Source organism: Hemicordylus capensis, chromosome 1 (genome assembly GCF_027244095.1).
Source record: "Hemicordylus capensis ecotype Gifberg chromosome 1, rHemCap1.1.pri, whole genome shotgun sequence".
Classification (NCBI taxonomy): domain Eukaryota; kingdom Metazoa; phylum Chordata; class Lepidosauria; order Squamata; family Cordylidae; genus Hemicordylus; species Hemicordylus capensis.
The window spans coordinates 401,231,583-401,375,761 of NC_069657.1; positions in this window are offsets into that span (position 1 = coordinate 401,231,583).

A 144,179-nucleotide genomic window follows, 5' to 3' on the forward strand; every position below is an offset into this window, starting at 1 on the left:
CCATTGTTCAATATCACTGCCTTGCAAAATGTGATTGAACTGTTTTGATAGTTGTTTCTGAAGGCTTGTTAGGTGTTTAAGCCAAAAGCCAGGCAGTTCATCGTCGCCTGGTGCAATCCAATTCTTAATTTTCTTTGCTCTTGGTGTTATTATTAGATCTTGCATTTGTTGGTTACATTTTTCCTCCTCTTTCACCCAGCCTGATTTTTTATTATAATCTATTGGATTGTCCCATAATTTTCCCCAGAATTGCACTGTTTCTTCTTTATTTGATGTTTCTATGTTTCTTGCAGTTTCTCCTTCTATGCTTTGGTAGAAACGTATCTGATTTGACTGGAATTGGAGATTCTGCCTGTGTTGTGTAATTCTGGCTTCATATCTGCTAATCTTCTTTGTTACTGCTGTTATTTGCTGCTTTATTATTTCCAGGACTTCTCTCAATTTCCTTGAATCTAGGTGGTATTTTTGGATCAGATACTCTTTGTTGTTTTCATTCTTCAGCTTCTTGTCTTTCATATCTTTCAATTTACTAGCATCTGATCTAAGCCTGGAGATTTTATTTTCTAAGCCAATCTTCCATTTAGGTGATGTACTACTTTCTTTTTTTTACAGGTCCACTGATCTTATATCCGAGCTCTTGTGTTGTTATTGTTGCTGCACTGTACATTAGTTAGTGTGTTTCTTGCAAATTATTGGTTGTTATTTCTGCAAGTGCAGCATTGACATCTTTTAATGCCTGAGTGAGTTGTTTCTTGGCAACTGTTTTTAGAGCTGGAAGTCGAACCCTGGTGGTTGTTTGGTTCATGTGCTCAGTTATTTTCAGCTTTAGTTCTTGTTCCTTTTCTGTTAAACGGCATTTGGGTTCTTGAGGTGAAGGCAAAGGGGAGGTTGCCTGGTTTTGATTTTGAAACAGTTCAGCAACAGTGGCATCCTCTATTTCCAACACCTCCTTCTCCACCTGTGCCTGAGCAACTTCTTCAGTTGGTGGTAATTCTTCTTCCATATCTTGATCCTGTATTGCTCTTTGCAGTTCTTCCAGCTCAACTCCTGTGAATACTTTAATTCTTATTATGAATCTTCTCTGGTCTGCTAGCCTTTATTCTGTTATTTCTGTATCTGGATGCTTCTCTTTCCAAATTTGGTACATTCTTTTTAAATAACCTCTTCTAGTTGGACTAGACTTGTAATAGCAGATCATTATTTCCTTGTTGGCAATTTTCATATATTTTTTCCGGTTAAGCGATGTTTCTTCCAGTAACCTTGCAGTCTCCAGCCCTGGTTGCTCAACTGAAGATCCCGTGTCCTGTTGCCCACTTCCCACCAGATGTCCAGGGACTCCAGTACCTGGCGTGGTTGACCCGGGTGACGACCGATCCGGTATAGATTTATTAAAGTTACATCTCACCATATTGTTGATGGGAGAGGCACTCTTCGTCTGGCTCCTCTGGTGAGACCTGTCCAGTATGATTGGACCTCTGGCATATCTCTCACCTTCCTCAGAGCATGCGAGCCCCACAACCACGCCAAGGTAGTGCCTCACTGGGGGTGGTTTTTGTTGTTATTATTATTATTTTACATTTATTTTCTGTTCTTCCTTCTAAGAGCCCAGAGCAGTGTACTACATACTTAAGTTTCTCCTCACAACCACCCTGTGAAGTAGGTTAGGCTGAGAGAGAAGTGACTGGCCCAGAGTCACCCTGCAAGTTTCATGGCTGAATGGGGATTTGAACTCGGGTCTCCCCGGTCCTAGTCCTTCACTCTAACCACTCCACCATGCTTCCTCAGTATTCAATATTGACTATTGAATATTCAAGTTAAGAATTCAATCCTCTTCTACTTTTTTTTTATTTGTTCAGTTTTGTTCCAGTACAAATTTACATCACCCTATCTGATCTGGTCACGTTTTGGCATCCACCAATTGATATGTGTTTCATATTTTATTACTTTTCTTTGGGCATGTACTCCTTTTATGGGGGATCATTTGCCCACTTATTGTGGTTCTTTCAGCTATCTAATTTGGTTAATGTCTATCAGTACATTTCAATTGTGAAGCTCGGAAAACATGAGAGGACTTCATATGTATATTGAAATGCAGTCAGATACACATTGAGATGATACAGATAAAAATGCAGACAGATGGCAATTCTCATATCTCAGCCAATTTCAGTGATTCATCACCTTCTTTCACAGTTCTAATCAAAAGGACTTTTCATTTTTTCCAGATTCTAAATTAGATAACATTTGGAACAGTTTTGTCATCATCACATTGGACTGAACAAAAATTAAGCATCACTCACCTCCCCCACGTTCAACCATTTCTCTTCTGGAGAATAATATATGGTAACCACTGAGTTTAATAACTGGCAGATTGGTTGCCTTGTTTGCACAACATAAAATGTGGAATTTGCATATTAATATAAATTATTTCTTTCCTTTTGATTTGTAACTGAGATAACTCATTTGATGTAACCTGACTGGCATTGTCTGACCCAAGATTCAATTCAACAGAGCTACATAATAAAAAGGAAAGGAAAAAGCTAAATAATTTAAACTCATTATGCCACTAATCCTTCCATTCTCCCAGGTTCCCTGGAGGTGTATTAGAAGGTAATTGAAAACACTTTAATACACTGAAAAGACATTCCAGACTAATATAGTTAGATGAAGCAACTTGCACTTGATTTTTCATCCTGTTATTTAACAACAAAGGGGAAAGGTTCACGGACAAAAAAGTCCCACAGATAATTACGGTATAGGCATGCCTTTATAAATAAATGAACTGACACTGTAATCTCCTTTTCAATAGACTGGGAATTAAAAAGAGCTATGGGCGTCTAAAAGGGTGTGGAGTCAATTTCATGTCAAGACTGAAAGTAGAGATTAGGGCTTTATTGAATATCTTCTATTTTCTATATTCATTTTGAATGTAACACGTTCGATGCAGCAAAAAATAACTTACTAAAAAGTATTCATCTTGCTGAAGATGAATCTCTTGAATGCTTTTTTCCCTGGCTGCTGCTTCTTTTTGATATTTTCGGCATGGCTGCCAGAATATTTTAAACAAGGCATGTCAGCAATGCAATGCTAAATCTGAATTCCATTTCCCGCCCCCTTTGAATTTTGGTAGCAAATCAAGTTGGTGTTTCTGGTATAAGATAACTCTCTTTGCAATGCAGGATAATAGATACCTACTACTACAACAACGATGATGACGATGGCGACGGCGATGAATATTTATATACTGCTCTTCAACCAAAGTTCTTAAAGTGGTTTACATAAAAAAATACATAAATAAGATTGATTGCCTGTCCTCAAAGGGCTCACAATCTAAAAAAAGAAACATAAGATAGACATTAGCAGCCACTGGAAGGATGCTGTGCTGGGGTTGGATAGGACCAGTTGTTCTCCCCCTGCTAAATATAAGAGAATCACCACTTTTAAAGGTCTCTATTTGCTCAGTTAGAAAGGGTAGCACTAATCCAAGTGCAGCTGAGAAATCACAGAGCTAAAATGACTAGAAGTAACACTGTGCTGACTACTGAATGTTTGCCTATGAACATTTTTGTTGGGCTCTTATAGAATTTATGTCATTCATATTCTGCTATGAATATTTACTTACTCATTCATATTCTGCTATGAATATATATTTATTTTGAATGCAATTAAAAATGAATAGATTTTTGAGCTGTCCAAAGCTCAAAGATTATTGGGCTGTCCAAATATAGAACTTGGTTACTTTGTTTGTACAGATGTTTTCAAATCACATGTAAATACATAATGTTTACATTATAATCTGCATTCATAAAAAGAGTCAAAGAACTGCCCCTGATATACTTTAGAATAACAGATGACTCCTTCATATAAATCACCAATAGCAATCTTAAAGAGTACCTGGGCCCAGTTAGCCTTCATCATTTTTTAAAAAATCAATTACTTCGACTAAGGGCTGGAGGGAATCCTCATTAAATTTGCAGATGACCTAAAACTGGCAAGGGCTGCTGACACGTCAGAAGCCAAGAATAAAGTTCAAAATTGCTTTAATATGATGAACTGGATTGAAACTTACACAATGAAATTCAACAGAGATAAATACAAAGTTCTATAATGAGGTTAAAAAAAGAGGAAAAATCAAATGCACAGGTATAGAAGGGGAGTGACCTTGGTCTGCAGTAACAGATGGTAAAAGGATCTTGGGATGGCAGTCAATCACAAGCTGAGCTTGGGTCAACAGTGTGATGCAGCAAAACAGGCTAATGTTGTTTTAGGCTTCAATAACAGAATCATAGTTTCCAAGTCAGAAGTTAGGGATGTTCTAGCTGTGAATTTCCCGCATCAAACTTAGGGCTGGACAAGATGGCGTACAAGGCCCTCTCTAAATCTGTGGTTTTATGAGCAGGCCTTAGAGTCTACTCCCAGCTTCTGAACTAGCTCCATCAACATGCACACATATATCAACTCACACAGACTACAATGTGTCACAACCAGACAGTGGTTGACATGCTGTGCAGCCTACCATCTCCAAAATGATCGGCCCCAGGGCTGCTGTGGACTTCAAACCCAGTTCTGGTGCTGTTTTGAAGCAGCAGTTGTGGAAGTTGCATTTCCAGAGGTTTGTGACAGCGGGTAACCTGTGGAAATGCAACTTCTGCAATTCTGCAACTTCTGCGCTTCAAAACAGTGTCGGGGGAGCCTTTGAAGTCTGCAGCAGTCCCAGGGGGTACCATTGTGAAAGTGGTAGGCTGCCCACCATGTCCAAACTGCAAGTGGTGCTTTCAGGCAAATATGCCCAGATAACACAAACAACCTAAGCCAGGTGCTTCAGTGGAAGCTAAACCTCTCTCAGGATTACTAGTCAACCTCAGAGGTGGAGCCACCATTGGACGAATAGGATCAAAGAACCCGGGCTGCCACCAATCAGGGGCAGCAAGTGCCCCCTGCATCTGGTGTCAGGTGCAAGGGTGGATTATTTCGGCCCCAAACAGGGCTGCATGGCCCCGTTTGGAACCAAAATCAGCTCGCACTGCATTGGCAGTGTGGCCGGAGTGACTCTCCGTGCCTTAAAGGTAGGGAGACCCGCTCCTGGTCTCACTGCCAACACAGCGGGGCCGACTGATCTCCCTCCCAAATGGGGCTGTGCAGCCCATTTGGGAGGGAGATTGGCCCACACTGCATTGGCAACACAGCCGGAATGGCTCTTCCTGCCTTTAAGAGAAGGAGAGTTGCTCCAGCCTGTGCTGCCCAATGCAGCATGGGCCGATTCCCTTCCAAATGAGGCCGTGCAGCCCCATTTGGGAGGGAGACCATGGCCCCGCATCTGACATTAGATGCGGGGGTGTGGCTAGCTGGCCAGGGGGTGGGGCCAGGGGCCTGTGGCAGTGGCCACACACAGGCTACCATAAGTCTCCCTATGCCTCTGGTCAACCTCAGCATGGGGAGTAATCCTTCCCTACTCTAAGCCTTGATCTTCAGCAAACTCCACCCACCACTCCATCTCTAGGAAATATATCCTCTCTGGAAGGTTTGCAGCAGTAGGCTAAAGAACAGCTGCAATGGCACTTTCTCAACAACTTCTGTGGCAATTGTCCTGTGAAATAGTACAGAAGCAGCAATGATAGGGCTGGTCCTGTAGCTCACACTGACAGTGGCGCCCATATCACTTCATTAGAGTCATGTGTTTTATAGCTGCTTCCCTCATAGAAACAAAGGAAACTTGTAGATTTAACAAAAGATTTATTGAGCAACAACTCCATTTTCTCCTTCTCCTTTTCCTTCCTTTTCCTTTATGGCTCCCCCCGCCCCACACACACACACAAACACACACTCTCTACAGGATCCCCACTCAGACAAACTTCTCAACAACACAACGTAAAAGATTATTAGATAGAATACTTTGTGCCTATCTGAAACACAGCAAGGGAAGTGAGCAGGGCCGACTGACATCAGTTTGGACCCCAGGGGCTTGAACGCACCACATGACGAATTCAATCTCCATCCAGTTCCCAAATTGTTACCAATGCACACAGACCCTCAGAGAATAAAGTCTGCACCTGGCTTATTGTTCATCTTTGCCAGTTTCTCATTTGGAGAGCCTTGCACTATCATCGTGCCAGCTTGATTGGCACAAGCATCTGTCAGATGGGATTCAGAAGGGGTAGTGTGCAGATTTCACTGCTCTTTATGAGCGGCCAGCGATACATGATCCCAGATATCATGCCCCTGTGGAAAAATATAAGCACACAAGATTTGGACAGAAAGGCCACCCTAGCAGATGATGCCACCCCTACAAAATGGATGAGAACATAAGAACAGCCCTGCTGGATCAGGCCCAAAGCCTATCTAGTCCGGCATCCTGTTTCACACAGTAGCCCACCAGATGCTTCTGACAGTTACCTGTTCTGCAGACAATACAGGGACAATGGCCTCTGTTTGCATCTAATAGCACAGTTTACTCCTAACACTTGTTCAGTGGTTATGCTGAAATAAGAACTACAGTTTCAACCTTTTAGCTTATTTGCCCAATCAATGGATTATTAAGATGCTGAAGTAAGTTGTAATAAGGAAAAAGAGCCTCTGGGTATTTGCCGTTTTTTCACCCCAGTTAACTCTTAACTCTCATCTGTTTCATTTTGGGACAGATGGCCAGGGAAATAACAACACAATCTTGGATATGCATAGGTTTCTTTTTAAAAATCTATGAATGTCTGTGCAGAATCCAGAGAATTAAGGTTTGTAAAACACAATTGTTAGCCAACAAAGTAAATTTAACACATTTATAATTTAATAAAGAAAATTATTTCATTTTAAACACAGCAAGAAACACAGCCAGCTTTATTGCAGCTCCTTGAAGTATTCACATATGTCACAGAAATTCTTAATTTAAATCCCAGTAAGAATCCAAAATCCACAAATTCTGAGCAACCTCAGATGTCCCTGATCATGTAAACAAGTCTTTCATGAAGAGAATGTGATGTTTTTCCTGAAGTCATTGAGTAGAATATTTATGGTGAACTGGGATTCCCCCATTGTGATGTACAGATAACTTAAAAGAGACAATCACTCGCTATCCATAAATTGGCTCTCAGGGTTGTGTTTCGATTGCCATGTCTCATGCTGCAAGTTGACATTTGAATTTCCTCATCCTATTTGTTGTTAAAATGGTGAAATATAAGGCAATAAAGCTTTCATAGGCATCAGAATGGTCTCAAGGCAAGGACCAAGTTGCTTATGAGGCTGATAATGTATTAGAGAAGCATTCACCTCTAAGGTCACTTCTTGAAGCCCAGCTCAAGTTTTAAAAAAAAAAAAAAAATAGTAGCGAGAAAACATTGTTCAATCTGCTTGGCTTTTTTTCTAAAAAGAAGCAGTTGTTTTATTTGAGATTTCCAAGGACTGATTATAGCCTGACCCATATGAAAGGCTCAAGACACTGGAAAATAATTTCTAGAAGCATTAAAACCATGTACCAACATGATAAAACACCCACATTATTAAAAATAATACCAAATACTATAAGATTAAAATATCAGCTTAAACCCTCCCAGCATCAGTTTAAAGCCAGGAACCAAAAACCATCCCAAACAAGACAGACAGATGGTTTTACAGCACTTTTGGAAGAGACTTGAGCTCTATTCAGAAATTATAGAGAAGGAGGCTATACTCACTCTTTGTCAGTCCTAAATTTTCTGGCAATCACAAGGAAATTTAGCAATTGGATGAGCCCTGGTTTTATTGTTGTGAGAGAGGGAGAAGAACTTTTCAATATCTACTCTGTCTGCACCATGCATAATTGTATGAACCTCTATCTTGTCTCCCTTTAGTCACCTTTTTTCTAAAGTTAAAAGCCCCGAATGTTGTAATCTTACCTTGTAAGGAATATGCTCTAGACACCAGATCATCTTGATAGCCTTCTTTTTCACTTTTTCTATCTCTACAATATCTTTTTTTTTTTTTTTAAGATGTGCTGACCAGAACTGTATATAGTGGGCAGGTTCAAATGTACAGTTTAACTGCATTATGCCCAAACATGAAAAACCTCTGTTAAGCCTCAAAAGTTAATTCCAGTTTGCCCTGACAAACTTCAATTGTGACCTAAGCTTTTCTCAATGGTTGTCCACTGATAACTGTGGTTTTACCACCAAAGCATTACACTCAAAGCCAGACCTGTCCCTAACTGCAATTAAGCACCCATTTCCAAACTCCAATCATAGTGGTGGCAGTACAGACCTGCCTGAGGACATAACTGCTCCAGGCTTTCAGCACTTCTCGCTGGCAGCTGCTCGGAAAACTGGCCCCACCCCTCTTGTCATCTGCGTGGTTATGGAGTTGCCAGGCTACAAGGATGCCAACATGCCCCATCCTGGATCAGCAAGCCTGTCAAGCTGCTCAGCATCTGGGGAGCAACAGACAAGGGTGTCCACAAGCACAAACACCCTAAGTGGAAGTACAAGCAGGGAACCCCATCATGGCACTGGGAGGGGGAGCCCAAAGGCAGACCCAAGCAGGGAAGCAGCCACAGCAAAGTTCTACTCTTGACAGAGAAAGGATGGGGAAGATGAGCTAAGCCCCTTCCCTGAAGGGGAGGAAATGTTTGCTTCTTAAGTCATACTCAGGAGAAGAACCATTCAGGGAAGTGATCAGGATTCTCATATGATAGATATTGGACATCCCTATAGTTCCCTGCCTTTACTGATCAGGACTACTCTCTCAGGAGAATGACAGGCCATGATGGCACGCATGCGGGCCGGAGGTCTGTGAACACCCAGCCGCAAGCAAGCCGCAAGCACTACAAGCCCCAGGGAAGGGAATCCCAGCAACACCTTGCCCAGTCTTGATGAATGGCAGGCAGTATGATCACAACCACTCACCTGTCAGCCAGGTTGCCCCACAGCACACATGCATGGATTTCTCTGCCAACTATGCCCACTCAGCTTGTCAGGGTTAGCTAGAAATGCCATTTCCCCTCACCCGGGCTGCCCTGCAGTGGCTCATCTACATATGCCGCAATGATGTCCCTGGCATGGGAATTTTGAATGGCTGGAAGGGCCTGAATGGCTGGAAGGGCCCACTCTGCAGCCCAGTAGGGATGTGCAAAACATTTCGGGCACAGATCAATCTGTGCCCAAAACGAGCAATTTCGGGTGATTCGGGGCCGAACCAAATCACCCCCGATGCCCCCCAATATTTTTCGTGCCCGAGCCAAATCACCCCTGATTCGTGCCCAAAAAATTTGGGTGATTCGGGATGATGTCACTTTGAATTTCCCGCCTTTTTGCCTCCATTGATTTGAATGCAAAAAGGTCTGATGTGACATCAGCTCGAATTTCAGGTCCCAGGGGCAAAAGTTTTAGTGTCTTTGGGGCAGATCAGGGGCATAGCATGGGATATGGGGGAAAAGAGTGGGGTGGGGTGCTAGTGCCTAATGGGAGGAAGCTACCACCCCAATTTCAGAGTGATTGGGCAGAGGGCTGATTTTCGGGGAATTGTTGAAGTTTTCGCATCTTTAAGGTTTTTCTCCATAAAGAAGCATGGAGGTGTCAGCAAATGTATAGCTTCACGTCGGGGCAAAGGGGTGGCCTAGAGCAGTGTGGGGTTAGTGTTAGTGCTGCAAATGAGATTTTCAAATCACACTGCAAATGAGATTTTCAATGAAACACCATGAATCCACTCTAATTTGCTATCATAGAATCCACACTCAGAATACCTCAGAAACAACAGAACCCTGTACCCCATGGGTTAGAAACCCATGGGGGTGGTTGGCACCCTATGTGCACTACACCACCACTCGCTCTGGGCCACCACAGCACCCCCCAAGTGCACTTATGGGGCTGCTGAAAGCTCCATGTATACCTTATGAGGAAAAAGCTTAAAGACACGTAATCTTCAACAATTTACCAAAAATCAGCCCTCTGCCCAAATCCTTTGAAAAAATTCAGGTAGCTTCCTTGCCCCTACCTGGCACTACCACCAACCCCACACTGCTCTAGGCCACCCCTTTGCCCCCGACGTGAAGCTATACATTTGCTGACACCTCCATGCTTCTTTATGGAGAAATACCTTAAAGACGCATAAACTTCAACAATTCCCCAAAAATCAGCCCTCTGCCCAATCACTCTGAAATTGGGGTGGTAGCCTCCACCCATTAGGCACTACCACTCCACCCCACTCTTTTCCCCAGATCCCACGCTATGCCCCCAAACTGCCCCAAAGACACTAAAACTTCAAAAAAATCCCCCCAAAATCAGCCCTTTGCCCAATCCCCCTGAAATTGGGGTGATAGCCTCCAACCATTGGGAACTACCACCCCACCCCACTATTTTGCCCCTGGGACCCGTTTTTCTAACCCAAATTGATTCAGATTCGGATTCAGATTTAATCCGAATCCGAACCGAATCAGGGGTGATTCGGGTAGCCCATATTCAGGCATAGAACAGAACAGGGGTGATTCGGTTCGGGTCCTGCACCGAATCACTGAAAACCCGAATTGCACACCCCTACAGCCCAGTGGCCACAGCATCCATGCCAATTGTTTTGGTGGGGCTACTATTGGTGGGGTCTGAAAGGCAAACCCCCAAAAGGGAACCCAGAGCAGCCAATTTCTATTCTTCACACATAAAGGGTTGGGAAGGGAGGCCCAGCCCCTTCTCCATTGAGGAGATGCTTGCGCCCTAAATCTCATTCATGATTTGGACAGTGCACAGGTGAAGCCACTGCAGTGGCAATGGATGTCCAAGTGCAAGACAATTGCCCATCTGCCCATGGGCTGGCTGCCCTATCATGAGACTGGCAGACCATGGGGAGTGAGGGAGGATGCCGCATGCAGGAAAGCTGCAGAGACAGGCACTCAGGCAAGTGTAGTCCTGGTCTTCGTGACTGCTGTCAAATTTCTGTCAAACCTTGCACCCTGCCAACTCTCTCACCAATGTTGCTATCTGCCCAACGGGTGATACAGCTGGCATGGAGTGGCTGGAAACCACGGCTCTGTACTCCCAAGAATCTCCGCACCTCAAGATCTATATATACCACAATGCCAGCCCTGTTCCGGGAATTTTGAACTGCTGAAAGGGTCAGCTCTGCAGCCCACTACCTGTACTACCATCCTCACTCTTGATTGTGGTAAGTGTACAATGGACAGGGTCAGAAAGACTGACCCACCCCCCGCAAAGGGATTCCAGAACAGCCAAGTTCTATTTTTCACCCAGCAAGGGTGGGGAAGAGGGGCTAGCCCGTTCCCCAGTGGGAGAGTGGTAAATCTCACTCATGAGTAGGATGGTCCACAGGTTAAGCCACTGTGGCAACAATGGTTCAGAGTGTGGGACAATTGCTTGTCTGCCCATGGGCTGGCTGCCCTGTCATGAGAATGGCAGACTACGGAGAGCGAGGAAAGCTGCAGAGACCAGTTCTGGTCTCGGTGACAGCCTCTGTCAAACCATGTGCCCTGCCAGCTCTTCAGCCAATGTGGGTATGTGTGCCCATACCTGTTGCCCCCAATGGGCAATGCAGCTGGCCTGTGGTGGCTGGAAATGGGGGCTCTGTATAGCCGGGAATCTCCACGCCTCAGGATCTACATAAGCCACAATGCTGGCCCTGGCCTGGGGATTTTGAATTGCTGGAAGGGTCCACTCTGAAGCTGAATGCCCGCACCATCCTCACACTTGGTTTTGTTGGGTGTGCTATGGACAGGGTCCAAAAGGCTGACCCCCACTCCAAGGGATTCCAGAGCAGACGTGTTCCACTTCTTAACCAAAAAGTGGGGAAGGGGACCCATCCCCTTCACCTTTTGGGGGTGGATACCCACAGAAGCTGGCTCATGAGCAGGACAGGTCACCAAGGACAGTCTTGGGTCATCTGGGATCCTTCTTCAAGGAAGTTTCCATCTGACCCAGGGTTCAGTGGCCACACATGAGAGTGACAGGCCATGAGGACAGCCCCACACAGCTCATGAGAAAGACCATCAGAGTGGAGAGGAGAGAAGTGAGTTGCCCAGACAAATCTGCCATGATGCCAGACAGCAAAACATCCCTTTCCCCACCTAACTCCTCCCTCATGAGAGACTCAGGGCCTTAAAATGTATTTGTTTGGCCAGGCTTTCCAGGGTTTTTAAATCAGTTTTAATATTTTAACCTGGTTTGGGGTTTTTTAATTACTGCAATTGTTTAATTCTTGTTTTAAAATGTTTTTAAATAGTTAACTGTTATATTGTTTTTATTTTTTGTTTTAGATCTTTATTGTTTTAGTGGTTTGTTTTTAATTGTAAACCACCCTGAGCCATTTTGGAAGGGCTGTATACAAATCAAATTAATAATAATAATAATAATAATAATAATAATAATAATAATAATAATTGCCCTGAATAGAGCAAGGGTGGGTTCTGGCTCACAGAAGTGGGGAGTACAATCTTAGGGAACACATTCCTAGTCCTGGGGGCCACTGGCAAGCTGCCGCAATCCTGTGCCCCCTGCCTGCCCGCATAGCCATATGCATAGGTGTACCCTTTCCAGTGCTTGAAATGGCCATCCCACTCCCCAGTGTTGTCCGGAGAGCAGGGGTGCTCCCCTGTCCCGTCCATCCCCATGGCTGCAGATCTGCATATGGTGGGAAGGCTGGCTGGGAGCCATGAATAGGTGGACAGGTCCGTTTCTGTGCTGAGCCCTCCAGCAACACCACACATGTGCCAGGATTAGGGGAAAGGAGGCATTTAGATGCCCTCTAGGTGCATACTGGCATGCACAGAAGAAGAATGTGGGGAGTTTTGCAGGGGGTCTGCTCTATTTTTAAACTGTCGTAAACCCGCCGCACTCAATAAGCTGTCCGTAATTTACGATGTAGCAGCAGGCAAAGAGATGTCTCTGGTTACAATATTTCTTTCAGGCAGGCACGAGATTTTCATCCAGCATCTGTAAAAAGGACAAGAGAACAAATCGCTACCGAGCACCAAGTTCAACCTGCATTCCCCCACAACCAGGTTTGGTCACCAGAATCCAGAATATCAAGGCTGTCTGACGAGTTGTCTCCAGCAGTGCGGCAAAGTGAAGCTGCAGAATTTATAGCAGGTTGCCAGCTGGAATCAATTAGTGCTCTGCCCAGTCAGCCGCCTTCAATTAGTGTTGTGCATGCTGCAAGTGACTGCTGCGCCTCAACTCTCTGATTTGGTCACGCTGCTTCTCATGCCTGCATGCCCTGGGAGATAACACTGGCAGTGAGAGTTCCTCCTGGGATTCATCACACTGCTCTGCCTCCTGCACCAAGCCCTCTTTGATTGCCTCCTCACCCTCATCACAAAGCTGGCCCTCAGGATCCTCAGGTAAATTCACTGCCTGCCACTCCTCTTCTGAGTCCTTGAACAAAGGCTTGACATTAACAAAGAAAGGGTGGGGAAGTGGGGCCCAGTCAATTCCCGGGGGTGGGTGGGTACAACCCCTATTCACTCATAAGCACAGCCTTGGTTACTTACCATCATCAAAACACGATGAGTGTGGCAACAAAATGGCCATGTGGACTATGGCCGCTCATGATTGTTCATGGGTGCTATGAGTAGAGTTGTGCTGGGAAGTGGTGGGCAGGGGCATCCCAGAGACTGCTTTCCTGCTACTGGGGATGGCAGATGAGGTTCCTGAGAAACCAGCCCCCCTGCCTGGGCATTCACACCTGTGCACAGGTGCACCATCGCAAGCAGCACCTGCAATCCACTTAGCTGCTCCGAGGCCAGGGGAGCAGGGAAAAGTGTCCTCTCCCTAGATTCCAAGCACCCACTCATCTACATATGATGCAAAGGCAGACTGCTCCCGGGAACTTTAGAACTTGAGTGGATGTGCTGTCCTGTTGGCCCACCTCGCAGCCATGTTCACGGCCAGGCTGTGGAACATGGAGTGTGAGGATATCCTCCGGGGTGTATGCAATGCAGAAGAGGGATGAGGGAAGAGTGAAGTCTTCTTCTTCTATTTTTCAACAAGGAAATTGGGGGGCCCCACTAGAGCGAGGCTGCCTTAGATTCCCTGGTGGTTAAGTGGCTGGCTCAGCTCATGAGCTCGCAGTCCGCAGGTGGAGATAACGCCTTAATAGGCTCAGGCATATCCCCAGTAGACTGGCTCTCGCATGAGATTGTCAGTCCACTGGTAGCAAGCTGCTTGCAGTGGCTTTGGGATGGCTCTGGCTGGAGTGCTCTGCTGGGATCTCCCCTCATGGTATCTCCCCTGGTCATGGTGGAACAGCCCCCCCCCCTTGGCATGGGGCCAGGGGAGCCCTTGGACAGCTGTGGGCCACCTCCAGCCTCAAAGGCAGGATGCCTCTGAGTACCAGTTGCAGGGGAGTAATGGCAGGAAAGAGGGCATGCCCTCAACTCCTGCCTGTGGCTTCCTGCGGCATCTGGTGGGCCACTGTGCGAAACAGGATGTTGGACTAGATGGGCCTTGGGCCTGATCCAGCAGGGCTGTTCTTATGTTCTTATTCCCTGATCTATTGGCATATCCTGTTCTGGCGAATGTGGGTTCTCCCATCCCACAAAGAAAGCTGAATTCCATCCCCTCCCATGCCCCCAATACCCCGGGATCAGAGTTTGCGTGGTGCTTTCAGGGTGCAGTGCCACTTGGGGTGGGTGCGGTGCCATGACTGGCAGAAGAGGTACTGGCATTGCAGGGTCACAACTTCTTCATGGAGTTCAGTTGGGGCCAGTTGGTGTTGTTACTGACATTGAAAAGATACAAATGAGATTTTTAAGGAACATCTTTCAGGTAGCACGATGTGTCCCATCGTTAGTGTTTCGCAGAGAGGTGGGATTTCCTAAAATGGAGACGAAAATTTGGAAATGCACATTTGTTTATTGCTTTAAATTGCACTTTTCTTCAGCTGGCCTAGCTCCACTGATATTAACTGATAATTTTAAGTCAAGCTGGAAAAAAGCATTGGAGCTTAAACTGGCCTATATTTGGTTTTCAAATAAAGTTTTATTGTCAATGGGCTATGAAAAAGCTAGGAGAATATTGGTGCAATGTTTGATAGATTTAGACCTCCAAGAGGATATAGCCAGTTTACCAAGAGATGTTTTTCTTAGCAGTGGGTCTCCTCTGCTGAGACCTGCTAGATATTTATATTCCATCATGATCTCCAAGCTAAGAAGATTCTTGGCATTAGTTAGATTTAATATTTTACCTATAGCTGTTCTTGAAGGCAAATTCAAGAAGGTTCTTTATGGGTCCAGGGTTTGCCTGTGTGCAGCTGGGGTTGTTGAATCTTCTGCTCATGTTCTATTGTACTGCCCATATTACAGAGTTGCTCAGGCTTGATTAATCTTACCATTGCTGTCAAAATATCCAGGGCACTTAGATGCTTTCTATTTGCAAATTTTATTGTCTGATAATAATGATGCCATTTCTTTAAATGTTGCAAAATATTGTTTTGCTGTCTGCAAGCTATGGCCTGAGTTAGCAGTATTGTCATTATTTTAAGCTGTCTTAAAGTTTTAGATGATTGTTTGGCATCTATTGCTGTTATTATTGTCTGGTTATTGACTGTATTTTTAAAATAATAGTATCTGATGTATCTGATCCTTGCTTGTAAAATAAAATCTCTCTCGGAATGCTGACATTGCAGGGCATTTAAAGAGATTCTAATGGGCTTCTCCTGTCGAGGGCAGGCGGGGGGCGGGCGGGGTCCTATACAAATCAAAACATGACATCTCCTCTCCTATGGACATCTTCGCTTATGAACTTAAGGTAGTAAGATCATTCCATGGGGGCCTGCTCAGGATGTAGGGGTGTGCATGGACCTCCCCCACCTTTTTTTCTTTTTTTCCCAGTTTGTTCCAAATAAACTGAATTCAGAATAATGAATTTTGATCCACAAAATTGTTTGATCAAACCGATTGGCTGACCTGGTCTATTAGACTGAATCACCTTGAACTGGTTCGCTGGTTTGAGCCCGGCTCAATTAGGGATGATGGCAAGCAGGGTGAGAGCGGTGAGAGGAACTTTTAAAAGTAAAGGAGATGGTCCCTTACTGGCAGTACCTTACATGATCAGTGGTGCTCCTGCCAGCAGGCCATGCATGGCAGCGGTGCGGCTTTGGCACTCACCTGACCTCCTGAGCATGTACAGAGCCAAGCCATGCTGCCGCCGCTGTGTGTGGGATGCTGGCAAAAGCAGTGATGCTCCCGCCAGCAGCTTGCATGGACTGGCTACAACGCAGTCAGCATGGTGTTGCTGACCATGCAAATGGCCTCCACGCATGCATGGAAGCCAGGTGAGTGCCGGAGCCACGCCTTCACTCCTCTGCTGTGCACAGGCTGCTGGGGGAAGTGCCGCTGCTCATGTTCAATACCTCTGATAAGGGACCATCTCCTTTACTTCTAAAGATGCCGTCTCACTTCCCCCCATGGCACTACCCTCCCCCTTCTCTCCCTCCCCCCAATCAGTCGCTGCTCTAATTGAGCCTGGCTTGAACCAGCAAATTGATCCACCGCTAACTGGGTTCAGTTCAGCTCTACTACAGACTGGCCTCCTTTCCTGAAGGGCAGTCCATTCCACGATCAAACCGCTCATACCACCCTGGTTCACAGTGGACCGGTTCAAGGTTGAACCGGGATGGTATCAGGATGATTTCCTTGGCTGTAGGAAGGATGGCATCCAGGAGCAGCAGAGCTTTCTCTGTGTTTCCATTCCATTTGTGGATTACTATCTCCCTTGAAACTTGTTCTCTTTTGGTCTTCAAAAAAGGTGAACACTTTTTGTTTGCATTATTAGGTCTTTGGGGATTATGCTTTCACTTGCTGATGTCCTGTGTGCATGCTTTGTAGACTGCCCCTCCCAAGGCCTCCTGCTGCGGGGAGGGTGATTTGTCCCAGCTCCGCCTTTGCACCAGCCCTGGAAGGCAGGGGATGGGATGGGGCTTTGATGGGGGTGGGGTTAGAGCTGCAGCTAAGGCTGCTCCCCGCCCCAAACATTCGGTTGGTGCCAAGCTTTTCCCTCCCTCCCTTCCCTGGGTGCAGAACGGGCTTGTGCTGGTCGTCCTTTTGGGGGCCGAGTAGGAATTTTTGGCTCCCAAAGTATTGGCCTTCGTGGGGGGGGGTCACCTACTGCTTGTCTAGTTTTGGTTAGTTAGTTAGTTTGGTCACAGCTGGGGGAGGGACATTGCAGGCTGGGTTGTCAGGAAAGTGGGATTTAACACTGGTGAGCACCCTTAGACAGTTAAGGAGGTTGATTGGTCAATCGCTCCCTTGTGGTTTGAGCGGCCCAGGGATGCTAGTTGGCCATTAAACCAGCTTCAGGACTTCAAAAATCCTAGGGCTCAGAGGTCCGGGAGATGCAAAGGCCTAGAAGTGTCCAGACCCCTATGGGGTTGACTATGAAGGAACAGGAGCAGGTTCTTACCTGCTTCTTCCCGGAATCAGGGTGTGTTGCCCACTTAGGACGCAGGGTAGGACTGTGAAGTCTGAACCCGGTCTTTGTGAAGCCCGCACTGTCAGTGGGGTGGAGTGTTTCCCTCCTACTGTCTGTTACTCAATTAATTAATTGATTAATAAAGTTGTGGCCCTTTATACCCAACACTTGGTGTCTGTGTCTTCTTGGGCTAGGATCTGGGGAAAATGGTAAATAGCTGCATTATATTATGTGGTTCATTTTAGTGGCTTTTTATTTGAAATACAGTATTGTGATTATGAACCACCTTGTGGTGCTAAATTGAAATGGAAGGATTGTGATGTAATTAATTAATTCTTTAAACTAGATTTTTTTTGTCTCCACTACCCAGCTCAAATCACCTGCCCCAGAGTCTTAGCTATTTAGCATTTGCCCAGAACAAGTAAACCCTCAACAGGTATAGAGGATTTCCTTGTAAAACATGGATAAATACACATTCTGTCCTAGGGATAGGCCAATATTAGAGCTGCATATTATATTCTCAGTGAGCTACTCACAATTTCAGTCTGACTGGGTGATAGTATTCTCAGGGTCAATAACATTCTCGGAATCATCTGGCCAGTAGCATGAACTTTATTATCATTTCCTGTGGCCATCTTCTCATTGCTGTGCAGACAGCTGCTCTTGTTCCATGGCATTGTTTTATTCAAAGAATGCTGAATGACCTGCAGTGTCAGCATCGAAATGAGATGGATGAGAAAGGGTCAAGTTTATACTAGATTCAGGTCTTTTCCTTCATAACAATGATTTTTTATTCATATCAAAATATAAACACACAAGATGGTATCAAAAATCAATCAAAATCATACTAAATTCCCCATGGACTCTGTGGTCTTAAAGGAAAACTACAGCAGAACCAAAAAATGTTAGCTCATCAGTTATAGCCAGCGCTATGTCAGGAGAGTATAAATACGGCATCTTTAGAAGTAAAGGAGATGGTCCCTTATCAGAGGTATTGAACATGAGCAGCGGCACTTCCCCCAGCAGCCTGTGCACAGCAGAGGAGTGAAGGCGTGGCTCCGGCACTCACCTGGCTTCCATGCATGCGTGGAGGCCATTTGCATGGTCAGCAACACCATGCTGACTGCGTTCTTTATGGAGAAATACCTTAAAGACGCGTAAACTTCAACAATTCCCCAAAAATCAGCCCTCTGCCCAATCACTCTGAAATTGGGGTGGTAGCCTCCACCCATTAGGCACTACCACTCCACCCCATTCTTTTCCCCAGATCCCACGCTATGCCCCCAAACTGCCCCAAAGACACTAAAACTTCAAAAAATCCCCCCAAAATCAGCCCTTTGCCCAATCCCCCTGAAATTGGGGTGATAGCCTCCAACCATTGGGAACTACCACCCCACCCCACTATTTTGCCCCTGGGACCCGTTTTTCTAACCCAAATTGATTCAGATTCGGATTCAGATTTAATCCGAATCCGAACCGAATCAGGGGTGATTCGGGTAGCCCATATTCAGGCATAGAACAGAACAGGGGTGATTCGGTTCGGGTCCTGCACCGAATCACTGAAAACCCGAATTGCACACCCCTACAGCCCAGTGGCCACAGCATCCATGCCAATTGTTTTGGTGGGGCTACTATTGGTGGGGTCTGAAAGGCAAACCCCCAAAAGGGAACCCAGAGCAGCCAATTTCTATTCTTCACACATAAAGGGTTGGGAAGGGAGGCCCAGCCCCTTCTCCATTGAGGAGATGCTTGCGCCCTAAATCTCATTCATGATTTGGACAGTGCACAGGTGAAGCCACTGCAGTGGCAATGGATGTCCAAGTGCAAGACAATTGCCCATCTGCCCATGGGCTGGCTGCCCTATCATGAGACTGGCAGACCATGGGGAGTGAGGGAGGATGCCGCATGCAGGAAAGCTGCAGAGACAGGCACTCAGGCAAGTGTAGTCCTGGTCTTCGTGACTGCTGTCAAATTTCTGTCAAACTTTGCACCCTGCCAACTCTCTCACCAATGTTGCTATCTGCCCAACGGGTGATACAGCTGGCATGGAGTGGCTGGAAACCACGGCTCTGTACTCCCAAGAATCTCCGCACCTCAAGATCTATATATACCACAATGCCAGCCCTGTTCCGGGAATTTTGAACTGCTGAAAGGGTCAGCTCTGCAGCCCACTACCTGTACTACCATCCTCACTCTTGATTGTGGTAAGTGTACAATGGACAGGGTCAGAAAGACTGACCCACCCCCCGCAAAGGGATTCCAGAACAGCCAAGTTCTATTTTTCACCCAGCAAGGGTGGGGAAGAGGGGCTAGCCCGTTCCCCAGTGGGAGAGTGGTAAATCTCACTCATGAGTAGGATGGTCCACAGGTTAAGCCACTGTGGCAACAATGGTTCAGAGTGTGGGACAATTGCTTGTCTGCCCATGGGCTGGCTGCCCTGTCATGAGAATGGCAGACTACGGAGAGCGAGGAAAGCTGCAGAGACCAGTTCTGGTCTCGGTGACAGCCTCTGTCAAACCATGTGCCCTGCCAGCTCTTCAGCCAATGTGGGTATGTGTGCCCATACCTGTTGCCCCCAATGGGCAATGCAGCTGGCCTGTGGTGGCTGGAAATGGGGGCTCTGTATAGCCGGGAATCTCCACGCCTCAGGATCTACATAAGCCACAATGCTGGCCCTGGCCTGGGGATTTTGAATTGCTGGAAGGGTCCACTCTGAAGCTGAATGCCCGCACCATCCTCACACTTGGTTTTGTTGGGTGTGCTATGGACAGGGTCCAAAAGGCTGACCCCCACTCCAAGGGATTCCAGAGCAGACGTGTTCCACTTCTTAACCAAAAAGTGGGGAAGGGGACCCATCCCCTTCACCTTTTGGGGGTGGATACCCACAGAAGCTGGCTCATGAGCAGGACAGGTCACCAAGGACAGTCTTGGGTCATCTGGGATCCTTCTTCAAGGAAGTTTCCATCTGACCCAGGGTTCAGTGGCCACACATGAGAGTGACAGGCCATGAGGACAGCCCCACACAGCTCATGAGAAAGACCATCAGAGTGGAGAGGAGAGAAGTGAGTTGCCCAGACAAATCTGCCATGATGCCAGACAGCAAAACATCCCTTTCCCCACCTAACTCCTCCCTCATGAGAGACTCAGGGCCTTAAAATGTATTTGTTTGGCCAGGCTTTCCAGGGTTTTTAAATCAGTTTTAATATTTTAACCTGGTTTGGGGTTTTTTAATTACTGCAATTGTTTAATTCTTGTTTTAAAATGTTTTTAAATAGTTAACTGTTATATTGTTTTTATTTTTTGTTTTAGATCTTTATTGTTTTAGTGGTTTGTTTTTAATTGTAAACCACCCTGAGCCATTTTGGAAGGGCTGTATACAAATCAAATTAATAATAATAATAATAATAATAATAATAATAATAATAATAATTGCCCTGAATAGAGCAAGGGTGGGTTCTGGCTCACAGAAGTGGGGAGTACAATCTTAGGGAACACATTCCTAGTCCTGGGGGCCACTGGCAAGCTGCCGCAATCCTGTGCCCCCTGCCTGCCCGCATAGCCATATGCATAGGTGTACCCTTTCCAGTGCTTGAAATGGCCATCCCACTCCCCAGTGTTGTCCGGAGAGCAGGGGTGCTCCCCTGTCCCGTCCATCCCCATGGCTGCAGATCTGCATATGGTGGGAAGGCTGGCTGGGAGCCATGAATAGGTGGACAGGTCCGTTTCTGTGCTGAGCCCTCCAGCAACACCACACATGTGCCAGGATTAGGGGAAAGGAGGCATTTAGATGCCCTCTAGGTGCATACTGGCATGCACAGAAGAAGAATGTGGGGAGTTTTGCAGGGGGTCTGCTCTATTTTTAAACTGTCGTAAACCCGCCGCACTCAATAAGCTGTCCGTAATTTACGATGTAGCAGCAGGCAAAGAGATGTCTCTGGTTACAATATTTCTTTCAGGCAGGCACGAGATTTTCATCCAGCATCTGTAAAAAGGACAAGAGAACAAATCGCTACCGAGCACCAAGTTCAACCTGCATTCCCCCACAACCAGGTTTGGTCACCAGAATCCAGAATATCAAGGCTGTCTGACGAGTTGTCTCCAGCAGTGCGGCAAAGTGAAGCTGCAGAATTTATAGCAGGTTGCCAGCTGGAATCAATTAGTGCTCTGCCCAGTCAGCCGCCTTCAATTAGTGTTGTGCATGCTGCAAGTGACTGCTGCGCCTCAACTCTCTGATTTGGTCACGCTGCTTCTCATGCCTGCATGCCCTGGGAGATAACACTGGCAGTGAGAGTTCCTCCTGGGATTCATCACACTGCTCTGCCTCCTGCACCAAGCCCTCTTTGATTGCCTCCTCACCCTCATCACAAAGCTGGCCCTCAGGATCCTCAGGTAAATTCACTGCCTGCCACTCCTCTTCTGAGTCCTTGAACAAAGGCTTGACATTAACAAAGAAAGGGTGGGGAAGTGGGGCCCAGTCAATTCCCGGGGGTGGGTGGGTACAACCCCTATTCACTCATAAGCACAGCCTTGGTTACTTACCATCATCAAAACACGATGAGTGTGGCAACAAAATGGCCATGTGGACTATGGCCGCTCATGATTGTTCATGGGTGCTATGAGTAGAGTTGTGGTGGGCAGGGGCATCCCAGAGACTGCTTTCCTGCTACTGGGGATGGCAGATGAGGTTCCTGAGAAACCAGCCCCCCTGCCTGGGCATTCACACCTGTGCACAGGTGCACCATCGCAAGCAGCACCTGCAATCCACTTAGCTGCTCCGAGGCCAGGGGAGCAGGGAAAAGTGTCCTCTCCCTAGATTCCAAGCACCCACTCATCTACATATGATGCAAAGGCAGACTGCTCCCGGGAACTTTAGAACTTGAGTGGATGTGCTGTCCTGTTGGCCCACCTCGCAGCCATGTTCACGGCCAGGCTGTGGAACATGGAGTGTGAGGATATCCTCCGGGGTGTATGCAATGCAGAAGAGGGATGAGGGAAGAGTGAAGTCTTCTTCTTCTATTTTTCAACAAGGAAATTGGGGGGCCCCACTAGAGCGAGGCTGCCTTAGATTCCCTGGTGGTTAAGTGGCTGGCTCAGCTCATGAGCTCGCAGTCCGCAGGTGGAGATAACGCCTTAATAGGCTCAGGCATATCCCCAGTAGACTGGCTCTCGCATGAGATTGTCAGTCCACTGGTAGCAAGCTGCTTGCAGTGGCTTTGGGATGGCTCTGGCTGGAGTGCTCTGCTGGGATCTCCCCTCATGGTATCTCCCCTGGTCATGGTGGAACAGCCCCCCCCCCTTGGCATGGGGCCAGGGGAGCCCTTGGACAGCTGTGGGCCACCTCCAGCCTCAAAGGCAGGATGCCTCTGAGTACCAGTTGCAGGGGAGTAATGGCAGGAAAGAGGGCATGCCCTCAACTCCTGCCTGTGGCTTCCTGCGGCATCTGGTGGGCCACTGTGCGAAACAGGATGTTGGACTAGATGGGCCTTGGGCCTGATCCAGCAGGGCTGTTCTTATGTTCTTATTCCCTGATCTATTGGCATATCCTGTTCTGGCGAATGTGGGTTCTCCCATCCCACAAAGAAAGCTGAATTCCATCCCCTCCCATGCCCCCAATACCCCGGGATCAGAGTTTGCGTGGTGCTTTCAGGGTGCAGTGCCACTTGGGGTGGGTGCGGTGCCATGACTGGCAGAAGAGGTACTGGCATTGCAGGGTCACAACTTCTTCATGGAGTTCAGTTGGGGCCAGTTGGTGTTGTTACTGACATTGAAAAGATACAAATGAGATTTTTAAGGAACATCTTTCAGGTAGCACGATGTGTCCCATCGTTAGTGTTTCGCAGAGAGGTGGGATTTCCTAAAATGGAGACGAAAATTTGGAAATGCACATTTGTTTATTGCTTTAAATTGCACTTTTCTTCAGCTGGCCTAGCTCCACTGATATTAACTGATAATTTTAAGTCAAGCTGGAAAAAAGCATTGGAGCTTAAACTGGCCTATATTTGGTTTTCAAATAAAGTTTTATTGTCAATGGGCTATGAAAAAGCTAGGAGAATATTGGTGCAATGTTTGATAGATTTAGACCTCCAAGAGGATATAGCCAGTTTACCAAGAGATGTTTTTCTTAGCAGTGGGTCTCCTCTGCTGAGACCTGCTAGATATTTATATTCCATCATGATCTCCAAGCTAAGAAGATTCTTGGCATTAGTTAGATTTAATATTTTACCTATAGCTGTTCTTGAAGGCAAATTCAAGAAGGTTCTTTATGGGTCCAGGGTTTGCCTGTGTGCAGCTGGGGTTGTTGAATCTTCTGCTCATGTTCTATTGTACTGCCCATATTACAGAGTTGCTCAGGCTTGATTAATCTTACCATTGCTGTCAAAATATCCAGGGCACTTAGATGCTTTCTATTTGCAAATTTTATTGTCTGATAATAATGATGCCATTTCTTTAAATGTTGCAAAATATTGTTTTGCTGTCTGCAAGCTATGGCCTGAGTTAGCAGTATTGTCATTATTTTAAGCTGTCTTAAAGTTTTAGATGATTGTTTGGCATCTATTGCTGTTATTATTGTCTGGTTATTGACTGTATTTTTAAAATAATAGTATCTGATGTATCTGATCCTTGCTTGTAAAATAAAATCTCTCTCGGAATGCTGACATTGCAGGGCATTTAAAGAGATTCTAATGGGCTTCTCCTGTCGAGGGCAGGCGGGGGGCGGGCGGGGTCCTATACAAATCAAAACATGACATCTCCTCTCCTATGGACATCTTCGCTTATGAACTTAAGGTAGTAAGATCATTCCATGGGGGCCTGCTCAGGATGTAGGGGTGTGCATGGACCTCCCCCACCTTTTTTTCTTTTTTTCCCAGTTTGTTCCAAATAAACTGAATTCAGAATAATGAATTTTGATCCACAAAATTGTTTGATCAAACCGATTGGCTGACCTGGTCTATTAGACTGAATCACCTTGAACTGGTTCGCTGGTTTGAGCCCGGCTCAATTAGGGATGATGGCAAGCAGGGTGAGAGCGGTGAGAGGAACTTTTAAAAGTAAAGGAGATGGTCCCTTACTGGCAGTACCTTACATGATCAGTGGTGCTCCTGCCAGCAGGCCATGCATGGCAGCGGTGCGGCTTTGGCACTCACCTGACCTCCTGAGCATGTACAGAGCCAAGCCATGCTGCCGCCGCTGTGTGTGGGATGCTGGCAAAAGCAGTGATGCTCCCGCCAGCAGCTTGCATGGACTGGCTACAACGCAGTCAGCATGGTGTTGCTGACCATGCAAATGGCCTCCACGCATGCATGGAAGCCAGGTGAGTGCCGGAGCCACGCCTTCACTCCTCTGCTGTGCACAGGCTGCTGGGGGAAGTGCCGCTGCTCATGTTCACCTCCTCAAACCACCCAGGTTCAGTTCAGTTTGGGGTGTAAGTGTCACATTTTTTAAAAAAAAATATCAACTTACCCCTTCTGGGGGGCTTCTTTGAGGCCATGGGGGGTCTCCAGAGTTTCCCCCTCCCCCCCACCACCCTCCATTACTGCCAAAATCTCCCATTTCAGGTCGTCTTTGGCCCGGGCCTACCCTCCATCACAGTGGCCATTTTTGAGGCTGCCACGCATGTCCAATGGGCCTCTGCATGGCCGGGTCATGACCCAGGCCACACATTGGGCATGTACACAATTTTTAAAAACCCCTTCAAGCCCCCTGAACAGATCAAGGGGTTTGGCTCGATGCTGAACCAAACTGGGGGGAGGGGTTGGCTCAATATTGAGCCGTCAAACTGAATTGGTTTGATGTCACACAGGTTTGGTTCTGAACCTCTTCACACATCCCTACCAGGCAGTCAAGCGTGCAGGTCACTACCATGATTTTCATCAAAAGCTTTGAGGTATGTTGTGCCACATCTGAAATTCGGCTTGTGAAAGTGAGTGAGGATATACACAAGAGGACTGCACAATACATTGTGGCTGTCTTGTCTTCTGCTTTTGAGGGAGTCATGAAGAGCTATGTCTGGTTGTACAACCTGATCTCTCTGGGGCCTACAAAATGTTAGGCAAGTCATTCTAAGAAGCTCAGGAACTTCTGTAATGACAGGCATGTCATTACACAGACAACTTTTCCTCCAGCTGCTGAAAGCATCTTTATACATGAAGGGTGTGATCCTCTCTCTGTTCAGTTTTGCTCATTGGTATTCATTCAGATGACTGTTTCTTGACCACTACATCATCCATCACACAGGATTTACAGCTAAGACATGTCAATTAAAAGAGCTTTAATTTCTGGCATTCTGCCATATAAATTATACTATAACCCAGTGGCGAAAAAGAAAAAAGAAAGAAAGAAAGGAACTTCCAGGTGTGAAAGGAACTTACAGGTGTGACAGGTACTTCTCAAAACTCATTAGTAAAAGTAATGAGGCAAATTTTGTTTTCCACAGCTGGCTTTTCCCCAGCCATGTAGGCAGCCCTAACGTTAAATCTCTCTTGGAACACACACAGAGAAGGGCCTGCCATAGATTTTGCTGCGCCTTGTTACATCACCATACACTATCCATATCAAATGATTTGGACATGCTCACAAAGCAAGTATGAAAAGTCAAAATTCTCTACTGCCCCTCATGTGGCCTGCATACCCTCTCTTGTTCTCACAATCATTATTGTCACACTACTACTATGATGCAGATTTAGATAACGCTTTTCAACAAGAATTTCAAAGCAGTTTACTCAGAAAAAACAAATAAGCAAGATGGTTCCCTGTCCCATGCTCATAGTATCCACCATTTTGAATTTTATATGCATATGGGCATACAAATAAAATGGCCTCTGATAATCCTGTTCATAAGGTAAACTTGTTTGTGGTATCTGAGGATCCAATGAGCTAACTATGGCATCTGAAAGGCACCCTTGTGGTATAATTCTAGCAAGAGTTATAAAGTTACTAATTAAACTGAAAGTTTTAAAACATTATGCATGAATAACAGCTATCAGTACATTTGTGATAAATTTAATGTAGACCTTGAAAAGCTGACAAATAGGACAGGAGCATGTGTAAACTTGAGAGAGTAACGGTCTATTTCTGTCTTCAAGATTTGTGAAAAGAGAAATGACAAGAAAGGGCACAAACTGAAGATAGCTAAAATTACATCCTATGGCACTTAGAGAGCCTCACAGTTCTGTGGACTTGAACATCCTAAATGGCTTTCAGAGTATTAGTCAGAAGAGAGTGTGGGAGCGAGTGTCTGAGCAAGCTTGTGAAGAAATTGCTTATTTTTCAGGTTTCACTCCCTGTGTGGCTTTATTCAACAACATAAAGACCAACAGAATATTAGAATGACAGAACACTAAAGAATTATTATAGGTTAAGTATTATTATTATTATTATTATTATTATTATTATTATTAATTTGATTTCTATACATTCCAAAAATGGCTCAGGGCGGTTTACAAAGAGGGATAACAAACAAATAAGATGGCTCCCTGTCCCCAAAGGGCTCACATTCTAAAAAGAAACATAAGACACACACCAGCAACAGTCACTGGAAGTACTGTGCTGGGGGTGGATAGGGCCAGTTATTCTCCCCCTGCTAAATAAAGAGAATCACCACGGTAAAAGGTGCCTCTTTGCCCACTTAGCACGGGCAAAGTACTAGTACATTTCAATAACAAATTTTCTCCTACTTCTTCTGCTTTCCAGTCTCCACCTTCCTAGAAGACTTGCTTTGTTGAAGAACCTCATTCAAGTATTCTGCTTAAATTGCCTCATTCAATTCAGTTGCTTAAATGGCTTCTTCCCTCTATGATGACTTGATCTTTAACAGAGGTGCCATCTAAAGTTCAACCTAAGAGAAAAGGTTTCTTGTCAGACAAATCATCAGAGGAATTTCGCCTCCATACCCCTGTAATAAAGAGACACTAATTGGGTTGAAATATGGGCCACAACTTTATCATACAATCTTATCATCGCTCAATGTAACCAGCAGTTAAAAGCAAGCTTCCCTACGTCAGCTTGGGTGACTTGTTAGCATGGCGAGAAAGCAGTATTTCCAGCTGCTTGCCTTGCTTCCACCCCGCCGCTCAGCATTAGATAAGTAATGTAACAGGTGTTTGAACTTCACTGCTCACACATTGTAAAAGTGTGCAGAGGAGACTCTGAAAGCATCATCAGTGAGGAGCTAGTGAATACTGGAGTCAATAGCCCTCTTTAGCCATTATGTTGTACGAGTTTACAGAAGTCTCTACACTCATAGATGTGTTTGTGTGAATGACTGTACCTGTTTTCATCTAAAAAGTGAACCTAGGTACAGTTCCCACACACATGATACAGATAGGAAAGTCCCATTCATGTATTATATTCAACATATGAACAACGAGTGTACAGTGCGCACAGGTACAGATCTGTACACAGGTACAGTCATTCACATGTTATGTTGAATGTAGGTACAGAAGTGTACTTCCTATCTGTATCATTCATTTGAAGGGACTGTATCTAAAATGAACATAGGTGCAGTCATTCACACAAACACCTGTATGAATGTACAGACATCAGTACACTCATACAACATAATGTCGGAATCAGGCTCAAGTGTCTTGCTGTACATCTGTTCAACATAACATGTGAATAACTGTACCTGTTTATATTGTACACTTGTACGAGTGTTGAACATAATGTATGAATAGGGCTTTTGAGGCCATCAGGCTCAAGGATTTAGGGGTGTGAAAGCTGGCTTGGTTCAAGCTGAATTCAACGTCGAACTGGTTCGGCTCAACAGATTCAGGGTCAAACCAGACTGGCCTCGACTGGCCGAAACCGAGCCACCTTGCCCCCCACTCAGCCGCTGCCAATGGTGCTTGTAAGCACTAAATGACACCCCACCCACCCACTCTACCCTTAGGGAAGCCCCCCTGCCCCTTTACTAGCAATGGCATTTTTCCTTCAGAGGCAAATAGCAATAAGCTCAGGGCCATGCTGAGGGGGAGAAATTAAAATTGACCTTCCTGGCATACCCCTGATCCAGATCAGGCCCTGAGGCAAATGTTCTCTTTGGCAGGAAATTTGAAGATTAGTAAATGTATCTTCGAAGCCACCTAATGGCGCAGCTAGGAAATGACTTAATTATCAAGCCAGAGGTTGCCGGTTCAAATCCCTGCTGGTATAACACCTATATTGGGCAGCAGCGATATAGGAAGATGCTGAAAGGAACCTGAGGAACCCCTGAAGACCCTGAAATTCTCTCCAGATTTCAGTTTGGAGAAATTTCAGGTCATCTATGTGCAATAATTAAGCACAGAGTAAATGTTTCGTGTAGTTTGATGCCTAGGGACTGGAGGCAAAATTGCTGTTCTCCTGAAGCAGGTGGACGAGTTCTGGCTGAGAAGACAAAAAAGATTTTGATAAAAGTAATGTAATATTCAGGGGCTGTGGTTCACATAGCCCTAAGTTGTCACCAGATTTCACCCAAACAAAATGTGAAATCTGAGGGTTCTTTCTCACATAAAGCATCAGAAGAATTATGAAAGAAGGCAAAAGACCAATCATTTCTCAGGAGGGTTTCACTTCCATATTTATGAACTGTATTTTTCTACTCCTTTAAGAAGAGACAGTTGTATGATAACCTGTCTCATATGACCAGATTACAAAAATGCCCTTGGTAATAAGCAGTGGCTTGAAATGAACTGGGTAAATTGCAAACACTATAAGGCTATCCACACAAGCAGACTAATGCAGGCTGGGGCAGCTCAGACTGCTCCGAGAAATGATCTTGGAGCATTTCCATCACAAAATGCTCCAAGATTGGAGGATTTCCGATCCTGGAGCTCCTGCCCAGCCTGCCGTGACTTTTTACTGTCATACTTCAGACACATTATGTCCGAATATGTCCAGCTCCCTTGAGAAGTCCATAATGCTGGGGAAAGTTGAGGGGAAGAGAAGAAGAGGACGACCAGCAGCAACGTGATAGACTCGATTACAGCAGCAATGAATGCACCACTGAGAGACCTTAAAGGCCAAGTTGAAGACAGATCATCCTGGAGAGAATCTATGGTCGCTAAGAGTCGACACTGATTTGATGGCAATCAATCAATCAATCAATCAATCAAGGGTATGAGTGTGACCTTAATCCCAGCGCTTACTCCCTTAACCTCAGGTAATAGACGGGCTCCAAAGTGGGGCTAGGTAGCACTACCCCACTGCGATCGGGCCTGATCCTGGCGGTTCTTATGCACAGTCTTACTGAGGCTAGGCATCCCTAGCCTGCCTAGGCTGCACATGAGAACATCCTCCTTGTGTAGGAGCCTGCTTCCCCACCAGCCCTCCCCTTCCATCAGCTGGTAAGATCATCTACAGTCACTACCTTTATATCTATTTCACACATAATTGTTGGAAAACAATTCCTTCCAGTTTTACTTGGTTCACAAATGTTGTAGAACTCTTGTTTTTGGCCATCTTTGAACACTTTTTGGTCCAGAATTCTCAAATTTAAGCATTAATAATGGCTGTTTTGGACAATACAATCCCTGCCCACAGGATTAGGAACATAGGAAGCTGCCTTATACAAAGTCAGACATTGGTCCATCTAGCTCAATATTGTCTCCACTGACTGTCTGTGGCTTCTCCAAGCTTACAGCAGTTACTTATCCAAGGTTACTCCAAGGGTTATCTTAGTCCCATCTTGGAGATGCCAGGGAGGGAACTTGGACCCTTCTGCATGCAAAGGGGACAATTCATGCTTACTATCACAAGAACAGCTCTTCTCCCTTGGTGATGCACTGAGAGCATGCCTCTCAGGATATCTATAGAAGATATAACAATGCCCTCTAGCACATTCATTTACCTCATGGGAAGAGGGCTGTTCATTTGAATGGACCTGGTACATGTGCTCCAAAGTGCATGTAGAAGGATCATTCTGGTGAACAGCTATCCTACACATACAATGGAAGGACACGTCAGGAGGGTGTCAGGATGTCCATGGGGGACAGTTGCTTGCCTTTAAAACCCTTCAGGGCTTAGCACCTGTTTACCTTCAGGACTGCCTCTCCCAGCCAGTCCTGTCCCGTCCTGTGAGATCTTCTCAGGTTGTTCTTCTTTTGGTCCTTGGTCTCAGAGAGGTCCATAGTACTAGGGCCCATGGAACGGCTTTTTCTGTTGCTGTCCCTTCACTCTGGAACTTTCTTCCCACCCCCCACTGCCCACCCCCAGATTTGGTCTGTCACCTCCCTTTCAACCTTTAAAACCTTATTGAAGACATTTCTTTTCCACCAGGCGTTTGCCCTTTACATTTAAATAATAATAATCTTGGATGCTATTCTTGTTTTGTTCACTGCCCTGAGTCTGTGGATTGGATAGTATATTAAATATTTTTCTATCTTCATCACCATCATCATCATCATTTATTTATTTATTCAGTTTTTATATCACCCTTCCAAAATGGCTCAGGGTGCTTTACAATTAAAACAAAACCATTAAAATCAGTTAACAATTAAAACAAAAATTACAAAACAGTACACAACAATTAATGATTAAAACATCATAAAACAGCAATTAAACAATCACAACAATTAAAAAACCCTGAAAAGCAAGTTACAACATTAAAATCAATTACAACTATTTAAAAACCTTGGAAGGCCAGGCCAAACAGATAGGTTTTCATACACACACACACACACGGCAGGCACACTCTCCCCTTCTTAATTACATAGGCAGAGGCGCTCTTACCCCTGGACTTCGGAGCCGACGTCCAGGGCCTTCACAGCCCCTGGGGCCCACCAAATCCTCTTTAGTCTGTCCCGGGTCATGTGGTTGTCTGGCGGAGCATGATGATGCTTGCACCTCTGCACATAGGCAGGAACAGTATCATCCAAACTGGCTTTAAGTTGTGTTATTTGGTGGCATTGTGGTTATCCAGCTCTGGCAAGGCATGAATAATGTTATTTAAGAGCCCCTGGTGGCGCAGTGGTAAAACTGCCGCCCTGTAACCAGAAGATCGCAAGTTCCATCCTGACCAAGGTGCTCAAGGTTGACTCAGCCTTCCATCCTTCTGAGGTCGGTAAAATGAGTACCCAGAATGTTGGGGGCAATATGCTAAATCAATGTAAACCACTTAGAGAGCTCCGGCTATAAAGCGGTATATAAATGTAAGTGCTATTGCTATTGCTATTGCTATTTATGACTGGCCCAGCTTTATGTCACCCAAGGCCCTGGAGGCATGATTATATGTGTATTGCCATTACCTCATTATTAACCTGGAGGCTCAAAGTGGACTCTTGTTCAGCTTCTTACAAAAAATAATCTGGCAATCAAAGTCAGAATCAAACAAGTAGCATAAAGTGAGTGTGTGTGTCGCCCAGGTCCGTATTCAAATGCATTCTTAAGAAAAATATTAATAAAAATATATGAAACTTAGTTGTTACTACAGATTAATTAATTAGAGTTCTGGGCTAATTTCCTAGTGCAGTCCTTGATGCTTGATAACAACAGATCTTGAGGCTCATTACTGTCATACCAGGTGTCCTGTTTTGCATCTAATTGCTTCCCTTGAGAATGACACGAGCTTTATTTGGAAAGTCAGCTCTTTCCTAAAGAGTACATTTTAATTTAAATAATTTAAAAAATCCTTCCCTACAGCTAAGTGGTTGCAACCTTGCTCATTGTCTCCACATTTTTTTTAAAAAAGAGCTTGTATGCTCACAACTTGAAAAGAAGATGTAAAACTTATTATTTAATGTCTCCAAAGCAAACTAATTAGCCACAAGGCTTCATGGCTAAGCAACTTGTTGTTACACGTAGGACAGAGGTGCTTTGGGGGAGAAAAGGAAAATCTTCATTATTTATTCATTTTAACATTGTATTATTCCAGACAGAACATGCACATAAATCCAGACAGCTATAGATTTAGTGATTTTTTATAAGTATGAATTTAACCAGCTAAATCAATTATAAATAATTTATATGTGTTACCTATCCATTCACCCTAACGCTCCAATATTTAATTTCAGGATATAAGAGCTTAATAGTAACTAGTGTGTCTTTGAATCCATCTATTTAATTATATCTTATTATAGCCTGTATTCATAATACAGTGTTGGTTATGAAGATCAAATCATATTAGCTCAATAATACAGTTCCTATTCTTTATATGGTTTCTCATTGGGGTGCACATAGGCCCTGAGAACTGAACAAAAAAATGTGCCCTACAACTCTTTAGATGAAATAGAAGCAGCCAGGATGTGCGGAACCTGATGAATCTCAAGTACAATGACAAATATATGACGAATATTTATATACCACTTTTCAACAAAAGTTCCCAAAGCCGTTTACAGATAGATAGATAGATAGATAGATAGATAGATAGGCTCCCTGTCCATAAAGGGCTCACAATCTAAAAAAAGAAACACAAGCTATACACCACCAACAGCCACTGGAGGGATGCTGTGCTGGGGATGGATAGGGCCAGTTTCTCTCCCTCTGCTAAATAAAGATAATCAGCCCTTTAAAAAGGTTTCTCTTTGCTCAGTTAGCAGGGGACGGTAGGTGATGTGACACAGAGAAACTGTGATCAGGATTTCGAAAAGCCACCTAAGTTGGGTGTTCAGCTCTGGCTGAAGCTATTCTTGGAGGTTTCCCCTCCTCAATATTATTTTCCATAGTTTTCAAAATATTAAACCATTAACATCTCCAGGCTTGCTTTCAATAATCACCTGGAAATTCATGCCACTTACTGAGACTCCATGACAGTCCTGGAGGGCTGGAAAGCCTATGCCCCCCGCAAAAAAAAAATACACCTGGCCCCTTCATTGCCTGCTTTTAGGCAGGAGATGATGAAGAAGAAATATTTAAACAAGCTTTTGTAGACTCTGAACTTCACATTGCCATCCATTGCCATCCCTAGCTGGAGAAGTTGTGATGGTCCCTGAATCATTGTGTGGAGATAGTTTTGAACTGGATGCTGAATTTTAGGTATGTGCACAAATACAAAGGTCAGGTTCTACCTGATCTAATCCTAAATCACAAATGTCAATGCAATACAATTTCTTTATTATGGTACTTGACCAGATTTCAGCATTATACCACAAATGTCAATTTGGGGTCATTTAGACCCTTCATAATGTCAGGGTCGGGTTTGGGATTAGGTATTTCCCCAACCAACTTTTCAAACAATGTTTGCAACTGAGATACTCACTATGAACCCAAAAGAAAAGAAACCTAGCACCAGAGAGCTGCAGGGGAAGTGGTATAACATCAGAGAATCTCAGAGGACCCAGAAATGAGCTGCTTGTGAGTCATAAATGGGATAAAAAATATTTAAAACTTTAAAAAGGAGATAAGCAGATGGGCAGGTAGATAGATCGCAGTTGATGAAGTTTTCCCCCTGCAGTTGCAATTGCAAAGTGGGGGAGGGGGGAGAACAGACTCTTGCCATTATTTGGAGATCCAGAGAGCTCTGATTTTTCCCAAAGGTGGTCAGAGAAGTCCAATTTGAAATGGGCTCCCCAAGTTAAGATTGGGAACTTCTCCGACCTCCCCCAAAATGGCTCATATTGGGACATTTTCAAAGTTTCCAGTCAGATGTTGCACAGCCCTAATGAATTCCAAGCTGAATTTAAATCCAAATAAATCGGAGGCTCTCCTAATTAGGAGATATTTTAGCCCAGGAGTGGACCATCAGCCTGTTCTAGATGGGGTTGCACTAGCTCTTAAAGAGCAGGTCTACAGCTTGGGAGTGCGCTTGGGCCCAGATTTGCTTTTAGATGCAGCTGTGGCCAGGGGTGTTTTTTGGCTGATACACCAGCTGCATGCATTCCTGGGTAAGGGAGATCTTGCCACTGTGATCAATGTTCTTACCACCTCATATTTAGACTACTGCAACATGCTGTACATGGGGCTGCCCTTGAAGACAGTCTAGAAGTTACAACTTGTGAAGAATGCAGCAGTGAGGATTCTGGTGAGGGCCAGATGCTCAACTCATATGACACCACTACTGCACCAGATACACTGGTTATCAGTGTTTTTCCAGATACAATTCAAGGTGCTGGTTTTGATTTTTAAAACCCTGAATGGCATAGGGCCATTATCTGAAGGATTCCCTGCTCTCATCTAGTTCTGCCTGGCCTGTGAGATCAAGCAGAGAGGCTCTCTTGTGCATCCCACTCTCTTCTTAAGCACGCTTGCTGATGACACTTGGGCAAACTTGTTCAGTGGTGACCCTGGCTCTTTGGAACTTCTGACCTCAGGCTTGCCTCTCCGCAGCTAAGTTGAAATGAACTTTATAGATTCTGTCTGACATGCAGCACAAAGAGATGTCAGCCCAGTAACACTGCATGTACGCAAGCTGCGCAAATGACGTTACACAACAGTAAGTCCATTATTTCCAATGGACGTACTCTGGTGTAACATTTGCTCAGTTGCACAATTTGCATGTACACAGTGTTAATGGGCTGATATACCCCTGTGCAGTAGCTCAGCCCTTTTAATTATTTTAACATCTATCTATCTATCTATCTATCTATCTATCTATCTATCTATCTATCTATCTATCTATCTATCTGTCATGGGTGTGAATGCCCTGTTTTAATGATGATCTTTTATCCCCATGCTTTCATGATTGGTTTTTATACACTGCTGCTTTTGTATTGCATCATACTGAGGTCATTCACAAGACAGGGTTGGTGTGTGGATGGCTTGTTTTACTCAACTTCCCCACAGAGGAGCGATGTTATAATTTTGGGAGCATCAACACCACTCCCAGACAAGCAGCACTGCATGGTGCAGTGTGCAGCTCCAGAGGCCAGAACTGCGTGCCTGGAAACCCCACGACGCACTGTACGGCATGCACAATGCATTGGGGGATTCGTCAAAGAGACAGGCACTGTAGGGGTCCATCTCTGTGTGCGGACGAGCTGGAAGTAACCTGAACTCACACATGAGGATCAAGCCCAGGACAAGGGAGTGCTCACTCCCTTAGTCCCTGAAAACAAACTGGCTAAAGAGCCTGCCTAGGCGGTGCTGCCCTGCCAGGATCAGGCCTGATCCTGGCGGTTCTCGCATTCAGCCTAACCCAGACTGGCTTCCCTAGAATGGCTTAGGCTGCGAGTGAGAACAGCCTCGGGTTTTAAACTTTTTGTTGTAAACTGTCATTAATTCATGTGCAAAGAGTAACATATAAATCTTTTAAATAGAGAAATGTATGTTATCTGCTGCTGTTTTAATCTAGAGTTTTAAACTGTTGTGAACTTGCTTGTTTTATGCTGGATTTTGTAAGTACTCCGCCTTGCTTTATTTTTATTGTATAGATCCGTTTGTAAGACACCTTGTGCTATTTTGTAAACAAATGGTGGTATAGAAGTTAAATAATAATAAAAAAAGCAACAGCAATAGCAATCATAAGCAATAACTGGGATTTATTTTGTATTCTGTTCTGTATGAACAGCCTGGCATCTATCTGGGAAGATACCCTGAGTTATCAGGTATATACCCTGAGTTATACTCTGAGATACCCTGGTCAGTCTTGCCTCTAAGGGAATGAATCTGTCCTTTGGTTACTAGGTGGCAAAACAAACAAACAAACAAAAAACATATCTTACAGGCAGCCTTACATAGCCAGTGGATACTGCCAAGCAATTGAACAATACTGATGCAGTAAATTTCACCTAAAATAAAATTAGGGATGAAATTGGAGGGGTTTTTTTCTAGGGAAACATCTGCAGAAATCTCAATAGAACATTTAAATAAATAAAACAAGAAGTTCTGGTAAGAACTAATTTGCCTAATTCTCTTCCACTATAATCTTAATTGATAATTATAATCTTCACAAGTTAGACCACTTTGTCTCAAACATTCACACTTCTACCATCAAATTGGGCTGGATGAAATCATCAGAAAATATGTCGTCGAGGTATCTCTATGTTTCCTTACAACGACCAAATTTGGCCCAACAACATTATTTTTTGTTTGTATCCAGGCTGTTGGCTGTCACCACTTCTTGTGGCAGATAATTCCATAACTTAATTATGCATTGTGTGAAAATGTACTTCCTTTTGTAGGTCCTAAATTTCTTAGCAGTCAGTTTCATGGAATGACCCCTGGTTCTAGTGTTATGTGAGAGGGGGATATTGTTATGGGATAGAGAGAAAATTTCTCTCTATCCATGATCTCCATACCGTGCATAATTTTAGAGACCTCTATCATGTTGCCCCTCAGACATTTTCCCCCACACTAAAAAGTCCCAGGTGTTGTAGCCTTACTTTGTAAGGAAGGTGCTGTAGGCCCCTGATCATCATGGTTGCTGCCTTCTGCACCTTCTTCAGTTCTATAATGTCCCTTTTTGAGGTATTGTGACCAGAACTGTATACAGTACACCAAAAGTGGTCATGGAACTTCCGGTTAATGACGCTGAAGGAAGGACGCTGATTTTCTCTGCTCCGCTTCTTATCTTTATCACTATTTGTTTTAGTTTGTTTTTTCTACTCTACTGTCAGTGTTGAAGCTGGTAAGGTGGTAGAAATATGAGAAGAAAGCAAAACAAACGAGCTATAAAGTTGAATAAGCAACTAGAAGAAAGACCCTCAGCTCGGGAATTCCTGGGAGAAGAGGAGTTTACATCTCAAGTAAACCAAACATTTCGAGTGGAGAAGGACATATTTTCTGAGCAACCAGGACAGTTGCAGCAACCTCAGAATGAAAGTAAGCTGAATTGCAGAGCCACTGAAGATATTCACAAGGATACTCACGCTTCTGATAAATTAGGTGTTGGAATGAGAAGCAGCTCGGTGGGGAATTGTTTTGAATCAAAGTGTGAACGCTACAAATCTTCCAAACTGGTTAGTAATCTAAGTGAAGCGGATGAGCTTTCTTTGATATTCTCGAATGACTCAGCTGATCTATCTCCCCCTATTCCTAGGAAAACATCCTTACCTGATTCTGGTGAGGACTCTTCCTCAAATCTGGCTTTATTAGTGCTGGAAACTTTGAAATATCTTTTCCAATGCTTTTCTAAAGTCTCAGAACAAATGGATCAGCTGGCTTTGGAATTGAAGAAATTATCTAAGTCTGTTCTAAATGATAAATGTAGGGCTCCTATAGTAACAAGTCTGAAGGAGGACCACCAGCCTGCTGATGTTGGTGTGCAGACAGAATTCCAGCCCCCACTTACAAGTCAAATACCACTGTATGGAGGTTCCAGTATCCGTGGAGGGGTCCCCTCTTTGATTCATTCTGGACATCATAATTATGGGGAGAATGTGAGAACATTTTGGTTAGTATACCAACCCAAACAACTTATTCTGGATATTTGTTTGAATTCAACCAACTGCCAGAGGTGGTACTCAAAAGTGCAAATTTGTAGGTCTCTTGCTCAAATTTTGGCTTTTCCTGTACAAGCCATTGATTTGATGACGTTTTCAGAGCTAAGACCTTTCAAAGTGCATATGCTTAAACTCTTGCTTACATTTGATCATGCTTTGATCCCACAATCACTGATAAGAATGAGGAGTCGTTTGGCTGTGTGGGAAATTTCCCCCACTTTGAGGAGTTTGTGGATACGGATGTGAACCGGATGAACTCTCCTAATAAGGCTGTGAATCCCAGTTTGCTAGAGCGGAATCTTAGGCGGAAAGAGAATTTCCAGAAGGGAGTTCAAGGGAGACACCCCTCTTCTGTGGCGCAGAATCCTCTTCAGGACTTTGGATGGCCATGTCTCATCTAGTTCGATTCCCCCACCTTCTGGTGAACACAAAGATTTATCTTTTACAACAATTTCGGAAGTTGGAAAACTGTCAGATGATTTTAATTTCTTGCAGATTTTGGAGGATGAGGAGTCTCCTGAACCAGAAGATCTGAGTGGTCCAAACTTTAAGGACCCTTTGATGACCCTTGGGTCTCAGAACTTTTGTTCTCCTTTTATCCCTTCTAATTCCAGCTCATTGGGATCCTGGGCTGAGGAAAGCATTTCTGAAATAAACAATGGATCCCTTCTTAAGGATGGCCTCTGGGCTAATATCAGGAAACTAACCTCTCTTGAGACTATTTTAGCAGAAAATCGCAAGTACAGAAAGAAGGTGCCTGAGGAGGCTAATGGGAGACCTGTATTGTTGGAGAAGGCTCCTGCTGCTTCTTCTAATCAATCGAATAACTTGCCTACTTTAGATTCCCATCATCTTAGACAGACCAAAATCTCCGATTTCATTTTTCCCTCTGCAAATATAAGTGGAGTTTCGGAAAAGCTGGTGGAATCCCCTGTGCAGAAGTGACATCTTCTGCTAGGTTCTCCTAAGTGGGGATTTTACAATCCAAATGTTGATTCTGCCTCATTTGATGGTGGAGTGTCCAGTCTTGCAACAATGAATCCCCCGCTGGCTACATCTAGGCTAGGAAGCAGCTCTAGATCTTCACCTATAGAGACTTCATCTGATTTACATCCCTGCATTGAATTGGAGGAATATAATGTAAATTGTAGGCAATCTGACTGGAAAATTCTTAGTTGGAACATAGCTGGGTGGCTTGGGAAAAGGTCTGATATGGAGTTTATCACCTTCTTGCAACAATGGGACATTTTAATGTTTCAAGGTACTTGGTCCAAAGAAGACTTGAATATTAGTGGCTATATTGTTCATGCATTGAAAGCCCATTCAGATAACAACAGGGGAAGGTCTAAGGCAGGTTTGGCTTGTTGTGTATCACTAGCCCTTAATGTCGAATCTATTCGTTTGCCTGATCTTCCTCCGTATGCTATGACTATTCTTCTTAAAGCTCTAAGTGGGGATATATTGCTGTTCAATGTATCCCTCCAGGTTTAACCTCCAGTTTATCCAATAATATCTGGCAACAATTAGATTTATATATAATGGAAGCAATACTAAAGTACCCGCATGCTGCGGTTGTCCTTATGGGTGATTTCAATTCTAGATGCGGTACAGATTACAGTGCCTTAATGGCTTCTCATTTATGGAACTGGGGGGATTGCATTGAGGGATCTCTTGCACCAACTCGGCAATCAAAAGATCAAGTTATCAATAGGTCTGGAGTTCAACTGATCCACTTGGCTAGAATGTTTGAGCTGGTATTACTAAATGGTACTATATCGCCAGATATTCCAGGCGAATATACATTCATTTCTTCACGGGGGAGTAGTGTAGTTGACTATGTTATGGGTTCCCGCTCCCTGCTCCCCCAAGTTACATCTTTTGAGGTGGGCGAGCAAACTCTTAGTGACCATCTCCCGATGCTCACTTGTTTAGATCTACCTCTTTCCCTTGCTTATTTAAGCAAAGATCAGCTAAGTTTGGTTGTAAAATCAAGTGGTCATAGAAAGTTGAAAATGAGCTGAATGCCTTATATGATTCCCCTGAGGGAAGTAATTTGTATAATTTAATTGTATTAGATCAACCGGGTCCACAAGCAATTATTGCATATGAGGACCTAGAGGGTATGTTGTTTCTAAAGATTTCGCTCTCTAGCTATCCACACTCTTTTTGTGTGTATAATGGAAAACAACCTAATAACTGGTTTGACTCGCATTGCAGGAGGCTGCGTGATCAGTTGAAAGGCATATATAGAGATTATAGATTGAGTTCAGATCACAATCTTCCACCAACATATTTTTTGATAAAGAAGGCCTATAAAAGGAGCCTTAGATCTGCCAAGACTCAGGCATTAAAAAACACCTGGGACAAGCTAATATTGGCTACAAACCAAAAAGACAGCCATGCTTTTTGGAAAATTGTTTCGGTGGCAAACCATTCTAATATGTTGTGTAGGATTCCAGCTAGAACATGGGAATCCCACTTTTATGCTCTCTATAATGATGCTCAACCCACGCAACACTCTGTGCCACCTTCATTTGAGGTGCTACCCTTATGGCCTCCGGTTATGTCAGGTGAAATAGTTGATTTGCTTAGCTGTCTCAAAACTGGTAAAGCTCCTGGTCCTGATGCTATTCTTCCAGAGGTTTTGATAGCCAATGTGGATTGGTGGGCCCCAGTCTTAGCTAATTTGTTTACTTCAATAAACAGTACAGGTATCTTCCCTGCTAAGTGGTTCCACTCTTCAAACGGGGTTCCCATCTTGACCCGTCTAATTACAGGCCCATTAGCCTGCTTTCGGTAGTGGGCAAAGTATATGCCCTTTATTTGTTATCTAAACTTGAAACATGGATTTCTGATCACCAGATCCTAGGGATTGAACAGGCAGGCTTCAGAGCTGGTCGCTCTACACTTGACCACTGTATGATTCTGAACCATCTTGCATGTAAATACTCTAGTGCTCCCAAGGGTAGACTTTTTGCAGCTTTTATGGATTTAAAAGCTGCTTTTGATCTAATTACTTTTTTTAAAAAATTGAATTTTTATTGATTTTAACAGTAATAATATTCATTCATAACAAACATAATAAACAGAAGTGGACTTCCCGCGCATCTCTCTTCATGAAACATCAGCAATAAAATTTACCCTTGCTATAATAATTCAAAACATAAATTTAAACCCTTACAAACACAATTAGTCTACCCAACTTGCATTTTCCCCCCTTTTCTCTCTAAATTTCAAATCCTGCTGTAAGATCCATAGTAGGAAAACAGTTTTTTAGATACACCAAAAATGGTTTCCAATCATCTTTGAAACATTCTAAGTTTTGGTCTCTTATCAGTGTTGTAAGTTTTGCCATCTCTGCATATTCCAAAATTTTTATCAGCCAATCTTCTTTTGAAGGCAGTTCATTACTCTTCCATTTTTGTGCATATATTATTCTGGCCGCCGTAGAAGCATACATGAAGAATGTTAAATTATTTGTAGAAATTAAACCTTGTGTTATTCCCAATAGGAAGGATTCTGGCTTCTTAGGAAATGTCATTTTAAATATTTTCTTTAACTCATTATATATCATATCCCAATAGGCCTTAGCCTTTCCACAGGTCCACCACATATGAAAAAAAGTACCTTCAGAATGTCCACACTTCCAACATTTGTTTGAAACATTTTTGTACATTAATGCCAATTTTTTGAGTGTCAAGTACCATCTATACATCATTTTATAATAATTTTCTTTTAAAGCATAGCATGCAGTAAATTTTAAATCAGTTTTCCATAACTTTTCCCAGGCTGCCATTTCTATATTACGCCCCACATCTTGAGCCCACTTTATCATGGTCGTTTTAACCACTTCCTCTCTTGTCTCCTCCAGAAGTAACAGTTTATACATTTTAGAAACTAATTTTTCATCATTTTGACATAATTCCTTCTCAAAACTTGAAATCTGATCCTCAAATCCAACGTTAAAGTCTTTCTTATATATCTGATTTAACTGATGATACTGAAACCAATCTCTAACCAAATTTTGTATTTCAGTTAAACTTTTTAACTTACAATCCTTGTCTTGAAAATGTAACAAATCCCTATAGGTAACCCAACACATTTGCATATTTACTTCTTTGCGTGATAAAGCTTCAATCAGAGATATCCATAACGGAGTTTTAGGTTCCAACCAATTTTTATATTTTAACCACACCCTCATTAAACTCCTTCTCACATAGTGATTCAAAAAGTCTTTGTGTATTTTACTTTTTTCATACCACAGATACGCATGCCATCCACTTTCGATCTAATTCCTAGGGAATTATTATGGTCTAAGCTTGGGAAATCCTCGATGGACAAACGATTGTTGTTTTTGATTATGCAGCTCCATGTCAATTCTTCTATCCGAGTCAGATATGCTCCCAATGGGGCACTAACTGATTCAATCCCCGCCACTCGCGGGGTCAGGCAGGGTTGTGTTCTGGCACCTTCATTGTTCAATCTTTTTATTAATGATTTAGCGCAGTGTTTAGAAATGATAGATTCACACACCCCAAAATTGGCTGACATTCGTGTGTCAGTGTTGTTGTACGCAGATGATGCAGTGTTATTGTCCCAGACCCGTCTTGGTCTTCTTAGATTGCTGGCAGCCTTTGCCCATTATTGCAATGACAATAACTTATCTATTAACTATGAGAAATCTAAGGTCCTGGTTTTCACTAAAGCTAGGAAACTTTATAAGTGGGTGGTAAATAAGGAAAATATCGAGCAGGTTTATAAATGCAAATACCTTGGTATACATTTCCAATATAATCTCAACTGGAAATCTCAAAGATTGTATTCTATCTCTATTGCTCGTAAAACTCTCAATGCTCTTTTGCGATTCTTCTATTCTAAAGAAGGCCAGTATATACCTATGGCTCTCCAAGTTTTTCGAGCAAAGATTGAAGCTCAATTACTCTATGGCGTCTCACTTTGGATTCAGGGAGTAACATCAGAGATGGAAACGGTTCAGTCATTATTTCTTAGGGCTATCTTTGGGGTACCCAGATGTGTACCTTACTCAGCATTATGTTTGGAGTCTGGATCCCTTACTATTTTTTTTAAGCATGGGAACTTACTTTCACCAGATGGATTAAACTTTGCTTGGATATTCAGGAGCCCTCCTATTTTTTGTTTCTATGGAGAGACTCCTTTCCTAGCCCTTGGCTGTCATATGTTAACAACAAAATATTGCAAATGGGTCTATCTCCCTCTGAAATTTTACTCATGGGAAATGAGAAGGTGAAGGTTACACTTATACAACGCCTTCATGACACTGAGCACCAGAATCTTGTTTCTAGGGGAAATAGGACCTGCTCTCCTCTATTTTTTGGTATCATGCCCCCTTCGGGGAATAGAGGTGCTAAATATTTAGCTTCCCTACACTTTTTAAAGTTTAGGATAGCTTTCACTAGGGCCCGTATGAATGTGTTGCCTTCAGCCCTTTTGGAAAAAAGATTTAACAAGGGATCGTCAGATTTTGGCCTATGCCCTTGTGGTGCAGGCCTCCCTGAAACAGTTTCGCATGTGCTGCTATATTGCTCCCTGTACTCTGATACCAGGAAAGAACTCATATTCCCTCTTTTAGAGCAATTCCCAGGAAGAGCTGACCCCTTTTATTTGAATTTTTGTCTTGAGGATCAAGATAATGAGATTACTAAGGTGGCGGCGAAATTCTTCTATGTCGCTATTAGATTAAGATCCTGTTTAAGATCTAATTTTTAGGAGCTATTGCTTTGTCATGATAATTATGTATTATATTACTGCTGGTATATTTTGCTTTTAATCTTGTTTTAATTTTTGTATGTTCTCTGTGTGGCCTATGGCTGTAATAAATTCATTCATTCATTCATTCAAAAGTGGTCACAGCATAGATTTCTTCAAGAGCATTATGATATGGTCCGTTTTATTTTCAATCCCCTTCCTAATGACTGCAAGCATAGAACTGGCCTTTTCCACAGTTGCTGCACATTGAGTCGAAACTTTCAATAAGCTGTCCATCACGACCCCAAGATTATTCTCCCGATCAGTCACTGACAGCTCAGACTGCATCGGTGTATATTTGAAGTTGTGGATTTTTGCCCCTGTTGGGGTCTTTTTGCCTGAGAAAAGAATATATTCCCCTCAACAATGACATCATCACAAACTACACCATTGAGGTGTCCCTATGTATCACTACAACTTTTGCCCCTTTGTACAGGAAAAGGGTATTGTGGAGTTGAAATACTGCCCAATGAAGAACATGATAGCCAATGTGCTCACAAAACCATTGCCCAGAAATTGTTTTCTTGCATTGCAAAAGATGATGGGAGTTGTTGATCAGTGCTTGAGCCCTGAAAAGGAGTGTTAGAAGAGAGCATTCTACAGCATTGACTCTTAGCGCAGCAGTAACCTCTTTTGGCTACTAGATGTATGATGAGTTATGTTAGTAGGTCTCTAAAGGCATCCAGGGTCAATAAGATTCAGTAGATTGTTGAAAACTAGTACCTCTGGCTCGCTCTCAGTATGTGATATTTAGTTTCTCAATAAATCTTTGTTTTTTGAACTCAACCTTCTATCTTCAGATAATCTCATGGGCTAAATGTCTACCACCGGAGCATACTCCGCTGTGTGAAGACATTAATGTTTCTCCTTACACCTCTCAACAATGTCATCATCACAAACTATGTCATTGAGGTGCCCCTATGACTTTACCAAATTTGGTCCAAATCAGTTCAGATATTACAAAGTTGATAGAGACATGCACACACGCACACACACACACTGCTGAGTGATCTCATAAGCTTAATAAGCTTACTTTCCTTTAGGAAATTAGGCTAAAAAAACTACTGAAACAATAACAAAGGCCCCCCCCCCTACCAAATTTGGTCCAGGCATTGGACCATCCAGGCATTGTGAAGTTGAAAGGGACACACACACACACACACACACACACACACACACACACACACACACAGCTGGGTTATCTCTTAAGGAATGTAGGCTAAAAAACTTACAACAGCAATAGCAAGATTGGCAGCATTTCTCAAGAGGGAATGTTGTTCCTGCATCTCTACATGCAATTGCTCTTAAAGCAGAATCAAGGGTGACCTTGGAGGAACCTGCTGTATAACTGTGGGCATTCTCAGGCAAAGCCTGCAGGTTTTGACAAAGTTAACAAAATGTCTGGGGTAAGGTGTGTCTCTAGGTATGAGTTATTTGGTCTGTTCCAGCTTGTGATTCTATAAAATCCCCCAAACTGGAATCACTTGCACAGCTAGTCTTCACAATCCTTTCTACCTCTCATTTTGACTGTTATTTTCACCCTTCACCACATCCTCACATTCTGTTCTTCCCACCAACCACAAGCATGGATGAGTCTCCAAAGACCCAGATGGAGCTTCTGTGCTATAACAAATAACTCCTTTCTTTAGTTAAGACCTCTCATATCTGCTACAGACGGTACAGCTAGTTAATGGGCTGTCTGGGGATCTAGAGCAGCATTCTTCTTAAGATCTAAAGTGGTGGTGGTGGGTGGGGGGAATGTTATGACAACTGATTCAAGACACCTCACGGACCCCTTCCAAACAGAGAGATGGACAATTTGTCACAATGATTAGTCTCATCTTAAGTGTAGCACTGGAACAGAATGAGCATTGCAGAGGTCAGGATCAGAAAATTAGCACTTAAACTGACTCTCAGAACTAAGCAAAGTCATGGCATTAAAGGTTATGGGATGTTTTTGCAGAGGCTAAGGATGTGCAAGCTAGGGGTGTGCAAACTGGCTCGACATCGAGCCAGTTTGACATTGAGCCAGTTCAGTTCGACGGTTCGGGTCAAACCGAACCATCCCCATTTGGTCCGACCCCGGACCAAACACCCCCGAATGTTCCAGGGGTTCATGGATCTTTTGGGGGGTAGGGGGAAGAGGAGCTAGGCAGACTCTGCAGCAGGCAATTGGCCAGGATAGCAAAGGTGAAACCTCTGCTGTAGGTTTCCTCCACATATATAATAAAATCTGCTGTGTGGGACCTTCGTGCAGAAGGTGGTTTGGCTCAACCTCGAGCCTTCAAACTGAACCAGTTCAACTTCAAACCAGTTTCGTTCTGAACCTGCTTGCACTAGGGATGTGAATGGAACCAGCTGTCCCGGTTCAGTTCGAGTCCAGACCGGACTCGAACCCAACTGGGCCTGTTTGGTCTGGCAGCCTCTCGAACACCCCCGGCTCAGTTCGGTCGGGGGGGGGGGGTTGCGGACCTTTGTTCATTTTAAAAAAATCTTTACCCACATCCAGGGAGTTGCTGGAGACATCAGGGGGGTCCACGGAGGTTCCCCCTCCCCCCTGCCGGCCTTCGATATGCCCCCCTCCAGCCAGTTTGGCCAGCTCTTTGCCCGTTCAGGTGCTCTTCAGCCAGTTTTCAGCCTTCACCCAGGGACCTGGTGGACATATTGGAGGCCATGCGCCTGAGCACTGTGCCTCTGCGTGACCCCCGGTTTGGCTCGACCCCAGACCGAACACCCTTGGCCAGTTTGTGGGGGAGGGTTGCAGACCTTTTATGGAAAAGAATTAATTTTTAAAAATAATTTTAGTCTTACCCCCTCCAGGGGGCTTCTCCAAGGTGGCAAGGGGAGGTGAGTGGAGGTTCCTCTTCACCTGCTGGCCTTCTTTCCTTCAAAATCCCCCCCATTCAACCATTCTTTGGCCCGTTCAGGCATTTCCCATGGCACAGTGGCAATTTTGGAGGCTGCCATGCCTATGCAATGGGTCTCTGTGGACCTAGGTCATGTTTTGGAAGGAAGGAAGGCTGGTGGGAAGAGGGGTAACCTCCACAGATCCCTCCATGGTCTTGGAGAAGCCCCACTGAGGGGGTAATTTTTTTTTTTTAAAATTATTTATTTTTCCCCAGTAAAAGGTCCACAAACCACCACCACCCCAGACTGAACTGGACCAGGGGGATGGGTTCAAGGGGGTGCTGGACTGAACTGGCCCAGTCCGATTTGGGTCTGGTTCAGACTCAAACCGAACTGGACCAGCCGGTTCCATGCATACCCCTAGCAGAGACCCAAAGAGTGGGGCACCTACATTGTAGGTGCTGTATATCTTATGTAGCCAGCATAGCTTTTGAAGTTCTTTCCCTTTCCTGGTTTCAAGTTTTAAGAAGCCCAAGTTTTAAGTTTAAGCAAGATTCTCAGAAAAATAATAATGAACTAATAATGAAATAGCTGGCCTTGCACAGAACATCTGCGCCTGAGTTCTATCTATCTATCTATCTATCTATCTATCTCTATCTCTCTCTTTCTCCTCTCATGAGATGTGCCATGTACCACGAGATTTGCTACATACATCCTAATGCTTTTATATATAAAGATATCTGTAGCAGGATATATTTGATATTTCTGAGACAGGAATTCCATAATTTGCACAGGATCCAGATTGGTGTTATGCTAGCATCACACTATTTTGTTAGTGTAAGAATGTTGCTTATGAATGTTGGGCAAAAAAGCAACTTCTGTTCCAGACGGGGGTTTTTTTTGGTGGCGTGGGGAGCAAAAGATGGTGCACTATCTTTAGTATAAAATGGAACACTAGCTAATTGTTGCACAACATACTGCACAATCTTATAAATGTCCTGGAAAATGTTTTCCACTTGCTGTTCTGCAACACTGCAGAGTCGTGTAAACCAAGTAGATGTACTTATTTTCTTACGTTACGCAAATGTGATACTACTGTGGATCCTGCCAAATGTCTTCATCAACATTGGACCACAACTGGCAAGGAGAAGTCTGAAGGCTATTTTCAACATTATTTCTTGGTTTCTTTCTTGCTTTTTCCAATCTGAAAACAAATGTTATGACATTTGTTATGTCATCGATCTGTGGGTTTTTGGTGTGGGGATGAAAAATCCTGGGAAACATCAACAGAGAATTCAATACTATAACATCTACTACTATCAATCAATCAATCAATTTACTGTGGTCCATAGACCAGAAAAACATCTTCCACTAAATATTTATTTAGTGCTAACTACATGCTATGGTTTGTACAGAAGATAGATATGTCTCCTGATGACTGGCCAGGATAGCAAAGGTGACTCCAACCTCTGCTGTAGGTTTCCTCCACATATATAATACAATCTGCTGTGTGGCACCTTCTTGTTGGGGGTATTTAGGAATATGTGTGAAATGTGAATATAGCAACACATATACCTAAATACCCCCGACAAGAAGGTGCCACACAGCAGATTGTATTATATATGTGGAGGAAACCTACAGCAGAGTTTGGATTCACCTTTGCTATCCTGGCCTGTTGCCTGCTGCAGAGTCTGCCTAGCTCCTTCCCATCAGGGAACAGGATAAACAGAGAAATGCAGAGCTAAGGGAAGTGCAGGGAAAGGTGAGGGAAGTGTAGCTTCTAGGGAACCAACAATATGCAGGAGACAAAAGCAGATATACTAAAGTAGCTGTGAACTGGGTTTCAAAGAGAAACCATATAAAGCTGTGAGAGTAGAAAGATATGGACAGAGAGAAGGGAGCAGAGGCATAACTAGGGAAAACGGCGCCCGGAGCAAGCACTGAAATGGCGCCCCCCCACCGCCCCACCGCCCCCCCAACATACTACATTATACTTAGGTTTTTCCTCACAAGCGCCCGCTGCCGCTGCCAAGCCAGGCCACTGACTGGCCGCCAGGTGCCAGCAAAGCAATGCGGGGGGGGGTGCAGGTGGCGCGGAAGGGACCGCTCGTGGGGAAGGGGGCACCGACGCGCTCCCTTGACTGCTGCAGCACTGCTGCACTGAGCAGGAAACATTTGTATTAACAAAAAATTAAAAAAAATTAAAAAAAAATTTGGTCATGACGGCGCCCCCCATGTGACCAGAAAAGATGGCGCCCGGGGCACGTGCCCCCTCTGCCCCCCCTATAGTTACGCCTCTGGAAGGGAGTACTGCTAACTGGTCATGAGAAAGTTGGACTAGGAATCCACAGCCATGGAAATCACAATTCAGGGTAGAAAGTAAGTCTAGGATGAGCCTACCAACCTACTCTTGGTTAGGGAGTAGGAGTAAAGGGTAAAAGGGATTAGGGATGTGCACAGAACTGGTTCGGAGGCTCTTTATGGGCCTCTGAACCAGTTTGAAAGACTGGCAGTTTCGCGACTTCAAAGGTGGGGGGCTCTTTTTAAGGATGGGTGAGGGTGTTCTTACCCCTCCTGCTACATTTCCCCCTGCTGGCACTGCCTTTTAAAATGGTCTGGTGTGGCGGCAGCATACCTCCTTGCCTCCCCAGTGCCTCCTTGGACCGGAAGTGACAAGAAGTTGCCTGCCCTTAAAGAGATCCCCCCCCCTTCAAACCAGCAGGCACCAGTTCCATGCACACCACTAAAGAGGACCCCTGCTTTTACTGATTAGTCAGTGGACCAGACTAGATGAGACATTAAGGGCATAATTGTCTCTTGTGTGTGTTTTCCTTTTTATAAAGCAATCAAAGAGCAGCAATCCAGATCAGGACCATACCATGGATGAAGTGGGATTTTAACCCTTTGCATCCCTGCTATTTTCCTGCTGAAAATCTCTCAACCCCATAGTAGTCATTTGGCTTTGAAGGGGCCTTTTGCTGCACTGACGCCTTCAATGACACATAGCTGACTCACAGGGCAATTTTCATCTTTAAAACACTGTGGGCGAAAGGCTTAATACCCCCTTTATCTACTCCATGGTGCCAATTTGGTTCTCACCTCTCACACCTGCTATTTTAAAGTGGAGGAAACACACAAACAGGTCATTTACACAATCAGAAACTGCGTCCTATCCAGGTTTAGGAGCAGTGTGTGCTCCAAAGTTTTGATTGTGTGGAAGTAAGGAAAGAGGAAAACCTGGTAGAAGTGATTGTGTGGAAGCAAGGTAGAAGAAAACCTTGGTAGCTTTTCCTCCTACCTTGCATCCACACAGTCATATCTACCCAGGTTTTCCTCTTTCCTTGCTTCCACACAACTGAAAATTAAGAAGACACGTAGCTCACAAACCCAGGTAGAACACAGTTTTTGACTGTGTGAATGACCTCACAGATCACTATGATGTGATTAACATACCATCTAGTTTGGTCCTCAGACAAGGAACAAAGTATACAAGAGGACAGAAAGGCTATTCACACGAGCAGCCCAACTCAGGCTTGGCTTCAGTTATTGCCCATTTCACAGACATTCCCTTATCTCCTGCCTGCCTTCTGTGTTGCATACTACTCGGCTTTTCTGGGGTTTACTTACTACTTCCTCAGCAATTACTGGCCTAGCTGGCAACTTTCTTCTCCCATGGTTTGTTAGCCCCACGTACACATTCACCTTCTTGGAAGTTCGACATAATTCAAAATGGCACCCCTTCACTCTGACCCAACCATTCCCACTTCATCCTGTGGCCCTTTCCCCACAGCCACATTTATTTTTATGTGTACCAAGCACTCATCTGCAACATCAATTTTTAGAGATGAACTCTTCTACTGGGTTTACTTTAAAAAACCAAAAGAACAACCCACCTGGTTTACTATTATGACTGTAATAAATACAAATTATTACAGACATAACATAAATATTTGGTGCTTTCTCCTCCAAAGGGAAGTGATCATTCTGAAAGCTGCCTTGAACTTCCCACCACTCCAGAAAGGGGAATCAGAAAAGCCACCCTTGCTTCCCACATCATTTTTTCAGCTTTCCAAATTTCACCCCAAATGTTCAAGGAAATAGTTAAACCTTGTCTTCTTTGCATGGCTTATTACAGTTGAAACAATCAAGAGTGAGTGAAATTCACAAATGAAAGGGCTTTGATGTATATTCAGACTGATACTCATTCTGCTTTCTTGATTATTCAAAATAGCTTAAAATAGCCTTATTTCATTTCATCCTCACTTCATTACTTCATTTTGCTTTATATGTTGCATTTCATTTGGTTTGTTCATTTTTTGGTTGTTTTATTACTGCAAATGTGAAAGTGAGAATGGAGAAGAGAATCATAGGAAGACTCTGAAAATGCGTTCCCCATTATGTCATTTCTTGGTGCATGAGATAAATTTACTACCAGTCACATACTGTAGATCACTGAATTATCAAACTGAAAAGTTTGTTTGATGCATATTTGTGATATATGACAGCAATCCTCCTCACACCTGCCTGGAAGTAAGCCTCAAGAGCATGTAGAGCATTGCAGCCATATATTATGTGTGCTCACAGATCCATTATCTGATGATTTGACGATCTACACCCTGTAGCTGATGGTAAATATATCATATGCATCTGAACATATTGTAATGGGCAATGCATTTAAGGAACTATCAGTCTGTTCTTGGGGAAACCAATATGTTATATGTGTCTATGTATTTATAAAATGAACATGAAACTTACCACCTCACCAATTTTAAACAAAATGGAAAAGAGATTTTGGAATGTGCTTTGTGAGGTCAGTAGACACAAGGACTCATGATTATCGTTGTGTTCTTGTGATTATTACTAATTGTGATAATCATGTCCTCATAATTATTATTAATCATGACTTCTCCTACCCTAGTATGGAAGCTGAACACTCCTGATATTTGATCATGCATTAAATAAAAGCAAGATTTGAGGGTGAGAGCTTGCTCATCTGTTAAGCCCCAGCTGCATAGGAAGGTTTTCCCTGTCCTCATTCTAAAGCTGGGTATGGAATCTAGATAGGGGGGCTATTCTCATGATTAGCAAAAGTCGGGCGATTTTTGGACAGCCTAGCCTGATTTTTGCTAATCATAAGAACCACTGGGCTTGGCTGCGAGCCCAGTGGTTCTTGCATGGCTAACCCGCTCAAGTAGCCCGCCCCTTAGCACGGGTTTGCGGAGCGAGTCCTCCGCAAAGCCGGGCTATTGGATTGCGAGTAGCTGCAGTGCAGCACCACACTGTGCCTGCTCATGAGGAGACCCCCGGAGGTTAGGCGAAAAGCTGCCTCCCGGCTCTGGGGGTCTCGCCAGCATGCCCTGCGCGCTCACACAGGGCATGCTGGAGCTTGCGGGGGCAAATCGGCTCCCGCTCCCCCCAGCCCCTGCCGGCTCCGTCACAGAGCTGGCAATCGTGTGGGCTGCCGATCCAACCACCCAGGGCTCCCATCCCACTCAGTGCCACGAACCGGGTCTCACTGATTGTGAGACCTGGTCCAGGGTGTGCTCATCCTATCCAGGTGGGGCTTGATAGATGAACAAGTTCCCTGCCTTCAACCTTGCTTTTATCTACCACACAATGAAATTTTGGGAGCATGCATGGCTTCTCCTGCCCTAATTCTGATCACAAGGACAGCCCTTGTATCTTATTGTGAATATAAGTTGAGTGGATTTGAATAATATTTAAAAGAGGATTAGACAAATTCAATAAGGATTGATGTGTCAATAACCCTGTTAACCGAAATAGTGTATCCTGTTCCATGCCAGGGCCTGCAGTGGGTACCCATGAAGGATATAGACAAAGGCATCAGCAAAAGTCCAGACGAGGGAACAGGACCACAGAGAGATCACAGGGCAGATACAATGCCTCCATGAGGAATAAGTTAAGATATTGTTCCAGCAATTATTTGAAGCCAACTGAGCACTGTCAGGCTGATGTCACCAGCTGCATCCTCTTTGGAAGATCTGTTGGGATGTAAAGGGCCCAGACTCTATTGCACAGCTACCAACTCCTGCAGAGGTGTGGAATTCACAGCATTTCTGGAAGTTCTGAGGAGGAAACTTTGGAATCAGAAGAGAAGGGTAAAGTCACCTCATCAGAACGGGCTGGTGAAGGTTCTTAGGATGCTCTTCCTAGGCTGGTACCTTCTGAGGCATCTTCTGGAGATGATTCTGAGTAATCACCCTGTTTATCCCATCCTTTCTGTCCTCTGACTTCATCGCTAATAACAGAATGCTTGATTTCTGGACATGACTGAATGGAATCTTCATGGCCAGTAGCAGTGGCGTAACTAGGGAAAACGGCGCCCAGGGCAAGCACTGAAATTGCGCCCCCCCGCTGCACCCCCCCGCCACTCCCCCAACATACATCTGACTGACATACATGTTTCAGAAAACTTTTATTTCAAAAATTTAAAAAATTACAAAAATTACCAGTATCATACATGTGGTCAAGCTCCTATCTACCACTTCAGATTTATTTTTTAAAACTATCCAAATTGTGGGGCTATCATTAATTTGTTTGGATAGCTCAGGTTAAAATGCTAGAAAATGACAAATTTCAGTATGCTGGGGCTCATGAAATCCCCAAATATTATGCGGAGTTGTACTTGGAAAAACTAAAAGAAGTGCCTGTCTAATTCTCTGCTATGCATTGTAGCATCATGATTACATAAGTTTTAAAAATAAATGGAGAATTTGACTTTTCCTGGATACTCTGAAAATAATTAAATGATATGCAGAGTAAACTGTGTCACTGCTTGGAATATATTCTAGTATTTCAAAAAGACAGTAAAAATGAGAGAAAGAGCAAGAAACTCCCAGTGGGCCTTAATACTAAGGATTTCACATTGATTCAAAGACAAACTGACCATTAATAGCCATATTATTAAGACATCACATTTAACTCACTTATCACAAGAAGCAAAGTAAGAGCAAATGGATACAATCTTTGCTCATAAACTTCAGCTCAGTATTCACAAGCCCTTATTCTCTGTACATAGTGCCAATCTGAATATGTGTACAGTGACATATTATATTAATTAAAAAAAAATTACCTGTAGCCCCTTCAGGGGACATCTTAAAGGCTGTGGGGGGTCTGCAAAGTTTTCCCCTCCTCCCACTGGCCTCTAGGGCCTCACAGGCACCATTTGAGCATGTGCGGTGGTCATTTTTTAAAATATTTTTTTTTTAAAATGGCCGCTGAAAACAAAATGGCCACTGTGCATGCTCAAATGGCCTCTGCAAGGCGTGGCATGCCCTAGGGCCTCACAGAGGCCATTTGAGCATGCCCAGTGGCCATTTTGTTTTTGGTGGCCATTTAAAAAAATTATTTAATTTTAAGAAATTGCGCCCCCCTTCAAGTGCTGCCCGGGGCACGTGCCCCCCTGCCCCCCCTATAGATACGCCCCTGTCCAGTAGCAGTATATCTCTGAATACCAAACTGCTGTGCTCTTCAACACTGCAGTGCAGTACCTATGAACAAAAGAGTTGAAGATGTGCTTACTTGAAGTTGTAATTTGACAGCACAAAAAAATGGAAACTAGGGGATTTTGCCTGAGTCTCAGACGTGCACCTAGTAAATTTTGAAGCCTGGACCTAAAGGCCTTTTGCCTTCCACTCTCACTGCAAGAAAAGCATCTCTCTTACACACACACACACAACACACACAGTATTTTTAACACATGGATTCTTGAGGGCCCAAACAGCAACTGAACTCACAAGAATGTAAGGCTGTAAAACAAGTATATTTATGCAAATATACATTGGCAGAAACATTTCATCACGCAACATATTCCCATCCCAATCCCCCTCTGTCTCTAAGGAGTCCAATTTTTAACAGATCCCAAAAGGCGTTGAATCTCTCTCTCTCTTTCTCTCTTTCTACACACACACACACACACACACACACACACACACACACACACACACACACTTACTACAAATAATAAGATCGAGATCTGGGAATTCTAACAATTTCAGCCTCTTTTCCTACCCACTTCCTAAACAATCATCTATGAGAACTAAACAAATCTCAAACTGACAAGAGATTCAAACCATGATTTGTGGTCCCCTCTCTCTGAGATGTTTTCCTCCATAGAAACCTTGCCACCTTCCCTTCCCCATCTGTTCCTTAACGACAGCAATCCATTTTCCCAATAAGGACAGTTCTCTTATCACCCTATGGACCGGGTCTCACAATCCATGAGACCCGGTTTGGGGCAATGAGCGGGAAGGGAGCCCTGGGAGGCCAGATCGGCCGCCCACACAATTGTCGGCTCTGTGAGTCTACTCGCAAGTAGCCACGTTGCAGAGCCACATTGCAGAGCCACATTGCGGCTACTCATGACCAGATATCCTGGTTTTGTGGAGCACTCGCTCCACAAACCCGGGCTAAGGGCAGGGGTACTTAGGGTTACCCACCTAGGAACCACCGGGCTCACAGCCGAGCCCAGTGGTTCACAAGATGGGGCAAAATCGGGCTAACTTTGCCCCATCGTGTGAATAGCCTCAATATCTTAAAATAAACCCACATATGCACCTTGCCCCCCAAATATCTACCAACTGCTTGTTTCTTTCAGCAATGCAGCTCCTCCCTCCACCTCCAGCCCCCACCCCACCCTCACTCCCTGCTTCCTGATGGTCCGTGATGGCTTCAGCTTGGCATAGTCCAGCAGCAAACCTCCACAACAAACGGGACTTTCCTTTAGATTTTCAGACCCACAGAGACAAAAAGGAAAAGAAAAGAAGAGAGACCCACTCAAACATAGATGTGGGAAGGTGTACCAAGCTGGTGAGGAAGCACCCACCTTTCCTTTACCTCCTCCGTTCTTTCCTGCTGCTACCTCCAGCTTCCATAGAGTGCATCATGAACTAGAGCTGCTGGAGCTTGGGCTGCTTACAGTATGTGGTGAGAATTGGTGGCTCTCCAGGATCTTGTATAGTTCAGGGAGGAAGTTGCCGCATCTGCTGCCCTTCACCACAGTTTACTCAGCCACTTGGAGCAGTGCGGGCCAGTAGCATGGCGTGACCACCACCTACCAGGACAATTAAAAGAGGATTTGGGGGGCCCAGGGGATTTTGGAGTCCTGGACATCCGCCTGGAAGTCCGCGGGGAAGGACACTCCTGCTGGGCCTAGAATGATTTGCTAGTTAGTGATGGAGCAAAAGCTTTGCATGCTTTGTTTCTTCACAAAAGCCAGCTCTTCCTTAAGGTGAGCTCACCCCTCGTCCTAATGTACCAAGCCAATAACTATTATTGGCTCAATGTAATCCTGGCCACCCACTGCATCATTAGCATGATGCAAGAATGGTCAGGCTGGGGACTGGGACAATATTTTGGCCCATGCTCCACCCTAATGCTTATCACCAAGCTGTGAAAAGCTTTATCAACTGACTTCTGCAGATCATTCTGCTGTTAAAGGCATGTCTGTTTTGTTTCATCCCCTCCTCCCTTTCAATTACCAATACTTCACGATAGGGGAAGGCCAATGATCCTTCCACACCTGACACATGTTTGTCTTATCCTCTGAGGCCACTTGTGAACCAAACCCTTATACTAGCTTGCTTGCTTATTTATTTATTTATTTATTTATTTATTTATTTATTTATTTATTTATTTAATTTATTCTATTTATTCTATTTCTATACCACCCTTCCAAACACGGCTCAGGAATAACAAATAAATAAGATGGATCCATGTCCCCTAAGGGCTCACAAAGTAACAAGAAACATAAGATAGACTCCAGCAACAGTCACTGGAGGTACTGTGCTGGGGGTGGATAGGGCCAGTTATTTCTTTATCTATCCCCATATATCTTTAGCACTGCTATATCAGACACAAAAGGAGAGGAGATTCTCAGGATCAGCAAAAAGCGGGCTAAGGGAGCCTAGCCCACTTTTTGCTGATTGTCTGCTGCCATGGGAGCGGCACGGCTCCCGGCAGCAAACCCTCCTAATTCCCCCTCGCCTTAGCCAAGGTCAGCAGAGCGAGTGCTCCGCTAACCCTGAGCTTTTGATCCTGTATTGCTGCGGCATGGCTCCATGCCACGGCAACACACAAGGAGACCCCCGCTGGGAGGCTGAAGCAAGCCTCCCGACTCTGGGGGTCTCTCCAGGATGCCCTGTGCGGCCCCCGATCCCTACAGCCCCTGCCGCCCATGGCTTCCCGATCATCTGTGGGGAGAACAGACTAAGCCCATTCTCCCCGCAAACCCACTAAAGGCGAGTCTCACTGATCGGGAGACTCGCCTCACTGTTTATTTCTCAGACAAGTCCCTCAAAGACCATGTTAAAAGCCTACGGTGCTCTGTTCAGGCCTTAGCATGACTGTCAGAAGGGCAAATGTGTACAGTTCAGAGATCTTCCAACATTTTAATGAATTTTCTCTTAGCCTTTTAGAGAAATGCTGTAGAATTTCAAAAGGTTAATAATTCCAGTCAGCAGTCATCGGTTCAACCACTGTGAACTATTCCAGAAAGGCAGGTGGAATGCAAACTAGTGATATATTACTGGTTAATACTGTATCCTCTCTTAGATCTTAAAGGGTTCCTATCTCCCTTTTACCCAGGAAGGCTGGTGTTACACCTGTGACAGGTATTTGAGTGTGTCACGCCAGCTTTGCACTGAAGTTTTAGGCTTGATGCTCTTTCATAGGAGAAAGGTAAGGAGCCATGTGGAACAATGAAGCCTTGTCCTCTGGCTACTAAAAATCCAGGTCACACCAGCATGCATAGTCCATATTCTTTCAAGCCTCTCTTTGTAGCCATGAGTGCTAGAAATGTGCTTAACAGGCAAGCACCTTTGTTTTCAGAACAAATGGAAACCAATAGAAGTTGGAACCCATTTGTCAAGGGTTCCATTGATTTGAACGTGAATGGACTGCAGAATGAATGGGAATAAACGGCTGTGTTAACAGAACCAGCAGGGCCATTCACAGAACTGGGCAGGCAGGGGGAAGGTTGCATGAAAATTACTTTCCCCCCAGACTACCATTAAAGATTGCTGGGAATGCAGACAATGCGCCCAACTGATCGGCTGGTGTGCCAGGCTGAGCTCTGGAAGCTGGGATGACATGTCCCAGCCTCTGGGTATCCCAAAATGCACTGCATTGGGAATCCCACAATGCACTGAGTGCAATGCATTGGGGGATTCCCCCAGGAGATGGGCACTCTAGGCACCCATCTCTGAGGCGCTAAGCACCTCAAGGTGCTTTGCAGGAAGAGCTGGCTTAGCCCGCTTTCCCCACAGACGATTGCCCATGGAGCACTTGGCATTTGGATTGGCCACCTACACAACTACCAGCTCCATCACACTTGTGCCAGGCATCCTGGGACTTCTGGGGGGACCCCCGAGCCCAAGAGGCTGCTTGTGGATATGGGGATCTACTCATGTGTTTCCATGCACTGCGGTGGCACACGAGCAAAAAATCAAGGTTAATGGAGCACGCATTCAGTTAACCTCATTTAAGGGGAGGGGGAATTAGGCGGGCTAGCTGCCTTGGAAACACTGAGCTCGCCCACGAGCCCAGTGGTTCCGATGATCACCAGGAAGTGGGCTAGGCTCCCTTAGCCCACTTTCTTGTGATCATCAGAATAGCTTTTCTGTGAGCCGGGTCTCACGATCAGTGAGACCCAGTTCAGGAAGCTCAGCAGGGAGAGCAGGCTAAGCCTGCTCTCCCCACAGACGATGAGGGTAGGAGCCCTGGGTGGCCGGATTGGCTGCCCACACGATTGCCAGCTCCGTGACAGAGCCGGTGGGAGCTGGGGAGTTCGGGGTCTACACAGCCCCCGGAAGCTCCAGTATGCCCTGTGTGAGTGCACAGGGCATACTGGGGAGACCTCCGAGCCAGGAGGCTGCTTTTCAGCCTCCCGCTGGGGGTCTACTCATGAGTAACTGTGGCGCAGAGCCACACCATGGCTACTCATGATTTTAAAAAATGAATTTGCGGAGCACTCGCTCCGCTAACCCAGTTTTAGGGGCGGGCTACTTGAGCGGGTTAGCCGCTCAAGAACCACTGGGCTCGCAGCCGAGCCCGGTGGTTCTCACGATTGTAGAAAATTGGGCTAGTGGAGGCTGGTGCCATTAACCCAAGGTAAAAGCCGGGCTAAAAAGCTGGGCTAGGCAATGCTGCCCCTCCAAAATCAGGCCCATTCCCAGAGGTTCTCATGTGCATCCTAACCCAAGTTAGGTTTCCTTAGCCTGAGTTAGGCTGCATGTGAGCAGCCTCATTGTTTTCAAGTCATCAGAACTGGTCTGGTTCCGGGTTCAATCAAACCTGTCCTGGATTGGTTTGCCCCTCGAGCTAGGCTGAATTGGTTCTTAACCGGCCTGGGTATGTAACAGTGTTATTCCTAAGAGGTCTTGCTTGAATGTCCAGAAATAAAATAGCTTACAAACACTGCTGAAGATAAGTTTGTTACTATGCTTACTCAGGCTGATGTCCTATACATATGTGCACCTTGGCTGTGTGTCCATGGCTAAAACACCAAGCCAATTTCAGGAAATACCCTGATACTTGGGGGGATAACTTGATGAGTACATGGGAACCCTTTCCTTGTTTCAGTGAATTCTGACCCACGCAAAGGGCAGACATCCAGTTGAGTAAACCCAGATTGATTATCACTAAAGCAGCAACTGTGAATAACTACAAATCAGGTCTGGACAGTGAAGTGACACCACAGAGTATCCCAGAGGGACATATGGGACCCTTGATACAGTTATCTCTAGAGGGCCCCTTCCTCCTTAGGTAGGCCCCTTTCCCCTTGCTATGGCAGCACAGTTTTCTTTCATTCTTGGTGGGCTTGCAACATTGTTTTAGTCGGCGGCAGCCAACACCCATTTTTCCTCCCACAATGCAGCATGTAGTACTTGACACAGCAATGGGCATTGAGGGGAAAATATTGTGGGTGGCCGCCACTAGCTATATCACTTTGGTTATTGCTGGTGGCCCATTGACAATGAAAGAGATGCATTGGCTGCCAAGGTAAGATAAGGAGGGAAGCATCCAGGCAGCACCTGCTAGCTGATTTCTATCCTAACTGGAGGTCCATGACAGGCATCATGGGGATGGGGGGAAAGTGTAGGGTCCCCATAGCCAGCAGAGATCCCAGAACTCTTTGACATTCTGGATTAAGGAGCCTTGGTCCAGTTCTCTACTATTACAATCCTATGCACAATAATGGAGATTATGCTCCACTGTACACAGTAGGTTTTGCGTCCAAGTGAATGGGCTTAGGTATTGACTACACATGCAAGCATTCCTCAATGTAAACATTCCTCTGGTATGGCTATCATTATTTAAGAGAATTACTTCGATTCTAGAACCACAAATGTTAATACACAGTTTTAGGGCAACAGTTTATCAAGATGAAGAATACTTTCTTTGTCCAAAGAAATAACACCTCACAATATTTGCCAATATTTTCCCTTTTGAGGGTTATTCCAGGAGACTTGCCTTGAATTCCTTGGCTGCTCTGATGGGTAGGATAATCTTTCATTCTGACAGTTTTGCTGAGAATGGCTGGCAGAAACATCTTCCAATTTACATGATTTCAAATCCATCTTGCAGCTCAGAGGACTCAGCTTAAGAATCATGCAGCAAGAACTGCTGCTTCCCGAGACTAGGAGGCAGTGCTTGATGTCTAATATTAGAATTGTTAGAAATCTGCCATAAGTTGTGCCCCACAAATCTAGAAATTTTGAGCCCTAACCCCAGATGTGTGCAGGTCACTCCCTCTTTCACTATTCAGGTGTTTATTACATGTGCACATCCTGCATACCATCTGGAGGCTGTGCGCATGACAGCCAAATCCAGGCTTGGGCAAACCTGCCTGGGTTTGGCTGCTCCTGTGAAGCACCAGGATCATGGGCAATCCAGGCACTGCCTCCCTTGCAAGCCTGGGAATTTACCACAGGCCTTAACCTGAGTTAAAGGGTGTGAGCGCACACTTTCTCCCAGGTTACACAGAGTATACACAGAGTCGGGAGCCTAGAGTGTCCAACTCCCAGGGGAATCCCCCAATGCAATTTCCCAATGCACCATGGTCATCGGTTCCTGGAGGCTAGAGTATCTCGGCATCTAGAGATCCGAGCTGCCCAGAGCAGCATAGATTGTGTGGATGTACAATAGTGCACCAAAGTGGTCATCACCAATTGTCTGGGGAAAAGGTAGGTCCATCCCTGCCTCTCCACACCCTTCCTCCCCATCCCTATTATGGCTGTGAGTATGACCTTCCTGCTTCCATAAAGAAGCATTTCAGCCCTACAACAACCCTGCGAGGCTCTCCACATGAGCAATGTGGAGAGCCGAGGCGGGCTTGGTGATGCAAGTGGGCTTGGCCCACTCTCTCCACACATGAGCATTCCGCCCACCCTGGGCAGACAGATTGGCTGTCCACGTAATTACCAGCTCTATCACGGAGCTGGTAGGGGCAGCGGTGATTGGGGGTCGCCCAGCCCCCGGAAGTCCCAGGATGCCCTGCTCAAGTGCATGGGGCATTCTGGGGAAACCCCCAATGATGGGAGGTTTGCTGCAGCCTCCCGGTCGGGGGTCTCCTCGTGACTTGCCACGGTGTGGAGCTGTGCCATGGTGACTCACAATCACTAAAATTGGGTTAGCGGAGTGCTTGCTCCGCTAACAACATTTTAGGGAAGGGGCATTTAGGCGGGTTAGCCACTGCTGAACCACCAGGCTCACCCATGAGCCCGATGGTTCTCACACCAGCTCGAAAGTGGGCTGGGCTCCCTTAGCCCACTTTTGAGCGGACATGAGATTAGCTTCTGCATGTTTTATTTCTTCAACAGCTCTGTCACTGCCTGTGTGAGCCCACTCTTGGGTGCAGAGCCTTTGCCTTGCCCAGCCTTAACAAAGCATGAAGTTGGGGGACCACTGATTGGACAGGAGCTCTGAGGGTGGTGCATCAAATCTGGAGAGCTTTCCACCCACCAGGTTCCTTACTGGGTGATGTAAGGCATCTCTCCCACCCCTAGGAACAACATGGGTGTTGACTGGGCTTCCTTTGTGGCAGGGGGTGGGGTTGGTTCTTTGTCTCATTGGCTGGTGGTGGAGGGTCTTTTTTGCCTACCTCATACAATTAGTTAGGCCCATCTTGGTCACAACACCAGGTACAATATAGGTTTGATGACAGTAAATAGTTTATCAGTGAGCACCTGGTCTGAGTCTCTGGAGTAATGAGAAGCCATAGTAATTCCTCAGAAGCTTTGTAGCTCAGGAGGTTGTGTCTGGGACTTCTCTTTGACTGGAAGCATTGTCAGGCCTGAAGGCTGAATGGCTTAGGGGCTGATGGTTCTGGTTGATACATGGACCTCATTTGGGTCAGCTAGGATGGGCAGGGATCAGCCTTAGGGCTAAGGCTGATCACTGCCCATCCTTAGGGCTGTGGCACTCTTCTGAGCTGGGGTGTAATTGGCTAACAAGGTTTAGAAGAAGAGATCTTGCCTCAGAACCTCTGCGAGCTCCTGCACTGTAAAGAGGGTGGAGAGCCAAATCCTGTCTTCTTTACCTTTGCAGCCCTTTCCTTCCAGTATGCTGCCTTGTTTCTTTATTGTTGTGGGGGCTTTGACACATCAGGTGCTCCCAGGGTAGCTTGATGTTTTAAAAAATCGAAATACAAGATGATGAAAACAGCATTCAAACTGAAGCAACAACAGAACACAGCAAGAAAATAACAGCAGATAAAACCAAATTAAAACACAGCAGATAAAACGGTCGATAGCTGGTTGGAAATTTGAGATGCCTCCGAAAATAAACAGGTCTATGGCTAGTGCCAAAAAGTGACATCACAGTAGATGCCAGGGGACTCTTGGGGACAGCATTCCATACTGGTGTGCCACAACTGAGAAGCCCATTCCCCAATCACCACCCATCTCACTGCAGAAGGTGGTGGTACATAGCAGTGTCCCATCAGGCCAATGTGTGGGAAGGTGGTCCATCAGATATTATAAATTTAGATATTATAACTTTAGATGCCCAAGAGCTGAGAGATGTGGCTGACAACAAATTTGATGGCTAAGCCCCATCTCAATTTAACCCCTGCTACAGAGAGATCTAAACTTCTAGTGGGTCCAAAATCTTGTGATAAGCAAGCAGGCATAAAAGGGAATCATTGCAGTACAGTCAAAATACAAATACAGTAGGAACATTTACTGTATATGTTTATATAAGAACATAAGAACAGCCCTGCTGGATCAGGCCCAAGGCCCATATAGTGCACTCCACCATCCTGTTTGACAGAGTATCCCACCAGATGCCTCTCAGAAGCCCACAGGCAAGAGCTAAGGGCATGCCCTCCTTCCTGCTGTTGCTTCCCTGCAACTGGTATATAGAGCATCCTGCCTCTGAGGCTGGAGGTGGCCTTTAGCCTTCAGACTAGTAGTCACTGATAGACTAGTCTTCCACAAATATATCTAAGCCCTTCGTAAAGCCATCCAGGCTGGTGGCTGTCACCATATTTTGTGGCAGAAAATTCCATAGGTTTATGCTGGCCTTGGGCCGAAATAAACAAAATAAACAAATACATACATACATAGGTTAATTATGCGCTGTGTGAAAAAGTACTCCCCTTTTTCAGTCCTAAATTTCTTGGCAATCAGTTTCATGGGATGACCCTAGTGTTATGCTATCAAATTTCCCCACACCATGCATTATTTTATAGACCTCTATCATGTCTCCCCTCAGTCATCTTTTTTAAAAAAAGAACTAAAAAGCCCCAGGCATTGTAGCCTTGTCTCGTAAAGAAGGTGCTCTAGGCCCCTGATCATCTTCTGCACCTTCTGCAATTCTGTAATGTCCTTTCTGAGGTATGGTGACCAGAACTATACACAGGAGGACTCCAAATATGGACATAAAATAGATTTGCATAAGGACATTATTATATTAGCAGTTTTGTTTACAATCCCTAATGATTCCAAACATGGAACTGGCCTTTTTCACAGCTGTCACGCACTCAGTCAACACTTTCAATGAGCTGTCCACCACGACCCCAAGATCCCTCTCCTTGTCAGTCACCGACAGCTCATACTCCATCAACGTATATGTGAAGTTTGGTTCCCCCCGCCAATATGCATCACTTTATACTTGCTAACATATGCTTAGAGTTAGTTTATTGTATTAATTAATAACATAATAAATTGTGACTTTATTTTTAAAATTACAAGAATGGCCTAGTGCTTTTCAGTTACCCCCAGTGATTTTGCGCTCATTGGACAGAACACTGAAGGCAGGAACAGGTTTATTTTTTAATAAGCAAGTGAGTTTGAATACTAGGGATGTGCAGAAATCTTTTTTTTTTAAATTTGATTTGTACTCAAACCGAATCAACCCCAGTTGGTTTTGGGTCTGCATCCCCCCCCCCCATCACCTCAGATTCAATTTGTACCTGAATTTTCCAAATCTGAATCTGAATCAATTCAGGGCAAAAAGGTGCTCAGGGGGGCAAAAGAGTGGGGTGGGTGGTAGTGCCCAATGGGTGGAAGGAAGCTAACACGCAGATTTCAAAGAAATTGAACAAAGGGGGTGATTTTTAACAATTTATTTGAAGTTCACGCATCTTTAAGCTTTTCTCCATAGGGAATGATGGGGATTTCAGCAGACTTATAGCTCTCTGTGGGGGGCACCAGGGTGGCCCAGAGCAGTTTGTGGTGGGTGGTAGTGCCCAATGGGTGCAAGGAAGCTAACGCACAGATTTCAAAGAAATTGGGCAAAGGACTGATTTTTATATGATTTTTGAAGTTGGCCTTCAAAATAGTGGCCAATTCAGGGCAAAAAAGGGGTTCCGGGGGCAGAAGCGTTGGTTGGGTGGTAGTGCCCTAATGGGTGATTGCTATCACCCAGATTTCAAATAAATTGGTGAAAGGGGTGATTCTTTTTTGAATTTGACCCATCTTAAAGCTTTTTTCCCATAGGGAATAATGGGGATTTGAGCAGCCCCATAACTCCACTTGAGGGCGGCCCAGAGCAGGTTGTGGTATAGCCCACACAGGGTGCCAACAGCCCCCAAACCCACAAGCCCATGGGGTATTGGGTTTTGTTGTTTTCAGTGTTTGAGGTGTTCTGAGAGTAGATTCTTTGGTGGGAAAGGAGAGTGGATTCTAAGTTCATTCATCATTTTGCACCAAAGAAGATTATAAATGAACAAAGATGTCCATTCATCATCTTTGGTGCAAAATGATGAATGAACTTAGAATCCACTGTCACTGCTCATCTTTGTTCATTCATAATCTGGTTTGAGACACCGAGGTTCTTCTCACGATTAGTGAGAAGAGCCTGGGGAGGGTTTGCGGGGAGAGCGGGCTTAGCCCGCTCTTCCTACACAAAAGCAGCAGTATGCTCCAGGCGACCGAAGCGGCCGCCCACACAACTGCCGGCTCCGTTATGGAGCCGGCCGGGGTTGGGAGGACCGGGGGCTGCATGGCCCCTGGAATCTCCAGCATGCCCTGCGTGAGTGTGCAGGGCATGCTGGAGAGACCCCTGAACCTGGAGGCTGCTTTTCAGCCTCATGGTTGGGAGGTCTACTTGTGAGTTGCCACGGCAACTCATGATCGGGAAACCTAGGTCACGGAGCCGGCAGGGGCTGCGGGGATTGGGGGCTGCATGGAAGTTCCAGCAGGCTCTGACCTGGAGAGAGCCCTAAGCCGGGAGGCTGCTTTTCAGCCTCCTGGTCGGGGGTCTCCTCGTGAGTTGCTGCACCACGGAGCTGCTCCGTGGCAACACATGATCATAGAGCCCCGGTTAGCAGAGTGCTCACTCTGCTAATCTGGCCTTAGGGGAGGCCTACTTAAGCAGGTGACCTCTCAGCCGAGCCCAGTGGTTCTCACGATGGTAGAAAATTGGTCTAGCGGAGGCTAGCCTGATTTTCTACCATCATGTGAATAGCCTCACTGTCTCTATGGTTTTGGCAGCAGCCCCAGCACAAAACCCAAGTTATGGCGGTAGCAAAATTCAGATGACACGATGTTGCCTTTAAACCTCAGGTTGGAGCAGTGAAACTCACTACAAACCAAAGGTCCAGATTACGATTTCAGCTCAATAACCTTGGGTCACTTTTGTGACGAAACCGCAGTTTCACTCATTCTGACAACCACGAAATTGAACTTCTGGCTCATTCGCCTCTGGTTTGGCATTGTGTGAGAAGGTGGCCTTAGACTACATTACAGAAGTTCATTATAAATGGAATCACACTTGTACATCAATATACATTTTTATACAGCTTACATTGAAAAACATATAATAAATATATATTTATTATATTCTTCCTGTCCCCAAAGGGCTCACAATCTAATAAGAAACACAAGGTAGAGACACCCGCAACAGCCACTGTTATGCTGGGGCTGGATCAGGTCAGTCACTCTCCCCTTTAAATATAAGAGAATCACCACTTTAAAAGGTGCCTTTTTGCTCAGTTAGTAGGATCTACATACTATGTAGAATCAATGTCATTCTGGAAAATAATGAATGAAAGTTGGCTCAGGCTGAAGTAATTTAGGATTGATTCATAGGAGCGTGGGTTTGAATTGATCTTTATTTAGTGGAACCACTGAGTCCAGGATGGTTTTGTACTGCAATATATTATTATGAACATGATAGCGGAGTGCTAGGCATGTGTGATTTCCTTCAAGGAAAAGAACTTTCCTGTAAAGGACATTGCTTCAGCAGTAAATGACATGCAAATTTCTGACAAGCATTTGACAGTGCCTGCTGTGCTAATAAATACAGCAGGCAGCATAATTGCAAGAGTTGTTGAATTGTCTTAATCAAAAAAACTTAAAGGAGGGGGGGGAAGCCCTGCCAATTACAACTGGTGTAATTAAGTAAGCATTGCAACTATTAATTACAATCTACAGGAGAGGGATAATGTAATTATTCTCGTCTTCTATTTATGTGGGCGGACGGCTGTGTTCACAGGCTGAGTCAAAGAGTACAATTTACGGAAACTTGTGATGAGACGAAGAATCTGTTCTCTAGATGAGTATTTTGCTATAATATACAGACTATACTCTGGGGAATCAAAATATTGAAAAGTTCTTCATCGCCTTGCTAAAAATGGAAAGGACCTTTGGAAAGCAAACTTCATAATGCAAATTTCAATGTTTGCATTAAAGCATCTAGAAATTTGATATTTATGACATTTTAAGGTTGGAAACACAGACTTCCATCAGTCCCATGGGATGAGAACCCCTCAGGGCTCAATGGAGCCTTTAATGCTCCCTCTTCTTTTCCTTCTTGTGGGATACACACTGCAAAGCACCCCAGAATTATACTTAAACAGAGGCTCATTTGAGCCAAGATGAACAGGTTCTACTGTTGCTTTATTGTTCTGTGAGTTCTCTGTGTTCGGCATTTCACTCCACTTGAATTCCATTTTAATTAGGATAATTTCTCAAGTTAAATCTACACTTGGATCATTCACAGTTTTTCTCCTCTACAGCAAAGAGTCTTGTGGCATCTTAGACTAGCAAGTGTATTGTTAGTGTTGATCTTTAAGTTACATTTTGATAGGTGCAGACAGTTCTCCACAAAACTTGGAACTAAAGATATGCACAAAACAGATTTTTCAAGCTCAAACAAAACGTAGATTGCCGAAACATTTCATTGAAACAGCGGCTGAACCAGTTTCAAAAAACAAACTTGAAACAAAACAAAGGGAATAATGGGGAAACTCCAAACACCATTGTTCCCCAAGGGTAGCTCCTAGGGACACCAAAGTGGGTTGTGTGGTGGGGCATCATGGGTTCTACTTACCACCCAACCAAGAAAATGAATGTGGGTTGGGAAAACTCCCTAGGATCCTATCGGGGTTTGGAGGAAAGGTTAAAAAATTGTTTAAAATAGACCGTATTCCCATTTCTTTTGTGGGTTGGGTGGTAGATAGCACCTATCATGCCCTATGACCCAACCCACTTTGCTGTCCCTAGGAGTTACCCATGGGGAACAATGGGGTGTTTTGTATTTCCCCATTGTTTCCTATGGCCAGAAAAAGCTGCACTCACACACGCAAGTTTTGCATTGCAATTTGCAATGCATTTGCAACTCTGCCTTGAAAAACACTGCAGAAGCACAAAGTAAAAGGGAATCTGTCCATCCCAACATAGAACACACATTTCAAACATATTCCAAAAATGGCCAAAAATGAATCACTGACCCAGAATCCACTGCCAGCCACAGTGCCTGCACTGCAGTAACATCATTGGCACAAGTAGTGGTTAGAGTGCTGGACTAGAACTGGGGAGACCCGAGTTCAAATCCCCATTCAGCCATGATACTTGGTGGGTGACTCTGGGCCAGTCACTTCTCTCTCAGCCTAACCTACTTCACAGGGTTGTTGTGAGGAGGAACTTAAGTATGTAGTACCCTGCTCTGGGCTCCTTGGAGACTGGGATATAAAATGTAAAAAAATAAAAGTTGCTATCTCATAGACAATTATAAGGCAATTATCATGACTAGCTGAAACCAGGCTAAGGGAGCCTAGTCCGGTTTCAACTGGTTGTGTGCAGCACTTGGAGCAATGTGGCTTCCAGTAGCAAGTCCGCCTAAATGCCCTCCACCTTAACCAAGGTTAGTGAAGCGAGCACTCCACTAAACCCATTTTTCTGATTGTCTGCTTGCTGCAACTGCTTACAGCCGCAGCAGACACACTCGGGGAGGGGGACGGAGGACCCCAGGAATGCACCACACATTTGCATGGTGCATTACCGGGGAGCCAGGGGGTGGGGTGCCGTGCAGCGGCAGTTCCCTTCACCTGAACCCTGGAGCTTCTGGGCAAGGCATGGGCGAAACATGGGAGAGCTGCCACTCATCTGCACTGCTGATCCACCCACGCAGGGAACCCCCTGTGATCATCTGTGGGGAAGGGAATGTAAACCCTCCTTCCCTGCAATTAGCCCAGGCAGCTCTCCTCAATGATCATGAGGAGAGCTTCTATGACTCCTTACTTCCTAGCACTGCAACAGCTGCCACAGCAGCATGCTTCGTAGCAAGCATAGCCATAAGCTAAACTAGAGCAACTTCAGCCACATTTTGACTGAGTGCACTTTGCAATGAAGATTGCAGAGCAGACCAGAGCAGTGAGTGAAGCACAAGTTAGTCACAAGGTCAGACATGGTGATCATCACAGCAATTACCAAGAAATATTACAGAAAGAGGGAGAGGGAGGGAGGGAGGGAGATGGAGCTGCCCCTATCAATTTCTCACCACAACACTATCTCACAATCAAACTACAATTCAAGGAAGGCAGGCACCCATGTTCTGCCTTTGTCAATCTGCGATCCAGCAAAAACAGTTGCCCATAGCAACACTTGATTTATTTGATAACAAGCCAACCAAGAAGCAAGGAGATGGCAAGCCAATCAGAAGCCAGTGCCAGACAATCAGCAAGGGGAAAACAGTCCTCAAAATGGCCCTTGAAACATTGAAATGTTTTAATCTAAACAGGGTTGTTTTGTTCCAAGCTCTAAACAGGCCCTTTATTCAAAGGGCATTGTGTTTCGAACTTGAAACACTTTAAATGGTCCGTTTTGAGTCGGAATGCTTCAATGTCAAAACATTTTGCATACGGATAAATATAATATTCAGGGGTTTAGATGTTGACTGGAATCTTTTGTTTATCTAGGCATTGTAGTGGCTAGAAAATTATCTCAAATGGTTAATTTAAAACTTTCACGGTTTTTGGAGCAGATAAAAATGATTTGGAAAGGTGGCCTAAGATTTCTCCAAGTATTTGGGGAAACATAAGTGTTGTTAAAATGAATGTGCTGCCTAGGCACCTATATATTGAGGCTATTCACAATCATTAAAAAAACACAGGGCTAAAGGCCTGAAGGGAAGGCTCAGCACTCCTGTGTGAACCATCAGCAAGCCCTCCAGTTGCGCCCCTACAAAATAGGGTCACCCGATTCCCAGTCCCATCTCTAAAATATGGTTTTGCAGGCAGAGGAGTTTGCCTACCCTCTCCCAGTGCTTGTGTGAAGCCATGGGGCTGCTGCTTGAACTTCAACATTGCCCTCTCCTATTCTTTTCAGAGCTGCCATAGAGTCTGGATACCAGAGTGGGCTGGGGGCTGCCTTGCAAAATGAGCAAAATTCTCAGCAGACGTCTGCCTAGCAACAGATGACATCACCACATTGAGAACTTGCTCAAGGATTCTTAAAGTGGCCGGCATCCTGCAAATGGCCTCAAGAGAAAAAAGGAACATAGGAAGCTATATATTGAGCATTGGTCTATCGAACTCAGTATTATTTAAACAGACTGACAGCAGTTTCTCAAAGGCTACAGGCAGGAGTCTCTCTCAGCCTTACCTGGAGATGCCAGGAAGGGAACTTTTGGAACCTTTTGAATTCAAGCATGCAGCTGCCATTTCCTGAGCAGACACATCCCCTAAGGGGAATATGTGTACAGGCTCATATGTAGTCTCCCATTCAAATTCAAACCAGGGTGGATCCTGTTAAGCAAGGGGGACAATTCATGCTTGCCACCTCAAGACCAGCTCTCTCCTCCATGGATAAGAGACCACGGATTAGCTCCCAGTGGCTCCGGGGCTCCCCCAAAAGCAGGGGGCCTGAGCCCCATCCAATTGCTTGGCAAACCCAACAGTCACCAGCACAGTATTCGACATCTGGCAGCAGTTACGCCCTCAGAACATGGCTGATGCAGCAGCAGCAGGAGGAAGAGAGCACAGAAGAAGCATTGCACATGTTGGCTCTTACTTTGGGGCTGGCTGGCAGCTGCTGATGCTCCCTTCTCCCCTGCCATCCCATCCCTGCCTCATAAGCAGGGTTTGTTTGGGCATGAGGACAAAGTTCAATACTTTTGGTAGTGCTGGGGTTGCCAGGAAGGGGTTAACTGCTGGCTCCAGGGACCCACCAATCAGGGAGCTGCAAAGCAAAACTGCAGCTTGGAGCCCTCTGAGTGGTCTCCATGGGTCACATGATCACCCCAGCCACTCAGGGGGCTGGTGCTGCCAGGGGCAGGGCTGAAGGGCCATCAATGCCAACTGTGGCTGCCTGCCCTGAAATCAAGCCCTTAGTGGTAATCTGCTCTCCTGCAGGCTCCCTGCAGATGTGCTCATGAGTTTGCTGTCAGGTTCATGAGAGGGTTATAGCTGGGCTCCTGGGATTACCCTGTTTGCTGCTCGTGAGAATAGCCTTAATTCATATGTATAAATAAAGTGGCCCTAGATTATTCTATTCATTGGTATCCTGTTTGGGGTGCAATGGGCATGGCAAAGAATCACACCCAGAATTTCCAAAGGACTCAAGCAATTGTGCTTTGCATCCTTCTGGAGAAACCCACTTTGCAATTTGTTAGTTTATGAGCATTGCTACAGATCTGGTTTAAGTTTAGAGTGGTGGCAATAAATTCAAAGCCTCATCCACAGATCCATGAGCCTATCATCTCTATGCATTTTGGGAAATTGCACCCTAGTCTTCTTTCCATGTCTGCACCTGCCAGTTCAGCTCTCTAAGGGCTGGGAAGAAAATCACGAAAGGCAGAATGAGGGAAACCTGCCTTTCTGTCTCAGAGATGGACTGGAAAACTAAATGTTACTTCAAATGTGCACACACCTGTGGTCTTCCTGCTGGCAGGCAAATATATTGCCAAGCATGTCCCTTTTGCCTCAGTAAGTCTGATTGTACAACACCAATTTGGAATTCATTTTTACTTGGATTCCTTTCACACTATTTCCTAGCTCAGATTAAGGGTCATTGCATGCCTCATGACACAGAAAAAAAATCTCACCTCAGTGATATGGGTATAATAACTTGTTATAAACTGTTTAATTTGTTTTTATTTTATGAGATTGTTTTTATTTTGTTTTGTTAAATTTTAACTGTTTTATTGCTTTATACTGTGTTTTAAGTTTTGCATACCGACCAGAGATGCACACATCAGGAGGTATAAAAATATGATTAATACATAATACATAAATGTGTGAATTGCTAGATTGACAGCCTGTAGAGCGGGGGGGGGGGAAGAGGAGGAGGAGGAGGAGGAGGAAACAATTAAGGAGATGACTTGGCTTGCTTTTTGTTTGCAAGTGTTTTCTTCACCGAATTGGCAAGAACAGCCCCTTATGTAAATTTATATGATTAAACCCCTCATTTAAATGGAAGAAAAATTCATTCATAAGCCAAAAAGCATAGCCATTGTAAAACAAGGCATGGACATGGACATTGTAAGATCTTCACTTCAGTGCCATGAACGCAATAGGCATGTTCTATTTTCAATTAACCTTTGTTTTACATGTTACAAAGGGGCTACAACAGCTTAGTCCAAAGGATTGACATGATTGTCTGTCATCCACATATGTATAGCATCACTTGATCCATCTTTTATTTATTTAAGCAATTGTACCATCTTAAGCAATTAAGTACCATTGAATGTAGTAGGGTCAAGCTGAACATTGACTCAGAAACCAATATTGTGGTTTCATTTGTTTGTATTAGAAGAGTAGAGCCACTTGATGACCACTTCTGGTATAATTTTTTTAAAATTGTTCAACTCCAGAAGAAACATTCCTGAAGAATGTCATGCCCTGTTAGCAGATCCCCTGCTAACTGGGCAAAGAGGCACCTTTTACCATGGTGTTTCTCTCTATTTAGCAGAGAGAGAGAGTAACTGGCCCTCTCTACCCCCAGCACAGTACCTCCAGTGATTGTTGCTGGTGTCTAACGTGTGTTTTTTAGAATGTGAGCCCTTTGGGGACAGGGAGCCATCTTCTTTATTTATTATTTCTCTGTGTAAACCGCCCGGAGCAATTTTTGGAAGGGCGGTATAGAAATCAAATTCATCATCATCATCATCATCATCATCATCATCATCATCATTAGAAGCAACAAGAAGGAAAGCTGTGATGATTCACTGATGGATTCTTGGTTGCCATTTTGACAAAGGAAATATAGCCCACTTTCCTACATCAGTCATGGGCTTTCTGCAATGTTATTCTCATTAGTCCTGATAACTTCCTTCTTATATGCTTTGCTACTGAACTGAAGATACTTTTCCAGAAAAGTGAACACAGAAGGATTAACGCTGATGCCCCCTCCCTCCACCACCCTTCATCACAATCAACTCAGATTCAACTTTGGTTCAAATATACCTCAATATTTCCATTCTTAGTACCTATGTACTGAAAGGCAGCAATGTGGTGCTACAGTAAGAGGGAAAGAAGTAGGGATGTGCAATTCAAATCATCCACAAATTGATTCACAGCAAAATCGGGGGCGATTTACAGATTCAACCATGAATTGACTCACTCCTTAAATGAATGGGTGTTTCAATTGCAAATTGAATTACCCCAAATTCATCATGGATCAATTCACATGGTTCACATCACGGGTGCCATTTTGTCTCAGTGTTCTTCAGTTGCTGATTGGTTTTCTGGCACTGGCTTTTGATTGGCTTGAGATTCGGGCTGTGCAGAAACAGGCCTGGTTCAGACTGAACCTGTTCAGCCCAGTTCAACCAGTTTGATTGCCTTGCTGGTAAAGGGGAAACCAGTAAGGATTCCCCTTTACAAGAAAAGGGGGATTCAGTATCTAAAAAGGGGCTCAGAGGGGGCAGGCAAGATGGCATCTTACTGACTGCGTTGGTGGCAGCTGTGGTGTTGGCTCTCCATGGTGGCAGGGATGCCAGGGCTTCTCCTGCACTGTGGGCCAGCAGGCAGCCCAGTTCCCATCTCTGTGCATGAATGGAGGTCATGCAAATGCAGAGGTTGGGAACAGGCTACACGCCAGCCCAGGGTGAAGTGGGGGGAGTGCCAGTGGGACCGAGAGGAGTTGCTGCCATGCAGCCACCCCCACTGCCATGACAGCAAGTAAGGTGCCTTCTTGCCCATCCCTTTTTTAGATGGAGAATCCCCCTTTGCTTGCAAAGGAGAATCCTTACTGGTCCAAGAGCTGCCCCCACCATGGAGCACCCCCACCACTGCCAGGGAGCTGCTGGCACAGCCAACACTGTGACAGTAGGTAAAGTGCCCTTTTGCCCACCCACCCCAGACACATTTTTAGACAGGGAATTCTCCTTTGCTTGTAAAGGGGAATGCTTATCGGATTACGCTTTTCAAGCAAAGCACTCAAACCAGGTTGAACTGGGTCGACCTGGTTGGACAGCACAAACTGAACTGCCACCAGTTCTAACAAACTGGTTCATGGACCAGGTGTTTCAGTTCAAATTCAGTTCAAATTTGAACCCAACTGCCTGTGCTGGTTCTGTGCACACCCCAATTTCAGATCTCCTTGCTTCTTGTTGGCTTGTTGTCTTTCAAATCAGGTATTGGCATGGGTAACTGTGCCCCCATTTTATGGGGGGGGGGAGGCCAAGGGAGGGGTTTTCAAAATGTACTTAAGGGGCTGCTTGGAGGCAGAGAAAGCCATTGCATTTGTGCCTCAGGAGAGGAGAGAACCTGGACCAGAGACAGAGATGGATGGCTTCAGCACTGAGAGGAGATCAAAGATGGTGGTCTGGGCCTGCCTACCATGCCTGCCTGCCTGCCTGGTCCAGCAGTTAGTGGAGAGAGTGAGACATTGGCCGCATTCACACTTCATGTGGAACCACAGTTGAAGTGGCCAGAGGTTCCCCAAGTGTTACATGCAAATAAATTGGAAGTAGGTGCAGCGACAAACCCAAACCCAAGATTTGGAATTCCAGTCTGAACCCTCAGGGAATAGTGAGCTTTGTTGGTTCATCCGATGAACAGCCTGCAGTTCATCCAGTGTGGAGCTGCAGGCTGCACTCCCCTAAACCGGAGTTAAGGGAGGAAGCTCCCCCCTCAACACCAGCCATGTGGGCTGTCCTTCATTGATTGGCTGTGTGGGCTGTCCTTCAGTCACGAAGGAAGCCCTCACAGTGAGACTGCAAAGAGGATGGGAGAGCAGGAGAGCAGGGGGAGCGGAACCACAGGTAAATTGGAACCATGGTTCCACGTTACATGCAAATGCAGCGAGTGAGTGCCTGCTCTGCTCTCTCTCTTTAAAAACCTTTTAATTGCAGTGCCAACTGCTTTATTATTATTATTATTTTCTTCTTCTTTTAAATTGTGCCAGCAGCACCAGTGAAGGGCTTAACTGGGTGCTGCTTGGAATATATTTTTTATTATTATTGCTTGTAGCGAGCCCGACTCCCAGTGGCTTTAACAACTGGGGTTCTGTGTGCTGCCCCCCCCCCCAATTATATTAAAATAGTAGCAGCAGACCAGTGGCTAAGTTAACTGGATGTTATTGGAATTGTTTTCCTTGTGTGGTTTCCCCCCGTCTTGTGTGGGTTTTTTTCCTTCTGTGATTTCCCCCCACAAGTTTATTGCTTTTTAATCCCCTCACAAGCTTATTGTTTGTAGTAGCTAGCCCCCAGTGGCTAACATAACTGGTGTGCAGTGTTGGGGTTTTTTTTTCTTTTCCTCTTGTGGCTCCAAGCTGAACCCCTTCCCAGCTGCCCAGGTAGAGGGACCTCCTGGTTGCAGAGGATAGGAGGCTGTTGCACAAGCGAGGGGAGGTGAAGGAATGCCTAGTGCTAGTGGGAAGTCTACCCCTCGTAGCAATACTCTCACTGCTGCTTCCCAGTCCAGCAACATGGTGTCCCTGGCAGGACCAAGTGAGCTGGCAGTTCCGCTTTCTCATTCCACCTGGTGGTTCATGGAGGGGTTCCTTGGAGACTTGCCAGGAGGATGGGAGGAGCCCACCGAGCCCTGCAGCAGTGCTGAGCAGTGTCTGCTACAGTACCTGCAGGAATGGGTGGCAGGCTGGGAGATGGGGCTGATCTAGTTTTGGGCAACGCATAACCAAGTCTGGCCAGACTTTGCAATGGGTGCCGGACACTTCCTCTTGTGCCTACCAAGCAACTTCCAGATTGAGTGGGTGTTTTCCATGGCTGGGAGTGTGGTGACATCCCATTCCTCACACTTGGATGCTGAGATGGCAGAGCAGCTGATCTTCCTGAAGGCCAAACACCCCCAGCTCACAGAAGGAATGGGTAAGTGGGCAATTCTTTTTAACCTAACCCCCCATAGTATTCTATGGAATTTTTCGGTAGAGTTTAATTTTTTTTTAATTGCCCACTAGCCAATTTCATTTGTGGGTTGGGTGGTAGGCAGCACCCGTCATGCCCTACAACCCAACCCACATTGGTTATCCTAGGACCTACCCATTTAGAACAAGTTCCCAATTGTTCCCTATAGGAGAAACAAAATGCACACATTTTGCAAACCAGTGTAGTGTAGTGGTTAGAGTGCTGGACTAGGACCTGGGAGGCCTGAGTTCAAATCCTACCCATTGAGGTTCAAGTTCCCAATTGTTCCCTACAGGTGAAACTCGGAAAATTAGAATATTGTGCAAAAGTCCATTAATTTCAGTAATGCAAATTAAAAGGTGAAACTGATATATGAGACAGACGCATTACATGCAAAGCGAGATAAGTCAAGCCTTAATTTGTTATAATTGTGATGATCATGGCGTACAGTTCATGAAAACCCCAAATCCACAATCTCAGAAAATTAGAATATTACATGGAACCAAGAAGACAAGGATTGTAGAATAGAACAATATCGGACCTCTGAAAAGTATAAGCATGCATATGTATTCAGTACTTGGTTTGGGCCCCTTTTGCAGCAATTACTGCCTCAATGCCCCGTGGCATGGATGCTATCAGCCTGTGGCACTGATGAGGTGTTATGGAAGACCAGGATGCTTCATTAGCGGCCTTCAGCTCTTCTGCATTGTTTGGTCTCATGTCTCTCATCCTTCTCTTGGCAATGCCCCATAGATTCTCTATGGGGTCAGGTCAGGCGGGTTTGCTGGCCAATCAAGCACAGTACACTGTATAATTTTCAGAGGTCTGATATTGTTCTATTCTACAATCCTTGTCTTCTTGGTTCCATGTAATATTCTAATTTTCTGAGATTGTGGATTTGGGGTTTTCATGAGCTGTATGCCATGATCATCACAATTATAACAAATTAAGGCTTGACTTATCTCGCTTTGCATGTAATGCGTCTGTCTCATATATCAGTTTCACCTTTTAATTTGCATTACTGAAATTAATGGACTTTTGCACAATATTCTAATTTTCCGAGTTTCACCTGTAGATTCTCTGGTAGCATATGAGAGTGGATTCTTGTTTTTCACTGAAAATCTCATATGCTGCCAGAGAATCTACAATGAACACCTCAGAAACAACAAAACCCAGTACCCCACAGGCTTGTGGGTATGGGGGTGGTTGGCACCCTATGTGCACTACACAACCCCTCGCTCTGGGCAACCCCAGTGCCCCCCAAGTGGAATTATGGGGCTGCTGAATCCTCCATTATTCACTATGGGAGAAATCTTAAAGACACGTAAACTTCAACAAATCACAAAAGATCAGTCCTTTGCCCAATTCCTTTGAAATAATTCTGGAAGTTTCCCTGCCCCCATTAGGCACTACCACCCACCACACTCTGCTCTGGGTCATCCCTTTCCCCTTGATTTGAAGTGATACATTTGCTGGAATCCCCATTATTCCCTATGGGAAAATTCTTAAAGATGTGTAAACTTTAAAAAAAAAAAAGGTCACACCAAAAAAAATCAGCCCTTTGCCTAATTCCTCTGAAATTTGGGTGGTAGCTTCCACCCATTGGACACTACCACCACCACCCACTCTTTTTGCCCTGAGACCCTTTTTAAAAATCCAAATCGATTCGGATTCGGAAAATTTGGCTACAAAACAAAACAGGGCTGATTCGGATTCAGAAAATTTGGGTACAAAACAAAACGGGGATGTTTCGATTCGGATACAAATCAAAACAAGAAAATTCCAAAATGCACACCCCTATTCCCTATAGGAGAAACAAAATGCACACATTTTGCAACCCAGTGTAGTGTAGTGGTTAGAGTGCTGGACTAGGACCTGGGAGGCGTGAGTTCAAATCCTCTTTCAGCCATGGAACTTACTGGATGACTCTGGGCCAATCACTTAACTCTCAGCCTAACCAAAAGCACAGGGTTGTTGTGAGGATAAAAATAACCACGTATACAACTCTGGGCTCCCTGGAGGAAGAGTGGGATATAAATGTAAAAATAAAATAAAATAAACCCTGCCTTACAAAAACAAAACAAAAGTTCCCCATTGTTCCCTAAGGGCAATTCATGATTTTTTTGGTGAATTTCCGATTTGATTTGTCAATGTGGCCAACAAATCGATTCTTTTTGTGTATGTGTGTGATTCAATTCAAGGTTGACTTCAATTTCAAAAAATGATTTGTGCACATTCCTAGAGGAAAGCACTTGAATAATAGCATAGTCGGACAATAGAGGCAAAAGAATAGGTAACAGAATTCCCACAAGAAGCACCCAACACACAAGATCTCCCTGACTTAAGATGTCTGCAGATATGAATATTTCAATTTCTCCATAGCCATGAAAGCTAGACACTTGCCTTAAAAATAAAATAAAATATATGGTCCTTGTGTTCCTGCTTTAGCATCAGATATCTTCTTTATTTTGTTCATCCTCAAGATGCTAACTCAACACAGAAAATAAAATTATTTCTAGGTGAAGAAATCATGGGGAAATATGAGCGCACTTGGGACAAGTTAAAGAAAGAAAGAACATGTTCATGCACCTCTAAATAATCTGCAAATAGTCCTGCACATACACCACTCATCATTTGACCTCTTCATTCTTGTAGCCTCGTGCTCCACCTGTGACCTTTTTTTGCCATTGTTTGACCTGCTGTGATATCACAACAGACTTGGTAAGGCCAAAGAGCCATGGCCTCTTCAGCTGCCATAGATTAGCTGCTGTGACACCACAGTAGGATCGGACTGCCCAAGTCTAGGCAGCTGAATGCTGGGAGGGACTGGGGAGATGTTTAGCATTTGAATTTACACGAGGAATTTTTGTAAACCAACTGTAAAATATTGCCCACCTGTGATCTTGGTGCAAATCTCTTGAGTAGTTTTAGAACCTGCAAATGCAAATATATGGCTCTTGCTGTTTATGTATGTAAGCTTTGTGTTATGGTTAATCCACCCTTGTCAGTGAACAGAGGAGAAGGAAGAAAAACATAGAAATTGTCTTATAGCTAATGCATTTTGCCTTGAAATTCTAATAGGTACACAAAGCATATCCAAACAAATAAGCAAGCAAGCAGATAGGTGATTAGCTTTAAGTTTATCCTTTTAAAAAACAACATATTTCCATTTTTGCTCTTTAATTGGATCTGCTCTTTAATTGGATCTGCGACAGAAGTTAGTAGAAGATAAAAGGGGCATATCAAGAAAAAATATTCAGTGAATAATTTAAGTTAACATCCATAATTAATGGCAATTGGAAAGCATCCTTTGGTGATCTAATCATAGCTCAAAATGTGCTAATTAGAGCAGTTTGGTGAAAATCAGACAGTGCAGGTGTTGAGCAGCAAGTCTCATTCTTAGCAAGAGATGTTGCCATCACTGGACTAGTTCAGACATCACACACAACCATGGGCAAAGCCTGGTTCTACATGACACTCCTGAGTCTCAGGAGCACACTCTCTACTGCCCACAAATCTTGAAAGAAATCAAGATTTATTATGATGTCTGAACCAGCCTATCTTGGCTTATTCCTACCAACGTGCTTGAAATAAACTGAGATGTCAACCCAAGGCCTGATGTGGATTTCAAAGCCAGGTTTATTTCAAGGAAGTTGGTTCAAGACTCAAAGATGTCACATGGAACCAGGCTAACTTGGTTCCACTCAGAGTTGGTTCCCCACTGAGGCAAACTGAGGCAATTGCCTCAGCTACATCTTTGGAGGTCCTTTTTGAAGGTGGAAAATTTTGGTCCCACCCCCCCTGCCTTCTGCTCCAGTTGTTGTTGCCCTCAGGCTGGAGCCAACCTAATTCCACTCCTGCACTAGCCCCACCCTACCCCCCATCTCCCAAGTCCTAACATCACTTTCTCTCTTTGCAGAGCACATTGCGACTGTTGCACATCTGGCAGGTGTTTGCCTGGGCTTCTGCACTCTGGGAAGGGAAGCTAGTGGAAGCGAAGGTCAGGGAATGCTGTTGCTACTGCCCCACTGCTAGCTTAATAATGTGAGAGCCCAGGTGGGTGCTCCAGGCTTCCTCCAGCTGGGTGTGCAATTTGACGTAAACCCTAATTTTAAACTAGGTGGCCAGATAGCCCAAGATAGCTGAAGGACCACCTCATCCTCCATGTGCCTATTCATGCACTCAGGTGAATATCTGGGGCCTCACTCTGTGTTCCTCGGTCTCCAGTAGCGTGGTGGTGAGTGCACACAAGACAAAGCCCTTTCAGTTGTGACACTACAATTACAGAATGCCATCTTGAGGTAGGCCTCCAAGAGGTAAACACTGCTTAGCTTTTGGAAACATGATTGTTTAGAAAGGTCTCTGGGGCAAATTAGCATTGCTGTTGCTAGACATATAGGCTGGCGGAAAGGCAGGATTCCACCAACCTTCTCCTCAGATGATCTGTCATTCCTTTTTGGCTGTGCTGCTCGCTCACTCACATGAGTCTTGCTGCAGTGAGCAGTGCGGCCATCTGGAGGCCGGGAAAGCGCAGCCTGGCCTCCAGAAATCCCACATGTGGAGGAGTGTGGTGCATTGAGATTTTCCTACTGCAGGTGCTCTAGCTGCCTGGCTCTATGAATGCTCCAGCTGTACGTAGCCTGAGCACACATACATCTGGGAACTGGAGTAGAAGGGCATGTTCACACCCTTCTACCTCAGTATAAGTAAAACAAAAAACAAAAACGGGCTACCCTGGTGAAGAGTATCGAGATTGTGACTGACCCCGATGCTCCCCACAAGCAGCCCTACCCAGGTACAGCTGTGGAAGCCTAGGTGGGGCTGCTTCTGTCAATAGCATCACCATAATACTTGTATACTTGTAATACTTGTATTATGGTATTACTTCCCCTCTCCTCGTGGTTTGCACATAATAAATATCATTTTATTATTTTAAGTATGTTATTTAAAAATGCAAGGCGAAGGTCCTTGCTGACCAAAGGTAGGGAGCTAAATAAGTGAATTAATCTCATCCCTGTGGTTGAAATATTCTCTAGGGTTTTGGTGTACAGAATGCAGCTAGCACAATCTAATAGGTTTGAGAACTCAGTCCACACCACCAACAATTCAAAAAGCTATTTTAGTCATTTTTTGACCGTGTAAACTGTTCCCAAGTCTATTCTCCATCATGTGGAGAACTATACCAGCATTACAAGAAGATTTCTTGGAATTTCTGCACTAGTGGCACTCCTAAATGCCAGTTTAAGACCAAAAATGCAGGCTGCTCACCTACAAAACCCTAGTAAGAAGGTGGTACACAGATCAGATGTCCTTCAACTTGCCAATATTTCCACTACTTTTAGTCTAAACCAATCACTAAAAGAACTTACAACTACCACTATTTACATACTGCTTTTCTTTGAAAAAGTTCACAAAGCAGCTTACATAGAAAAATAATAGTAATAATAATAGTAATAAGTAGGTCTGTGCGTGTTCAGAAAATTTGGATTCTGATTCTGATTTGACCTGAACAAGTTTTGACAATGTTGGATTAGGATTCTATGGGCTCTGGCAATGTGGGATATCAGGTCTGAAACGGAAGTAAAATCTGGATTCCGACAAATTCAGACAACCCCTCCCCTTCCAGCAGTAAATGGGGAAATGGAAAGAAAATTACTAAAAGTCACCAGTTGGCCCTAGGGCCTTGAAATATTCCACAAATGCCAGGAAGCAGGTCATAGCCCTCTGTAGTGAATCTGAACAGAACTGGGTGATACCCTGATTTTTTGGTGAATTTAGGGTGTGTGTTTTAAAATGGATAAAAATGTTGAAATCTGGCTTATTTCAGGCTAGAATGTCTGAAACTGAAGACCCTCCTTGGACCATCATTAAGCCCAATGATGTTTGCAAAGCTATGAGTCAATCTCCTGATCTTTGGTGAATTTTTGAAATGTTTAAGCCATTTTAAGCCATTTCCCCACTACTTTTGGTCCCCCTCCAAAAAAAATCCCCCAAAGTCAGAGGAGTTATCCATAGCCTTGAAAAAATAACATAGAGTCCTGCAGTGTGGACTTCATTTGTGCCATATTTCACAACTGTGTGCCCATCAATTCCAGAAATATTAAGGGGGGGGCAAAAAGAGCATGCTGTTACCCCTTTTCATCAAGGCAAAGGGCATACTCCTCCACATGCTGGTGGAATGATGGTATAAGGAAAGTCTTCAGGTCCAGACGTTTTTGTAAAGTTCTGGCCGGAAACAAGCCAGATTTCACCATTTTAATCCATCCCCCCCAACCCCCCCCCTAAAAATTCACCCAAACCCAAGAAATTGCACAATTTGCTTCAAATTCATCCCTGACTAACTTCCCCACATGTGTGGCAAGTTTCAAGGATCTAGTACTAACCCATGGTTTTTATTTTTTTATTTTTTTTAAATTTCCCCATTCACCTCTATGGGGAAAATCCTATTTTCTGAAGGTTTTTAAGTGGCACCATTTTGTGAACTCAGAAATTCCAATCTATTTCCAGCATTATTTTTGACATTTTGGAATTAATTCTGACTTTACCAATCTATTTTTGAAATAAAATTGGATTCAGACTTTGCTGATTTTTACCCACTTGGTGCCATTTGGGATAAAATCCACACGAATTAGAATTTGCACAGGCCTAGTAATAAGGTTTCTTGTCCCCAAAGGGTTTACATTCTAAGAAGAAACACACAAGAGACACCAGCATCAGCTGTTGGAGGGCTATTGTGCATGGGTTGAACAGGGCCCATTGATTTCTTTATCAATTTGAAAGGTACCTCTTGCCTAGTTAGCAGGGGACACTAATATTGTTTATTACTGCATCCCTTACACTTTTACGGATCATCAAAAAGTCAATAGGAAGACTAAAACATCCATGGCAGATCAAAATGCCAAGTATGAAATGGTCTGAAAGGAAGATACATTGACTGTGAGTGTGCTAAAGCATCCAGATAATCTAGAATGGAATGTAAGCAAGCTTGAGATTTCTGACTCACTTGATTGTGCTTGGAAGCTATTTCTGTGATGAAAGGACTACAGATGAAGAGCAGAACTATTGAGGGTACTGAGAAACAGGAAGTTGGCTGTGGTCAATCCTGGGGAGAGCAACTGACTTATCCTACCACCTGTCAAGTACTCTGAGCTTATGTTCAGTGTCATTCTAGAGAGCTGGGATGAATGCAGCTTTTTCAAAGTGCTTTCCTGCCACGAAGCATGCCAAACACTCTTGTTTTTGTAGTGATGCCTTTGGAGTGCAGTTCTAGGGATGAAGTATCACAAGAGATGCACAGAAGAGAATATGGACAACATCATGGTTTCTGCATCTGTTAATATAATTTTATCTGTAAAGGGGGGAAAGCTGAGATTATAGGGAAAGGGGTGGGTAACAAGAGTTGCCTCCAGCATTATATTTCTCACTAAGTGACTGGTGGTCTTGCTTGCTGGGCCATTTGGATTTTCTGCTAAATATCTGATGTTGTTAAACGTCAGCTGCCACAAGTTTTTTCAGCTTGGTGTGTACCAACTCATCACTGACTCCTGCTGGCAGACTGAATCACTTGGTCCCATTACACTGGTGGCAAAGCCTAGAGCCAGGACTGCTGCAGTAGCAGGGCATTACTCTGCCTGGAAAAGACCCCTGGACCTATTCATGTTGTATAGTTGCCACACAAAGGCTCTTGCCTGGTATTAATAGAGGAACACATGGGATGGAACCAGTGTCCTGGACAGCCCCGCTAGAGGCATTTGGGAAGTTTTCTGCAGTTAAAAACATGGTAGATTGGCAGAGAAAGCCATCAACACATCCTGTGACATGAATTGCCTGGACTAGGAGGCATTGCATGGTGTGGAGAGAAGAAAAAAATCATGTTGACTTTAACCTTTTTATATGAAAGCAATTCCTTTATTTTTGTACTTCAAACCTTGATTGCATTTGATATACCTCTAAGCCATCATTAATTCAGGACTGAATTTTGACCCTATTCACACAACCATTTCTATGGCATGGTGGCCAGCATAGAAGAATACCCCCCAAAGCCTCCCCATACTGGCTACCAGCACATAGTAAGCCACTTGTGTGTATCTGCTGCCATGCATATGTTCCAGCTTTTGTTGGTGTATATCAAAGCTCAAAAAGCAATGACTGATATCCAATACAGCACTACTTAAAATAGTGCATTTACACTTATGCGCTTCCCAAATGTGGAAACCTGTGGAAGTGCTGCTTGTGCAGCCACCCATGTTGTGCATCCCTGATGCCACCTTTGAAGGGCACAAAAGCCCTGCAGTGCAATGCTATTGGCACATAAGACTGTCACTGCACTGGATGTCGGCCACTTATTTTTAGTTCTGGCAATGGATACACATGACCAACACACCATGGGATAGGCAACTTTTCTTCTGAATACTACTATGCACCTATATATGTGGGGTGTCACAAGCCTTGTAGGCATGCAGAACCGTAGACTGATGGTTTTGAAGAGGGAGTGTTGCTGTGCAGGGTTTTTTTTAATCATATGTCCAAATATTGATTTTTCAGTCAGGGTTGTTACATTAACTGCATCAATCCAAAGGCTTCCAATCCTTGATACTACTACTACTACTACTACTACCAGTAGTAGTAGTAGTAGTAGCTAGTAGTAGTAGCAACTAGTAGCAGCAGCTAGTAGTAGTAGTTGTTGTTGTAGTTGTAGTTGTAGTAGAACTACAACAAATAATTATAAACTGCTTTTCAGCAAAGGTTCTTAAAGTAGTTTACATAGTGGGGGGAGACCTCAGTAACATGCTTCTCTGTCTTGAAAAGGTGCACAGTCTAAAAGGAAATACAAAGTAGACCACAAGGTAGCCATTGAAGGGATGCTGTGTTGGGGTTGGAGATGGACAGTTGCTCTCCCCTGCTAAATATAAGAGGATAACCATTTTAAAAGGTACATCTTTGCTCAGTTATTGGGGAGGTTAACATCTGTCAGAGATGCTGCAGCAGTTTCTTGCACTGAGCTAGGGATTGAACTAGAAGACTCTAAGATCCCTTCGAATTCTAAAATTCTCTGATGCTGTTATTTTAGTGATGATGCAATAAAATGTCCATATACCCTGAAAAATCAGGATATGTGGCGAAGTGATGATCTAATAATTATACACAGGAATTCAACCAACATACCATCAAACCACATTTGTTCGGGGATGGACAAATTGGTGCAAGGTCTCACTCATAATAGCATGTTACCTACCAAAGAAAAGTCTCCCATTTGATTATACTCTTTTGTGGAAAATAAAAAGCTGGCAAAGAAAAACAAATGTATCAAGCTGTTTTGTACTGAATTAGACCATTGGTGTATTAAGTTTCTCCTCTGGCTGCCAGTGCTCTGCAAAGTGCCCAGCATCGGACAGAGGCAGGATTTCCCCCAGCTCTGCTACCTGAGGCAATTGCCAGACATTGAGCCTGGAATCTTCTGCATGCAAATTATATGACATCATCAGAGGAAGCCCTTCTGCGTCTCCCACCAGTGTCAGAAGCAGGAGCGTTAATTGCCTCTTAAGAGGGTTGTGTTCAAGAGTTAAGCTGCAGCCAGTGTTCATGCACATGTGCGCGCACACATATTTTTTGTGATGTCCACATTTAGATCTTGCTCAGGTTGAATGAGGAAGGCCCCACTCGGAATGCATGTGCACACACACTGCCTTGATACTACCACCAAGAACAAAACTCATTCTGTGCACACATGAACAAAAATAGAGGTCTGTGCCCCCACTTTTTTTGTGAGGTGCACAGAAATTCTGAAGGGGACTTTTTCAAGCTTCAATCACTGTCACAAACTGCCAGCTCGTGAGCTGCCTCCGGTATACTTGCAAAGGGGGTTCTCTAGACTAAAAGAGGAAGGGGTAGCAAAGGAGGAATACATTGCCATGAAAAAGGAGGCACTGGGATTGGCAGAAGCAGCAACGGGGGACGCATCGGTGGTGGCGGCAGAGGCTTCTCCAAACCCCCTCCCCAGCCTCCCATTTACATCACCATGCATGTGGTAATGTAAATGCCCTCTGCACATATGCAGAGACCTGAACCGGGCTGCAGCCAGCCTGGACTGTCATTTGGGAGGCAGGCAGGAAGGTTAGAGGAGCCCCTGCTGCCTCCTCTGATGTGTCTGCTGCCACCACTGCCATTTCCACCCCCTCCGCTGTCCCCAGAGCCTTCTTTTTCAAGGTAAAAAATTCCTCTCCCACCCCTTTTAGGCTAGGGAATCCCCTGTACTTGTAAAGGGGAACCCTAGTTGGATTCCCCTTTACAAGTATACCCCTGAGCCAGTTCTTCAAGCCGGGGGTGGGAGTCCAATTCAAACCCAGACTGCCCAAACCAGGCTAGCTTGATGTGAGCTGGCTCACACAACCATACTAACTGCCAGCAGTGGCCACCTGTCCTTGTCCCTCTGTTGCCAAGACAACACAAATGATGAGTGCAAATATGAAGGTGCCTCTTCTTACCTTTTAAGCCCTCAAAAGCTTGGGATCTGTAGACCTTAAGGACCACTTTCTCTCATATATGCCTCTTCACACACTCCACTCCACATCTGAGGCTCAGTTCTGGGTGCTGTTGCCTGATGAAGTGAGATGGGCATCTGGCAGGAGCAGGGCTTTCCATGTGGTGGTCCCAACACTCTGGAACTCCTCCCACTGGAGGCTGAGTTTGCCCCACCCTGCTCTCCTGTTGAAGGCTTATGAAGGCCTGTTAATCTGATGCCTGAAGTATCATCTGTTATTACTGTGGCTCTGTTGCCTACAACTTTATACCAGAGGTGCTTTTTTTTGAGGGGGGGGGAGACAGAAAACAGGGGGAAGACTGCAAGTTTTTAGGAAAACCATTCTATCTGCCAGAAAATCTATAGCAATTAAGAGAATCTACTGACAAAAGAAATATAGCTGGGAAACGTGCTAGGATCCTTGTCCCCAGTCACCAGCATTTGTGTCCTGTTTAAAAATTCAAAAGGCACATTGGCATCAAATATTAGTTCCAGTCTTTTACTAAAGAGATTTAATGGTCCACAATTCAATTTGAAGTGAAAGTATCCCCCAAACGACTCTTTATAAAGTCTTTTGGAGACCAAAGTCAATATCTATGGTCCTTCTGAGATGCCAGTATTGATTACCTGTCTGAGCCAATGAGCATTAAAACCCAAGGAGATTCAGGAGTACATCTCGCTATTACAAAACCTTGCACCTAATACAATTGGCATATATTGACTGGTCCATGGAAAAGCCTAGAGTATAAATAAAATATGCCATCTTCCTTCTGCTGAAACCTAACTGAAGTTTTGTAGGCTTCAGCAGCCTCTAAACTAACAACATCCGCTCAAGTGCTATTATACCTTGATTTGTGTGCTGGGGTTATTCAAGATGGGGTTGCTGTCTCAGATCATGTCAGTCATAAATATGCCAGACTATAGAAGTCATTGGCTCTGTCACTCATTAATATCCCAGCCTTCTTCCTTCTTGCCTTCTAATAAGACCATCGCATGGATTTCTATCTCCTCTCATCTCTCAGGTATTTGGCAAACTACACATAGCAGCCTCTGCACACAGAGAGGACCCACTTTATTGGCCCTTTAAAGTGCAGCCACCTCATGCAATGATTGTGTCCCTCTTTTGGGTGCAACAGATGTTGAAGCAGTGCAAAGCTGTTGAAGCAGTTTGTGATGAAAAACAAAGAAGAACAGAGGATCTGCTTCAAGTGGCTGAAGAATGTGGAATATGCAATACACAAACGGGATTTTATCCAGGGCAGCATTTCCCAACCAGGGTGGCACACCAGTATGTGGTGGTACACTGGCCAGTGTGACACATTGACTCACACTGATTCAGCTCCAAAAGCAGGGAGCAAAGAAATCCACTATGCTATGAGATGCCTTCAGCCACCTCCAGGCCTCATTCTTCTGGGACTCTGAAAGCCTTATTTCTCCACTTTAGTTTTGAACATTAATCCAGCCCAAAGAGATTAGGCAGAGGCTTTTTGAGATTAGAAACAGCTGCAAATATGTAATTATTTATTTAGGATGTTGATGTTGTATTGGAAAAGCTCATTATGAGATCAAGGCCCTTGCCCTTCTAATCTGATGACATTTTATCTTCTGGAGACACTAACATGGAGAATGTTTAGTTCTTGAATATTACTGCAAGGAATGGGGGAATATGTTAAAAGATTGGAAACCATACTTCCTTTCTGAGTAATAGCCCTTGGAGAAAGTGCTTTATATTTTCCTAAATATTTCTTGAGTCCATTGGAAGGCCTCTTTTTAAAAAAATAATAATAATTAAAGTTAAAAGCATTTACAGTTGGCAGCAGACCATCAAATCCTTACAACTACAGCTATGGAGGATACAGATAATTATAATGAAGTCGCTGGGATGTCAGCTGTCACTCTATCCAGTTTAGAGTTTTTCCTCCCATTATTTATTTATTTATTTATTTATTTATTTATTTATTTATTTATTTATTAAAGACATTTACTATACCGCCCACTCCGAAGACTCCGGGCGGTGCTCAACAAAATGCAAACAGGCAACATTAAAAATTACATTCTAAATTAAAAACTAAAGTAACTACCAAAGAACAGAAAAATAAACTACAGGGCAAAAGCCTGGCGAAAAAGAAAAGTCTTCAATAGTGATTTGAAGATCAGTAAGGAAGGGGCTAGCCAGATCTGTAGGAGGAGAGAGTTCTAGAGGAGTGGGGCAGCAACCGAAAAGGCCCCTTCACGGGTCCTAGAACCCCGAACATCTCGGAAATCAGGGACCAACAGAAGGGCCATCTGATCTAACTGGATGGGATGTAACTGGATGGGAGAGGTGGGTCTGTAGGTAAACAGGCCCCAGGCCCCGCTAGGCTTTGAAGATCAGAACCAGGACCTTAAATTGAGCTCAGAAGCGAATAGGCAACCAGTACAATGACTGTAGGAGAGGTGTTACCCTGTCATATTTTCTGGCACCTATGAGTAGGAGAGCCGCTGCATTCTGGACCCGCTGCAGCTTCCTGATCGTCCTCAAAGGTAACCCTAGATAGAGAGCGTTACAATAATCTAAGCGGGAGACAACAAGGGCATGGGTCACTGTCATTAACGCTTGCCGATCAAGGTAAGGGCGTAATTGGCGAACCAGATGAAGCTGGGCAAAAGCACTTCTGGCTGCAGCCTCCACTTGCTGCTCAAGCAGGAGGCGTGAGTATCCTGCAGCCTCCCATGCCCCACCCATCTGATTCCTGAACAGGGCCGGTCCATTCACTAGGTGAACAAGGTGATCACCTAGGACACCAAATGGGGGAGGCACCAATGGCCCAGGTTGCCCCCTCAGGAAGGAGCAAGGCAGCAAGCAAGCAAGTAGGCACTCCGCGCCCCATCATCCACTTCCTCTCCTCGCCACAGTAGACTGCCACTTCTGCCACCAGCCTGCCACGGTGGATAATGATGTTGCTGTGTGCTGACATCATTATATCATAGCACCACAGGAGCAGTGTGGAGAACAAGTGAGCGGCTGGGTTATGAGGCCCGCCCACTCTGCTCAATGTGGCAGGCTGCCACTCCTGCTGCTGACCTGCTGTGTCATGCGGTGACGAGTGGTGGCCTGCCACATCAAGGAGTCCAAGTAGGCAGGTGAGTGATGGGAACTGCCCACTGCTCGATGGGAGGTGCCTGCCCACCCACACAGGCAAATGGGTTGCGGGGCATGGGAGTGGGTGAATGGGGTGCAGGCCTCCCACTTCGCCTGCAGCACCATCAAATGTTGGGCCACCCCTGTTCCTGAAGAACTGATAACATCAAAAAAGGAACTTTTCTAGGCATTTAGGGGGTTTCCTGTGAGGAGGAAGGAACTTATGGGAACTTCCTTCTGCAGGCACTTAGCAGTTCACAGTATTTAGCAGGCAATAGGCTAGGACCAAATAAATTTGGTCATGATATCTGTTATGGATTTTTAGAAGGTTTTGAACCTTGATGCTTTTCACTCACTCTTAAAGCTCAGTTTCTCTTCACTTCCCAGGATCTCCCCCACATCCTTTCCCCACTCTCAGCTCTCTGTCTTTTACGTGCTGTCCCTTTTATTCTCTTCTAAACTGGCTGCATTTCAGATATGGGATGTAGGGTGTGGGATATCTGGGGAGGGTATGTACTGTTTTAAGTAAGTTTCTTTTGTACTAGCTGATCCTGCACAGAGCATCTGTGTGGTAGTATACTCCTCTTCCCCCCAAGCCCTCCCCCCAGCTTCTACCCCAGTCTCTGTTCCCCAATGCTTCTCCCACCCACTCGTTGCCAGGCCACTTTCCTACCCACTCCCTGGCTGCAGTTCACAGTTTCTGCTGCCGCTTCTTCACTGTGGCTGCCCACCACCACCTCACCGCAGCTGGGCCCATCACCCTCTCTGCAGCCTCCGCTGGGCCTGCTGCCACCTTGCTACAGCCAGGCCCACCACCCCCTCCGCTGAGCCTGCTGACGCCACCTCACCACAACTGGGCACATCGCCCCCGCTGCAGCCTCCTCGCTGTAGCTGGGCTAGGCCTGCTGCTGCCACTGCCCCCACCCCCTCCTCACACCAGCCATGGGCCCACCGCCACCTCGCCGCAGCTGGGCTTGCCGCCCCTTCTGCAGCCTCATCACCGCGGCCAGGCTAGGTCTCCCACCGCCACTGCCTTGCCGCAGCCGGGCCCACTGCCCCCTCCTCAGCTTCTTTGCCGCTGCCAGGCTAGGACTGCCACCACTGCCTCCTCCTCACAGCGGCCATTGCCAGTGGCCAACCGGCGCCCAGCCAATCAGGCGCCTCCTCCACCGGCAGGCATAGCCCTTGCCACATCTCCACACGCGGCTGTGGCTGCTGAACCTGCACAGAGGATCTGTGTGGCAGTACACTACCCCAACTTCTGCCCACTGCCCCCGCCCCTTCTGCCCCAGTCTCTCTCCCCCCCGCTCCCTTCTGCCCCATTCTCCTCTGCTTTGTTACCGCTGCCGCCATTATTTATCTCCAACCCGCCTGCCCGCTCAGCCATCATTATTTCTCACCCGCCTGCTCCTCCCCCCCGTCTTCTGGCCCATTCTTCTCTGCTTTCTCGCCGCCACTGCCATTACTTATCCCACACACACACCACTCCTAAAGCAGCCGTACTTCCTGTCGGGTGGCTTGGGCATGGATGCCTGGTGTCTCGCAGCTTTCCGCTCCCAAGGCAATGGGTCCGGTTTCCTCCTTTCTTCCTCCTTTCCCCTGACTCTGCCAATTCCCCTTCAATTCTGCTTCCTCCTCCTCTCTCCCAGGCCTGCTTCCCTGGCTTCCATTCTCTCCCAAGGCAATGGTTGGAACTCTTGCAGGACCTCACAAGAGCTCCAGAAGGCATCCAGATGCATCCTCACATCCCCACGCAGATCCCTACTCAGTTGGCCATAAGAGAATTAAATATATAGATTATCGGAATAACAAAAATATTTCAAGAATATTTCAGTATTCAACATTGTGTACAAACACATTCAACATTGTGTATAAACACAATGATAGAAAGACATACGGAATACATATGTGCGCCTGTCAACAATGACCATAATCCTGACTAACAAAACCACTCTTGTAGTTAGTTTCCCTAATTCTGAAGCATGGGCACTCTAGAGCAAGACCACAGTGATGTTTTTCCCTTCCGTGTGCTCTGGAGAAGCTCCTTGACAGCCGGAACACGTCCCCAAGGGTCATCACATATTTCCACTGTCAAAAAGTGTTTCTAGAGCATGGGAAGAATGGCAAAAATCACTGTGCTCTTGCACAAGAGCACCCGTGCTTTGGAAGTGCCCCCCCTTTTAGATTGGGAGCCATGCTTTCTTTTTAAATTGTGAGTCCTTTTGGGACAGTGAACCAACTTATTTAGTTATTATTTATTTTTCTATGTAAACTGCTTTGAGAACTTGTGTTGAAAAGCAATATATAAATAATTGTAGTGGTAGTAGAGGAGAAAGGCTGGTCTCCCAGGATCCAGCAGGAATGGTTCCCTTTGCTAAGCAGGATTTATTTATTATTATTTATTATTATTTATTTATCAAATTTTGTATACCGCCCCAAACTTTCGTCTCTGGGCAGTTAACAATAGCATATGCTGAGGTTCTTAAACTTGAGTCCCCAGAAGTTGTTGGGCTACATTTCCCATCATTTCCAGCCACAATAGCCGACGGCAGATGCATTTAGATTACCTTGCAATCTTATTTTGCACAATTTGTAGGTGCCCTGTTAAATCCCCAAACACTCCAATGTAAATGAATACAAAGTCAAGAGCAATATGGAAAGCATGAAGAGATACATTTCTGTTCTGCAGCCTGCAGGTCCACATTTACACGTAATGGAGGCTGCAGCTAACCTCAGGTTGGAGTGGAGAAACTCATTACAATCCAAGGATTCAAATTCGAGTTTGGAGAGCAAAACCCCGGGTTGCTCTCCATGTGGAACTGGAGTTTTGGTGGTGTCCTGCATTCAGATGCACTGGTTTGGCAACCTCTGGCCCCTTCAACTCCGGTTTGGCTTTATGTGCAAATGGGGCGTATATGTGAGCGCTTTCTGCTCTAAAATATTCCCCTTAGGGAATGGGTCCATAGCTCAGTGGTAGAGTATCTGCTTCCATGCAGAAAGTCCCAGGTTCACTTCCTGGCATTTCCACGTAGGGCTGGGAAATGACTCCTACCGGAAACTTTGGAGAGACACTGACAGTCAGTGTAAATACTAAGCTAGATGGACCAATGGTCTGACTTGGCATAAGCCCGTTTCCTATTTCCCTAGTAGCCGAGACTGGTGCTGAGCATGTGGTTTGTTAGGAGCACATATTCAGTGTTAGTCAGGATGTCGGCCACTGGTCCCAAATACACAACCAATGGCAAGGTGATAAGAGTTCAGTCCTGGAACAATTCTAAAACTGCTTCAAAATTGGCCCCTTGGTTTACGGAAGAACTACGGGGGCTGAAGCGGCGAGGTAGACGACTGGAGCGCAAGTGGAGAAAGACTCGGCTTGAATCCAACAGATTGCAACATAGAGCACATTTGAAGACCTATGCTCAGGCAATACATGCGGCAATTCATTTCTGAACTTTTGTATGGTGTTCCGCAGGGCTCCATATTGTCTCCAATGTTGTTTAATATCTACATGAAACCGCTGGGAGAGATAATCAGGAGATTTGGTGCAAGGTGTTACCAGTATGCTGATGACACCCAAATCTATTTCTCCATGTCAGCATCATCGAGAGAGGGCATAACCTCCCTAAATGCCTGCTTGGAGTCAGTGATGGGCTGGATGAGGGATAACAAACTGAGACTGAATCCCGCTAAGATGGAGGTACTCATTGTCTATGGTCGGAACTCGAGAGATTATTTTGATCTGCCTGTTCTGGATGGGGTCACACTTCCCCAGAAGGAACAGGTACACAGTCTAGGGGTGCTTCTGGATCCGAGCCTCTCCCTGGTGTCCCAGGTTTCAGGTGGTGGCCAGAAGTGCCTTCTATCAGCTTCGGCTGATACGCCAGCTGCGTCCGTTTCTTGAGGTGAATGACCTCAAAACAGTGGTACATCTGCTGGTAACCTCCAGACTGGATTACTGTAATGTGCTCTATGTGAGGCTGCCCTTGTACGTAATCCGGAAACTACAGCTGGTCCAGAATGCGGCAGCCAAGCTGGTCTCTGGGACATCTCGGAGAGACCATATAACTCCTGTATTGAAGGAGCTACACTGGCTGCCGATATGTTTCCGGGCAAAATACAAGGTACTGGATATAACCTATAAAGCCCTAAACAATTTGGGCCCTGGGTATTTAAGGAAATGCCTTCTTTGGCATGAACCCCACCGCCCACTGAGATCTGCTGGAGAGGTCCGTCTGCAGCTGCCACCAGCTCGTCTGATGGCCACTCAGGGACGGGCCTTCTCCGCTGCTGCCCCGAAGCTTTGGAATGTGCTCCCTAGTGAAATAAGATTCTCCCCATCTCTGACAGCTTTTTAAAAGTATTCAAAAACACATCTCTTCACCCAAGCTTTTAATTAATGTTGATTTAATGGTTTTAATGCTGTTTTAAAATATTATTTAAAAAATTTTAAATTGTTGCAATGTGTGTGTCCCCCCCATTTTTGTCTTAACGAATGTTTTACTTTGTTTTTATTCTGTTGTAAACTGCCCAGAGACATAAGTTTTGGGCGGTATAAAAATGTTTTAATAAATAAATAAATAAACCCTTGAATGGAACAGGAACATAAAAGATATATTGGTAATGGACATTATCTCAGCAGATTAAACCAATTCAAGGGCAACAACAGATGGGTAATTTCCTTCAAAAATAGTTGCCATTTGTTACCTTCAAAGAGTCATGTCAACAAAGACTGCAAAGCACAATAAATATAGGTAATAAGATAAATGTGTCCATGGTGCTAAAGAAGATTGTGGAAAAGCAATTTTGTGAAAAAAGATAATAATGAAGCATTAAAGGGGATGTGAGTAAATGGGAAAGGGGCAATATTTGATTCAGATTTATATTTTTATTACAATATTCTTATTAATGAAACTCAGTATTGCCTGAATATGAATAGATAGATATAGATACAGTTATTGCAAACAGGCTCCTATTACAAAGGCATTTGTGAAGATGTTTTGGGAGGGCTTATTTTTATTTTTAAAATAAAAATAATCTTATCAAGTCTTATATCACTTCATCACATATATCATGATATAGCATTGTATATAACATTTTGTATAAGAAAAAGCTGTTTACATATCATACATCAGAATTCCTTAACTATTATTATTATTTCTTGTTTACACAGTCAGACAGGTGTTATTGACTGGTTTGTTTTATCCAGACATGGAGTCCTTCCAAAGGACCTAGAATGCCAGAATTTTATTGTCAATTGTAATAGATACCGTTGCAGAATATAGGCTGTTCCCAGTAAAGCTGCTTTTTGTAATAGGCTGATGGTGATTTCTGTGGCCCCTATGGTGTCGAGGTGCTCTTCAAGGTCTTTTGGAACTGCACCCAGGGCGTCAATTACCACTGGGATTATTTTGGTCTTTTTCTGCCACAGCCATTCAATTTCAATTTGTAGATCTTTGTATTTTGTGATTTTTTCTATTTCTTTTTCTTCTATTATGCTATCCCCTGGTATTGCTATGTCGATTATTTTGACTTGTTTTTCTTTCTTCCCGACTACAGTTATATCTGGTGTATTGTGTGGCAGATGTTTGTCTGTTTGTATTTGGAAGTCCCATCATATTTTTACATCTTCATTTTCTACCACTTTTTCAATTTTAGGGTCCCACCAATTTTTGGCTACAGGTAGCTTGTATTTTTTGCAGATGTTCCAGTGTATCATCCCTGCTACCTTGTCATGCCTTTGTTTGTAGTCAGTCTGTGCGATCTTTTTACAACAGCTGATTAGGTGGTCCACTGTTTCATCTGCTTCTTTACAAAGGCGGCACTTGCTGTTTGCGGTGGATTTTTCTACTTATTGCTGTTATTGCATTTGTTCTTAGTGCCTGTTCTTGTGCAGCCAGTATTAAACCCTCTGTTTCTTTCTTCAAGTTGCCATTCTTAAGCCATTGCCAGATCTTGGTGATGTCTGATTTTCCACTTATATTGTCCAAATATTGACCATGCAGGGGCTTATTTCTCCATTTTTCTGCTCGGTTCTTGACTTGTTCTTTCTTGTAGGCCTGCTTTCTTTCATTGGTGTTGAATAGTTTCGCGTTATTGACCATTTGAAGTGCATCTTCTTCACTGTCTTTTATATATTCTTCAAGGCCTCTTTTCTCCTCCTCTACTGTTTGATGGACTTGCAGAATTCCTCTTCCACCTGAGCTGCGAGGGAGGTATAGCCTATCGACATCACTGTGGGGGTGCAGAGCATGATTGATGGTCATGATTTTCCTGGTCTTACGATCCAGCGTCTCTAGCTCGGCCTGGGTCCAGTCTATTATTCCTGCAGTGGATCTGGTAACAGGTATAGCCCAGGTGTTTATGGCTTGTATGGTGTTCCCGCCATTGAGTTTGGACTTGAGGATTTTTCTAACTCTCCTGATGTATTCACTTCCCATTTTTCTTTTCACTTCAGTGTGTGCGATGTTATCAGCCTAGAGAATGCCCAAGTATTTGTAAGGTTCTTTCTCTTCCAAGTTCTTGATCTTGCTTCCATTGGGCAGTTCTATTCCTTCTGTTTTTGTTATTTTCCCTCTGTTCATTATTAATGCAGCACACTTGTCTAGTCCACACTCCATTGCTATATCGCTACTGAATATACGGACAGTGTTTAGCAGTGATTCGATTTCTGACTGGGACTTGCCATACAACTTCAGATCATCTATGTACAGCAGATGGTTGATTTTACTTGAAGTTTTAGATGTTTGGTATCCGAGGCCTGTTTTGTTTAGTATTTCTGAAAGTGGGGTCATGGCGATTACAAACAACAGAGGGGATAGTGAGTCCCCTTGGAAAATACCTCTTCTAATGCTAACCTGTCCAAGTGTCTCACCATTGATTGTTAACTGTGTACTCCACATGCTCATTTCTTTTTTAATAAATATCTGAATGTTTTTGCTGACACCAGTGGTTTCTAAACATTTTAGTATTCATGTGTGAGGCAATGAGTCGAAGGCTTTCTTGTAGTCAATCCATGCAACACTTAGATTTGTTTTTCTTCTCCTGCAATTTTCTAAAATCATTTTGTCAATCAGCAGCTGGTCTTTTGTGCCTCTGGTGTTCTGGCAATTTCCTTTCTGTTCAACTGGAAGCTGCTTATTAGTTAATAAGTGTTGCATAACTTCATCTGCTATTATTCCAGTTAATAATTTGAACATGGTTGGCAGGCAGGTTATCGGTCTATATTTACTTGGAACTGCACCTTTTGCTGGGTCTTTCATGATGAGATGAGTTTTCCCAGTTGTTTGCCATTGTTCAATATCACTGCCTTGCAAAATGTGATTGAACTGTTTTGACAGTTGTTTCTGAAGGCTTGTTAGGTGTTTAAGCCAAAAGCCCTGGAGTTCATCGTCGCCTGGAGCAGTCCAATTTTTAATTTTCTTTGCTCTTTCACTTATTAATTCTAGTGTTATTATTAGATCTTACATTTGTTGGTTACATTTTTTGACCTCTTTCATCCAGCCTGCTTTTTTATTATAATCTATTGGATTGTCCCATAATTTCCCCCAAAATTACACTGTTTCTTCTTTATTTGGTGTTTCTCTGTTTCTTTCAGTTTCTCCTTCTATGCTTTGGTAGAAACGTCTCTGATTTGACTGGAATTGGAGATTCTGCCTGTGTTGTGTAGTTCTGGCTTCATATCTGCTAATCTTCTTTGACACTGATGTTATTTGCTGCTTTATTATTTCCAGGACTTCTCTAATTTTCCTTGAATCTAGGCAGTATTTTTGGATCAGATACTGTTTGGTGTTTTCATTCTTCAGCTTCTTGTCTTTCATATCTTTCAATTTACTAGCATCTGATCTAAGCCTGGCGATTTTATTCTCTAATCTAATCTTCCATTTAGGTGATGTACTTCTTTCTTTTTTTACAGGTCCATTGATCTTATATCCAAGCTCTTGTGTTGTTATTGTTGCTACACTGTACATTAGTTGGTTTGTTTCTTGCAAATTATTGGTTGTTATTTCTGCAAGTGCAGCATTTATATCTTTCAATACCTGAGCAAGTTGTTTTTTGGCAACTTTTTTTAGAGCTGGAAGTCGAACCCTGGTGGTTGTTTGGTTCTTGTGCTCAGTTATTTTTTGCTTTAGTTCTTGTTGCTTTTCTGTTAAATGGAATTTGGGTTTTTGAGGTGAAGGCAAAGGGGAGGTTGCCTGGTTTTGATTTTTGTGGTATACAGCAACAGTGGTATCCTCTATTTCCAACACCTACTCCACCTGCGCCTGAGCAACTGCTTCAGTTGGTGGTAATTCTTCTTCCATATCTTGAGCCTGTGTTGCTCTTTGCAGTTCTTCCAGCTCAACTCCTGTGAATACTTTATTTCTTATTATGAATCTTCTCTGGTCTGCCAGCCTTTGTTCTGTTATTTCTGTATCGGGATGCTTCTCTTTCCAAATTTGGTACATTCTTTTTAAATAACCTCTTCTAGTTGGACTAGACTTGTAATAGCAGATCATTATTTCCTTGTTGGCATTTTTTGTATATTTTTTTCGGTTAAGCAACGTTTCTTCCAGTAACTTTGCTGTCTTCAGCCCTGGTTGCTCAACTGAAGATCCTGAGTCCTGTTGCCCACTTGCCACCAGATGTACAGGGATTCCAGCACCTGGCATGGTCCTTGTTGACCCGGGCGACAACCGATCCGGTATAGATTTATTAAAGTTACATCTCACCATATTGTTGATGGGAGAGGCACTCTTTGTCTGGCTCCTCTGGTGAGACCTGTCCAGTATGGTTGGACCTCTGGCATAGCTCTCACCTTCCTCAGAGCACGCAAGCCCCACAACCACGCCAAGGTAGTGCCTCACTGGGGCACTTTTTATTATTATTAATAAAATAATAATTAGTGCCCTCACTGGGGCACTAATTATTATTATTAATTCGATTTCTCTACTGCCCTTCCAAAAATGGCTCAGAGCGGTTTACACAGAGAAATAATAAATAAATAATATGGTTCCCTGTCCCCAAAGTGCTCACATTCTTAAAAAAAACAAGATAGACACCAGCAACAGTCACCGGAGGTACTGTGCTGGGGGGTCAATATGGCCAGTTACTCTCCCCCTGCTAAATAAAGAGAATCACCACGGTAAAAGGTGCCTCTTTGCCCAATTAGCAGGGGTTAGAAAAATACAACCAACTAGAAAAATACAACCCCTTCCAGCCATTTACAAACCTGAGAAGATTTATGTATATAGCATGAAATGCTCACATACATATTTATATACCTCATCTGTGCAATCTGTAAATTTATGCTTGTGTGTATGTATATGAATATATGTAAAAAAACTATATAGGTTCCCATGGCTCACACACTGAGCAAAGTTCTGTGCAGATTGTAACTGAAACATGTGTGCAGTTCTGCAAGAGTGCAAAGTGCTCTACTTTGTGAGCAGCTCAGAGAACAACCACTATGGGGCAGCCAACATCATCATCATCATCATCATCATCATCATCATCATCAATTATTTATTAAGAGTGCTTTTTGCCCTAATGCAAAATTTGCTTGAACGGAATTGTGCTACAGTGAAGCCATTATAAATAATTATATATAATTATATAAGCCATTAGATATAATGGCTTCATTGTCACACAACTCAATTTGCACAACTTTTGCATTTGTGCAAAGAACACTCCTGCTCAGACATACACACGTTCTGTTACAGCCTTGCACCATATGGGAGCCCATGTTATAGTCTATCTATCTATCTATCTATCTATCTATCTATCTATCTATCTATCTATCTGCACAGCAATTGATTGTTATTTGTGCATTTAGAACAGGGCTGTGTTACTCTGGCCTATATTTTTGGACTATATTGGGCTATGGAAGCTCATACTGAAAAGGGAACAATGGACTGGAAACCGAACCAAATGGACAATCTAACATTTTGCTGTGTACTATGAAAAATGCAAAAAGAGGCCATACTCAGGCTAACATTGCTTGAAGAAGGGGGCCTCCGAACAAAAGAGGCAGACCAATGTGGAGATAAGGCAGCAGATAAATCATCAAGGCTTACAAGTCATGGAATATATGTGAGGAGGGGACTAGAAGCCATTCCACTTGTGCCTAGTCAACCGAGTACCTTAACAAGAGGAGAAGAAGATGAATTCCCAGGCCTGATGGTGGTAACAGTGAATTGGGGGAGTAAGCAAGCCCTGTCAAAGGTGGGAACTGGATTTTTGATGGAATCCAGGTCGCCCTGATCAGTACAGAATATTAGGTCTCTAATAGCTATGGAGATGAGGAGCCTAAAGAGCCAATGATAGTCTGGGTGTAACAAGTGGGAACCAATCAAGAGTTAGAAAAGACAAAGAAGAGAAGTGTGACTTTTGAGGTATAAAATGAAAAGTCAGGAAGAAAACAGGAGGGGTTTTCTCTTTGTTCACTTATACTTTACGTTTCCCTTCTTGTATATCTTTTCTGTTTCTCTCCTCTTGAACTCCCTCTGTCTATCCAAGATGCTTTCTCTCTTAGAAACTATTTTCTTTGTCTTCCATTCTCAGCTTCACAGCAATCATTCGTATTAAATCTCAAGTATTTTATCGTCTTCTAAGTATATGCTTTGTCTTTGCAATTTATATTTTGATATACTCATCTATCCAGTGAGTAGCTAATTCTTTGTTTAGTTTGTTCTGATTACTTTTTGGAGAAGCCTGAAAACACCTCAAACTGCCAGAAGGGTAAACATGATTGTTCTTATGGGTATCGGTTAAGGGTTTTAGATCTATTCAGTGGGTAGACTTTATTTTTCAAGTAGCTTGAAATGCCACATATTTAACTTTTTTTTTTTGCTTATGCTTGTATTTTGATGTATCTTTTGCCATGCATTTACATTTCATCTATCTTTTGCTACATTTTATCATTTAACATGCCTCAAGTCTTTGAATAAAACTTTTAAGCTTTAAAAGGTGTGGTTATTGGGCTCTGGGGTTTTGATCATACAAAAGCCTACTGCGGCAATAAAAGAACTGAATCATTTCAGCATCTTTTCAGGCTACACAACTTTGGTCTTCCTGCAGATGTTGCTCTACAACTCCTATCATTCCTGACTATTGGACACTGTGGCTGGGGATTCTGGGAGTTGTAGTCCAAAAAAACAGCTGGAGGGCTGAAGTTGTACAGACAAGCTGAAGCAACCTCTGCTCACCCTGAGAGATCTGCACCTATACAGACTTCTAGGCATGTTGCCAATGTGGATTTGATGTGCACAACCACTGGATGTGCACCATGCCCACCCACTTTGCAATGCTCATTTTGAGCAGTATTGAACCTGCTAGATGTGTCTTTAGATGCACCTGCTTCTGGGGCCACAAGTTCTTATGTGTTGGGTTTGTGATGACAACTGAATCAGGATCCGATGATAATAAAAGTGCTAATCTTCCTAGAAAAGAGGAGCTCTGGCACATGGAGCATTAGCTACCTGCACCAAATATTGGTATGTGAAACAGCACTAATTGCTGATTATGGTTCAGAGGGAAAGCCTGTTACCCAGCTCACACAACTAGACCACACATTTCAGCCGAAATTCATGCATAACAGAGCTGGCCAGTAATGGGTGAATAATCTCTTCAAGAATGCTGATGATGCTCCATAGCTGCTGGTGTCAGAAACCAATGTGTTTTCTGCAAAGAGGAGATTTTCAAATATGTGTGAAGACAGAGTTGAGTACCTTCAGCTCCTTGCTCCCTATGTTTTCTTCTGTGCCATCAGTGAATCTGGCCTGCTGTACCTTGCCACCGACAGGCACAGTGATGAACAGCTCTCTGTTATCCAAGAATGGTTAGAAGCTAAATAAAAAGCTTATCAGATTCCACAATATAAAGAAAAGGCAAGTGTTCTAAAATGAATCTGGTTAACTATAGGTGTTGGGCACACAATCCATGTCTTCTAGAAAGGGGTCACTGGCTTTATGACTTGTTGAGTTGATGACTATCAGAGGTGTGACACAGAGAAGTTCCAAGAAGAGAATGAACATTATTGCTTGGCCCTTGTAGGTTAACTGCCTGATGGCACACATGGATTTTCCATTGGTAACTATAGTGTGCACATTTTACAAAAAAAGAAAGGAAAGGAAAGAAGACTGGAGATCAGAGGGTCAATTGTTGTGGAAGACTCTGCTTTTGAAGGAAGAAGCAAAGAGTAAATATAATACTAGATACCGTAATTGTGAAAACATTGCAGTGTAAAACATTTTTTAAAAAGAAAAAAATGTTTAGGGACATACCTAAAGTGGCAACTAAATGTTAATGTCTGCATTGAAAACTATTAAGTATTTTATTCAGTAGAGCTAATGTTCAGAGCGGAATGCTAATGCTGAAAAAATGGTTTCCAGACAGCAACATGTTTGAAATAACAAAAGCCCTCTTCAGATGTTATAAGCACCGTCCATGGGAGGGAAGCAGGGAAGATGCTCCCCCACCACGCCTGAAGGCCACATTTATGGTGCTGTTTGTCTGAATGGGGTGGGATCATAAGTATGATGGCCGGCAATCCTGTGATGGCTGGAAATCTTGTTCAAGCTCATAGAATTATTGGTCATCATGTTTACAATGCCACCCCATTCAGACAAACAACAGCATAAGTGTGGTCTTCAGGTACAGGTGATGAGTGGCAGCAGGAGGGTGTGGGACTTCCTCCCTGCTTTCCCTCTCACAGCCAGGACTCATGTTTCAGAGCCGCCTAGAGACATTGGTAGTGGGCAATATACAAATCTATTAAATAAATGGATGGATAGATAGATAGATAGATAGATAGATAGATAGATAGATAGATAGATAGCAAGGCTCTACACATGATCTATGTGTAAAGCCTAATAGGGTTCTGTGGGGAGAGTGGGTCTCCCTCTGATGATCAAGGGGCTAGCCCTGGGCAGCCGAATCAGCCACCCACATGATTACTGGCTCCATCATGCTCAGGGCATTTCAATTAACGGCTCTGGGTGCATGGGGATTACACATGTTTACCGATTACACACGATTACTGGCTCCAAGTGCATGGGACATTCTGGGGAGATGCCCAATGCCGGGAGGCTTGTTTTAGCCTCCCAGTCAGGGGACTCCTTCATGAGTTGCCGTGGCGTGGAGCCATGCCATGGTGATTCATGATCACAGAAACAGGGTTAGCGGAGCACTTGCTCCGCTAACCTCATTTTAGGGAGGAGTATTTAGGCAGGCTAGCTGCCACTGAACCACCGGGCTTGCCCACGAGTCCAGTGGTTCTCACAACCACTCGAAAGTGGGCTGGGCTCCCTTAGCCCATTTCCAAACGGTCATGAGAACAGCCTCAGCATCTGAAGAGGGCTATAGAGACCATTGTTTAGTAGTGAGACACATGATTTGTTTGCAGACTGTCCCAGGGATCAATTCCTGCCATTTCCAGTTTGAAGGATTTTAGGAAAAGGTCCCCTTGATCCTGGAGAACTGTTGCTAGACAAGATAGAGAATATTATTGGACTAAGTGAACCCAATGTCTGGCTTTGCAGAATATATGCAGTTTCATATATCTTATTCATTCATTCATTTAATATACCACCCTTCCAAAAATGGCTCAGGGTGGTTTACATCAAAATAAAAACAATTAAAATATTTTAAACAGTTAAAATCATTTAAACATTAAAAATATTAACATTAAAATCATTTAAAACCAACATTTAAAATTTAATGATTTCTACCAGGCCCTCTACAACAGACTCCCTGCCAGATATCATAAGCCATGTCAGGCAAGGATCAAGAAGGAAGGTTGTGGCCCGCACCATTCCAAACAACTTGTCCACATCATATTTGTACATCTGTTGAATTCCTTTCCTTTGCCGCTCATTCCAGTTTGAAAATTGGAATTACTGGCCTGAGACATAGTACATCCAATGGCAGAACAACAGAGTCATGTGCAGTGCATGTATAGAATACCTATAGAATACCTTCGGAAACCATACTAACTTAGCAAAAAGACACATTTTAAAGTGGTGGTTCTCTTATATTTAGCAAGGGGAGAGCAACTGGCCCTATCCAGCCCCAGCTGTTATCCAGCCTATGCCTATCCCAGACCCATCCCTCCAGTGGCTGTTGCTGGTATCTGACTTATGTTTCTTTTTACATTGAGAGCCCTTTGGGCACAGGGGACCCAAATGTATTTTTCTTTGTAAACCACATTGTGAACTTTGCTTGAAGAGTGGTATATAAATATCCATCATCGTCATCGTCATCATCGTCATAGTAGTAGATTGCCAGGAAAGATCATGAGGCACAAAGACAGAAGGTGAGGTCCTGATAAGAAGTTATGGTTATTTTGGATTCTTTTACATGACTAAAACTCCTAGCTCAGCAACAGCCACTTCGGTTTAGGTTTCAGTGATCCTGTATTTATTAGCTCTACAGCAAGAATAAGTAAGCCACTGCAACCAAAAATCTGGAATGATCATCACCATGTTTGCTGAGTACTTAATGGAGTAAAATTGCATGAAATCTGCTCCTGGATCAGTTCTACCCAGGGTGATGCAAGTACGGTTTGGGGTCATAATTTTGTGTGCTGGAAACTTGTTAGTATAAGAAACACATTGCTTTACTATTCAAAATACAATCTGGTTTTGGTTAGGGGGGAGAAGAAGGCAGGGGGCCCAGGAGCCCAGAGGTACGATGCCTCTCAATACCAGTTGCAGGGGAGCAACAGCAGGAGACAGGACATGCATATACCTCTTGCCTGTGGGCTCCCCAGAGGCATCTGATGGGCCACTGTGTGAGACAAGATGCTGGACTAGATGGACCTTGTGCCTGATCCATCAGGGCTATTCTTATGTTCACCTCTTGCCCAGTTCAACATTGCTACACCCCTGGCCAGTGGGCACCATCACATCTTGTTGCAATGAATTCCCTACATTAATTCTGGCTTGTGTGAAGAGGTACTTTCTTTTGTGTGTCCAGAAATTGCTGCTCATTGGTTTCACTGGGTGATCCCTGAGTTCCAATATTATGAGAGACATTGAAACATATCTTCAAAACATTGATAATTTAATAAGCTAGGATCCCACTATGACTGTCCCTAAATTTTATTCTTTACCTAACAGCTCCAAAGACTTTAACCTCCAACCACTTGATCATTTTGATTTCCCATTTCTGTTGCACCATTTTCAGCTCTACAATACCTTCTTGGTGACCAGAAGTAGACACTGTATTTCAAAAGCAGCTGCACTATAGATCCACATAAAGAAAGGCTTTATGATCCTGGCCAATTTATCTTCAAGTCTTTTCCTAAGAGTCCCTAACATAGTATCTTTTTCACTAATGCTGCACACTAAGTTGAAGTTTTCATTGAACTATCCATCACCTCAAGTTCTTCTCCCTGAATAGCTGCAGCCAAATCAGTGCATATGTGAAGTTACAATTTTCCTCAGTTTCCACATTTGCCCCAATGTTCATCACTCTAAACTTACTAACATTAGATCACCTCATTTCCCACTTGTTTCCCATCAATCCAATTTGGAAATACTCTTTCGGATGGAGCTCTTCACAGTCTACTTGGTTTCCCACTGTTTTGAATTAATTTGTCTCATCTACACTCTTGGACACCTTACTCCTCACAAGTATTCCCTGTAACAGGGAATCCCAGATGTTGTTGACTACAACTCCCATAATCTCCAGCTGTGGTGGCCTTTGGCTGGGGATTATGGGAGTTGTGGTCAACAACATCTGGAATACCCTGTTACAGGGAACACTGCTCTCAACCCTATCTGGAGATGCCAGGGAAGGAACTTGGAACCTTCTGCATAGAAGCATGCAGGTGATCTTCCCAGAGTGGCCCCCTCCCCTAAGGGGAATATCTTACAGTGCTCACATGTAGTCTCCCATTCCAATGCAAGCTAGGGTAGAACCTGCTTAACAAAGAAGACAATTCATGTTTGCAACCACAAGACAGGTTCTCTTTCCCTAAGCACTGCAGAAGTGTTTCTTCTTGCATATCACTGAGAGTGTGGTGGCTAACCAGCTCCAGGCAATTTTGGAGGAAACCGATTGTCTAGACCCATTTCAAAATGGCTTTAAAGCAGGCTATGGGGTTGAGACAGTCTTGGTTGGCCTGATGGATGACCTTTACCGGGGAATTGACAGAGGGAGTGTGACTTGCTTGGTTCTTTTGGATCTGTTGGCAGCGTTCAATACAATCGACCATGGTATCCTTCTGGATAGCTTGGGGGAGTTAGGGATAGGAGGCACTGCTTTGCAGTGGTTCCGCTCCTATCTCTCAGGCAGATTCCAGATGCTGGAGCTTGGTGATGGTTGCTCTTCAAAATGGGAGCTATTATATGGAGTCCCTCAGGGCTCCATTCTGTCACTAATGCATCTATATGAAACGTCTATAACATCTATATGAAATCACTGGGTGAGGTCATCAGGAGATTTGGTATGGGTATTTTCAGTAGGCTGATGCCACCCAATCTATTTCTCCTCCTCCTCCTCCTCCTCCTCCTCCTCCTCCTCCTCCTGAAATGGCATTGATTCCCTAAATGCCTGCCTACAGGTAGTAATGGACTAGATGAGGGATAACAAATGGAAGCTGAATCCAAGCAAGATGGAGGTGATTATTGTAGAGGATCAGAATTTGAGGGATGAGCTAGATCTTCCTGTGCTGGAGCGGGTTACACTCCCTCAGAAGGAACGGGTACACAGGTTGGGAATACTATTAGATCCAGCCCTCTCCCAAGAGCGCTTTCCATCAGCTTCGGCTGATTTGACAGCTGCATTCATTCCTTGTTTTGATGCCTCAAAACAGTGGTGCATCAGCTGCTAACCTCCAGGTTGGACTATTGCAATGTGTTCTATGTGGGGCTGCCTTTGTATGTAGTTTGGAAACTTCAGATAGTCCAAAATGCGGCAGCCAGACTGGTCACTGAGGTAATCTGGAAATACCATACTATGCCAGCTCACAAACAGTTGCAATGGCTGCCAGTATGTTTCTGGACAAAATACAAAGTGCTGGTTATTACCTTTAAAGCCCGGAATGGCTTAGGTCCAGGTTACCTTAGAGAGCACCTTCTTTTGTGTGAACCCAATCGCATGCTGAGGTCTTCTGGAGAGGTCCGTCTCCAGTTACCACCAGCACTTCTTTTGGCGACTGAGAACTGAGCCTTCCCTGTAGCTGCTCCTGGTCTGTGGAATGTACACTCAGCAGATATCCATAGTTTGGATTCATTGTTGGCCTTTAGGAGAGCCCTAAAGATTTACTTATTTGGCCTGGCCTTCCAAGGATTTTAAATTGTTGTTAGGTATTTTATTGGTTTTAAATGATCTATATATTTATTTCTCTAAGACATACTTGTGGCTAATCCCATACGTGTCAGCTCTCATGAGAGTTCAGAGAGCTGCCGGATAGCCACAGGGCCAGAGAAATAATATGGTGGTGGTGGTGGCTGGCTGGCCGCCTGAAGAAAACAGCGGCGGGTAGCCAAGTGGCCGTGACTGGAGGGCAGGCAGGCAGCCGCGACCGGCAGGCAGGTGGATGCGACTGGCAGGTGGGAAGGCAGGCAGGAGGCCATGACTGGCAGCTGTCTGGCTGGCCAGCAGGTGGGCAACCAGAAAGCAGAGTGGGTTGCGCAAAAGAAGGAGATGGGGCGGTGGGGAACAACAAGAAGGTGGCAGCTGTTGGTGGGCGGGGGGAGAAGAAGACAGACAGGGGCAGGCAGGCAAAAAAGCAGCGACGGTGGGTGAGGAAAGAAGGAGGCGGTGAACTAGGGGCACAGATGCTCTGCACCAGATGTGTACAAAACTGGTATGCCCGATTTGGTTTGAATTCAAACAGGTTTGAACTGTGTTGGGGACGTTCAGTCTTAGTTTTGCTCGAACTGCCCCCACACCTTTGGTTCGGTTCGAATTCAAACCTAGTTTGAACAGTTTTGAATGGGTTCAAACTGGTTTAAGCCCTCAAAACTGGGTTGGGTGGTAGACACCCATGGGTGCCAACCACCACCCAAACCCCAAAGCAATTGGACACTCCTACGATGTTTAATGAATTTTTGGAATTTTTATTATTATTGCCCATTATTCCTATGTGGAGTACCTAGGGGCAAAAACCTGGGGTGGGTAGTGCCTACCACCCACTGAACAGCAAAGCAATTGGAGGCTGCTGCGATTATTCATGAATTTTTGAAGTGTTTTTCATTTTTTTATTCCTCCCATAGGGAATAATGGGTAATGGGGATTCCAGAAAGTGTATCGCTTCACGTCGGGGGGTGGGGGTGGGCAGAATGGTGGGCCAGAGCAGAGTGTGGTGGGTGGTAGTGCCCAATGGGGGCAAGGAAGCTACCAGAATTATTTCAAAGGAATTGAGCAAAGGGATGATGTTTTTGTGATTTGTTGAAGTGTACACATCTTTAAGGTTTTTCCCCCCTCATAGGGAATAATGGAGGTTTCAGCAGCCCCATAACTGCACTTGGGGGGCACTGGGGTGGCCCAGAGTGAGTGGTGGTGCAGTGCACAAAGGGTGCCAACCACCCCATGGTTTGCTAACTCATTGGGTAGTAGGTTTTGTTGTTTCTGAGGTGTTCTGAGTGTAGATTCTCTGGCACCATATGAGATTTTCAATGACAAACCATGAATCCACTCTCATTTGCTACCAGAGAATCTACACTCAACAACTCAGAAACAACAAAACCCAGTACCCCATGGGTTAGCAACCCATGGGGGTAGTTGGCACCCTCTGTGCACAACCTAAGGGCACATAATAATACAATTATTTTATTATTAATAATATTATTGCCTATGGGAAATAATAATAAAAAACTCAAAAATTCATTAAAAATCATAGGAGTGTCTGATGGCTTTGAGGTTTGGGTGGTAGTTGGCACCCATGGGTGCCTAATACCCAACCCATTTTTGGAGGCTCAAACCAGCTCGAATCAGTTCAAACCAGTTTGAAATGATCCAGGCTCAGTTTGGTTTGAATTCAAACCAGCAGGTCAAACCCAGTGCTTGGTTCGGTTTGAATTTGAACCATCAAACCGAACTGGTTCAAATTCGAACCGGTTTGCACATCCCTTGTTTTAAAATTGTTTTTACATTGTTTTAAGTAGCTTGTTTTAAATGGTGTTTGCTTTATATGTTTACACTCAGAGCCTTTGGATGAAGTGGTACAGACATGTAATAAATAAATAAGTAAGTAAAAATAACTCAAGGGTATAAAAAGTTTGAAGTTAGCCCTGGACAATAAGTAAAGATGGACCCTGCCTTCTCCTTCTCTCTCCCCACCTTGTCTTTGCTGTAGAAGAACTACATGGACATGGCAAAATGTCACTCCTATGCAAATAATATCACACACTTCGATCAGGAGCCAGCAAACTGCCCCTGAGTCAGGGAGGTGAGAGTGAAGCTGACTGATTCCTAGCCAGTGTTCTCCCCGCCACCATGGACCCAGGAACATTGGTCACCCTCCCCACCCCTGTTCTATTATAGGTATGTCCCTGAAATAACTTCCACTGACTGGACAGGGGAGCGAGGGTCCACAGGACAAATGAAAACAGCAGTAGCCTTTATTTTTCATTGGCAGTAACAACCCCAAAAGAAAGAGGGGGAAAGCAATAAAGGAGAGTGAAATGGCATCGCAAGATGTCAGGAGCAGAGTTTCAGTTCCTGAGCTGTGGTAGGATCTTACTTTGTATTGAATTTTCCGTGTCACACGTCCATGCATTCCCTCTCGCTCTTGCTCTCTCTGCTGGGATCAATGCGAGCTCTTAACAAGGCGCACTCTGAAATAGAAACTGAAAAATGATTTTCTATGATGCATTAAAACTGAAAAGGCCTAACGTGTGCAGAAAAATAACAATATGCTGTTGCTTTTTTTAAAAAATGCCTCAGTGGATTGTACACATTTATGACTGGTTATGCAAGTACATGGTGGCAGGGTAGATCGAATCTGCAGTTAGTCGCCTCTGTGCACATTTATTTCAGAATGCAAATCCTGTTTCCGTCCTGGCATAATTTCTTCAAGACAGGAGCTGGAGTTGGTTCTCTGAAGATGACATCACCTCTTAAGGTTTAGCTTTAAACCCTCCCTTCTTCCAGCTTAATTCTGGTCAACCTCCTTGCAGATGTTTCTCAGTAACGTTAAGATGCCAACTCCATACCCATTGCATTTCCTTCATAGTGTAGAGCAGGGATTCTCAACGTTGGGTCCCCAGATGTTATTGGACTTCAACTCCCTTAATCCCCAGCTCCAGTGGCCTTTGGTTGGGGATTAGGGGAGTTGAAGTCCAATAACACCTGGGGACCCAACATTGAGAATCCCTGGTGTACTAAATGCTTAGATACTTTCAGCTTTTCAGCTACCACATGGTTTAGGGAGTGTGAGGTGACTCGTGGCCAAAACAGATATAGTGGTCCATAACATTACTAAATGGATGGGGGGAAACAGAGATCCATCATTAGATCTCCCAATGTTTTTAAATAATTTAAAATCAGGCATCGGGACTCATAATTGAACTGGGACAATGACCCCAGGGGAGGGGGTATTAAGTCTTTGTATCATTCCCCTGATTAAAATCAAACCTTGCCCCCAAAGCTGCGATTGCCCCTGTTGGGAAACACCAGAACTGAGCTAAAAGCTCTCTCTGGTGGTGCTGGGCTTTATGTGTAAAGGAAGGGAGCAAAATACTTACCCATTTTGTTTGTTGCCATCACAATCATCTTTATGGATCTTATTGTTTTTAAAATATTTTAATGTTTAATGTTATTTTATGGAGCTTTATTGTATTTTAACTTTTGTAAATCACCTTGGAATGAGTTTTATGATAGGCGGCATGGGAACTGAACTGCTAGATTAAAAATAAATAAATACTGTACATACATAAATAATCTGTGTTCTGCTGTAGTGGTGGTGGTAGGAGCAGCAGCAGCAGCAGCAGTAGCAGTAGTTCTTTCATTGGCTGCCAGCTGGTGGCAATTCCTTTTCCCCAGAACACTCCTCTGAGAGTGAACAGAAGTACATAAGAACAGCCCTGCTGTATCAGGCACAATGCCCATCTAGTCCAGCATCCTGTTTCACAAAATGGCCCACCAGATGCCTCTGGAAGCCCACAGGCAGGAGGTATGCGCATACCCTCTCTCCTGCTGTTGCTCCCCTGCAAGAGGCCTCATGCCTCTGAGGCATCATGATTGAGAGGCATCATGCCTCTGGGGCTGGAGGTGGCAGACAGCCACCAGACCAGTGGCCATTGACAGACCTGTCCTCCATGAATTTGTCTAAGCCCCTTTTAAAGCCATCCAAGCTGGTGGCCATCACCACATCCCATGGCAAGGAATTCCATAGATTAATTATGTGCTGTGCGAAAAAGCATATCCTCTTGTTGGACCTAAATTTCCTGACCTTCAGTTTCATGGGGTGACCCCTGGTTCTAGTGTTGTGAGAAAGGGAGAAAAATTTCTCTCTGTTCACCCTCTCCACTCCAAGCATAATTTTATACACTTCAATCATGTCTCCCCTTAATTGTCTCTTTCCCAAGGAAAAGAGCTCCAGATGCTGTAGCCTAACCTCATAAGGAAGGTGGCACTAGCATGAAGCAGAAGGGGGTTCTGGTGGGGAAAGGTAGCTGCCAGTGGAGTTGCGATTTTTCTCCAAAATGTCCCTTGGAGCCACACTGGATGGAGGGGCATTTTGCGGGGGGATGCCTGGAAGAGCACTGGACTACCAGGAGTAAGTTTATCCCCAGACCCCTATAATTCTCCCCTACTCCTAATCAAATTACTAAAATGGAACCCCACTGCCAGTGAATCAAGAGGCAATAAAGTAAGTGGGCTTTGGAGCTTGGACTTTGGAACAACATAGAGGCTTTCCCCCCATAAGCAGACCTTACAGCAGCTCCTGGGGGTAATTTTGACTGGGGAAATAGCCCCCTTGTTCCAATCATAAAGCTCCCATGGCTCCTACTTGTTGGGATTTTGCCATGGACATTGTCTCAGTTCTTTGTGCGGGGCATGCTTGTCTATATTTGAATGTCTCTATGGAGGTGGAGCTTTGGGGAGCTTTGGGGGTGGAGTCACAGTTTGTTTGTCTGCTCCCCACTTGCTGCCTTGAATTCAAACTGAGAGGTTCTCCTTTATTCTGCATAAGAGACTGTTAGTCCATTTATTGTTTCCTTAGCCTATGTTTTAGTTAGTAATAAATACTAGGGATGTGCATGAATTGATTTTTTAAAATTCAATTTGTACCTGAATCGAATCACCCCCTGATTTGTTTTGAGTCTAAATCTGCACGCCCCACCCCCATCAGCCCTATTTAGTAATAAATAGCAAACTCTTGTTTCTCATTTAAACTTGGCTTCCTGTTCAATTACTTCTAGAACATAAGTAATTTCTCTGCAACACTACTGACACTCATCTTTTAAAGTGATGATCCTCTTCTATTTAGCAGCTGTCCCTATCCAATCCCAGCATAGCACACCGCTAGTAGTTATTGCTGGTATATATCTTGTGTTTTGTTTTAGACTTCCCCCTTATCTTATTTATCCCCTTATCTTATTTATATTTGTTTGTTTATCTCTCTGTGAAAATTGCTTTGCGGACTTTTCTTTAAATGCAGCATGTATATTTTCATCATCATCCATCATTAGGGATGTGCAGATTGATTTGGGTACAAATCAATATGTACCCGAATCTAGCTGATTCCGGTGATTTGGAGACAAAACAAATCACCCCTGTGGTCCATTGGCTAGATTCGGGTACAAATTGAATCACTCCTGATTTGATTTGAATTGATTCAAGATTCATATCCCTCCTATTAATTTCCCCCAGATTCCCAGATTCGATTTAAAAAAGAAAGCTAAGCTCTAGCCCTTGTAGAAGTGGAATTATGGAGCAAAATGTGTGGCCACTATTTTTCAAGTGTTTGGATTCTTTGGTGTATAATAACTTTCCCTCATTGAATCCCTATGAGAATTCATTACACACCTTCATTTCTTCTATTCATTTTGACTGTCTTATTGACAGTGCCAACAGTCAACTGCCATGTGCCAACTACACCCCACTCCCAACCACAAGGCAGTGGGGTACTACTCAGTTTATGTTCTAGGGTTTTTCCCCCCCCAAGTGTTTAGGCTCTTTGGTTTCTAATAACTTTTCCTCATAATGAATCCCTATGAGGATTCATTACACACCAAAGAGTCTAAACATCTCAAAAATTCCTAAAATATAAACTGAGTACCCAGTGGCTTGTGGGTTGTGGGGTAGTTGGGACATGGGATGCCACTGATTCCCCATCCCCACCTGCAAAGCATTGGGGTCAAAATGAACAGAAGAAATGAAGGTGTGTAATGAAGACACCAAAGAATGAAAACACACTTCAAAAATACCTAAAAAAAATAAACTGAGTACCCCAGTGTGTGTGTGGGGGTGTGGGGGTGTAGTTGACACATGGCAGTTGACATTTGGCACTGTCCAATGATAGTCATAATGAACAGAAGAAACAAAGGTGTATAATGAATCCTCATAGGGATTCATTATGAGGAAAAGTTATTATACACCAAAGAATCCAAACACATGAAAAATAATGACTGCACATTTTGCTCCATAACTCCACTTCTACAAGGGCTAGAGCTTAGCTTTTTAAAAAAAATGAAAGCTGGGGATCCGTTTTAGGGTTAGGATATGGCACCTTTGGATCCCCATTGTTTCCTATGGTAGAAAAGTTCAAAACCAGTAAAAACTAATAATAATAATAAAATATCAACTAAGTGTCCCACTGCCTGGATGCTTGGGTGGTAGGTGGCACCCATGGGGGCCTACCTACCACCTAAATTTGGTGCCCCTAGGAACTTTTAAGTGGTCCAAATCAGTCCAAAACTGAATCGCATCAAAGCAAATACAAATCGAATCTGGGGTGATCTGGAGGGGGTAGATTATTTATTATTATTATCTATCTATTTATTTATTTACACGGTCAGACAGGTGTTATTGACTGGTTTGTTTTATCCAGACATCAAGTCCTTCCCAAGGACCTGGGATGGCTGAATTTTATTGTCAGTGTTGTTGCTGTTGTTATAGATATCGTTGCAGAATATAGGCTGTTCCCAGTAAAGCTGCTTTTTGTAATTGGCTGATGGTGATTTCTGTGGCCCCTATGTTGTTGAGGTGCTCTTCAAGGTCTTTTGGAACTGCACCCAGGGCGCCAATTACCACTGGGATTATTTTGGACTTCTTCTGCCACAGCCTTTCAATTTCAATTTGTAGATCTTGGTATTTGGTGATTTTTTCTATTTCTTTTTCTTCTATTCTGCTATCCCCTGGTATTGCTATGTCGATTATTTTGACTTGTTTTTCTTTCTTCTCCACTACAGTTATATCTGGTGTATTGTGTGGCAGATGTTTGTCTGTTTGTAGTCAGAAGTCCCATAATATTTTTACATCTTCATTTTCTTCAACTTTTTCAATTTGATGGTCCCACCAATTTTTGGCTACAGGAAGATTGTATTTTTTGCAGATGTTCCAGTGTATCATCCCTGCTACCTTGTCATGCCTTTGTTTGTAGTCAGTCTGTGTGATCTTTTTACAACAGCTGATTAGGTGGTCCACTGTTTCATCTGCTTCTTTACAAAGGCGGCACTTGCTGTTTGTTGTTGACTTTTCGACTTTTGCTCTTATTGCATTTGTTCTTAGTGCCTGTTCTTGTGCAGCCAGTATTAAACCCTCTGTTTCTTTCTTCAAGTTGCTGCTGTTGTTGTTATTACTTTTATACCACTCTTCCAAAAGGCTCAGGGAGGTTAACATTAAAACACCATTAAAATCAGTTAATAATTAAAACAATTTGGATACAAAACAATTTGGATTTGGATACAAAACAAATCGGGGTGATTGATTTGGGGCACAAATTGAATGAAAATAATTGATTTGTGCACATACCTAGCCATCATCATCATCATCATCACCCCTCCCTACAGAAAAAGAAAGGTGAGGATATCCAATCCAAGATTTCCCATTTCACATCTGTTTTTCCCTTTAGCTATCTTAGAGAGGGGAAACGAACGCTTGATGGCCCTTTTAAGGGGTATGGACAAGGATCATGCACAGCCTTCTATTTAATCCACACTACTGAGTCCAGGATTGTGTGAGTCTGTGTTAAAAAAATATTCTCTGCTGAGAAAAACTGAGTTCTGAGTTCTGCAGTTGTATGAAAAACTGAGTTTTATGAATTATGCAGTTGTGTATACATTTTATCATTTGAAACATAATAGGTAAAAACTTGCTGAAGCACTGAATTGTCCTTCAATTCCACAGAACGGAAGCTCTGGAATTCCACAGAACAGGGCCAGCAGCAAGTTTGAGGGGCCCTATGCATATTGTCTTTCAGAGGGACTCACCTACATAGGTAGTTTCCCTAGGATATTTATTGTGAGGCATACCTTGTCGGTATTCTTAGCAGTGGGCTTTCCCTAGCTCACCAACATACTGTACATGGTAAGAAAATCAGCATTAAAGCTCTTCCTATGTGTCCACCTTTCCTCATCTTCCCTGTTGGCTCTTTTCCACCCCTGGCACTGAGGGATAAGGATAAACCATCTGAGATCATTATTTGATGTTTCTCCTTGGGAGGAACTCTGAAAATCTTCATTGAATATCAGTTTGTCTTGGAGATAATCCTAACACTTAAAACTTGTCTTTGAATTTCAGTTTCTCCTTGGAGAAGAAACCTTGGAGGAGTAACCTCCTTGGGGGAAATTCTCTTTTGAAATTCATTTAGGAGAAATTTTGGTTCCAACCATACAGTGGAGCTAAATGCAATGTGAAAGAGTCACACTCATTGCTGGCTCCTTCAAGTGTCTCCCCAATCCATAAATGGGAGTTTTGCACCAGGGGACCATCTCATTTTGGGGCCATGTTAGGGATTGGCAGCGGGCCCTCAAAGAGCTCAAGGGACCTCAGCAATAGTCTGACAGTGCTATCAACAAGATAAACAGTGCATACTGGGATCGCTAAGATCAAACCAACAAGAAACAACCACATCCCCACTAAAATATAAATTAACTATGTAATGAAAAGTAAGCAACAACTTAATCCAGTGTAACTCTATAACTGAAAATATTTACAATCTCAGATACGACAAAACATAAACGATTGGAAATCATCAATGAAACCACATATGTAGCATTGGAGGATTGATGAAGTCCATAGTGTGGAGAGTGACGTAATACAAAAGAAATAATTCCACACATCAACAGTGGTGACCTGGTGACCTCCATTTGGATATCGGTGTTTCTCAAGTGGAAAATGGTCTTCAAAAAGTAATACTAATCCACATGCTTCAAAGTCCAATCTCTATGTTTACAGCCACCTCTACTACGTCTGGAGAATTCACTCAAAGGACCAAGTTCTTGTAAGGTACAAAGCTTTGTTGTTTCTTGTTAGTGCTGATTTTAGCCTTGCCAAAGAGCCTGATCAGGCTTTAGATATTTCACTAATCATTCCTACATAGTTCTTACATCCATAAGGACTAGAAATCATTGCCTACATTGCCCTACACCCACCAGCACAGCGCCCAAGAAATACACAAGAAACCGTACTTCGGAGAAAGGGCCACAACTTTATTCAAATTCATTCATTCATTCGATTTCTGTACCTCCCTTCCAAAAATGGCTCAGGGTGGTTTACACAAAGAAATAACAAACAAATAAGATGGAACCCTGTCCTCGAAGGGCTCACAATCTTAAAAGAAACATAAGATAGACACCAGCAACAGTCACTGGAGGTACTGTGCTGGGGGTGGACAGGGCCAATTACTCTCCCCCTGCTAAATAAAGAGAATCACCATGTTAAAAGGTACCTCTTTGCCAAGTTAGCAAGGGTTAATTGCTTAAATCAGATTGGATTAAGCAAGAAAATCCCCCAAGAAACCCCCAAGAAAATTCAACCCCCTGGGAAAATTCAACCCCCTCTAACCTATGTTGGAGTTGGACAGTCATTGCCCTTTCCCAGCCTGAAGGGCGACACACTCTGGCTCAGAAGAACTAGGCCTCATAGTAGTACTGAAACCTGTCCTTCATGGCCAACCCAGAGGGTCAGGGCTCTTTCTTGGACTTCCTGCCCCCAAGACCCCACAGACTCTGAAGTTGCAAAGTCCTTCAAACAGGTAAGAGTGTGAAAAGTAGCCCTTGAGCCGCAAAGTATCTCACTGCACCCTCCCCTGAATAAATAGCCCCAGGATGTTCACCAATGTAAATTCTCAACTCCAGCAGAATGCCCACCCCACACTGCCCCTGCTTGTTGTGACCTTACTAAATAGTGAACCACCTGGGCATGCTGCAGAACATAGTAGGTGAAAAAACACCCCACACCAAGCCAATCTGGTGAGGTGCAAAAAATTCCTACTCAGCCCCGCTAAGGGAGATCAGCAGACACCTGCTCTGTAACAAGGGAGGGAAGGAACGGAAGCTTGTGAGCGATGCAACTGACTCCTGGGAGGGAGCGGGCACAGGAAATAGTCCTGAAAGCTCCACCCTATCCCAGGCTCACCCAATAGCAGTGGGCCACTGTGCTGCTATCCCCAATGGGTAAGCAAAGCATCACCCACCACTTGCTGCAGAGGGGAGGCTGCATACATCCATAAAGGCTAGAAACTTGCTTTTAAAATGAAAGCTAAGATTCTCAGGATTTTATGTCTCATACCACATTCTTCATTTTCAAGAAAATAATGTACGCAGGGGCGTATCTAGGGTAGGGCAGGCAGGGCACGTGCCCCAGGCACCACTTGAAGGGGGGCACCATTCTCTAAAATTAAAAATGAAAATAAAAATGGTCACCAAAAACAAAATGGCCACTGCACATGCTCAAATGGCCTCTGTTTTTAGCGGCCATTTAAAAAAATATTTTAAACAATGGCCACGACACATGCTCAAATGGTCCCTGCAAGGCCCTAGAGGCCAGTGCGGGGAGGGGGAATCTTTGCAGACCACCCCCCCCCAGCCTTTAGGAAGTACCCCGAAGGGGCTACAGGTAAAAATAAAAATAATATAATATAAGTCACTGTACACATATTTAGTTTGGAACTATGTACAGAGAATCAGTGCTTGTGAATACTGAGTTGAAGCTTATGAGCTAGGATTCTATTCATTTGCTCTTACTTTGCGTCTTGTGATAAGTGAGTTAAATGTGATGTCTTAATAATATGGCTATTAATGGTGAGTTTGTCTTTGAATCAGTGTGAAATCCTTAGTATTAAGGCCCACTGGGAGTTTCTTGCTCTCTTTCTCTCATTTTAACTGTCTTTCTGAAATACTAGAATATATTCCAAGCAGTGACACAGTTTACTTTGCATATCCTTTAATTATTTTCAGAGTAGCTGGGAAAAGCCAAATTTTCCATTTATTTCTAAAACTTATGTAACAGTGATGCTAAAATGCATAGTAGAGAATTAGACAGGTACTTCTCTTTAGTTTTCCAAGTACACCTCCACATAGTATTTGGGTATTTCATGAGCCCCAGCATACTGAAATTTGTAGTTTTCCAGCATTTTTTGGTCTGGCTACATCCATTACTAAATAGTTTTTGAAATATGAAAAGATTAACGAGCTTGAGTTGTATTTTTCAGCTGATATTATGGTAAAGTTATCTGAAAGATGGGTGTCAGATGTTTGGACAGGGGGCGCAATTTCAGTGCTTGCCCTAGGCGCTATTTTCCCTAGGTACGCCTCTGAATGTACAACATATACAACTCATCATTTGCCACCGTAGAAGTGGAGATTGGGAAAGGAATCCATGTATTTTGCCAAGCAAAAGCAGCAATTTAAAAATGAATGTACATTCTCAACGAATATGGTGAATATATATTTGTACTTGGTTATGTACTGTATATGCAAGTATAAAGGGAATCCTTAGAAGCTCTCTTTCCTGTCCTTTTTTTAGCTTTAGGTCTCACAGCATTCTTTTTGTCCTTTGATATCAGAGATATTCGTTTATCACTAAGCGGTAAAGTTCCTATAGTGCACTATTGTGCCCCAGATAAAATCTGACAGTTGACAGGAGGAAAGCCCCTATCTCTGGCTTGCAGGTTTCTTCTTTATGTGTAGGAAGTGTCACTGAAGATTTAGAGAGACTTCTATAGATAGGAGGATATTTATACACCATCTAGAAGTCCTTTGTGAACCGCCAGTCACTTACAGTTTGAGGAGTACTGTTACATCTAAACAACCTCCAATAGCAGGAAGCTGGATTATGTTTTGATTCTTATTTTCTTATTCAATTCCCATCCCCCTAAAAAAATAATGTCATTCTGGTATCAGAAATATGACACACTCCTGACGAATAATATATTAACAAATGATGACCCCTTGCTCAACTCAGAATTGGTTCACTTTCTCGACCCACAAAGCACAATTTCCACGCAACAGTGACAAAAGAACAGGGCAATCCCTGATCTTGGCTGAACAGACTCAGCAAAGTTACCTCACTTGAATGAGTTCAATGACTTTATATGCCCTCTATAACTTCTCCCTCCCTCCATGTGCCCTGCCCTAGCTCCACCCCCAGTTCCCTTCATCCATCTGCCCTGCCCTAGCTTCTACCCCAGCTCCAACCATAGGCACTAGTAAAAACCCAGCCCTAGATTGACTCCAAGTTTCAGCTTGATAAATGGAGATGGGGTTTGCGGGGTGGGAAGAGACACAGGAACCTATCCCGTTGTTGGGGAGAGTCCAATTAGCCCATTGTGAGCCACCGCCTTTGTACCAAATTGGAGGGAATGGTACCCCTGATGTAGGGATGTGCTAAAGGGTTTGGGGGTTTGCGGTTTGTGGTTCGGGTTTGGGGTTTCGATTGTTCAACCCCTGAACCAGCCCCCCCCCAGTTCAGTCCAGACCTGGACCAAACCTCCCCCTAAGTTCAGGAGTTTGCAGACCAAATAGTAATAATAAATTTTCTATATTATTTTACCTTGTACTCCTCTTGGGGGAGTTCCTGGAGGTAGTGGTGGGTCCTCAGAGGTTCCCCCTCCCCCCAGCTTTCTAAATGACCCCCTCACCCCATTTGTATGCAGGCACACAGCCCCCAATATGGCCACTGGGCTGCCGGATGAAGGCCAAACTGCGGTCGAAGAGCACCCAAATGCGGAAAGGAGATTATTAAGAAGGCCGGCAGGGGGAGGTGAAACCTCTGTGGACCCCTCCCCCCCCGCCGACTCCAGGAACTCCCTCAAGGGGAGTACAAGGTAAAAAAAATTTTTTTAAAAAAATTATTTTTGGGTCCGTGAACCCCTCGAACTGAACCAAACTGGGGTGGGTGGGTTTGAGGGGGGTGCTGGACCAAACTGGCCCAGTTGGGTTCAAGGCTGGTTCAGCCTCGAACCAAACCGGGCCAGCCAGTTTTGTGCACACCCCTACCCTGATGGGGCATGTTGGGGCCGAACTGGCCAAAACAGAGAGAGATGCCCCTAAGTGTGGCCAGGACTAAGGCCTTGGATGATCTGTGGGACTCTCAGAGCCAAGATCTCAATCTGACCTGAGATCCGTGAGAGTTGCTTTGAGTACCAGGAGCTATATAAAGAGACACTGGCCGATGTTGAGGGGCAGGTTACCGATGAGAGCTCAGGCTGGCAGGAGCTTTGTGAGTTGGTTAAAAAGCAAACCTGGGAGGTTCTGTGAATGAGCTTAGCCTCCATAAAGATGGCGCTCTTTACGACCTCTGAGACTGAACAGACCACAGACAAAAAGGGGACAGGTAATGACCTGGGGGATACAAGACTTGACATATATCTTGTTCATTTCCCCTAAAATCCATCCTCCCAACTGAAAATTTAAAAAATCAAGTTAGGAACCCTTAAAAAGCAGGGTCCCTCTATATTATTTTTTACATTTTTTACATTATTATTATTATTACATTTAAATCCCGCTTTTCCTCCAAGGAGCCCAGAGCAGTGTACTACATACTTGAGTTTCTCTTTCAAAACAACCCTGTGAAGTAGGTTAGGCTGAGAGAGAAGTGACTGGCCCTGAGTCACCCAGCTAGTTTCATGACTGAATGGGGATTTGAACTCAGGTCTCCCTGGTCCTAGTCCAGCACTCTATCCACTACATCACACTGGCTATACATCTGAATGCATGCCCATAGATCATGAGTAGAGTGTGTCACACTGCATGCACATATCCCTTATATGCATTCAATGAATGCACAAAAAATATGTCTGTAGGGCTCTGTTTCAATAGTAGAACTGAAATGGGAGAGTTTCAAGAAGGGACTGTAGCTCAGTGGTTGAGCACCTGCACTACGTGCAGAGGGTCCCTTGGTTAATCCCACGTATCTATAGGTAAGGCTGGGAAAGATGTCTATAGGAAGCCCTGGCAAGCTGCTGCCAGCCACTACAGGCAATACTGAGTTTGATGGACCAGTGGTTTGACTCAGGAGAAGGCAGCTTCTGATGTTTAACCATGATATGTGGGTTGCCAAAAACTGCTGAAAAGAACTTAACTTCAAACAAGTAAATATGTTAAATATAAATGTGTTGTGAAGGAATCCCAAAAATATTTGTCTGTGGCTTTGCTTGCATTCATGGCCCATTATTTTAGAAAAGGATGGCATAACATTTGAGTAGTGGTAGTGGAATATGCTAACCCCTGCTAACTTGGCAAAGAGGCACCTTTTAACATGGTGATTCTCTTTATTTACAGTAGCAGGGGGAGAGTAACTGGCTCTGTCCACCCCCAGCACAGTACCTCCAGTGACTGTTGCTGGTGTCGATCTTGTATTTCTTTTTAGATTGTGAGCCCTTTGGGGACAGGGATCCATCTTATTTATTTATTTATTATTTCTCTGTGTAGACCTCCCTGAGCCATTTTTGGAAGGGCGGTATAGAAATCAAATAGATAGATAGATAGATAGATAGATAGATAGATAGATAGATAGATAAAATGGAGGCCCATCATCAAAGATACAGCACCAGAACCATACGTTCTCTAAAATCTGCTGGACCTTCCTGTGTTGGAAATTCCCTCCTTGCTTAACTCTCTTGACAAGCACCACACAGTTCTCTTACAGTGTGAAATCCCCAATGATGTAGCCTGCATATCAGATAAGCTCCTGTTCTCTTTTCCAGGCAGCTGCCTTTGTGAACCATCTTACTATTTTGAATGACCTCATCTCCTGCTGGAATGCCACACAGAGGGGGAAAGAGAACCAACAAAAAACACACCCTGTCTCCCTCCACTATCTGGAGCTCTTCTTTCATATTAGTCTTTGTATCCTGCCCTCCTATCAATTTCCAATTTATAAAAGGAAAGATATCATTTGTAACAACACAAAGACCTTTATGTGTTGCCAGGCAATAACTACTAGGCTTGTGCATTTTGATTTGGGTACAAAACGTTTTGTGCCCAAAAATGGCAATTTCGGAGGTTTTGTAACCAAAACAAAATCAAGAATTAAAAAACAGAGATTTTTGTTTCCAAATCGAAATGACTGTGTTTTGGACAGAATGCTTTGTTCTTTGGAAAAGCATTGCAGTTGAAATTGACTTCTCTGACTCTCTCCACTCCAGCTGAGGCACTGAGTGATTAGCAGAAGATATGCAAAAAGCTGTTGAATGGTTTAGTTAAGTATGTGTTGTATTCAGTGTGATTGAAATGCAAACTGACCTTGCAAAGGGATTTCGAATACAGCATTTTGAGACAGAAATTCTCAAATATCTTTGGGAGCTCAATGCAATTGCAAAGCTCTTGCTAAAAGCCATGGTATAAATTTTGTGGAGAAGCTTTTCAAGAAGCTGGTTAGGAAAGTTCTGAAATTACACAGGTTTTTCTTTCCAAAGGTTTAGAAAGAATCTCTTGACATGTTCAGGGGTCTTTTGAAGAGCTATTTTGTTTTTCGTCTGATTTTTATGAGTTATAGTGGTGTCTAAGTTTTGTTGCCCAAGTTGAGCAGTCTAATGTAATTTAGGCCACAATGTAATTTGGTGGGACATGATGTCTAAGCCAGTGGTTCACAACTTTTGCCATTGCAGGGACAGGTCATCCACATGGGACTACAGGAGACAAAAGGAGGGGGTGGGGAATGCCCCTGTCAATCTATTGACATCCCGAGAAACCTTAGTTGCTTCTCTCTTTCTTGTAACCATGATCCATGGTTTTGCACTTTCTGAAATGCAGTGACGATAAATCTCAACAATTCTGAACAGTAGGCTTATTTGTTTGGGCTACGGCTCACTCCAGTTCAGTTAAATGAACATTTGAAGCCGTTCCACAGTACCAAGGCAGTTCATTGGTCTGTCTTGCTATCTCAAATGACCTGTGGTCACTGTTCCATGGGGAGGGAGTGTTTTTATTGAAAGATTGCTTGAATCCACAAATGGGTTGTGCTGCTGTGCTAGTGCCACAGGGACAGGATCACGCCCGCTGCAAAATTCTCAAATAACTGTGCCAAAAAATTAAGTGTTGTTGTTCATCATTCTCTTCACTCTTTCAACTTGCTTATGTGGGGCTTCAGGGGCAAAACAGTGGGTTGGGTGGCAGTGCCCCCAGGGTGGTGCACCCAGATTCCAAATAGGGCAAAGGGCTGATTTCTTGGGAATTTTTGAGGTTTATGCATCTTTAAGATTTTTCCCCATAGGGAATAATGGAGGTTTCAGCAGCCCCATAACTCCACCTGGGGGGCACTGGGATGGCCTGAAGCAAGTGATAGAGGTGATAGAGCGTGTGGTGGCGTCCCGGCTGCAGAGGGTTTTGGATGATACGGATTATCTGGACCCTTTTCAATCTGGCTTCCGCCCCGGGTATGGGACTGAGACTGCCTTGGTCGCTCTAGTGGATGACCTACGCCGGGAACTAGACAGGGGGAGTGCGTCCCTGTTGGTTCTGCTGGACCTCTCGGTGGCGTTCGATACCATCGACCATGGTATCCTTCTGGGCTGCCTCTCGAGTATGGGAATCGGAGGCACTGCGTTGCAGTGGTTTCGGTCCTTTCTTGAGGGGAGGGTTCAGAAGGTGGTGCTGGGGGACTACTGCTCGGCCCCGTGGCCGTTGGCCTGTGGGGTCCCGCAGGGATCGGTCTTGTCCCCCATGCTGTTTAACATCTACATGAAGCCGCTGGGAGAGGTCATCCGGAGATTTGGACTGAGTTGTCAGCAATATGCGGATGACACTCAGCTCTATCTCTCCTTGTCATCTGATCCTAGGGAGGCAGTGGATGTCCTGAATCGGGGGCTGGAGGCCGTGATGGGGTGGATGTGGGCTAACAAACTGAAATTGAATCCGGATAAGACGGAGGTACTGTTGGTCAGTAGGAAAGCCAATCGGGATGAGGAGATTTTACTGGTTCTGGATGGGGTTGCACTCCCCTTGAAGGAGCAAGTACGCAGCTTGGGGGTACTACTGGACCCGGCTCTGCTTTTGGAAGCTCAGGTGGAGGCGGTGGCCAGGGGTGCCTTTGCACGGCTTCGGCTGGTGCGCCAGCTGCGTCCCTTTCTCGAGAAGGCAGATCTGGCCACGGTTACCCACGCCTTAGTCACGTCGCGGCTGGATTACTGTAACGCGCTCTACGTGGGGCTGCCCTTGAAGAATATCCGGAAACTGCAGCTAGTGCAAAACGCGGCAGCGAGGGTTTTATCCGGAGCTGCCCATTGGGAACATATCACCCCCATTTTGAAAGAGCTGCACTGGCTGCCGGTTCGTTTCCGGGTCCAATTCAAGGTGCTGGTTTTGACCTTTAAAGCCCTAAACGGTTTGGGCCCGGGGTATTTGAGGGACCGCCTGCTCCCAAGGGTTGCTGCCCGCTTGACAGGGACATCTGAGGGGGCCCTGCTCCGGGTGCCGACAATGAGGGAGGCCCAGCTGTCGTGCACTCGGGACAGGGCCTTCTCTGTTGCTGCCCCCAGACTCTGGAATGCTCTCCCAGTGGCCATTCGTTCCTCGGACTCCATCATGGCTTTTAGAAAGCTTTTAAAGACTTGGATTTTTACCCAGGCTTTTACATGATCGTTTTCTACTGCAGCCTCTCTGTGTTTTTATTTGTTGTATTTGTTGTATTGTATTTATGCCTGTTTTTATATTTTTAACATGATGTTTTTATTGTCTTTTTATTGTATGTTTTTAACTTTTGTAAACCGCCTTGGGGTTATCTTTTTAACGAAAGGCGGTATATAAATGCAAAAATAAATAAATAAAATAAATAAAGTGGTGGTGTAGTGCACAGAGGGTGCCAACCATCCCCCTGGATTGCTAACCCATTGGGTACTGGGCTTTGTTGTTTCTGAGGTGTTGAGTTTAGATTCTCTGGTATCAAATGAGATTTTTAATGAAAAATCATAAATCCACTCTCATATGCTATTAGAGAATCTACTCTCAGAACACCTCTAGAACAACAAAACCCTGTACTTCATGGGTTGGCAACCCATGTGGGTGGTTGGCACCCTATGTGCACTACACCGCCACTTGCTCTGGGCCACCCCAGTGCCCCTCAAGTGGAGTTATGGGACTGCTGAAACCTCCATTACACCCTATTGGGAAAATCTGAAAAATGCGCAAACTTCAAAAATTAACCAAAAATCAGCAGTTTGCCCAATTCCTTTGAAATTTTTGTGGTAGCTTCCCCTCATTGGGCACTATAACCCCCACCCACTCATTTGAACATGTGACTCATTTTTAAATCTGAATTAATTCAGATTCAGATTTGGATTAATTTGGATACAAAACAAAACTGGGGTGATTCGGACGGCTTAATTTCAGACAGAATACAAAATGGGGTTGATTCGGATTTGGTACAAATCGAAACAGAAAAAATACAAAATGTGCAACCCTAATAACTACCTATTTACACTTTTTTGCCAGATAATCCATGGTGGAAGATGATCCATTTTCCTAATGAATCCAATTTGTGAGAAGAAGGCCACATTCCCATGTAACGGAAAACTGGAGGTTGCATAACCCATGGTTAATTTTTTTTAACTGTGAACTGCATCACAGATGTCCATCCAACCACAGCACAGCAACATCCGGGTTCAGGGTAGGGGAGCCACTCCCTCTGCTGAGGCCACATCCCAGCAATCTCCATAGTGGTCGCTCCACCAGACTGTGGGCAAGGTGTTAGAACACCTACAGGGTGACAGCCATTGGCAATGGCCATAATCTCCAAGTGGGTTTGTGCAGAGGGAGATTGTGCCTTTTCGGAATGCATGGACTGCCCGCCCTCAGCGGAGAAAGGGCATTTAAATCCCCTTAAATTGCATGCAAGCACTTCTTCTGACAGCTGTTGCAGCACCACTCTCATACGAGACAGACACCAAAACAGTCTTGCACAAGCACAACAGCTGTCAATGGGGGTGGGGTGTCAAGGAGCACTAATTTTTCTGTTATCCCAGGAAGGGTTCATGATTACTTCCTAGGAGGGAATATGTTTATGTGGGAGGGCAAAGGATCATGGGGACTGGTCCACCATGACCAAGGATGCTCTTGTAATGGCTGACCCAGCAAAGCAGTCCAGGGACACCAAACCACACTCCTGCCCCCAGTGTAGGCTTGCCAGCTGGGGAGTTGCCCTCTCATGAGAGGGCCAGTCTACTGTGGAGGACCAGAGGCTCAAGAGGTTTCGGTCCTTTGTTGGATTGTGCTCTCATGAGTTAGGCTATCCAGATAAAGGGGGTCACACTTGTGTGAGGCTCCTGTTCTCTCTCGTTAATAATATAAATTTTACACCGTGACCCTCTCCTCTTCAGGCAACCCTTTCATGCACCCAAAGGAGAATATTCTGCTCTATGTGTCGGAGCGGTCCTGGGTGAGCAGACGACGGGGACACCAGGACTACAGATAGATCTTCACTCACATTCAAATTTTCCAGGTACAGACCTCCATTCATGCCCTTCAGCCGCTGCAGGAATTGTGGGAGAGGAGAGCCCCGATTATTAGCTATCCCAGGAGAGTAGGGTTGCCATGCTAGGCAAAAATAAACATGGATATGTTCCAATGGGTGCAAGACTGGCAGACGTCCTGCTTGGGCTGCTTCTTCACGGCAGTCACCAAGACAAGGAGAGATGTTACCGGGGTACCCATCCCTGTGGCTTGCTTGTGTCGAGCAACCAGGCTTGGCGGCAAGTACTGTTCAAGTACTGTGCAGATCTCCATGTCCTTTCATGCTTATGAGAGAGTGGTCCTTGGGAGAATGGGCATCATCACATATATTAACGATTCTGCCTGATCTCTTTGTCCCCCACCCCCAGATGGTTCTTCTCATGAGTGATGCCATAGACTGTGTGCTTGCACCAAAGGGAAAGTGGTGGTGGTGGGGGCCTTCCCGAACTTTATTGTACTTTGTTATTATTAGAGTGCTGACATTCAAAAATTCCTTGATGGAGTTGCCTTTTAAAGCTGTCCTACCATATCTCATTTTTGCAGTGATCTTATCGGGTTACCTGTTTTATGGCACCATGTGCTTGTGCACATACTTGTTTATCAAATCATTCTTGAAGACCGAAACACCTAGTGACTGTGCCCTAGAACAGCTGGTCTTGGAACCGACCAGAGAGAAGGCGACCTTGGACCTAATTCTGAGTGGCACCCAGGACCTCGTGCGTGATGTCAGTGTCATCAACCCTTTAGGGAACAGTGACCACAGTGCCATCAAATTCAGCATACATGTGGGGAGAGAATCACCAAGGATGTCAAACACAGACATTTTGAATTTCAAAAGAGGAAACTTCTCCAAAATGAGGAGTATGGTGAAAAGAAAGCAGAGGGGGGAAATCAGGAGAGTCACTTCGCTCCAGAGTGCATGTAGTTTACTCAAAACCACAATACTAGAAGCCCAGTTAGATTGCATACCCAAAAGGAGGAAAGGTACCACTAAGTCCAGGAGGATGCCACATGGCTAACAGGTACCGTCAAGGAAGCCATAAAAGGGAAGAAGACTTCCTTCCGAAATTTAAAGGCCTGTCCAAATGAAGAGAACAGAAAGGAACACAAACTCAGGCAAAAGAAATGCAAGGTGACAATAAGGGAGGCAAAAAGAGAGTTTGAGGAACATTTAGCCAAAAGTATCAAGGGGAATAACAAAAACTTCTTTAAGTACATCAGAAGCAGGAAACCTGCCAGGGAGGCAGTTGGGCCATTAGACAATGAGGGAGTGAAAGGGATTATTAAGGAGGATATGGAGGTTGCAGAGAAACTGAATGAGTTCTTTGCATCTGTCTTCACGGCAGAGGATACTGAACATATACCTGTTCCTGAACCCGGCTTTTTAGGGATGGAGGCCAGAGAGCTGAGTAGATAGAAGTGACAAGGGATGATGTTCTAAACTGTCTGGAAAAACTGAAAGCTAACAAATCACCAGGGCCAGATGGCATCCATCCAAGAGTCCTCAAAGAACTCAAAAGTGAAATTGCCGACCTCCTTGCTAAAATATTTAACTTATCCCTGAAATCGGGCTCTGTACCAGAGGACTGGAGAGTAGCAAATGTAATACCGATTTTCAAGAAGGGATCCAGGGGCGATCCGGGAAATTACAGGCCGGTTAGCCTAACGTCCGTTCCGGGCAAATTGATGGAAAGCATCCTCAAGGATAAAATTGTAAAGCACCTAGAAGAACAGGCCCTGCTGGGAGTGAGCCAGCATGGCTTCCGCAAAGGTAAATCTTGCCTCACCAACCTTTTGGAGTTCTTTGAGAGTGTCAACGAGTGTGTGGATCAAGGTGATCCAGTTGATATAGTCTACCTGGACTTCCAAAAAGCTTTTGACAAAGTTCCTCATCAAAGACTTCTGAGGAAACTTAGCGGTCATGGGATAAGGGGACAAGTACATGTGTGGATTGCTAACTGGTTGAAAGACAGGAAACATAGGTTAGGTATAAATGGAGAGTTTTCACAATGGAGGGAAGTAAGAAGTGGGGTCCCCCAGGGATCTGTACTGGGACCGGTGCTTTTTAATTTATTCATAAATGATCTAGAAGCAGGGGTAAGCAGCGATGTGGCCAAATTTGCAGATGATACCAAACTCTTCCGGGTAGTGAAATCCAAAACAGATTGTGAGCAGCTCCAAAAGGATCTCTCCAAACTGGGGGAGTGGGCGACAAAATGGCAAATGCGGTTCAATGTTAGCAAGTGTAAAGTGATGCACATTGGGACAAAAACCCAGAACTTCAAGTATACGCTGATGGGATCCGAGCTGTCGGTGATGGACCAGGAGAGGGATCTTGGGGTTGTGGTTGACAGCTCGTTGAAAGTGTCGACTCAGTGTGCGGCAGCTGTGAAAAAGGCCAATTCCATGCTAGGGATCATTAGAAAGGGGATTGAAAATAAAACGGCTAACATTATAATGCCCTTATACAAAACTATGGTGCGACCACACTTGGAGTACTGCGTACAATTCTGGTCACCACATCTTAAAAAGGGCATTGTTGAACTGGAGAAGGTACAGAAGAGGGCAACCAAGATGATCAGGGGCCTAGAGTACCTTTCTTATGAGGCAAGACTACAACACCTGGGGCTTTTTAGTTTAGAAAAAAGACGTCTGTGGGGAGACATAATAGAGGTCTATAAAATCATGCATGGCATGGAGAAAGTGGAGAGAGAGAGATTCTTTTCCCTCTCACACAACACTAGAACCAGGGGTCACTCCATGAAATTGATTGCCAGGAGGTCTAGGACCAACAAACGGAAGTACTTTTTCACACAACGCATGATCCACTTGTGGAACTCTCTGCCACAGGATGTGGTGACAGCCAACAACCTGGATGGCTTTAAGAGGGGTTTGGATGACTTCATGGAGGAGAGGTCTATCAATGGCTACTAGTCAGAGGGCTGTGGGCCACCTCCAGCCTCAAGGGCAGGGTGCCTCTGAGTACCAGTTGCAGGGGAGTAATGGCAGGAGAGAGGGCACGCCCTCAACTCCTGTCTGTGGCTTCCAGCGGCATCTGGTGGGCCACTGTGTGAAACAGGTTGCTGGACTAGATGGGCCGTGGGCCTGATCCAGCAGGGCTGTTCTTATGTTCTTATGTTCTAGTGGATGTCTTACCATCCCATCATCATTTGCTTTGGGCTGACAGAGGTGGAGAGACAAGAGATACAGTGGAAAATGGGCATTTTCCATTTGACAGGCTTAGAAGCTTGGGATGGGACAAGGTGGTCCCTGTTGCTGGGCAATGGCTAGATTAGCATGGAGTCGGGGACAAGGCAAGTGCTTGGAGAGGCGGCCATGGAGAAACATGGCAGGCATAGAGCGGGCGTGTTCCTGGGTGGTTCTGGGCCACCTTTGCTATGATTTTGGTTCTAGAAACAGTGAGATACCGTGTGTATGGTGGTGTCTGCATTCGGACATGATGCTGCCATCCCCAAACCTTAGGTTGGAGTGGTGAAACTCACTACAAACCGAAGGTTCAAACTGGAGTTTGGGAAACCGCAGGTTGCTTTTGCTGCCAAAACTTGGTTTCATGCATTTGGACGTACAGGAATTCCAGCCTCTGCCACATTCAAGTCCAGTTTGGCGTTACATGCAAATGGGCCCGAAAAGTAAAACTGATGGGAACCATCATGATGATTGCTGCTTTGGCTCATTTGGGGATTGTATGCCCAATTGGCTGATAAGTGAGGCGTAATGTTGATGATGAATCCACTCTTTAATCCAAGCCTAGCCTGGATTCCAGAAAAAATGTTTACTTTGTTTAAATGATGGTGCTTCTGCACATAACACATTAACTCTTGAATATATTTACAGTCATTCCAATATATTTTGCTGTTTTTTTTTCTGAGTGCACTCATACATTTACATTAATAAAGAGCTATAGAGTCTGTGTAGACAATACTGAGCTAGATGGACCAATCGTCTGACTCAGTATATGGCAGATTCTTTATTCCTATGTTCCTAATATATTGGAAACTTTTAATATGGTGCTTATCATTGCATTCCTACATCCCAGTCCAGCTAAGGAGATTGGAGGGCTCCCTCCTACCTAACATCAATACCCAGATCTTTAATGAGGTAGGAGGGAAAGCCTTCCAACCTAGTTGCTGCTTAGAAAATGATCATCCTGCCTCAAAGACAGGATGCCTCTGAGTACCTGTTGCAGGGGAGTAACAACAGGAGAGAGGGCATGCCCTCAACTCTTGCCTGTGGCTTCCAGAGGCATCTGGTGGGCCACTGTGTGAAACAGAATGCTGAACTAGATGGACCTTGGGCCTGATCCAGCAGGTATGTTCTTATGTTCTTATCACTGCTGGTGCCTCCAACCCTTTTTTTAAACTCACAAATTATCAGAAAAATGCAAGTGTGCACAGCAACCAAATAAGGGTAGGGGGCTTCTCCCACTATTCATGGTCGTGAAAATGAGCCTATTGGGTATCACATAGTAGATTATGCATACAAGATACAGTGCATGTTATGGGTGGCCCACATTGTGACCTCTTGAGGCACAGAGTTCATTTGTGCTCCTTGTAGCCTATACAATAGGGAACAGGAGAGGAATGGGGCAGTGGGTACAGCGAGGAGAGGCATCAAAGGACCTCTGTTCTTTGGCTGGGAATATTGTGATGCTCCTATCAGAGTAGCTTCAGGACAGGTGAGAAGAAAAGGCTGTATCAACCCCCTATTCCCGTTCCCCCAACAGACTGGAGAATAGAGTACTGTTTGCTGACTCCCTGATTTGGCTTATTATTATGAAATATTTTATTTGAAGAAAAATAGCACTTGCAAAGGCTCAACTAATTCAACACCACACAATTGCAATACCTATTTCTATTTACCATTAGTTTAGAAAGTAGGCTATCTCTGCCTGCCCTTTTTAATATGTTCTAAAATAGGGGCCATTGATACTAAGTGCCTGAAATTTGGAAGGATCCACACTTTAGAAGGAACCTAAAAACTATTATTATTAATCATATTTGTATACTGCCTGATATGTGTATTTCTAGGCAGTGTACACCATTTAAAACACCGGTGCAACAAACATAGAACAGAGTAAAAACAATTAAAAGTATTTCACAGGATAAAAACAATTAAAAAGTATAACATTGATTTCAGTTAAAAGCCCAAGAAAACAAGTGTGTCTTGAAGGTCTTCCTAAAAGCAATAAGAGATGGAGATGCTCTTATTTTTACAGGAAGCATATTCCAAAGTAGGGATGTGCAAACCGGTTTGAATCTGAACCGGTTTGAATCCGAACCAGGGTGGTTCAGAGGTTCGGATTTGAACCGAACCAGCCATCAGGTTCGAGCTGCAGGTTCGAATTCGAACCGAACCAGGGGGAGGTTTGGTTCAGACCGGTTAGGACAGGTTCAGATTGGTTAAGACACCCCAAAATCGGTAGGATGGTAGCTGGCACCCAGGGGTACCTGTCACCCAAACCCAAAAGAAATCGGACACTCGTACGATTTTTTATGAATTTTTGAAAATTATTTTTATTTTTTTCTCATAGGATATAATGGGACACAACCAGGCCATTATACCTTATTGTGGATCACCCATGGGTGCCAACAACCACCCAAACCCTGAATCAATAGGACAGTCCTACGATTTTTAATGAATATTTGAAATATTTTTAATTATTTTTCTCATAGAGTATAATGGAACCCGAACCAGTCCATATCCCCTATTGTGGAGCACCTATGGACACAAAAGCAGGGTGGGTGGTAGACAGACAGGGTTGACTACCACCCACAAAACCCCAAGGTAATTGGACACTCCTCTGATTATTGGTGAATTGTTAAAGCATTTTTGAATTCCTCATAGAGAATAATTAGGATTGCAGCAAATGTATAGCTTCATGTCAGGGGGAAAGGGGTGTCGTAGAGTGGAGTGTGGTGGGTGGTAGTTCCTAGGGTGGGCAAGGAAGCTATCAGAATTATTTGAAAGGAATTGGGCAAAGGGCTGATTTTTAAGTGATTTTTGAAGTTTACGCATCTTTAAGGATTTTCTCCATAAAGAAGCATGGAGGTGTCAGCAAATGTATAGCTTCACATCGGGGGCAAAGGGGTGGCCTAGAGCAGAGTGTGGTGGGTGGTAGTGCCCAAGGGGGGCCAGGAAGCTATCGGAATTATTTGAAAGGAATTGGGCAAAGGACTGATTTTTAAGTGATTTTTGAAGTTTATGTGTCTTTAAGGTTAGCAATGAGAGTGGATTCATAGTTTGTCATTGAAAATCTTACATGCTACCAAAGAATCTACACTCAGAACACTTCAGAAACAACAAAACCCAGTACCCCATGGGTTAGCAACCCCTGGGGATGGTTGGCACCCTCTTTGCACTAGACCACCACTCACTCTGGGCCACCTCAGCACCCCACAAGTGGCTTTAAGGTTTTTATCCATAGGGAAGAATGGAGGTTTCAGCAGCCCCATAACTGCACTTGGGGGGTGCTGGGGTGGCCCAGAGCGAGGGTACCAACCACCTCCATGGGTTGCTAACCCATGGGGTACTGGGTTTTGTTGTTTCTGAAATCATAGGGGTGTCTGATTACTTTGGGGTTTGCATGGTTGTTGGCACCCATGCTTGCTCCACAATAAGGAATAATGGGCTGGTTGGAGTCCCATTATATCTTATGAGAAAAAAATAGAAATAATTATCAAAAATTCATAATGTGTCCGATTGCTTTGGGGTTTGGGTGGCAGGTACCCCTGGGTGCCAGCTACCATCCTACCAATTTTTGGGTGTCCGAACCAGTTTGAACCAGTTCGAATTTGAACTGAACCAGGGGGAGGTTCGAGCAAAACCAAAACCTAACCACCCCTTCCTGGTTCGAACCTGGTTCGAATTAGAACCAAACTGGGCAAACCGGTTTTGTGCACATCCCTACACTCTAACCACTACGCTATGCTGGCTCTTAAAGGTAAAGTGTGCCATAAAGTCGATTTTGACTTCTGGTGCCTACAGAGCCCTGTAGTTTTCTTTGGTAGAATACAGGAGGGGTTTATCATTGCCTCCCCCCACACAGTATGAGATGATGCCTTTCAGCATCTTCCTATTTCTCTGCTGCCTGATATAGGTGTTTCCCATAGTCTGGGAAACATACCAGTGGGGATTTGAACCAGCAACCTTTTGCTTGTTAGTCAAGCTTTTCCCTGCTGCACCACTTAAAGTGGTGACCTCTGCGCATGTGTGGCAACCATTTGCTATGCATGTGCAGAGGCCAAAATTGTGCCGCAGGCTGGCCAGCCTCAATACAAGGTGCCAGGTGGAGCGCTGCTACTCGTGGAGACTTGCACATTTGAGCAGGAATCAGGTAATGATTTTTAAAGGTATTTCCTGTTGCCCCTGGCCGGGAGTACAAAATGGTGCTCTGAGTACTCAATATGCTTCTCATAATGGCAGCCCCACATAGAGTGCTCTACAGTCATCAAGGAGCTACTAGCATAAACATCACTATATGCTGGAGGTTACGAGCATACACATCACTATTTTCAGGTCATTTACCTCCAGAAATGCAGATTTCTGCATTTGCAGAAATGTGGTTTGCATTCTGCAAACCACAAATGTATAAGAACAGTAGATGAAGGTGGTTCTCCTATTAAAACCATTGGGAACAAATGGAAATGGACAAATGGAAATGGGCATGCCCTCAACTCCTGCCTGTGGCTTCCAGCAGAGGCATATCTAGGGAAAATAGCACCTAGGGCAAGCACTGAAATTGCGCCCCCTGCCCAAACATCTGACACCCATCTTTCAGATAACTTTACCATAATATCAGCTGAAAAATACAACTCAAGCTCGTTAATCTTTTCATATTTCAAAAACTATTTAGTAATGGATGTAGCCAGACCAAAAAATGCTGGAAAACTACAAATTTCAGTATGCTGGGGCTCATGAAATACCCAAATACTATGTGGAGGTGTACTTGGAAAACTAAAGAGAAGTACCTGTCTAATTCTCTACTATGCATTTTAGCATCACTGTTACATAAGTTTTAGAAATAAATGGAAAATTTGGCTTTTCCCAGATACTGTGAAAATAATTAAAGGATATGCAGAGTAAACTGTGTCACTGCTTGGAATATATACTAGTATTTCAGAAAGACAGTTAAAATGAGAGAAAGAGAGCAAGAAACTCTCAGTGGGCCTTAATACTAAGGATTTCACACTGATTCACAAACTCACCATTAATAGCCATATTATTAAGATGTCACATTTAACTCACTTATCACAAGATGCAAAGTAAGAGCAAATGAATACAATCCTAGCTCATAAGCTTCAGCTCAGTATTCACAAGCACTGATTCTCTGTACATAGTGCCAAACTTAATATGTGTACAGTGACATATTATATTAAATTTAAAAATTATTTTTTATCTGTAGCCCCTTTGGGGGGCTTCCTAAAGGCCGTGGGGAGGGGGGTCTGCAACGGTTCCTCTAGGGCCTCACAGGGACCATTTGAGCATGTGTGGTGGCCATTTTTTAAATTTTTTAATTAAAAAAAATGACCACTGACAACAAAATTGCCACTGCACCTGCTCACATGGCCTCTGTGAGGCCTGGCATGGCCTAGGGCCTCACAGAGGCCATTTGAGCATGTGTGGTGGCCATTTCATTTTCGGTGGCCATTAAAAAAAAATTAATTTTAAAAAATGGCACGCCCCTTCAAGTGGCGCCCTGGGCATGTGCCCTGCCTGCCCCATCCTAGATACCCCCCTGCCAGCAGCATCTGGTGGGCCACTGTGCGAAACAGGATGCTGGACGAGATGGGCCTTGGGCCTGATCCAGCAGGGCTGTTCTTATATTCTTATGACAGTGAACAAAAATGTGCAGATTTCATGATAACATGAATGTAGAAAACTGAAAATAGAAACATAGGAAGCTGCCTTATACTGAGTCAGACCATTGGTCCATCTAGCTCAGAACTGTCTACACTGCCTGGCAGTGGTTTATCCAAGGTTGGAGGCAGGAGTCTCTATCAGCCCTATCTTGGAGAAGCCAGGGAGGGAATCTGCCAATGAACAAGGTCTTTTATATATATGTTTTTAAAAACCCATATACTTGCATGGCATTTCTTACACATCCTAATAATATGAATACAGGATAAAAGGATATAACCTCAGATCCATGATGCCTGCACAACAGCTGCTTTCTAGGATTTCAGCTACAACTTTTTCCCAGCCATTTTTGGGGATTCTAGAGATTAATCTTGGATCTTCTGCATACAAAGAAGATGCTGTACCACTGAGCTGTGGTCGAATCTGCAGGTTGTGCAAGTGAGTCCTGTGGACTAATTCATATTAGCATCCCTGCATGTAGGAGAGGCAGGATCATGCCTGCTATCTTTTTATCTGATTACCTTGGGCTGATGCTGCAGAAGCTGTCTTCTACCCTGGTCTATCTCATGTCCTCCACTGAGAACTTAGAAAGCTGAGCCTTGGTTGAATAACTGAAATCTTATTTCCTATTATATAACTTGACCTCTTCCTTTCTTCTTCTGATTTTAAAAAGATCGATTTCTTGTATATGATGGGGGGAAATGCTGCTACTAAATCCACACTGTGTTGCAAAGAAGAAAAGTTCAGTAATGTCACCATGCTAAAGGCTTAGTGTTATGTGTGCTCATGTCTGCAAACACATAAGGATAATACCAGGAAATATCAAAGAAGTAAAGTGTCTACTGTTTCTGCCTTATAGGCGATGGCCACACAGCAGCTGTGGAGCACAGAATTTTTTGATTGCTCTTTCACAGACAGAATTCGTGCTGTGGTGAAAGCCTTAACTTTACAGTTATTTTACTTGTGTCTGGCTAGGCTTGAAGAAAGCATGCTATTTTTGGTGCTTTCACATTGAACACCTGGATTAATGAAAAACACTACTTAGGTAACCAGCTCAAACACTTGTCTGTTGTCTGGATTGCTTTATTTTCCAGTTTGCCAAGTCCTACATATGTTTCCTTTTGGAATTTCATCAAGCATGGTATCTTGAATGAACTATATACTAGAGATGGATCTTTGGGAGCACTGTCACCTCACTGTTAGCTCAAATTTGTTATATTTTTATCCTGCCCATCCCCCAAGGCATTCAAGGCAGTGTATAAAGCCTCTCTCCCATTATAACAACCTTTTATAGGAGATTAAGCTGAAAGAAGATCACCACTCCTCCAGACTCATGCAGAGAGTGACATTTTTATCCATCCTGATGTTGTGAGGAAGGCACACTGCTGCCATGATTGACTGAGCACTCACCAGGGGGTATTTACTAGGGATGTGCAAAATGTTTCGGGCACAGATTGATCTGTGCCCGAAATGAGCAATTTCGGGTGATTCAGGGCTGAACCAAATCACCCCCGATGCCCCCTGATATTTTTTGTGCCCGAGCAGAATCACCCCTGATTCATGCCCGAAAATTTCGGGTGATTCGGGATGACGTCTCTTTGAATTTCCCACCTTTTTGCTTCCATTGATTTGAATGCAAAAAGGTCTGATGTGATGTCAGCTCGAATTTCGGGTCCCAGGGGAAAAATAGTGGGGTGGGGTGGTAGTGCCTAATGGGTGGAGGCTACCACCCCAATTACAGGGGAATTGGGCAAAGGGCTGATTTTTGGGGAATTTTTGAAGTTTTAGTGTCTTTGGGGCAGATCAGGGGCATAGAGTGGGATCTGGGGGAAAAGCGTGGTGTGGGGTGGTAGTGACTAATGGAAGGAGGCTACCACCCCAATTTCAGAGTGATTGTGCAGAGGGCTGATTTTTGGGGAATTGTTGAAGTTTTCACATCTTTAAGGTTTTTCTCCATAAAGAAGCATGGAGGTGTCAGCAAATGTATAGCTTCACGTCAGGGGCAAAGGGGTGGCCTAGAGCAGTGTGGGTTTGGTGGTAGTAATAGGTAGGGGCAAGGAAGCTACCTGAATTTTTTCAAAGGATTTGGGCAGAGGGCTGATTTTTGGTGAATTGTTGAAGTTTACGCGTCTTTAAGGTTTTTGCTCATAAGGTATAATAATGGAGCTTTCAGCAGCCCCATAAGTGCACTTGGGGGGTGCTGGGGTGGCCCAGAGTGAGTGGTGGTGTAGTGCACATAGTGTGCCAACCACCCCCATGGGTTTCTAACCCATGGGGTACAGGGTTCTGTTGTTTCTGAGGTATTCTGAGTATGGATTCTATGATAGCAAATGAGATTCTATGATAGCAAATGAGAAACACCATGAATCCACTCTAATTTGCACCCATTGGGCACTACCACCCCACTCCACTATTTTGCCCCTGGGACCCATTTTTCTAACCTGAATCTATTTGGATTCGGATTTGGATTTAATCCGAATCCGAACCGAATCAGGGGTGATTCGGGTAGCCCATATTTGGGCACAGAACAGAACGGGGGTGATTCAGTTCGGGTCCCGAACCGAATCACTGAAAACCTGAATTGCACACCTCTAGTATTTACCATTTGGCTTTCCTCCCTGTTGGCATGATATTCAGCACTCACTCAGTTACCCTCTCTCCCACCCTTCATCTCCTGGTTGTGTGGCTTCCCAAGGCATCTATGGCCACTGTGTGAAACAGGGTTCTAGACTGGATCAGTTTTAGGCCTGATCCAGCAAGGCTCTTCTTATGTGCCCTGGGCACAGAGTGGGCTTCATTGGTCATCCTTTGGTGAGGGTCTAATAGGACATGGGAAGAGGGAACATCTTGGCAGGGCAGTGACTGTGTTTGGGCTTCTGCCCCACCTCTTTCTCCAGGTGTGTGCCATCTACCCTCAGCCTCTGTGGCTTTAAAGCTGGGGCTGGGCCAGGGACTGAGGAAGGGAAGAGGGAACATCTTGGCAGGGCAGTGACTGTGTTTGGGCTTCTGCCCCACCTCTTTCTCCAGGTGTGTGCCATCTACCCTCAGCCTCTGTGGCTTTAAAGCTGGGGCTGGGCCAGGGACTGAGGAAGGGAAGAGGGAACATCTTGGCAGGGCAGTGACTGTGTTTGGGCTTCTGCCCCACCTCTTTCTCCAGGTGTGTGCCATCTACCCTCAGCCTCTGTGGCTTTAAAGCTGGGGCTGGGCCAGGGACTGAGGAAGGGAAGAGGGAACATCTTGGCAGGGCAGTGACTGTGTTTGGGCTTCTGCCCCACCTCTTTCTCCAGGTGTGTGCCATCTACCCTCAGCCTCTGTGGCTTTAAAGCTGGGGCTGGGCCAGGGACTGAGGAAGGGAAGAGGGAACATCTTGGCGTGAGCCGAAGGGCGAGAGCATAAGGGCTCTCGTCCTTGTGGCTCTCAGCCGTGGGGCGAGCTGCCTGGAGCCCTGAAGATCTTCTCCTCCTGCCTTGACGATCCATCTTCCACCAAGCAAGAAGTCAGCAGGGACTGTATGAGTCTGGTCTTGGTTTTAAATTAAGCCAAGTAGCCGTGGTGGAATAGTCTGGGGGGATGTGTCTGGGAGGGCAAAAAAGTGGGTCTGGAGTGGGGGCGGCAATATCACGGGTAGCGGGCAGAGGGAGGTATGGCGGTGGGAGTTGGGCAGGCCGTTACAGGGGAAAACGGTCCAGGCAATTGAGGCCTGTTCCTTTTTCCGGCCCTTCCCCCAACCCTCTGACCCTAGGGAGCTCTGTGAACACTCCTTCGAGGATTAGGGTGCTGCTGCTGAATGCCAGGTCAGTTAACGCAAAAACATCTCTCATCCACGATTTGATTGTGGATGAGCGTGCTGACCTGGTATGCGTGACGGAGACCTGGTTGGATGCGCTGGGCGGGGTTGGTCTCTCTCAGCTTTGTCCTCCAGGTTTCCAGATCGTGCAGCAGCCCCGCCTCGAGGGTCGGGGAGGAGGCGTTGCGGTCATCTTTTGAGAGACCCTCCCCGTTTCCAGGTGCCCGGTCAGTCAATCTCAGAATTTCGAGTGTTTGTCCTTGAGGGTGGGCCTCCGAGATAGGCTGGGGATTCTGCTGGTGTACCGACCACCCCGCTGCACTTCAGTCTCCCTACCTGAGCTGGCGGGGGTGGTCTCGGAGGTGGCCTTGGGTTCCCCCAGGCTTATTGTCTTGGGGGACTTCAATGTCCACGCTGAGGTCCCCTTAGTGGGTGCGGCTCAGGATTTCATGGCCTCCATGGCAACCATGGGCCTGTCTCAGTTGGTATCGGGCCCTACCCACGTGGCGGGACACACTCTGGATCTGGTTTTTGCCGATCGGGAAATAAATGATCTGGAGGTGGGGGAATTTGAGATCACTCCCTTGTCATGGACAGATCATCACCTGGTGGGGTTTAGTTTGACTGCTCCGTCTGCCCTCTGCAGGGGTGGTGGGCCGATTAAGATGGTCCGCCCCCGGAGGCTTATGGATCCGCTTGGATTTCAGACGGCCCTCGGGGAGTTTCCAGTGTCCAGAGCTGGTGACCCTGTCGAGGCCTTGGTTGATCTCTGGAATGGAGAGATGGCCAGGGCTGTTGACACGGTTGCCCCCAAGCGCCCTCTCCGGCTTGGTGGAGCCCGTTCTGCTCCTTGGTTTTCCTCGGAGCTTAGGGCGATGAAGCAACTCGGACGACGGCTGGAGCGACGCTGGAGGAAGAGTCGTCACGAATCCGATCGAACACGGGCTAGAGCCCATTTTAGGGACTATGCCGTGGCGGTGGGGGCGGCGAAGAAATGTTTTTTCTCCGCCTCCATTGCGTCTGCTCAGTGCAGGCAAACAGAGCTGTTTCGTGTGGTGAAAACATTGCTCCACACATCCCCCCAGACAATGGGGGAGGAGTCATCTACGGCTCTTTGTGATCGGTTTGCCTGTCGCTTTGCAGATAAAGTCGCTTGCATCCGTGCTGACCTGGACTCCAGAGTTTTGGCAGTTCCGGCAGACGTGCCTCTGGTACCATCTGGTCCCGTTGTGTTGGATTCTTTTCGGTTGGTGCGGCCTGAGGATGTGGACAAGATCCTGGGCAGTGTGCGGGCGACTTCGTGCGCTCTTGACCCTTGCCCTTCATGGCTAATAAAAGCTGCCAGGGAGGGGACAGGTAGATGGCTGGAGGTGATCGTTAATGCTTCGTTAAGGGAGGGCAGGATGCCATCGTGCCTCAAGGAGGCGGTGGTAAGACCTCTATTAAAAAAGCCCTCCCTTGATCCCTCCAACCTGGACAACTATAGACCTGTGTCTAACCTCCCCTTTTTGGGCAAGGTGATGGAGCGTGTGGTGGCGTCCCAGCTGCAGAGGGTCTTGGATGATACGGATTATCTGGACCCTTTTCAATCTGGCTTCCGCCCCGGGTATGGGACTGAGACTGCCTTGGTCGCTCTAGTGGATGACCTACGCCGGGAACTAGACAGGGGGAGTGCGTCCCTGTTGGTTCTGCTGGACCTCTCGGCGGCGTTCGATACCATCGACCATGGTATCCTTCTGGGCCGCCTCTCGAGTATGGGAATCGGAGGCACTGCATTGCAGTGGTTCCGGTCCTTTCTTGAGGGGAGGGTTCAGAAGGTGGTGCTGGGGGACTACTGCTCGGCCCCGTGGCCGTTGGCCTGTGGGGTCCCGCAGGGATCGGTCTTGTCCCCCATGCTGTTTAACATCTACATGAAGCCGCTGGGAGAGGTCATCCGGAGATTTGGACTGAGTTGTCAGCAATATGCAGATGACACTCAGCTCTATCTCTCCTTGTCATCTGATCCTAGGGAGGCGGTGGATGTCCTGAATCGGGGGTTGGAGGCCGTGATGGGTTGGATGTGGGCTAACAAACTGAAATTGAATCCGGATAAGACGGAGGTACTGTTGGTCAGTAGGAGAGCCAATCGGGATGAGGAGATTTTACCGGTTCTGGATGGGGTTGCACTCCCCTTGAAGGAGCAAGTACGCAGCTTGGGGGTACTACTGGACCCGGCTCTGCTTTTGGAGGCTCAGGTGGAGGCGGTGGCCAGGGGTGCCTTTGCACGGCTTCGGCTGGTGCGCCAGCTGCGTCCCTTTCTCGAGAAGGCAGATCTGGCCACGGTTACCCACGCCTTAGTCACGTCGCGGCTGGATTACTGTAACGCACTCTACGTGGGGCTGCCCTTGAAGAATATCCGGAAACTGCAGCTAGTGCAAAACGCGGCAGCGAGGGTTTTATCCAGAGCTGCCCGTTGGGAACATATCACTCCCATTTTGAAAGAGCTGCACTGGCTGCCGGTTCGTTTCCGGGTCCAATTCAAGGTGCTGGTTTTGACCTTTAAAGCCCTAAACGGTTTGGGCCCAGGGTATTTGAGGGACCGCCTGCTCCCAAGGGTTGCTGCCCGCTGGACGAGGACATCTGAGGGGGCCCTGCTCCGGGTGCCGACAATGAGGGAGGCCCGGTTGTCGTGCACTTGGGACAGGGCCTTCTCTGTTGCTGCCCCCAGACTCTGGAATGCTCTCCCAGTGGCCATTCGTTCCTCTGACTCCATCACGGCTTTTAGAAAGCTTTTAAAGACTTGGCTTTTTACCCAGGCTTTTACATGATTATTTTCTACTGCGGCTTCTCTGTGTTTCTATTTGTTGTATTTGTTGTGTTGTTTTTATGCCTGTTTTTATATGTTTTTGTACTTTTAACATGATGTTTTTATTGTGTTTTTATTGTATGTTTTTAACTTTTATCTTTTTAATGAAAGGCGGTATATAAATGCAAAAATAAATAAAAATAAATAAATAAATAAAATTTTGTAATTCCTGACAGATTGGTTGGATCTGGAAGCTTTTTTTACCTACTCCATTCTGTTTTCCCTTAATTAGTTTAGGTAACAACAGGTAGGGGTGTGCACAAAACCGGAAAACCCGGTTCGATTCAAGTAGAACCAGACCAAAGTCGAACTGGGTCTGGTTTTTTTTTAACAAACAGGCCCTGGCTTGGCCAAGTGGGTTCTGCTCAACCTTGAGCCGATCTGGGCCTGATCCAGCTCAAGGGCGAGCCCTTCAGTTGGGCCAGTTCAAGCGTGAGCTGGCTTAACCCCGAGCCGGCTCTCCCATCCCTAACAACAGGCAGGTTCAGCATAGGCAGGGAATAGGAGGAGGGGTGATTGTTTGATTGCCTTTAACTGATTTGAGCAAAGAGAGGTAATTGCTCAGTTAGTCCTCAGAATTTTGGTGGCTTCAGGGCTATGATTGGATTCTTCCTGGCTTTGGTGGCTCCACCAGCTTCAGAGGCTGGGCAGCTTGGGATGAGTGAGACCTCCAAAATAGGCCTGGCCCTTTTGCTTGGCAAAGAGGTGCAAGGTTCAGCCCCAGTCTGACCCACTGCTCTGAGCCAGGGTGTGATCACCCTGATGTTTGGGGGGAAGGACATTACTGTGACTCCTGACCTAAGTGTAGCCCTCCATTGTTGGGGCTCCATTGTAGAACTCCATTGTTGGCTCCTGACCTAAGTGTAGGCTGCCATTGTTGCGGATTTTTCACTTGCTGCATTCATGCTGATATGACTGATTAATAGTTGTGGCACTTTCTCCCATATAGATCTCATTATTGTATTGCCTCATGTCTTCTGGCCTGGGGGTAAAGAGGCTGTCTCCATGTTGCCTTGTGAGTAGACTTGGAAAAGAATATTCTACAATTCCACCCCCCGCCGAATATTCTGCACTTGGAGCAGGAAAGAACTGCTAGAAGAATAAGACTGCACCAGTAAATTCTCAGCCACGGATATTCTCAAAGACATACAAATTTGTAAAATCCTATTGCTTCAGGGCACAAAGATGGTTATGTGAAAGTTTAAATCTGGTTTCTTTTACATAAAAATGGACGCTGATTATTACCAGCAATTACCAGCTTAGCACCAGGAATTAGTGTCTCTCAGCAGGGGAGGTAGAATCATGCCTCCTTTGAAAAAGACAGTTTGTTTTAAAGGCATGCAAGTAAGATTTTTTTTAATTAATCAATTTGATTTTTAAACTGAGCATGGGATTGGCACAAGTTCACCTAGATAGCTTGGTGGTTGAGAAGGAGAATTGGACATGGGTTCTTCTCCCACTGCTCTGAAGATGGTGGTGTGAATATGCTCAGATTTATAAAAACAAATTGGTACCTTATGACTCCAAAATTCAATTATTTCCTGGTGGGTCCCCAGCTGTGGCTGAACTCCAATGCCCATCACCCTATCATCCATCTCAGCAGGGTATAATGGGGGCCACAGCTGGAGACCCAAGCTTAAGAACCACTGGAATTTAAATCCTGGCTTTTCTCCCTACAGCTCCCTGGAGTATCTGTCACACACACACACACACACACACACACACACACACACACACACACACACACGGAATTTTAAAGCAAACTATAGGAAAGCCTCACCTCCAGCCACCAATCTTGCCTCCCCTCCAACCTTGCCTCACCTAGCCTCCAGCCTCCTACCTTGCCTCATGACTCCTGCCTTACTTCACCTCCAGCCTTACCTCATCTCCAGCCTCCTATCATGTCTCACCTCCAGTCCCCTGCCTCACCTCACCACCAACCACGCCTTAAGCCTCCTGCCTTGCCTTGCCAGCTCCTGCTGTGCCTTGCAACTTGTACCTCAGGCCTTACCTCCAGCCTCCCACCTTGCTTTAACTCGCTTCCCTTCTCATCTCACCTCCAGCCTCACCTTGAGTCTCCTGTCTTGCCTTGCCTCCAGCTCCTGTTATGCCTCTCAACTTGCACCTCAGGCCTCACATCCAGCCTCCTCTCTCATCTCACCTCCAGCCTCACCTTGAGTCTCCTATCTTGCCTTGCCTCCAGCTCCTGTTGTGCCTCTCAACTTGCACCTCAGGCCTCACTCACATCCAGCCTCCTCTCTCATCTCATCTCCAGCCTCACCTTGAGCCTCCCGCCTTGCCTTGTGCATCCTGCCCAGTTATGCCTCTCCTGCTTCATCTCATCTCCAGCCTCACACCTCACCTCCAGCATCCCACCTTGAGCCTCCTGCCTCAAGCCTCCCATCCTGCCTCATCTTGAGCCTCTGTCTTGCCTTGCCTTGAGCCTCCTGCCTTGCCTTGTCTTGCATCATCTTGCCTCACCTCCAGCCTCTCACCTCACCTCACCTGCAGTCTCCCTCCTCGCCTCACCTCACCTCCAGCTTACCAACTCACCTCCCACCGCCATACTTTTGCTTTGCCTCACCTCTAGGGGTGTGCACAAAACTGGCTGGCCTGGTTCAGTTCAAGTCTGAACAGGATGCGAATAGGACCAGGCCAGTTTGGTCCCCCCCATCGAACCAACCTGGGTTCAGTGGGGGGCGGGGCGGTCATGAGTCAATTTATTTTTTAAAAAATTGTTAGTGGCTTCTCTGATGTCTGGTGGGGGGGTCTGCAGAGCTTTCCCCTCCCCCCGCCAGCCTTCCTCATGGCAAAAATTGCCTGGTTCAGGCATTCTTTGGCCCTTTCTGGGCCTTTCCCC